Source organism: Cupressus sempervirens, chromosome 6 (assembly GCF_028749045.1).
Source record: "Cupressus sempervirens isolate cs-2001-9-10 chromosome 6, ASM2874904v1, whole genome shotgun sequence".
NCBI lineage: Eukaryota > Viridiplantae > Streptophyta > Pinopsida > Cupressales > Cupressaceae > Cupressus > Cupressus sempervirens.
This window is the reverse complement of record NC_143123.1, coordinates 82,095,036-82,239,214: the sequence shown is the minus strand read 5'-3', so window position 1 is coordinate 82,239,214 and position 144,179 is coordinate 82,095,036. Positions and strand designations below refer to the sequence as shown.

At 34.7% G+C, this 144,179-nt stretch overlaps 2 protein-coding genes across 2 annotated transcripts; one reads left to right on the top strand and one right to left on the bottom strand.

The window, feature by feature from the left end:
- The first annotated feature begins 2,610 nt into the window (after positions 1–2,610).
- On the top strand, positions 2,611–6,140 carry LOC149551265 (zinc finger CCCH domain-containing protein 56-like). Its single transcript, XM_089786825.1, has 2 exons — positions 2,611–4,387; positions 5,469–6,140. Exons 1-2 carry the CDS (start codon positions 3,457–3,459, stop codon positions 5,834–5,836), a joined length of 1,299 nt encoding a protein of 432 aa, XP_089642951.1. The 5' UTR covers positions 2,611–3,456; the 3' UTR covers positions 5,837–6,140.
- Positions 6,141–82,948: 76,808 nt separating this feature from the next.
- LOC149551264 (uncharacterized) lies at positions 82,949–135,130 on the bottom strand. The gene is made up of 5 exons (XM_089786824.1): positions 134,937–135,130; positions 134,753–134,852; positions 122,919–123,007; positions 122,598–122,695; positions 82,949–83,527 (listed from the first exon to the last, which is right to left on the bottom strand). The coding sequence occupies exons 2-5, from the start codon at positions 134,760–134,762 to the stop codon at positions 83,395–83,397; spliced, it is 330 nt and encodes a 109-aa protein (XP_089642950.1). The 5' UTR covers positions 134,763–134,852; positions 134,937–135,130; the 3' UTR covers positions 82,949–83,394.
- Between the last annotated feature and the right edge of the window lie 9,049 nt (positions 135,131–144,179).

Here is a 144,179-nt window from a genome sequence, read left to right as displayed (position 1 = left end):
GTGTGTATTCTATGTTTAATTATCATTGTGGATCCAATCCATCCACCCCCATCAATGTGCACTCAATTTCACATTTGTAGGGTTAGTCCAATAATCCATAATCATAATTCAAAACATTTTAATAATATTTTATCATGATTATCATGAATTATAAGTATGGACATTTGACTATCATCCATGTACCTACATTCACTAACATTAAACATAATGTCAAATCTACAAAGTAAAAATTGAGATGTGAAATCATCAACAAATGAGAGAATGATCCCATCTATTGGTAGTCATAACACCTTCTTGACATAAAAAATCATGAAAAAGGAAAAATCCATCATACCCATCCTAAGTGGAAACCACGTTAAACACCTCTATATGGTAAGGCCCCAAAGATTGGCCTCTGAATCAAGAAGAAAGTTACTTAACAAGAATCCAATAATAGGGGCCACCAATGCAATCTTCCCAACACAACTTGTAAAGAGGTGAAATAACCATAAAAAAATTCCAATTGTATCTAATAGGTCATATACAAAACATACCACCACCGTGCCTTGCAACAAATCTAGTCACCATGAACCCAACATAAAGCCATGCCAAAAGGAATAGTGATGGGCTCAATTAATGACTTTATTATGTTTATGTCTTTTATGTTTTTATTAGACATGTCAATGTTTTGTAGATCATATTATAAGGTTGAAAGATCTTGTTTATGATGTTTTTATGCTAACTTTCTAAACTTATTAACTAGTTATGAAACCATCCTTATACTTCCTTTTAGATTCTTCCAACCTTGGAAGGCCACAAATGTCCTAAGCTCTACGTGAAGAGACACCAAAATCCCTACTTGAATATCCTCCATCTAGGACGACCTCAATAAGAATGACACTAGAAACCTAAAGACTGGGAGGAAGAACCAACAATAATGTCGCAAAAAAATAAATGTAGTGGAAAAACTAGGCCAAGGGCCCAAAGCAAGTGTAGGGGCCAAACACGCAGTCCAAACCTCATAAAACCAAATGATATCCACATAAGAAGGGATTCCAAGAACAATCAATAGCCTCCATACCATTTTATTCTCAATTGGATTATCATCTTTGCCTTCATCAACCCCCTCTCCATCACTCAAATTTGAAATTCCAAACCCCTATCCCGATTCTTCATGTTGGAAATTGAAAACCATTCATGTAATATATATTTATGTTAGTTTGTGAGATTGGTAGCTATATTTTATAAAATTTAAATCCTAAAATTTAAATTTATCTACTAGAACTTAAGAGAACATCTAGGCAAATAGAGTTAAAAGGATATTATATTTTATGTTGTTTAGTTGTGACATCATCAAGTTCCATTGAATGCTTACTTCTTGTCTTCAATCCTTCACTAGGAAGAATGTTATCATCATGATGGACAACACCTCTCTATGAATACAACATTTTCCTACACACATATTTAGGTCACAAGTAGAAAATATTTATTTTTCTACATAGATATTTAGATAACAAGCAGACAATATTTATTTTTCTACACAGGTATTTAGATAGCAAGTAGAACTCAAAATGAGAAATATTTGTAGTCAACACTCAAAAAATGAATATCTGTAGTAATAAATAGATTGCATGCTAGTTTAGAATGACATTCACGTAGATAACCTTGTAGAAAAAATACTTAGATTGTTGAACATAATTTTATGTACATAAATGTATATTAAATTTATTACAACTGAATGAAGTGAGTTTGTAAATATAAATCTATTAACTTAAAGTGTCAATGTATTACCATTTAATATAAATATAATATTTATAATGTCTTGTTGACTAAAAACAATTAGTAAATAGAACACTTGAAATAAAAGTGAAATTATTTAATTCTTAAGCTTTATTATAATTTTAATATCTATATACATATTCTTTAGTATTATAGATATAACTAATAGTTTACATAACTATTAGAAGTATTAATAGTTCTTCTATCTATCCTCATCTATCTTCATCCATTTTAATTATTCAAACTTTTCTCATCTACCTATATATATATATATATATCTCTGAAATTTATACTTTTCTTTTTCATAAATAATTAATCAATCATGCTAAACCAAAGATCAGTGAACTCCATTTGTCTAATAATCTTTGTTTTAATTTTAAGTTTTTTTTTAATCACCAAAAGAGGACATATTATCTCATATTAATAGGTGGGGGAAAAATGAAGATGTAGTTTAGTTTGACTAGCTAGAAATAGATTACTCTAAAAATAGCAGCCCATGTCTGGATAAAACCAATTCTTGGACATCCCAAGAGCCATCATAAATTTTTATTGGCCGTATGGTGAATTTTGAGACCGACAGCATGATATTATTGCTCTATACAATTCCTTTGATCTTTCCAAACTTATTCTATTACAGGCGGGCCCTTTTATTCCACCGGGGATCCCACCCCCTTAAACTCTCTAAAACCAGCTGTGAAAATATCTCGTGAGAAACACTTAAGGTTTTATTTTCAGCCAACGAGGTAATGTCGTTTTTTGTTTTCCCCTTTTATTCAATTACATGATCCCCACAAGAAAATGGATGTACCACATTAGATATCTATATAAGGGAAATATTAATTTCTTCCCAGTGATCTGAAGGCAGAATATTCTTCAGTTTTTGATCTGGATTCTGACACCAGAAGAACCATTTAACATGTTGCAAGCATAGATTTGACGATCTTTTTGGGGTTCATTATCTGGGGTGTTCGGGCCTGCAGTTTGATGATCGGGAAATCATAATTGGCTTTTTGTTGTTTCAGTGATTTGAATAAGGGATTTTGCAGATTCTTATTCTTTATTAACCTTTTGAGGGGTTTGAGCCTTTTTAACAACTTCGGTGATCTTATGGGCGTCAGAATTTTGACAGGTTTGTTTGCTTCTGAAGAATTTGTTTCTGAGGAACGGGTAATTTGAGTTAATGGGTGTGTTGTTGTTGTGGATAATTGTGGGTAAGACGTTTGGGTTCTTGATTGAGTAATTTTTGTTTGAGGCATTTTACAAGCAATTTGATTGCCTTGTCGGGTAGGGTAATGTTATAACCCTGGTTGTTGGATACAGAAGGTCTAGGCTATTTGGAATTACGTTTTGCAGGGCCGGGGTGGTTGCTCCTTTAAGTAGGTGTAACACCTAAGTCACACCGCTCTCTGGCCTTGCTGGTGAATTTCTTTGCAACCGATCTCTGAATGCAGCATCTTAATAGGCATGGGATTCGTGCCCTGAGCTTTACAATTGCAAGTGCTTAGAATTCAGGTACTTTTTAAGGTGTGCGCTTATTTTGATTCCCGAGCTCTACATGATCAAAATCCAATTAAGGAATTGCGAGCACCCTGATCTCGGGAATCTAAATAAGTTTGAGTTTACATTTGAGTCCCGACTCTGACCAGATCAAAATCAAACAAGAGATTTACCGGAGGAGATTAAGAGTACCAGATTGCAATGGAATATGAGGTGGAAACAAGTGTTGTAGCAGCAGAGATTGGGATGGGAATGAGTGCAGTTGGAATTGAAGTAGATGGTTATTGGGTTGGTGGTGTGAATGAGCAGGAAATTTGGGCAACTGAGGAAGAATATGATCAAGCATCCCAGGATTATAGGCTTTCAGATGGAGGTGGATGGAATGGTGGTATGGATTACAAGGTAGGGGGGTTTGAGGGCAGGCAGAGCCGGTCTGGCAGTGAACCCTCACATAAGAAATCCAAAAACATGCATGGAGATTATCAAGGGAATGGATCCAGAGGCCGTAGTGGCTATCAGGGGGAATTTGTTCAAGGCACAAGCTCTGGGACTCCACCTCCCTCAAATGGGACTGCAGAAGAAAGATCATCATCTGGGGGAGGTAAGGGAAAGGGAACCGGCAAGATGTTCTTCAAGACTAAGCTTTGCTGCAAATTCAGGGCAGGCACCTGTCCTTACAGCTCCAATTGCAATTTTGCTCATGGGATGGAAGAGCTCAGAAAACCTCCTCCAAATTGGCAAGAGATTGTTGCTGCACAGGAAGATCACACTCCACGTTCTGAGATCCGGGGTGAGAATCAGATTCCTTGTGTCAGTTCTTCAGCCGCTGCGGGTGACTCACAACGGTTTCACAAGACCAGGCATTGTAAGAAGTTCTATACAGAAGCTGGTTGTCCTTATGGAGACAGCTGCAATTTTGTGCATGACGATCAATCAAGGTCAAGGGAGAGTGTAGCTATAAGCTTAGGGCCAACTACTAGCACGGGAAGTGGAAATGGGGCTGGAAACGGGAACAATGGAAATGGACCATTCCAGAGACCTTTGAATTGGAAAACTCGAATCTGCAACAAATGGGAAACAACAGGACACTGCCCATTTGGAGAAAAATGCCATTTTGCCCATGGTCTGGCAGGTAAGTGGATCATTGGTTTTGTTTTAATTTTCTTAGAATTTTCAATGTGTTTGCTTTCCAATTTCAAGTCATCCCGATCTCATTTCTTGTGACTTACTTAGAGTCGTAATATTTTGCTTTCAAGTCATCCTGATCTCATTATCTGTAACATACTTAAAAGTTTTTTACCGAGGAATTCATCTTCAACAAGTAGGATTGAAGGTCTCAATATCTCACAAATCAGTATACCTATGAACTCTTTAGATTATTTCCAGAGTAAAACTGATTTTTTCCTGTATTTGCACAACTATTTTCCGGGGAGTCTTTGAGAGTTGCTTTGCAATAATTGATAGGCCATAATGGATATGACAATGCTCTTTCCTGGTTCACAAGTCTTTGACTCCACTCTTTGGAGAATGAGCAGGGCTAAGCCCTAATTGTCCCAAACTTTTGCCTAGTTAATACTCTTTTCTGGTTCACAAGTTTTTGACTCCACTCTTTGGAGAATGAGCAGAGCTAAGCTCATGCCTAATTGTCCCAAACTTTTGCCTAGTGCCAAATCTATTTTAATTAGCAATCTTTAGAGTTTCTTCAATTCCAAATTGAATGCCCATAATTCATGCACTTAAACATCAGTCACAAGAACATGTATTGCACAGGAACACCTTTATTTAAATGGCGTGAATTCTCCTATCAGGTTATTTGCCTTTTTAATATGCGTATTTATCTTTTCTTTGATCTTTGCTGAGGGAATTGGTAATGGAATGGGAAATGTACCTTTCTTTGATGAATATTGAGTGGAATTGTAATGGAATGAGAAAATTCCCTTTATTTTATGTTATCAATCATTTAGTGGAAACTGTAATTGCCCCTTAGCATTTGCCATAAATTATTTTAGGAAAGAATGTCCCAATATCTCGCCAATTTCAGTGCCTTGCCTAAAGTGCCTGGATTACTGTTTTGAAGCAAGAGATGTATAGAATAGTTTGAGTATATAAGCAATTAAATCACATCTTTATTTTGAAATATCTTCGATTTTAAATTGGAAAAGTTTGACTTTCTTGGCATCCATTTGTGATACTTATTCTTCTGCTTTGGACAGAACTTCAGAAGTTTGGTGGAGGCATTGCAGACGCAGATAATGGGGATGCATCATTTGGCCCTCGGAATGACCTGAAGCAAACTGGGACACTGACAAAAGCTCAGATGGAAGCTGGTTCAGGACAAGCAACTTCTGTCTATAACACAGACAACTTTGTTATGGGAACCTCTAATCAACGTGCTGTAGGAAGCCTTCTGGCTCAGAAACAGGGTCAAAAGATTTTGCCGAAGTGGAAGGGCCCTGATAAAATCAGTAAAATTTATGGTGATTGGATTGAGGATAATGAATGGGAATATATAACTCGCCCAATGGCATCACAGATTGAGAAAGTGAACCAGACCGAGGAAGAAATAACTAACGAGGTATAAATAAAGTATGGTTAACAGGGTTTCATTGGATGATAGTGATTTCATTCATAAGGTTAGCATTGTAAAAATAGAATCCATCATATGGTACAGAACACAGAAATGTTAGCCTGGAACTGAAATAGGATACAATGGAGATGCAATCCTATGTGCTGGCCCTGAATGATGGCAGCGAATAGGATATACGAGTTCTGGGTTTTAACTTCTGGGACTTGATTTTCCCTCTCATCATTGTATTGGGCCTTCTCAAGGAAAAATTGCTGTTAACTAGGCTAATTTCCATGTTGAAGCATCAAAATGTTGTGAATGTCTGTGTCATTTGTTTAATTTCTGTGAATGCATTGTAAATAGGATTTGCTAATACTTCTCTGATGTTTTACTCTATAATGATTTCCCCCTTTTTTCCTATTATTAAATTATGAGAGGCTAGGTGGGTGAGATTTTGGATGGGCATTTAAGACTGTAGACTGCACTGAGTATATCATGTTCTATGCTTTAGACAACTTACTGAACTTTCCCTCAGCACATCCCATGCTGATTCAGTATTACATCACACTCTCGGTCAGGATAAGACTGCATACTTCTGGTAGTTTTCTGTAGCGTGCTATATCTAGAATCCTGTTAATTAACATTTGTCAAGAAGTCTCAAATTCTGTTTACCAAAGCAATCAAGCCGTTTGATCATTTCATATTAAGGTGAAAGACGATGATGAATGGCAAATTGCAGATGTGTGGATTAAATTTACACTTTTGATGCCAGGTGGGTAGCTTCACTCAGAATTGATTCTATCACAAAGCGAAGAATATTTTTACAGCCACCCATTACTTAAATTAGAAAATCCATCAATTAGAGGCCTCTCATCCCATTTTATCATCTCTTCATATTCTAAACTCACATTATTTATTTTCCTAATCATCTTCACAGGTTATATTCATGCTGCTAGTCTAATAGCAACCGCATTCCACCAAATCAACATATCAAAAATAGCACATCAAGTGGAGCTATTGGATTCATCCCATTTCTGCTCAATCGGAGGAGGAAAGGATAAACAAGACAAAAGGTTCTATTTTCCTTAGAATCTCTATGTTATTATACTTGTTTATTTTTTAAATCTTCATCTTAGAATGCTCTTTTTTATAAATAAGTAGCATGCTCATCTTTTAACCCCATCTTCTTCTGTTTTTTTTTTTTTTCAATTTTGACATCAACATTTTGGTTTAATGTTTGAGCTGTGTGTCTACATCCATAGTTTGGGATCAACACCTATGTGAGCATCTTGATGCCTATGTCCCTTTGGTCGTAGGAATAGAAATATAGGAATTGGAATTGTTATTCTGGAATAGAAAATGAGGACACATATTCCTATTTTTGTTTGGTTCAGTCAAAATTTGATGGGAAATTCATGGACTCAAAAATTTATATTTTCTAAAATAAATAAAACTGGAATAGGAATATGTATTCCAAATCTACCTATTTAGGTGGAATCACAAATGATCATTTTTGGGCCAAAATTGGAATAGGTATTCCTATTCGCAATTTCGATCTAGTGCACCCAAACGGAAATTCAAAATTTTAAGAATTTACATATGCCTATTCCACTCATATTTCAACTGCCAAATGGACCTTTAATATTTTTCATACATTTTTCTTAATTTTGTCTATTTTAATTAAACTTTGTTGTGTCTATCATTTAATTATCTATTTTGCAAGAATGACATAACTTTCTTGTAGTCGACACTTCTAGTTCAATTCGGTGCTTATGCACTATAAGCCGATGTTTCAACACCGATGTTTCAACACTAAAATCTCATGCAACATTTTGTGTATTCACGATCAAGGCTTCTATTTGTTACTCTTTTACTAGTAAGGCCTTTCCTAATCCATCATTTTGACATTATATTTTGCACTTTTTGTCTATTAACAGAAAAATCATCAAATTCCGTTTTTTGGTTTAGTACAAGTTTATAAATCAATGCTCTTGACATGTAAATTAGTGCTTGTGCACTGAAGGGATATTCATTTATTTTCAATCTTTTTGGTTTTTAGTGCTTTTGTCTTTCTTTAAGCACTCCCAAAGTTTGTTTAGACGTTATTTTGGCACCTCACCTTGTGTTTCAAGGATTGCATTATCTGGCAGCCTTGTGTGTTAATACCCTCACATTTTCTCAACTCATGAGTTCCTTGTGTTGGTGAAATTTGTTTATTATTCTTGAGGTTTTAATCATTTTATCTAACCACTTATGTAGCCTAGTTCATTTGTACATTATAACATATCTATGTTGCAAGTACATTTGTCCAAGGCTTAACATTTTGAAGTAGTTTTTAGCTGTATTGAAGTTAGAGTAGTGGGAAAAGAACATTTTTATTTGTTAAGTGAGTGGTGTATTGCTCTCCTCTTGCACATTTGTGTATACTTAGTGCATAAAAAAATCACTTACACAATTTTATTTTTTCAATTTTTTTTTCCAAAGAACATAATGTATATGGTTCCCCTTTATATTTCATGGAATCTTGAGTGACCAAAAGTACTTGGACCATTTCTTCAAAGAGGATAACCCCAATTCTCATTTTTTTGATAATGAACAGGGAGTGAATCGAAAACATCCTCTTTTGAAAGTGAAATTTTGTTAGCCTTGATTAAGTTTGTAAGAAATTTATACTCTGGAGAAGTGGAGGTGAAAAGTGGGTAATCCCCTCCTCCCATTACTACCATTCTCCTTTTTCATCTTCACATTTAGCCTTAACCTTGATGTATTTAGAGGACTCTATAGCAATCTTATTTATCCTTGCTTAAGTGTGGTGGATGGGAAGTATATCAACCCTAGGAGTCATTGATATTGTACTTTTGAGTCTTGAGATGGAACCGGCCTTGGAAAAAGCCTTTTACCACCTTTGATAAGGAATGCTAAGTAGTGTGAAATTCTCCAATAATCATTCACATTAGTAGATGGTACTAGTAGTTAGTTGTATTGTGATCCCAAACTAGATGCCACTCCTACTTAAATAAGACGACATTGAATAAATGGAGTCTTATGGGCCAAGATGAGCTTCTTCCACCCTTATAAAATATTTCTCATCCTTTATCCACCATTCCTATGTCCCAAAAATCCATTATCTACAATCCCAACTCTAAGACCTAATTAATATCCTCACCTATCGTTTCAACAATGACAACATGACATGGTTAAACACCTTCCAAGTATTGGTCATAAACTCTTGTCCTTCCCGTCTCCATCAAATCCTAATTCATCTTTCATACACTTCCTTTGATAAGGGAAAGTAATCATCCATCCAAAGTTCCTCACAAACCTCATTTCCATCCCAAATCTTCATTTCTAACTCCTTTTCAAGGTTGTCATCATTATCTTCAATCCAAAAATCTATTGAATGTTCGTGTTAACCACAAACAACAATATGCAAACCAAACAACCTTTACAATGCAAACAAAAAAAACCTAAATATGTTGTTTCACTAATGAATGAATAATGAAATTGAGATTGTACAAAATGTGCACATGCCTTGCTTATATATGCAAGGCCATGAAGTAGGATGATGAGTAGCCTTGATACAAACATTAAATGCATGGTGCAAATATTAAATGCCCGAATATCTAAAAGTAAATATTGAGACATGACCTTGTTACAAGAAAACTTCTAGAATGCCACCTAGAATGTAAGGATAACATAGGATGATGCAACCTAATGAAATATTCATGCTAAGACCTAAGTAAACACATGAATAGATTTCCACTAATAACTAGTTAGGTAATAACTTCATTTTCAGCACCACCAACGCATAAATGCATCTTATAGAGAATATCTTTACACAAAAATGCAAAATATAGGGGTCTTGGAAATAAGACTTGAGGAGGTACTTGTTAACAATGCAATGCAATGTGATCTCTCACAAATGGAGAAAAAGAGAACAACCTTGTGGGATAACCAGTTTCGAAAAAAGACAAAATGGAAGACTAAGAAGCGTCCATAATAATTCACAAAATAGGATGTGTAATCAGTTAGCAATAACTAATTATAAAAAGAGATGTTGGGTTAGATTTGTAGGATTCCAAAGTATAGTTGTTTGTTACATCTTTTCTGCCCAGAGACGTGATCATCTTGCCTTTTTGTCAAGTTTCGGTATTTCTATTTTAGTTGTATGAAAGACATACACCTCTCTTATTGAAAAGTAAAAGTAATTGAACTTTTTTGCAAGATACCACTAAAATGATTTATTCATTGTGTTTTTGATTAAGGAAAAATGGTTTTGAAGGGTGCCTAAAACCCTATTACAAATCAAAAAAAAAATCAATGAAGCCCAACACAAATTGAACTACAGAGCAAAGGTGAAATAGGTCACCAACCAGAACAAGGTAACTGTTGTGAAAACATAGATAACACTAACTCAGCCACAAAAAACAAATTTTGACCGGGCACCTAAAACCCCATGGTTAGCAAAGGATATAAATTAAGTTCCTAACCATAAAAAATTACAATGGACAACAGGCCAATAAAGCCAGGAGATCCAAAACGAGACAGGGACTCATGATTTCCCTTTTGGTCCCAACTTTTGAGAACATCACGCCATATCAAAAGTTGGAGTGGAGGGCTTGACCTTTTTCCTTTTTACAGTTGTCCATCCATCCTCCACCAAACTAGTAGCCTTCTGCCATGCAAAGTCTGCAACACCACAATCAGCCCCCAAGACTTCCACGACCCATGAGGGACTTTGGATAGTAGCATAAACAACAACATCATTCAGAGACAGAGCCACAAGAGGGGTCCCATCACTAGTGACAGAATCCACAGGAGGGAGAACAAGAGAGGTCACCACCGCAGAATTCAGAGGAGGAAGAACAGGAGAGGTAACCACCATTGGGGCAACATCAACACCAGTCGAGTCTACCACCAAGGAGTCTTGAGGCGAGCCATAATCCCCAGAAGGGGGGGCTTTCTAAACCGTGTAGTGATCGTCTGAAACCCCTTTCCACCAAGTGGGAGACTTCTTTGGTCCAGATTTTTCAGAAGAGCAGCGGGCAGCTAGGTGGCCTGTCTTGCAACATTTCTTGCAACGAAAGGGGATGCCCTCATAATCAAGCATTTGAATCCAAGAGCTAAGAAGAGATTCCAACTTGATCTTTTTAGGGAGTCCCTTGGAGACGTCAATCTCCACAAGAATGTGAGCATACGTCATCCGAAACACATTGGACGACGTCGTATCAACTGTTAAGAAATCCCCAAGGGCCTTCCCCACTGCCTCCAGGACTGAATCTAGCCAAAGGTGAAGGGGGAGATTCCACAACCTAACCCACAATGAGATTTTATTGAAGGATTAGATCATCGGGTCAAAATCTTTATACCAAGGTTTGGCCATCAAGGGGAACTTCTCCCCCCATGAGAAACCACAACGCAAGATTGCATTTCTCTCTTTAGTAGAGGTAAATTTCACAATGGAAAAACCCCTAGCCATAGGGTAAATCTGGGCAACTTTCGAAATGAAGGGCTCTCATACTTGGGATATCTAGGTGTGCAGATCTGACAGAGAGGGCCAAAAGCCCTTAAAATGAAATATAGTAGCAGTGGAAGAGAAGTCATCCACATACGTGGAGATCTCATCAACAACTTTAGGATCTAAATTAATCATAATCGGGTTACTTACAATGACAGGCATAGCATCTCGGATCCCCGAACACAGGCCACTAGAGCCACCACCAATGCCGACCTCATAAGCTGCAACATCAGCATAAGAGATAGTTGACCTACCCACAACACCATGAGGTGGAGACGCCTTTCCAGTAGGAGCAATCACAGAGGGGCTGCAAAAACCAGAGCCAAAGGTAGAGGACAAGTTTTGAAACCCATCTAGGGCATCATAGAGGGAAGAGACTGGGGCAGTGGAAGCATAAACTAGAGACGACCTAGCAATCCCCACTCCCAAGGTAGAGGACCTACCAAACGCCGACGCAACGACAGGCACAAGCACAACACACACAGAAGGGGTCACAAACACGGGTGCCATTTTTCATATATAATTATCAAAATATAGATTCATTGTGTTAAGTTTGAATATAGATTGATTTTTTAACTTTCTTAGATTGATTTAAGTTAGTTACTAGAATATTTATTTAAGTTGATGTATTCTGAAATTCTAATTCATAACATTTTAGATAAGGTGATTGTAAGTTCTAATATAAGGTTTAGTTTGAGCATTTTTGCATGAATTTAAGTATTGACTCTTCATTGTTTTTCACTATCTTATGAGTTTGATGTATTTTAAGAAATACAAAAATATAAGATACTAAAGATGCATAAGTTTTGTCAAGTTGTGATCAATCTAGCAAATGTGAATTTCATCGTATTAGCCTTGAAGCAAACTTTCATTAGAATTATAACTAGAATCAAAAGTTAGTTAATTTTTTGAACCCTATCTTTCTAAGTTTATTATGGAAATTAGTTTTAAAGAATTGAAACACATTAATATCCATTTATAAATTTGATGGGTTGAAGATCTTAGATCTTGAGATTTTCTGAAGCATTTCTTGCAGAAATGCAGTCCAATTTTACATAAACCCCTTTATGATCACATTTATTCACTAAAGTTTCTCAAATCATTGTCATACTTGACTAATGGAATCTTGCGAGTTATCATATTTGAGCCATAAAATAGGTTTTTCTTTCAAGAGAGAATATGATACTATGGGTATATTATGTTATTTTTAAGAGCACAAAAAAATTCCTATCAACATAACCTTACAATGAGTTGTGTGACTGATAATCATGATCCAAGCATGTAAGTTGATGTTAACAAAAAGGAAGTCATGACTCTAAATGCTTGACCACTAATGAGTGCACCAACAAAATGTGCAAAATGGTCAATATGGAGGATCCAACCAAGGGAGAACACATGAGGTACATTTTATTGTCCACATTGCCTCCTTTGAAGCAAACAACAACCTCTTGATGTGAATGAAAATGTTGAAGGCAAACACTAACATCCAAAAAGATTTGACCAATTAGAAAATTCACCTTTGTGAAAATGCATATGCTGACCTAACTAAATCCCGAGGCACAAATGGAAATAAATAAATAAAATTGGGACAATGTTGTTAAAGTAATTATGTAATATTTCTATAATGGTTGTAATATTTGGCTATGAAGATAGCCACCCATGATCTAGAGACAAACAAAAAAGAACAATAATAAGAGTGAATCAATATGACAAACATAAATTGCATTCTCAAACTATTTTGAATTCATATTACACATGAGACCCCTCAATTATCTAGCCAAGGTGAGTACAAAGGAGTGGACAAGACAACGAGTGTCATTGTCTCATTACATGATAATCAAGAGATAACTTATCACCCACCCAAGGTGGAATCATATGCCTACAAGAGGTGGATCATCCTCCAGTGTTCAATAAAGTATGCAAAACAAATGTGGAGAGTGATAGAGTGATAAGTGCACTAAGGACCCGTTTGGTTGCTTGAATACAACCAGAATAGGAATAGGAAATTAGAATATAATTTGTATTCTTTGTTTGGTGCATGGAAGAGGAATGGAGAATAGGATTACGTATTCCTATTTTAGCCCCAAAATGAGCTTTTGTCCATTCCAAGAAATACTTGTAATTGGAATGGGCCATTTCCATTCCCAGTTCTATTAATCCAAAATTTATAATCTATCGAGTCTTTGTATGGAAAAAACTCTTGCTCAAAAAAAAATTGTCACATTTTAGCCCCGACGAAAAACTCCCGCTCGGGTTTGTGTAGCATTGATGTGAGATTCAAAAGCATTGCAGCTCTTCTGATTGTCTGCAAAAGATCCTCCTTCTAGTTTGGAATTGTTTGATGCATAATCTATATTTTCAGCACACATCAACATTTCCATTCTATGTCTTTGCTTTTGCCTCGAATGAGCTTTATGATTTTGGAACCAGTAGAAGACATTCTTCCCTTCAATTTTCCATAGCATCGGAGCTGAGCAGTAATGTATTGTATTTGCTCTGCGCTTGGTGTCTTGAGGCCTCTCTTATATAGATCTTCAAGTATTCTAAGTTGATTTGGCATTGAATTCCATCTTGAAGTCACTGGTTGCTGAGATGAACCAACGCTAATAGCACTGCTAGAATTTAAGCCTGCTACATATTCATGTTTGAAACAAATCAGTGACTGTTTTAAGTAACTGTTACATTGGCACCGCTAGTTACAAACCCATTTAGATAAAAAAAACTTAACCTCATTCCAATTCAGATTTTGTACAACCAAACAAGGGATTCACATATTCTCAAACAAATTCCAAGTGAACCAAACAGGACTGGAATACATATTTTCCATTCTCATTCCTCATTCCTATACCCATTCTCATTTTCAATTCTAATACTCAACCAAATGGGCCCTAAAGGTGGGGTCAATAGATAAAATGGAATGTGATAATAGATAACATCCCTAAAGTGGAAATGATACTAAAAGCTCCTATGAGGCTCCTAAGTAAGTTTAAGAAAAGTGTAATAAGAACCTAGATTCAAATTAACCAAGGTAAAATGTCTTAATAACACCAACACCCCCCTTAAATGCAACATAGAGAGAATGTACAAAACTAACAATGTAAGGTGGGTGCTAGCTACTAGGCCATGTTAAGTACCCATTTACAATGAAAATGCATTCTCTCACAAGGAAAAAATGGAAAAAAACCATGTGGTAGAATGTGATGATCCATTTCTAGTCATTTAAGATAAAGAACAATTTTTTTAAATTTTTTATTTTTTATTTTTTATTTTTATTTTTAGGCAAAATTGGCAAGCCACTATAATATTTTATTAAGTCTGATTCAATGAGGTCAACTGGGAAATAATCAGTGAAGAAAACCCAACATCATCCCTAATATATACATAGATTTATATAGTTTAAGCAAATAATTACAAGGGGTGTATCAACTACCACCCAACGGTGAACCAGAGAGTACCTTGACAATGATTTCTTTGGACTTTTCGAAGCACTATCTTCATGACAAACTTATCCTAGCAATTAGCACTTATCACTTGTCTTACAAATCTTCCCAATCAGACACAAAACCACCTTCAATTGACCCAAGCCCACCAGGAATAGGGCCCCAGCCAGAAAAAAACTCTGAGATGCCATGAATCCAATCCAAATCTGAGTTAACCTCATCAATTAAATCCCAAATTTTTTGTTCAATCGGCTACACAGAAGCAACATTCATATCCCTGGAGTTTGAAACATTAGATTCTTTCTGCAAATCAATCATAGCCTGACCCACCATCTTTATTCGTTCCACCAAATGAACACCCATTAATCTTGGTTCAGGTGGCAAAGCATGTTTTAAATAAATGAAACTGCCAACATTTATAGCATGCTTAAGCGCCTCAAAAACAACATAAAATTCATGATTATGCAAGAGTTAAAAATGTGAGAACAAACCACCAACTAATGCCACTCCATTCCATAAGTCATACTTTTGCAAAGCCAAAATCAATTTGTTATCAACCATGAAGTGAGGTTGGATTACCTTATGGGCCAAAGCTTGAAGCATTTCAGGAGATTGCAGGAGATCCATAGCATTGGAAAGGAAAATTGAAATGAGCTGAGACGGGTAGAAAAACACAAGTGCCGAAGGATATAAAAATTCGTCACCAATGATATGCCGAATAGCTCTTCGGACTGTAAGTGAAGAAATTAAAAACATTTGATCCAACACCTGATCCAAAATAATTATCAATAACACAGTTTCCTCCAATGCCGGTGGCAAGAACATATGAAAATTCTTTGGCATGATGGCAAAATGCTGTTTGTGACACATTTCACAAGCCAGAGCTATATCCCATCCAGAACTCATCTTGTAACACAAACATGAGCACAAATCACAGAATTGAGCTCTTGCATATATGGCAATTGAAGATGTCATTCCTCAAGCAATAAATTACACATTGCAACATGATATAAGCCATCTATGCTCACATAGAAAACTTCCTTGAAAGAGCTGGAAAAAGTACTAATGACGATGCATTTTAATGACTTGGATTTAGCCACATGAGGAAATCAAATCACAGAAATAGAAATTAAATGTCGTCAGAGAATAATCAGATTTGAAACACTCAAAATATACTGTGCATGTCATGTCATCATAAATGCTTTTGATAAAATCATATGACATTAATGAGCTTTGAATCGTACTCTGTTTCCAAGCAACTTGACACCTAATACATATGACCTTGACTCGACATCTAAAAAATCTACTTTGCTCGGCACATGAAACAATCCCTCTAAACTCGGCACCTAAATCAACAATACTCCGCTTCAATTACCTTCTTGTTGAATTCGGCAACCAAGAACTCTGCTTGGTACCTGAAACAATCCTGCTAAATTCGACACCTTAACTCGGCACCTCTTGGCACATGTTATTTTCACTCAGCATATATCACATTCAAACTAGAACAGGATCAACTATGCTTTCTAGACAATTCGGCACCTAATACAATTATGCTTCACTCGGCACCTGAACGTAGGCATCTGAAGCTTATCAGAATTACTCCACTTTAATTACCTTCTTGTTGAACTCAACAACCAACTATGTGTACTGACCAACTCGGCACCTAATACAATTCTACTTTACTCGGCGCCAGAACATAGCTTACTTAGCACTAGAATATAACTTGCTCAGCTCGGCACCTAAAGACTCTCTTGGCACCTAAACTCGGCACCTGAAGGATATCAAATATTCTTCGCACCTATTATTTTTCACTCGACATATATCATATTCAAACTAGAACAGGATCAGCACCTAAACTTAGCACTTTAACTTGGCACCTGAAGGATATCAAATATTCTCGGCACCTTCTTGATGAACTCAACAACCAACTGTGTGAACTGACCAACTCGGCACCTGATATAATTTTTCTTTCCTCGGTGCCAGAACATAGCTTACTCAGCACCAGAGTATAACTTGCTCAACTCGGCACCTAAAGACTTTCTTGGCATCTGATATTAATCTGCATTACTTAGCATCAATTATCTTCTTATTGGACTCGGCATCTACTCGACACTTGGAGCATGAACTTTAGATGCTGAGTGCATAGAGGCTTCCAAGTCATCTTGAATGAGATTTTGTAGAACCTTGTATTTCTCAATAAAAGGTAAAGGATGAAAAGTAGAGGCAGTAACCCCATCACAACCCAAATTTGATAAAAAATCTGCAACTTTATTCCCTTCTCGATAAATATGCAAAATGCAAATATCTAAACATTCATCGAGAAGTCTCCAAATTTGGTTAAGAACATATTTTAGCTTCCAAGAAATGATGCACCTATAGATACAAGCGTCAATAATAACTGAAGAATCCCCTTCTATATGTAACCTATGGAAACAACCTTGTTTAGCTAAAATAAGCCCGACCAATAGGGCATGAGCCTCCGCTATGTTATTAGTATCAATGGGCAAAGGAGAAACTATGATAGCCACAACCTGACCAGAGGGATTTCTAATACATGCTCCAAAACCCGATGGACCTGGATTTCCTCTTGAAGCTCCATCAAAATTCAACTTCCAAAAACCATATGAAGGGGGTCTCCAAAAATTCTCTCTAGGTAAGAGATATGTGGGTGAGTGGCTAATTTTCCACTCATTTGGTATGAATAATTGTTGCCATTGTTGGACAATTTGGGAATCCCAATGGGTCACAATCAGGTTGAATTTAATCACTTTAAGACAAGAATTAGTCACTTCCGAGATTGATTTTTCAATACCAATCAAAACAATGTCTAATGTTAGGGATTCCTTTATGAAAATGCGCTTATTACGTTCCCACCAGATAGCCCAAACTACCAAGGCTGGTATGCATTTCCAGAGATTTGCAAACAATGCTTTTTTATAAAGAAGTGGCCAGGCTTGAAAGAGATCCCAAAGATTGTTTGGCAAAGGAGTAAGGTAATTAAGTTTACTCAAAATGAAGCACCAACATTGATAAGCAAATGAACATGTAACAAAAATGTGATCCATAGTTTCTTCTTGTTCCTCACAAAGAACACATTTAAAAGGAGCAATATGTAGTCTATTCAATCTATCACTGGTTAAAATCCTGTGCTTAAGTACTAGCCATGAGAAACAACCTGCTTTAGGAAGAACAACCAGATTCCAAAAAAATGAAAAAGCTCTGGAAGTAGGTTTATTCAAACCATTCTATTTTAAAATTTTGTACCCCTCTTTCACTGAATAATTTCCATCTTTAGCTGGAGCCCAAAAGATCCGATCATGGGCTTCAGAAAAAAAGACTTGCCTTGAATTCAAAATATTTTGAAATTGAATGATTTCCTGAGGTGATAGAGGTAATTTAGTAGGATCCTTCCAAACTATTTTCTTTGAAAATTCATAGACATATTCCACATAATGATTAAATTGGAATCCCTAGTGAAGCTCAACAACTTGGATAACATTCAATGAGATTCCACTCTTAGAAAGTAGAATTTGACCATTCCAAGAATCGTTCCAAAAATTAATACTTAAGCCATTATTGACTTCCCAAGAGATGTAGTCTACTATGATTTTGCGTGAAGCTATCATGAAATCCCAAATGATCGAGCCTTTAGGAGGATTTGAAATAGTAAGGATTCTAGAAGGATCATTGTTATCTAGATATTTTTGCTGCATAATTTTGCACCACGTAGACTGAAACTTACAATACATGTGCCAAATCAATTTCCCACCAAATGCTTCATTTCTAATAGATAGATCAAGAATTCCTACCCCTCCAACACTTGAAATCTGTGACATATCTTGTAATGAAATAAGTGGAATCTTACAAGATTCATTCATATTACCTGACCAAAGGAAACCCTTAATCAATTTTTGAATTGTAAGTAACACTTTAGGTGGGATCTTGAGGACATCAATGAAATAATTAGGAATTGCAACTAGAACTGATTTGATCAACGAAATTCTTCTCACCAGTGACAACCATCTAACTTTCCAAGAAGAAATTCTACTCTGAATACGTTGAATTACCGAAGACCAATACGAAGATTTATTTGAACCCATGAAGAAAGGAATACCCAAATATACTGAGGGAAGAAAGTCTTCTGAAAAACCCAATATCAGTTTAACTTTGTCAGGAACCATTTTCTTAGTATTGAAGAAATAAATCTTGGAATTTTGAGCATTAATAGCTTGACCAAACACAACTGAGTAGAGATCATGGGTATAAAGAATATGGTGAGCTTCCTGGACATCTAACAATCCAAACAAAAGAGTGTCATCCACAAAAAGAGAATGTGTAATAGATATGTTTGTACCTGAAATAAGAGCTCCTTTCCATTTCTGCAACATGTGTTGGTGTGAAATGGCCCTACTAAACGCTTCAGCCATAATAATAAATAAGGCTGGGGATAAAGGATCCCCTTGTCTAATCCCTTGTTTAGAAGGAAAAAAACCCACAGGCTTACCATTAATGATCAGTGAAAACCAAGCTCCTGAAATACATGCCTTAATCCATTTGCACCAATTTTTTGAAAAACCCATTTTAGCAAGAACTTGAAGCAAAAATTTCCAACAAACCCTATCATAAGCTTTCATCATATCCAGTTTAATAACAAAGTTTGAAGAATTGCTTGAATTAATAGAGTGGAGAACTTCATGAGCCACGAGTGCCCCTTCCATGGTTTCCCTTCCTAGGACAAATCCACCTTGTTCTGGAGAAATAATACGTGGAATAAGATGCTGAACCCTAAGATATATGGGTTTAGTGATAATCTTATAAGATAAATTGCATAAAGAAATTGGTCAAAAATCCACAAAAGTTTGGGGATCCTTAATTTTTGGAATAATGGAAATATTGGTAGTGTTAAAATATTTCAACATAAGTTTAGATCTTCTAGATTCTTCAACAACCGCCAATAAATCCCATCCAATAATATTCCAGCAACTTTGGTAGAACAATGCAGTAAAACCATCTGGACCTGGGGCTTTGTCAGGCGGAAATGAAAATACAACCTTTCGCATTTCTTGAATGGTGAAGGAAACCATCAGAATATCACTGTCTTGATCTGTAATCAGTTTTAGAATAGAGTCAAGAAGTTCATCCACTTGTGACACAAAAGGATTAGGCAAAACGTCAAGCACAAGAAGGTTTTTAAAAATTTTGACACCTTCATTTCTGATAAGATTTTCATTGGATAGGAGATCCCCAGAGGTAGCGTCTTTGATATGGAATATTGTACTATTAATTCTTTTTTGCTTAGCTGAAGAATGGAAAAACTTTGTATTTCTGTCTCCATCCTGGAGCCATAATTCTCGAGACTTTTGTCTCTAGTACATCTCTTCTTTAGCACACAGGTCCTCCCATTGTGATTGTAGATTTTTTTGAGAAGAATATGTTTCTTCATTCATTTCCTGCTGGATGATCTGATTATATACTTCTTCTTACTGTTCCTTGACTTTTTCTTTTTGGTGGAACACATTTTTGAAAACCTTTTGATTCCAAAGCCTAATTTGGAATTTGACATATTCAAGCTTCATAGCAAACTGATGCATTTTAAGACCTTCCATAGGAACTTCATTCCACCACTGGTGGATACTATGTAAAAAATTTGGATGCCTGAGCCACATAATTTCAAATTTAAATGAAGAGTGAACGTGTTGTTCCGAACATTTGTTGTTGTAAATGAGGCTTAAAGATATAGGAAAATGATTAGATCCTGGCAGTGTAAGGATTTCTGAGGAAATATCTGAGCAATTCAATTTCCAATCATTTGATAAGAGAAATCTATCTAGACAAGCAACAATATTAGCAAATCCAGATCTCTTATTAGTCTAGGTAAATGAGCCATTATTTGGGTGAACATCCATCAGATTGTTATTATCCACAAAAGCATTAAAATCTTGTATGGTTTTAGGAGGGGGGATAATACCTCCAGATTTCTCGGATTGAGATAATAAAGCATTAAAATCACCTCCAATAACCACTTGTAGATGCTCTTGCATTTGAAGAGACCATGTGATAGAATCCCATGAACATGCTTTATCCTTAGATAAAGCAGGGCCATAAACATTAATGAGGATAAAAGATATGTCAAATGCAGTTATATGAAGCATCTGCCAATTGTTTTCTTGTTGGAGGAGCTGTGAATTAGTTGCAAGAGGATTCCAAAGGACTGCTAAACCTCCAGAAGCACCCAATCCTTGCATATGATAATAATTCCATTTTTTCCAGCTAGCAACTGTTTTATCAAAGTTATGTTGGGACAATTTAGTTTCCTGTAATAAAATAATATCTGCCTACAAAGAATCAATAACTTGTTTGATTCTTTGCCTCTTGTCAGAGGCATTTAAACCTTTGACATTCCAAGAAATGATTTTCATTGGAGACAAGGAGAACTCCTAGTTCTCCTTGTCGATCTTTTAATAACAGTGAAGCTATTGTCCAAAATTGTTTGAATACTTGCAACAATTTATGTTCTTATCTTGGAACCCTTCGGTCTACCTCACGCCTTGGGTGCTTTAGCAGTAGGAGGTAATGTAGACGGAGATTGCAAAATTGATAGAGGCTAAATTTTAAAATTATCTAGATCGTGAAGATCGTGAGATTGAGGTTCTTCAGGAAATGATATCGTAGACTTTTGCACTAGCTGATAGAGATTAATTATTCAGAAATGAATAAAATTATTTTATGATTTCTTGGTAACATTATTTTCCATTAATATGTGTGTGCGTGAATGTTTGCGACCATTTGTTTAGTCACTTTTGGTAATTTATTTGATCTAATATATATATTTATAGTTTACTTAAAATGTTATATAAAATACTTATAATAAATACAAGTATTGAAATACTTATATTATAATATTATACTTATTATTGATTACACTAATTATATAATAATAATAATAATAGATTTATTGTTAACATGTTTATTTGAATTATAATTACTTATTAGTGTGTTATTATTATTAATTTATATTATTAACAATTAATAATAATAAATTAGCATCATCATGATTACTTATTAATTTAAACTTATATGTAACTATTGAAAATATTATGGGGCCATGACAGTCCACCTCTCTCGAATTTGCTTGTCCTCAAGCAATTGATGTGATTCCAATTAATTCATAGGCCATATTCATTCTCTTCCCTGCATATGCATTGAAATACTTGTAAAAGTACACATGTTCATTTATCATGGCCTATGCAAGAGTATATGAATGAAAACAAAAAGTAGACACATTAATGGATGAAGATGCAATGCAAACACGAGGTAGGCACACAGGTGCATGAAGACACAAAGAAAACACATTGATACATGAAGACACGATGTAGAGAAATAATATACATGATAAAAACTTGTTAGATTACTTTCCACAATTTGAAATAAGAAAAGGTTCAAGAGATATTTTACCAACTTTGATCGTGAATGTAATGCTCCTTTGTTCTTGTCTAGAAATCAAAATTTCTTGAAAATTTGTGTTTTAATAACTTTGCTTTAGCTAGAATGGTAATAGGGTGGCTAATTTTGTAGTGGGTGGTAGATTTACTACTACTCGAGTTTGGACATACTCAGCTTGGGGTTCCCTTAGATTTTAATCCATATTGGGATTCTCTTGCCTCTAACGTGACCAAATTACTCCCCCTTGTGCACACTCTCTACCCACTCGGTATGTGCTTAATTTTGTAGTGGATGGTAGATTTACTGTTGCTTGAGTTTGGACATGCTCAGCTTGTGGCTCCCTCAAATCTTTATCCATATTGGGATTTCTTGCCCCAATGTGATCGATTTACTCCTCCCCCTATGCACACTCACTGTCCATCATGAATTTAAGCATTGATTTTGAATAATGTCCCCCTTGTGAGACATTTCTTTATAATTCCAAATTTGTTTGTCATAAACTTCTCAGAATACACTGTAAGATAGATGCTAGCTACTACGCCATGTTAAGTACCCATTTACATTGAAAATGCACTCTCTCACAAGTAAAAATGGAAAAATCCATGTGGGAGAATACTCCCTTCCAAAAGAAAGATGAAAACACACAACACTCTTAATAAGAAAAAAACATCACGAGGAAAAATTATTCCTAATAAGAGAGAAGAGGAAATACCATGAAGCTCCCCTCAATGTTAAATATCTTGCAAAGATGGTCCAAGATGATGACCAATACTCCTTGCTTAGGAATAATATAGATCCAATGCAATACCAATAATGTCAAAGTGTGACAAAACTAGGCATTAATATCGATAAAGAACCGATACTGGACCACTTGTTGCAATAAGATAGTGATTAGACATGTAGTCACCTACTTGAGCATCAATTAGATACTCAAAAATGATGAATTGGTACATTCTAAGCAAGGTATGTTTTAGTGGCTAATATTCGTCAATTGGCTAATTTTTGAAAAATTTGGCTAATAATTTAAGATTTAACGCAACCTAAATCACCATATTTTTATAAATTTTAGCTCTAAAATATTTAATATTGCTCAATAATTTATTTTATAAAAAAATTTATGTTCAAATATTTGCCATAATATTTGATATATGATTAGATTTGATTCACCTAAATATTATATATTATTGGAGAAATTAAAATTAACTTACCAATAATTATCATAATTATTAGTTACTTTGGGATATATCACCAATGTTTAGTTTTCACTATTGATTTTAAATATAATGTAATGATCCTCATAATATTCCATGAGTTAAAAATATTCAATTTTTATTTGTAATATTCTATGGTGATTAATGAAATTTCTATTATTGTTGAGATTCGCCAATAAAAAATAAATTTCTATACAAAAATTATGATTAAAAAAAATCACCAATATATTTAATTTTTTTTTAAAGATTCGTGAATAGAATTTTTTTTTTCAAAATAATGAAAGATTCGCCAATATTTTATATCTTTTTCTAGAGGGGAATTTTTAAAGATTACCTTGATTTTAAGTCTCAACTAGAGACATACGCCAAGTCTCACAAGATAATTCACAATCTACTAGGTACAATTGAATTACATCAATTATGTCATCAATGATACATATAAAGAAGGATGAAATTTTATGTAAGTGCATGTAACACAACTCATGTAAGAGGATATAACATCACAAAGACATAAATTTCATATTGATGACAATGAGAATGTGCTGCAAATGATCACCAAAGATACCCTTCAATTGGAGTCATATGCCAAGAAATTGTAGGACAACTGTCCCCATTGGTTGTTGGTTGGAGGATGCATTATTGCAACAAGTATGATAAGTGGATCCAAAAAATTCTCTTTGCCAAATTTACATATTTATTTGGAATTTTCTCTTTATAAACACCATATGATATTTGGTTATGAAAAGAACAATTAAAAGAGAATCTCAATATGATAAGAATAAATTGTATTCTTATCAATAATACAATACAATGGATGGATTGGCTCAACTAGAATAAAGTTGAATCTACATTACATAGGAGACCCCTTGGTTATATAGCCAAGGTGAGTACAAAAGAGTGAATGAGACAATGAAATTTGTCTTGTGCCATTACATGATAATTAAGAAACAATGTATCACCCACCCAAGGTGGAATCCCTTGTCCACCATAGATGGATCATCTTCCAATGTATAATGAAGTATGTGTAACAAAGGCAAAGAATGATAAAGTGATAAGTGCAATAAAGGTGGAGTCAACGCATAAAGTGGAATGTGATAACAGGATAGAATCACTTAAAATGGAAACACTCTTAAAAGATCCTATGTAGTCCATAAGTACGTGTAAGTATTGTTTAATTAGTGCATATGTGTGAATTAATTGAGATAAAATTCCTTAATTACACCAACAATGGTCACTCAATTATGATCATTATTTATCGTACTTAGTTCTTATATTTAAAATAATTATTTTCATTCTTTTGTTTATAATTTAGAAACTTTTCTCGTAATCTCTATCCTTTGTAATTATTGAATATCAATTTATTTTCATTTCATTGTATCAATGCATATATGTTAGTTTTTGGAGAATTCTTAAAACTCGTAGCTTTGATATTTGGAATTTTATTTCTAATATTTATTTAACAATTTTTTAATAAAAAATTTTGAGGTTTACCTAGAAATTTCCTTGAAATTTTTATAAGAAATTCACCAATATTTTAATAAAATCAAAGATTCCAAAAAAGGTCAATGTTTTTTTGAGTTTGCATTATTTAGATTGAGCTGCAAATTATAAGTAAAGGGTTTTTTTTGAGTATCAAAGATTTTGGTTTGTAATTTTTTTGGGTTTTATATAACTTTCTGGAAAATTGCAATTATTTTTGTCTCTTTTTGCATGTTCTTTCAAAAGAAATTGAAAACTTCTTTCCCCCAAAAATCATGACTTGTCATGTTTTGACAAATTTTTAAGAACAAAAATCATAGCTCTTATAACTTTCCTTTTAGATTTACATAGTCTTTTTTAATATTATTTTCATAAAAAATTACAGGGTCTTTCTTTGTGGAAGGTTTTCTAATTATTTTTACAAAAATACATTGAAGGATTTTTTTCTCCAAAAATGGTGGGTTTTCTATAGATTTTTGAGTTCATGAGGTTTTACTGATTTTTCACAAAATGACAATTTTTGTCAATTTTTTTACAAAATCACGTGTAATTTCAACATCGCATCAATAGTTGAGAATTTTCCTTAACATCATGATCACATGATATGATAGTGTTTTTTAAATTTTAAATTGGGATAAGATTGTAGTTTCTTTTAGCTTGATTTAGGTTTTAGTTAGGTTTCTAGGGCGAATAATGTCCTTTTGGAAAAGTTTTTGATTTTTTTCACAAAAATGTGGGCACGACCTCTTTTGATTTTTTTTTTTTTGGCAAATTCATAATTTTTGAAAGTCGATCTTAGTGTATCAGGATAAAGGGAGGGATAATTTTTTTTAATATCTAAGATCATGTTCCAAGGATTATGGTAAACTTGGTCATATTCAAAACTTTTGCACCACTAGGATGTTAGAGTAATTAGATATTTCCTAATTAACTCTAGTCACTTAAGCTAAACTTTAGGCATCTAATAATTAATTCTTTTATTAATTATTTTGATGCAACCTTGGTTAGACCTTTTTAGGGTTTCGATCTGCTTTATAAGGATGATCTCTCATTGTAAACATTACTTGAGATCATTCACTTTTGATTTATAACAATCTCTTTTTTGCTCATCAAGAATGTCTAGTCTATAGATTTGGCAGTTCCTGCCTCCATAGCTTTTTGCCTCTCTCTTCTGTAATAGGTGTTTGCATGCAATTGATTCTTGGAAGCTGTGGGGTTTATTGTTCATCAACTTCAACATGGTATTAGAGCTCTAGGTCTTCATGCTCCTGTTCTATTCGTGAGAGATTTGGCATCAGATCTGACATTGATTTTTAGATATGAGATTTTAGCATTTTTTATTGGATTTGGGGGGTCACTGAGTTTTGAGGCACTTTGAGCAAAAACAGATATCATCGTTGAGCTCAGAGCACTCAAAAACCCCTATTTCCATATAAAATACATCTAGTTTAAACACTATTGAAATTTGAGGTAATTTTTTTTTACATTACTTGAGATAATTCACTTTTGATTATAGCAATCTCTTTTTTGCTCATCAAGAATGTCTCATCTATGGATTTGTCAATTCCTGCCTCCATAGCTTTTTGCCTCTCTCTTCTGTAATAGGTGTTTGCGTGCAAGTGATTCTTGGGAGTTGTGGGGTTGATCGTTCATCAACTTCAACATAGGAAGGGTATCACTATAACCCCATGTTATTGAACCTTTGAGGGAAGGGTGCAACCTTCTATATTTTCATGGCCAATTTACCTACAGATTATGTCAAGTCTTGTATAGGGTAGTTATTAGAATAACCATTAAGGGAGAGTGTCATAGTAAATATATAATGTTTGTATAATGACCATTCAATAAAGATCTTTTTGTTTTGTAGTTCTTATTTAGAATGTCTCTTTTTAGGTTTTTTTTTGTTTAAAAAAAATTTCTTGTAATTTTATATAAGGAGCTTTTATCTCCTTTAATTAAGAATATCAATTGATTATCATTTCAAAATGAGTGATAATAGATTTGTAAAAGAATTAAGAGCAATAAAAAATGAACCCCATATGCAAGGAAAACATTGATCTAAAAAGAAATACATTGAGTTAATCAATTAGCCTCCAAAAAAAGGAACCATGCTTGGTCAAAGCTTTAAATTGCACCAAGAAAATGTAACTTGGCACACAATGGTCTTGGAAGGGGTTGTATGGTGCATAGAACATAAACCATACAAAAAAAAAACTCCATGTATAGGAAAATAATAAACTTGTGTTATCAAAATCCCAATAATGAATGCACACAATTATGTTACTAGGGAGACAAAAAATCAAAAGGAACCTACAAACAAGCCAAGGAAAAACAAAAAGGACATCTCTTAGTTGCCAAAAAACCATTAAGGATTAAATAGGTATTAGTCCATAACAATCCAAAAAAAGAGCACAAGGATCTTCACCAAACCATGTCAGGAGAAAAATAGGCCCAAGGAATTGCACTAGGAAAACACAAAAAAATCTCACATATAGAGAAAAAATATGTTCAAAGTTTCCTACACAAATTGTGAATGAATCTTGAGGCAAACAACTTTGCAAGTAAACTAAATAACAATCAATAGATCCCACCAATCATTGGACAAGGAGCCACGCGAAGTGAACAAAAAATGTCAACCAGGTAGAAGATAGAAAACATGATTGAAAAATTGATTGTGTGCATAGAGAGATCAAAAGGCATAATGAAGTAGATTGTAAGGAATTTAAGTAGCACAACAACTTCCTACACTAGTCTTGAGAGGAGGGTTATGTAATTTTAATATAGATCTTCAACTGTTCCAAAAACTTATTGTAAATAAATATAAATAACATGTAGACCATGAAACAATGATTTATGCGGGGAAAATTGTTTTGGGAGAAAAACTCCACATTCCAAAATCCACCCAGTATATTATTTAGGGTTTAAAAAGAAAATATAATATAGTTGCAAAGAAAGCTTCTCACAAGACTATCACTAATGAAGATTTGGAGGTATCTCAATAAGTACCAAACTCTCCAAATATATCACGGTTCATCTCACAAGTCTATTATATAGGAGATATAATATATAAAATAATCAAAAGGTATTCCAAGACTATTTGATAAAACCACCTGAAAATGGTGCACAATGTATTCACTATTGGAATTATGGCCTAACGATAAATGATAATATTCATAATTATAAATTATTTTGAAAATTCCTTTTGATGGTGTTGCCTTTGTACCCCCAATAGGGCACACTGCCAATAGAACCCCAAGTTGGTCATAAGAGTGTGATCGAAAAGGGGGAAGTGCCATGCAACCTTTAAGTAGGGGAAACACCCTCAAATCCATATCTCCCATGCATAAAAAATAACCTTTTTGTATTCCAAGGTTAAGACATCATATTTCTAATATCAATTACATAATTAAGTATAAATGCAAAACATGTGATGAGTTAGGGTGCTCAATTGTAATGAGTTGAATAAGTTGATTCAACTACACAAGGTAAGAACCTCACTTTATAAGTCATTTTTTCCAAAGCTTCTTGAGATAGAGACTGTAATCTAGAAGTTAATCACTCATAGATATGAATGAATGTGAGATGAAAACCTCCAAGGGTTGATGTGTTTTCAAAAAACTAGAAAAAAATGCCACAACCAAAATATGGCATAATTCCTAGTCAAAAATAGAGACATCTCTATCAAAGTACAATATAGTGAACATGAATTTTAAATTTTCCAACCAAGGAATTTGCAAGCCCAAAGTGCCAAATAGACCCATCAATTGCACTATGGACTCCACAAAGGTCTGGAAAACAAAAACAATCATAGAGGAGAGATTAAAGGATGTGCCAAACGTAATGGGTCCTTCATCTTCAATAAAAAAGATTAACTAACTTAGATTGCAAAACAAAATGTTGAAAACTCTTAGCAAGGAAGGGGGAAATAGATTGGCTTCTCCAAAACCATGTTAGTGGGTAATTTCACAAAGATGAGGGACCACGAATATGTTGCTTATTTTTTTGGTCCCAAAAAAGAAATAGGGTGCTATCCCTTTAGGGTGCACACTCTTTGGCTTGGCATGCCCAAGGCTTAGGCCTAGGAATATCAATGCATAGGAAATATGTCAAATAAGGCCTTCACCCTATTTAGTGTATGCCAAATTCAATAAGAGAAAAGGTGTACACCCTATTTGGCACCAAAAAATGCAAACAAAAACATTCTTACTATGAGAATAGAAACCCAATAGACCTTGATAGGCCAATTTCAGCACCAAGACCATACATAAATTGTACTATCAAAGTATAAATTATATACTCTTCATTTATTATACTCAAGTTACATTTTATGCGTATAGTATTAGGGTGTTTGAGTTTGGTTTCAACTTCATAGGAGTTAAGGTAAAGATTCTAGATTTTGGGGACTTTTGGTAAATTTCAAACTTAGCCAAATTTCAAGAATCAACACATTGTTTTCAACATGATTCTTAGTGGACTATTGCTTCTAGATAACCTTAATCCTTGACTTATACATAAATTTTTAGGACTGTCTCTCATTGTATTTATTATAAATTCATCTTTTTTCCCCTTCTCTCTACCTCATCTCTCCTCTCCCGCTTCTCTCTTTCTCCCACCTCTCTCTCCCTATCATATCATTTATTCCCCCCAATTATCATCTATCTCTACCTTATGTCTCTCATACTACCCCTTCTCTTATGCTCTCTCTCACATATATCTTTCCCTGAAATACCGTCTTTCAGTCTCTCCCCTTCCTCTTCTCGCCATATCATCCCATAATTTAACCTCTATCTCTACCTCATGTCTCTCACCCTCTCCCACTTATCTCACTCTTGTTCTCACATTTATCTCCCCTTAACTATGTTATTTTACTATCTCCACTACCTCTTCTCACCATATTTAACCTCTAATCATCCTCAAGGAACCCTATGTCCCAAAAAGGGAAATCTGCAAAAAATAAAAATAAAAATCCAGGTTTAAGTACGTGCATGTCCTTAAGGGGTCATAAAAAGTGCAAGATCCAAGATCAGATTTCTCAAATTATTTGGTAATGCAAGGAAGGATAAAAAATGCAAGGATTAAACCTCCTAGATTGTTTGGTAATCGAAAGAGGGACCCAAAAAGATGTAAAAGAGAGATCATCCTAGTGCATGCATGCACAACTAAGAAGATTGTATTTCCCCCATGCTAAATAAATTGCAAAGGCTTGAACGAGAGTAATGGATTTAATGAAACTGCACATACATCCACTAGAGATGTTTCCACTATGAAATGCCCCCAGGAGAGAGCACTTAAAGGGAAATAAACACATGACAAAAGGGAGAGCACAAAATGGATCTACTAACTCTATGGTTAGCATGATCATATGATAATATATATAATATCATGTCAAACATGAAATATTATCATTCCCCAAAGGAAGTAGAACTAGAATACAATGGAGAAAAGGTACAAAGAAGAGTCTTTTTGGGCCAACATCACAAAGATAAAAAAAAAATTGGTACTATCTTATTGCAAGCATCCAAACAATCTACACAAAGATACATGTATGAACAATAGCATATGTAACGAAATATAGAAGTAGAGAGATACAAATAGAGGAATATAAATAACATGTTCAATTACTTTATCACCTTTTTCCAACATAGTAACAATGATCATTGAAAGAAATCTAAAAAAAACATATAATAGGCATCACATCATGGGGAAACAAAACACAATAGGAAACCACACAAAGACTACCATTCTAGATAAGTCACTCAAGCATGCCACATACTCCTCCCCATCTTGGTTTGTATTGTTAGGGAAAGGTGGGAAACTCGCAAGATGAACAACATCCAACACAACATGAACAAAAACCAGATCCAAATAAGGACTCTGCTAAGAGTCATAGTGTTTGATACTAGGAGTAATTATCAACTATTTTGAAAGTGTGTTAGGATAATCATGATCAACATAAATAGTCTCATATTCATCATCACTAACATATGTATTATTATTAGCATCAATAATTTTATCACAAAGAGTGTCTTTTTTATCAACATTAATTATAATAGAGTCTAATATATGAATAGAACCATCATATTTATCTATTTGCATTCTATTATTATGTTTTACTTCCTTCAAATGCTCAATCATGGGTCGATCAAAGGAAGTAGTGGTTGAAAAGAAGACACCTTTTGAGAAAAATGATCACATGCTTTAGCTCTATCTTAACAACTCTTGTAGGACTTACGAGCATGTTGATTACAAATGGTTTTATGAGAAAGAGTAGAAGGAGCAGGATCAAGATACATATGTTCTCAGGAAGGAACAATGACATGTTGAGAGATTTTAGAGGTTTGAGAAATATGATATTGTAAAGGAATAGGTGGAGTAGACAAAAGTGTTGAAGTTTATAGCCATGATAGAGATCTTTATCTCTAATTATATGAGATTGAAATATGTTCTTTATGATTGTTATGGTCATCTTCATCTGAAATATATATTTGTGATTATATTTAAGTTGATATTATGTAAAAAGACATGTGTCATACGCCATGCGAAGAGGCATATGTATGGAGATATGAAGTGTTGAATATGTAGAAATATGAAGGGTCAATTTTTTAGGATTCAAAGAGACATTCATGTGGAAGATGAAGAGTCTTATGCAATCTAATTATGTGATTGCTTGGTATAGGTAAATCAATCAAGTGAAAGTTTTGTATTGAACATTTTTATTATCAATAAAAGATATATTTTTTCTCGTGTATTTGGGTTTTTTCCTTCAAGTGGAAGGGGTTTTCAAGGATAAATGTGTTGCATCTTTTGTGTTTTGTTTATTCCCTTCTTTGTTGATCTTTACCTCTATTTATGGGCTAACATGGTATCAAATCCTAGTTTGATTTCAGCAATGTAGGAATCCTATACGTGTTGATTAATATAGATGTAATTGAGATCTCTCAATTTATTGCTCTCAGGTTTATGTCTTTTGGCTTCCTTTGTTTGAATCTTTTAGTGATATTTCCCTGCATAATATTTTGGTCTAGACAGATGAAGAATCTCACATTCATTTTATTTTTTCCTTTCTAGAACCTGTGTTGTTTTTAGCTCTTGCTTCCCAAGATTGTGAAGATTTCATTGGAGGCATACAAATATTTGTGTTATGAGGTGACTCTGATGATTGCAACGACATTATTTTTTAGAGCCATCTATCATGATCTTTAGTTGGACTTCTTTTCTTAATTAGTTAATTTGTAATTTGAGTGCAAGTATTGTCAAGATTATTTTGTTAGTTTTTAACATGTCATGGAGGAAACCTTGATATTATAAGTGTAGAGCATTATGTTAGAAATAGGGAATACTAAGAGGGGGGGGGGGAGTGAACCATTATTCTATAAGCTTTTGCCCAAAATTGAATATTGTCAATTACTTTATAACATTTATATGAAAATAAATTAACAATGTCGAACAATAATAATAACTATACACAAAGAGAAACCATAACACCATATTTTGTTAACTAGGGAAACCCTGGCCAAGGGAAAACCTCGGTGGGGATGATACCCACAAAATGATCCACTAAAAAAAAGAATCGTATGAAGGATGTTGACCTTTTTAGGAGTCTATACAGTACATATAGTGTCTCGGTCCTTATTAGAGGACTAGGCCCTGTTAAAAGCCTCAACCCTATTAGGAATTGTTATATACAATTACAAAATATATGCAAGATGAGCCCATTGCACAAACATGGAATTATACAATACAATTCCTTTATACAAAAGAGAGATACAAAAACCTCTTTACTGTTGATATCTTCAATATTTGATCTTTCCTTTGCTGCTCTTCGCATACCTCTAATCCTACATCAAAATTTGCATAAATATAGTTTGCATATGAGTTCACATGTTACATGTCACTTCCACTTTACTTCACATAATACAATCTTTCATTTATACCTTTACATTTACAAAATCTATCCAATCAGCCTTCAAGCTTTCACACACTTGGGAAAATACAAAATCAATTCTTGCTCTCTTAGGGTTAACATCTAGAATGTTGTCCCTAGTTAGTTACTTGTAATTATTTCATAACCAAAATAATTCCTTAACCTATAATTCTCCATTTAATATTATGCTTTGTTCTGCTCTTTTAACTATTTTTACTGGTGTTTATTCCATAACTCCTTTTGTATTGTTCATACAGACTTGCACACTTACATATGTCTTCCTAACATACTGCACCATCTGTCCTTATCTATGCATGTGTCAATAATTACTTTTTCATTTGTATATATCAAAATTGTCTCTGTTCACGTGTCTAATTGTGGGATCTTCATCAAGATATAGTGTCTTCTTTATACAAGGTATATGTCTCCATAAATGACAACACTAATGCTATTCCAACTTGCCCTACTTACACATATTTCCAACATAGTAGAGGCAAAAATTATTCACAAAGGATTTAGACTTGGAGAGCTTGTAGCTTGTACTTTAGGTAGAAATAGCCAAGGGATTCAAAATAGCTAGAAAATGGTGAAGATATGCTGCATTGGGACAATGGCCATGCTAGCACTGAAATGCCTATTGTGAATCAAGTTGGACAAGGTTGTTGTTGAGAAATCTACCATGTTAGTTAAGATAGTAGAAGAATTTTAATGCACAACAACAAGGGGATTCACCTTCACATCCTATTGAATCCAAACTGGGTGTGGGATTGGTATAGCTATTGAAGTTTGTACACTCAACATTCTATACATGGCCTCCTATTCATTGTGCCTCTCTAAGATTTTGATAGAAGCATTTTGGATTTTGTTGACGTCTATTTGATGAGTTATGACTTATAATTGGCAACTTGTGCATGCTCTACCTCCTTCATCTTCTAAGAGTGAAAAAAAATAACACAAATAGGGTGTTGACATGATATAAATCCATAATTTCTGGGCTACCTATCGCTACGAGATCTATGAAGGGTATAATAAAAGGTCTTTGACACCAGTTAATGGCATGCGTATGTGTTAATCAGGTTTGGTGATAATGCTTGAAGTCCCTCTGGAAAAATGGTTTTTTTCATGACTCAGATATTGTTTGGGAATGTAAAAAATGATTATATTCATCTTCTTGCTTTCTAAAATGAAAATATGGGTCCTTATTAATGCAACCAATTTCAGTTCAATTATTTGTGTGATCAAAAATATATCTTTGCTTGCCATGCATCATAGATCTGGGTTCATTTTCTCACTGATGGTTGTGATTGTAATGATGCATCTAGTGTTGGTTTTATTGAGACATTAGAAAAGGATCTTACTAAATTACGTAAAGAGGGTGTTGATGCAAAATTTTCCTCTAGTTGTGGTCACATGTCTATCACAATGGAACCTAAAGCTAGTGATCAATACTAACCTCTCTTTTTCATAGACAATGAAAATAATAAATTGGTTGAGCCCATTCTTGATTGATTTACAATAGTAACTATCAATTTTTTAGTAGATCGTATGACTATGGTTGCCAAAAAATTTGAATTTTGACAAGTTTGATTGATTTTGATACCCCCAAAGTTCATTAAGTAGGAATGCTTCAATATGATGGAGAGTTAAATATCCCAAGTCATTGTCTTGTTAACCCACTAGATATTGAGAGAACATCTAGAGAATATTTAGAACACAATGATGTATGGACATTTTCATGTAGGTCTTTGAATATTTTTGATGGCTACAATCATGCTGACAAGAGTGGGAAACATGGAAGTTTTTATTTTATTTTACTTTTAGTTCTAATAATTACTTCTAGTCTTCAAATTTTGATCAAATGTTATATTGAGTAGTGGTTTATGAGTATATCGTGTAAAGATCCTCGATCTGAGTTTTGTGATCTCTAATTTAGTGATCTCTGCAAATCTTAGGTTCATTTCAAAGGTGTTACATGGAAATACAAGTTTGGTCTTCAGAAATCAAAGGTGTGAGTTTGTAACGAGGTGCCAACATATCCAAAGGTGGTTGTTGAACATCATACTGTATATGAGAAATATGTTAGCAAGTAATACTAATCTATTCAAAAACAAAAGCATTAACTAGCATATAAACCATAACATAAATGAGAGACTAAAGAGGAAACCCCAATTGGAAATGTGAGCCAAATGAATGGACTCTCCCAATGGGATTTAGCTCCTTGCTTGGTAGATGGGTCTAAAGATTGGGATGTATGCTCAAGGTTCCCAAAAACTAGCTTCAATGGAGATGAAAAATGGAAAATTGGTAGCTTTGTGAGCTCTCAATTTGGCATCATAAGGGTATGGTTGATGGCTTTTGGCTCTCAAAAGGGCATTATAACTTTAGCTCCAAGATTGTGATGAAATGGCTTGGGAGGGGATTCAATTTATAGGCTAAGGGCTTGAGGGATGGAGGGCTAAGATGGAAGGAAAGATGAAAGCTTAAGGAGGGCTAGGATGCACTCAAAAGGGAGCACATGGATTGTGCTTGTTTAGCACCAATCGGGGAGTGACACATGTCACAAGGTGAGTGGATGGAGGAAAGGGGAAGGATGAGTCAACAAAGGAGGCTCAAAGGATAATATCTTCATAAAGACCCTTCATTATGGCTTGTAAGAGCTTGTAAGAGTCTTTATGGCTTTTGTAAGAGCATTCATTGTTGGGTGGTTGGGATATTTTGAGGGGAATTGAGATTGTTGACTTTCTTTGGCTTAAGAAAGTCTTAAGCTTGTTTAGGGAATGTGACAACATTAAGGGGTGGATTAGGCTTGGGTTTAGGATTAGATTAGGGATGTTAGAGATTTGCAAGTGGATGGCATTCATGAGGGTGGGTGAGTTAGTGACTAAGCTTTAGTTAGTATGGGTGGATGGGGTGGATTAGGCTAAAAAGAGGGTTTAGGAATAAGTTAAGGGTTATTAGATTTGAGGGTTTCATTTATCAAATAGGTTTATTTAATAAATGGGGATTTTGGAATTAGATAGAAGAATAGGATTTAATTGATAAATAATAGGTTATTTGATTTATCAATTAGGACTATAGATGATTAATTAAATTAATCAGCTAGGGGATGGCAAAGGATTAATTAAATAGGAATTTAATTAATGATGCCTTTAGAGATAACTAAATAGGATTACCAAAGCAATGTAATCAAATTTAGGTGTCTACACATACTATTACAGAGGGACATTATTGTGCATACCCATCACATATTGGAGCTCGATCAATTCTAAGGAAAGGATAGAAACAATGGGCATAAATATCATTGATTTTATCACCAAATTGTTCTTGGTCTAGATGTAAATTTATTTCAAGATGGATATTTGAGAAATCTATTAGAGTTTGGCTTGCAAAAATGGAGGGAGTAGGAAAGGTTTATGATGAAGTGACTTCTATAGGAAAAATTCAATGTCATTAACATAGATATTCTCATTATTTTGAAGAGTTCGTGAATTATTTTATATATACTTATAGCATTCATATTTATGATAAGTTGATTTTCTCTCTGTTGGTTGGAGGATGCAACAAGATAAAGATTGCATATTCAAAGGGAGATGGTGAGAGAGTGATATTTAACTTCAAAGGAAGGTTTCATTAATTATTTTCTTATGATAATCATGTGCAATGAGATAGTGAGATATTTTGCAACGTTTTTGCATTCTTGGTGGTACATTATCTTTATTAAAAGAGGAAGATCATATTTAGAGAGAGACTATTCAACTTCAGAGGGAGGTTAGATGAAAAAGGGAGATGCCCAACCCTTTTCAAAACTTGTGTGATAGTAAAACACTTGTAATAAACTTCCTTTTTATATTGTTTAAAGTTGTCCTTGCTAAGAGGGAGTCTCTTTTAAGTGAAAATATCAGTGATAATGCATTCTTCTTTGGAAGAAGTTTGAGGTGAAAGCCCTCGTTCCACCCTCTGCAAGTAGGCATGGTGGAAATTTATTCTTCTCTGGTAGATGTTTGAGGTGAAAGCCTTCATTCCACCCCCTATGAGTAGGTATGATGGAATACCCTCTGCAAGTAGGCATGATGAAAATGCATTCTTCTCTAAGAGAAGTTTGAGGTGAAAGCCCTCATTCCACCCTCTATGAGTAGGCATGATGGAAATGTATCCTTCTCGGGGAGAAGTTTTGAGATAAAAATCTCTATTCTACCCTCTACAAGAAGGCATGGTGGAAGGCATGTGTGTGACTTCATTCTATGTGCTTATGAAGCAACTATGGTGAATTATGCTATGCTGATATAACATATGTTATGTGAAGTTATCATCTTTGGTTCCAACTATGTGTGTATGTTTGACTAAAGATCTCTCTCTCTTACTAAGAGGGAGTGTTGAAGTTTGTAGCTGCAATAGAGATCTTTATCATTGATTTTATGAAATTAAAATATGTTTGTTATGACCATTATGTCCATCTCCAGCTGAAAGAGATATTTGTGATTATATTTAAGTTAATATTATGTAAAAAGACGTGTGTCATATGTCATGCAAAGAGGCATATGTATGGAGATATGGAGTTTTGAATATATAGAATTATGAAACAAATGCAGAAATTTTCAAATCCAGATTTTGAAAAAGCCAATTCCTGTCATCTTCCGGAACCAAATAGACCCAAGTTATTACAAATGTCAGATATAACAATAGTAGTAAACCTTTGTTGTCAATCTGATCATAAACTTAAAGCCCCTAAAAATCTTAACTAATTCTATTATACTTCAAAACTTTAAACATCTATGAATTGTAAAACTAAATCATCTTCACCAATTAAACTCAATTCTTTCCTTTCAATTTTTCTTCATTCAACTCAACCCCTTTTCTTCTTCAACATTTAACTCATCCTATTTCTTTTCTTTTCTAGAGGTTAGAAAAGTGCTCTAGACCAAACAAAACCACACAAATCCAAGCTTAAGAAAAGAGACTAAATTTATAGGTTTGATCTACAAGACTTCATTTTGAAGAGGCAAGATCAATTGTTAGAGTCAGCAACGCTGACATTGTAGCAAATCTTCCCCAAATTGATTGAGCTGCAATTGAGTGCCTTAAGCTTCATCTTTATGGAGGCGAATATCTTCCTTTTGATATTTCCTCTCTTTGGAGGGAAATTCCTCTAATTTTTCTTCTTTTTCTACATACGCGCCTCCATTTTTTCCACAAACTCCATAGGGGAAAATGCACAACTAAGAATAGAAAAGTGAATTTTTCCCTTCACCGTCATTTTGTTTTATAGCATATCCTCACAAATGTTGTAAATGGAATGCATATAAAACACAACTTATGTAGATTCTTCTTTGGGAGAAGTTTGAGGTGAAAGCTCTCATTCCACCCTCTGCAAGTAGGCATGGTGGAAATGTATTCTTCTCTGGTAGATGTTTGAGGTGAAAGCCTTCGTTCCACCCCCTATGAGTAGGTATGGTGGAACACCCTCTACAAGTAGGCATGGTGAAAATGCATTCTTCTCTAAGAGAAGTTTGAGGTGAAGCCCTCATTCCACCCTCTATGAGTAGGCATGATGGAAATGTATCCTTCTCTGGGAGAAGTTTTCAGATAAAAATCTCTATTCTACCCTCTACAAGAAGGCACGGTGAAAGGCATGTGTGTGATTTCATTCTATGTTCTTATGAAGCAACTATGGTGAATTATGCTATGCTGATATAACATATGTTATGTGAAGTTATCATCTTTGGTTCCAACTATGTGTGTATGTTTGACTAAAGATCTCTCTCTTACTAAGAGGGAGTGTTGAAGTTTGTAGCTGCGATAGAGATCTTTATCATTAATTTTATGAAATTGAAACATGTTTGTTATGACCATTATGTCCATCTTCAGCTAAAAGAGATATTTTTTATTACATTTAAGTTAATATTATATAAAAGGACATGTGTCATATGTCATGCGAAGAGTCATATGTATGGAGATATGGAGTTTTGAATAGAAATATGAAGGGTCTTATTTTTGGGACTCAAAGAGATCTTTGTTTGAAAGATGAAGAGTCTTATGCAATCTATTTATGTGATTTCTTGGTATGGGTAAATCAAGCAAGTGGAAGCTTTGTACTAAACATTTTTATTATCAATAAAAGAGATGTTTTTGCTACTGTAGCTAGGTTTTTCCATTCAAGTGGAAGGGTTTTTCTAGGATAAATGTATTGCATATTTTGTGTTTTATTTATTCCCTTCTTTGTTGTTGTTTATCTCTATTTCTAGGCTAAAACATTAACAAAAATACCTCTAGAAGTTGACTAAGTTCAAGACCCTTTTTGAATTTTGAGTTTCTAATAGGATTGATAAAGATAGTAAGGATGGCTTGGCAGTTTTTGAGATAAAGAAGGCCAAAAGAAGTCCACGTTAACACAATCTCAAGGGTAAGAAGGATAATAAAGATAATGATTTATAATGATAATTTCCCCATTGTGAGGGAATTTAAGGAATTTTTGAATGAGAGAAGAGACAATTTATATGGAGGAAAACAAAGCAATACCAAGCTTAACTTGAAATTGATCACACAATATAGTTATAATACAATGCCCTCATAAATCAATGTTGTCTTCTAGGACTAGAAAATCACTCTCAAAATATCCATCATTATATTTATGAACAAATAATAGATGATTAGGATTTACAATGACAAATTATACATAAAGTGTGACTCTCGAGAGGGATTACCCTAAAACTTCCATTATGAAACATGGGTCTCAAACCCTTTTTTGGGACACCATCCCACATTCCTTGAGCAAGGGTTACTTCTGTAGACACTAAAAAATGGCTCATGCCTATGCTCCCCCCACCCCCATTTAAAAAATGTCATCTATACTGCGATATTTTGTCATTCATCTATGTCATCAACCACTGATTTTTGTGCCTAATTTTTATTATTTTCTAATCAATTTAACATTTTTTTAAATCATTGTTCAATCATGTCATTTTTCATCATTGATAATCAATCAATCATCCTTATAAGGGTAAAACAACCATTAATTTATCCCCTATTCCAAAGTTCTAAGTTTTGATAAATAAATAAATTTAACATTAATGAACTAGATAATTATTGATTTATGGAATTTTTATAATTTCTAAACCTTAATTTTCCATTTTTGTGGAAATAAAAGAATGTAAAAATTCAAAATTCCCTCCTTTTTCCAAATGGGAATTTTCCCCATAATATATGCTTCACTTCCTCTTTTCTTGCCAACACTTCTTCTTTATTAGCCTCCACCTTCCCTTTTTCTTTTGTCATAAATTGTCATAGTTTATGACAATTTCCTTTTTCTAATTCATCATAGTTTATGCCAAATTCATTTTCTGTTTTGTCATAATTTTCATAGTTCATGGTAAGTTTTCTCTTTTTCTCTTTATCATATTTGTCATATTTTATGACACTATTTTTTTTTTTTGGACTCTTTAATTTCTAGTTGTGCATCCTTTTATCATATTTTATGATGAATTTGTTAGCCCCAACTAATAATGTAATTGGTTATGCTATGAATGTGAGTAAAAGATTCATATTAGTTGTTATATTGTCATTAATGTCAAAGTCTTAGTTGGCTATACATTATGCTAACTCAGTAGAGTACCATATCATTTGATTGATGAAGAAGATTTGAAGAAAGTATGATGAGGAAAATATTGATATGTAAGGTATTGAATGGTTACTTGAAGGAGTTAGACAATGATAATGTATTATTGGTTTGTTTTTTTACAACCACACATTGCAACAATGTATTGAAGGGCACAAACTTAACTAAATGATAAGGTTAATGAAGGGAGATTGTATTCATCGAGTGACTACAATATTGCCCAACCAATTGACTGTTAGGATTAAACCATAGACAGAAATAACAATTACATGCAAATATAACCAATAGCAGAAAATAATAGATCACATAGAAAAGAACACAAGGCGCCAAGATTTAACGCGGTTCACCCAATCCTTGGGCTACATCCACCAAACAACAAGTCCAATATTTTTATGATCCAGTGATTACAACCTGATTACAATCTGTAATCCCTTACAGCTCAATACCACCACAAGAACCAATTTCGCATCACACCTTATGAAACAATCCCTAACCCTAAGCCCTTTTATACAAGTATTTTAACCACTTTAGGGTTATAATTAATAATTACATGTCGGTCCAAAATCTTGATAAAATAGAGCCCAATTTTTTTTTTTGGGGCGATGCCCTGAACCCCAAAGAATTTATGAAGTATGTATAGTACTTTCCTGACCAGTCGCCACAATCTAACAATCTCCCACTTGGGGACTGATTAGGCTCCACACTAAACAACAATCTCCCACTTGGAGACCGATCCTGTAGCAATGCCACTACCACATGGGGCTCCCACTGGATCAAACCACCTTGGACTCTATTGTTCTTTTATGCATATTTAGTCTAGAAGACCAACCGAAGCTAAAGAGGAGTTCAGCTTCTCCCTTGTTACTACCTTTGTCAACATATTTGCTGGATTTTCATTGGTATGTATCTTCTCCAGATTCAACTGTCCATCCTCCAAAACTGAATGAATGAAATGGTACTGCAGTTGTATGTGTTTGGTCTTCGAATGCAGAGCTGAATTCTTTGCAAGATGAATGGCACTCTGACTATCTATGAACAAATAATTATCCTTTTAAGGATGTCCCAATTTTTGCAAGAAGAACTAAAGCCATATCATCTCCTTGGCTGCCTCTATAGCAGCTACATACTCTGCCTCTGTAGTGGATAAACCATTAACCTTTTGTAACCTAGAAACCCAACTCATGGCTGCCCCACCAACAGTAAAGATGTAACCTATAGTACTCTTCTTGGTATCACTATCCCTTGCCAAATCTAAGTCAACATAATCCTATAAATCAGTAATAGAGCCCCCAAAGTGTAAACACTTATTGGATGTTCCTCTCAAATATCTGAGAATCCATTTGACTGCATTCCAATGCTCAATTCCTAGATGACTCATATACCTGCTAACGACTCCCACTGCATGTGCAATATTTGGCCTAGTACATACCATAACATACATCAAGCTTCCTATAGCTAAAGCATAGGGTACCTTGGACATCTTATCCTCCTCTTCTTGTGTCTTGGGACACATCTCCTTAGTCAACTTCAAATGACCAGGTAAAGGTGTGCTGACAGCTTTAACATTCTCCATAGATAAATGTTGAAACACCTTCTCAACATAATTAGCCTGAAATAGCATCAATGTTCTATTTTTCCTATCTCTACAAATCTTCATACCAAGGATTTGTTTTGTTGCCCCCAAATCCTTCATAGAAAATGCATGTGCTAATTGGCATTTCAACCCCTTAATGTGATCCATGTTAGACCTAGCTAAAAGCATATCATCAACATATAAACATAGAATAATGTAGCTATCATCATCCAACCTATTAAAATAAACACAATGATCTGAATGACACCTACTGTAACCATGCTCATGCATAAAACTGTCAAATTTCAGATACCATTGCCAAGGTGCTTGCTTCAAGCCATATAAAATTTTCTTCAATTAGCACACTAAGTTCTCCTTACCTTTGACTGCAAATCCCTATGGCTGAGCCATATATATCTCTTCATCCAAATCATTATGAAGGAAGGCTATTTTAACATCCAGCTGCTCTAAATGCAAATCTTCAGTAGCCACTAGACTTAAAATAGTATAGATAGAAGTCATTTTAACAACAGGAAAATATCTCATCAAAATCAATTCCCTTTTTTTGTGCAAATCCTTTTACAACTAACCTAGATTTAAATCTTTTCTTACCTCCATCCTCTTCTTTTAACCTATAAACCCACTTATTTTGTAAAGCCTTTTTACTTGCACAAATCCCATGTCTTATTCTTCAACAAAGAGTCCATTTCATCTTTCATTTCAGACTCCCACTGAATCTTAGTATCCACTTGCATAGCTTCATCATAACTTTCAGGTTCACCAACACCAATAAGTAAAATAGAATACAAAGAGGGAGAAAATCTTTGTGGAGGTCTAATTTGCCTTGTTGACCATGTAACATTCATTGGTGTGTGTGGTATTTGTTTTTGCGATTGTTGCACATCATGAAGAATGGCTGGAACATCAAATTTTGGAGTATCATCTAGCACTACATAATCATCTTCTTTCTTCTCATGTTGTTGCAACAGATCTTTGTACAACACTTTCTCATTGTATATGACATCCCCGCTTCTTACAATTTTATGATTTTCAAATCCCAAAGCCTATAACCAAACTCATTAATGCCATATCCAACAAATAGACATTTCTTTGACTTAGCTTTTAGCTTGGTTCTATTTTCATAATCTATCTGAGCAAATGCTTCACAGCTGAAGGTTTTGAGAAAAGAATAACTCACTTTCTTACCAGTCCATGCCTCCTCTAGAATACCACAACCCAAAGGAGTAGAGGGACCTCTATTAACCAAATATACAACAGTATTGATAGCCTCCACCCACATGTGTAAAGGCAACCCAACATGCAACCTCATGCTCCTTGCATGTTCCATTATAGTCTTGTTCATGTGTTCAGCCACTCCATTTTCCTGTGGAGTCCTTGGAACAGTTTTTTGTCTACGAATACCATTAGTAGAGCAATAATCTTCAAATTCATAACTGCAATACTCACCACCATTATCAAATCTAAGACATTTTAATTTTTTACTAGTCTCATTTTCAACCAAGCATTTCCATTTCTTAAAAGTTTGAAATACATCAGATTTATGTCTAAGGAAATGAACCCATACTTTTCTAGTTGCGTCATCAATAAATGTAACATAGTAATGAGAGCCACCAAGGGAAGATACCTGAGCCGGTCCCCATACATTAGTATGCACAAGCTTTAATTTCTCCCTTTTATTTTCCTTCCCAGTCTTTGCAAAACTCACTCTTTTTTTTTTCCATACATACAACTTTCACAGAAATCCATATTAACACATTTCAGACCTGGTAAAACTTTCTTTGAATGAAGTACTTTCATACCTTTCTCACTCATGTGCCCAAGTCTGTTGTGCCACAATGTTGTATCAGTATCTACAACAGCTATTTGTTCTCCCTGCTCAACTGCAACAATTGTTCCTAAAGATTCATTTTTTTCTAAAACAATTAAAGTAGAAGGAACAATATGACCTGTACAAAGATATAAGGTGCCCACTTTCATACCTTTTTCTACTACAAGGGAACCTTTTGAAACCTTCTAATTTTTATCATTAAAAGTAACTACACAACCCTCATCACTGAGTTGCTCTGCTAAAATTAAATTCCTACCCACCCTTGGAACATGTCTTACCTCATGTAGTAACCAATGATTCCCATTCTGCAACTTAATCTTAATTTTTCCCTTTCCAACAATCTGACAAGGTTCATTATCCCCCAAATAAACAAGCCCAAAATCCCCTTGGACATAATCAATCAAATAACCTCTATGAGGTGTAGCATGAAATGAAGCACCTGAATCTAAAACCCATGAATCATCAACACTTTCTAAAGACAGAAGCAAAGCATCCTCTTCGGATTTGTTACTTACCACATTTGCCTCCTTGTCTCTATCTAATTTATCTCCTTTATTTTTCTTTCGATTCCAACAATCTTTCTTTTTGTGCCCTGGTTTCCCACAGTACCAGCAGTCATTTGGTCCTCTCGATTGAGACCTCCTCCCCTTTGACTTTCCTCTTGATTTCCCACGATTTCCAAAATTACTTCCTCTCTCAGTCGTTTTGCTCCTACTTTGTGCATTCAAAGCACTTCCTGATGTAGATCCACCTAAGGTTTTCTTACAAGTTTCCTCACTCAAAATAACACCGATCACATCATCATATTTTAGGGTACTAGATCCAAGAACATAATTACTCATAGCCATTACCAAGCCATTCCAGCTTTCAAGCAAAGAACACAAAATCAAGAGCGCCCTAATTTCTTCTTCAAAAAGATAACTGACTAGTAATAATATTAAACTCATTTTAATGATCAGTAATAGATCCACCTTCTACCATTTTCATATTAAATAAACACTTCATGAAAAATACCTTGTTTGAAGTGGAGGGCTTTTCATTCAATGTCGCTAGGGTTTTCATCAATTCTTTTGTCGTCTTTACTTTTGTAATATTAAATGCCACCAATGGTGCCAGGCATAATCGAATGCTTCCAAGTTCCTTTCTGTCCAAAAGATCCCATTCATCATTTGACATAGATCCCTGATTCTTGCCTTTGCCTTCCAACAGCTTTCGTAAATTCTTTTGATACATATAGTCTTCCATTTGCATCTTCCATAACTGAAAGTTCTTCCCATTAAACCTATCAACCCTCAGCTTACCCTCATCTGCCATTGCTCCCACTCAACCGTGAAACTTTTGTGTAGAGGATAATTGAAGAACAACTAGGCTCTAATACCACTTGTTAGGATTAAACCACAGATAGAAATAATAATTACATGCAAATATAACCAATAATAGAAAATAATAGATCAAATAGAAAAGAACACAAGGCACCAAGATTTAACGTGGTTCACTCAATCCCTAGGCTATGTCCACCAAACAGCAAGTCCAATATTTTTATGATCCAGTGATTACAACCTGATTACAATTTTTAATCCCTTACAACTCAATATTTCCGCAAGAACTAATTTCACATCACACCTTATGAAACAATCCCTAATCCTAAGCCCTTTTATACAAGTATTTTAACCCCTTTAGGGTTATAATTAATAATTACATGTCGGCCCAAAATCTCGATAAAATAGGGCCCCAAACCCCAAAGAATTTATGAAGTATGTACAATACTTTCTTGATCAATCACCACAATCTAACAATCTCCCACTTGGGGACTGATCATGCTCCATACTAAACAACACTGACAAAGAAACATAGAGATTCAATATTGGCTGAGTGAGCCTAGTAATAAATGAGTACTATATTACTCAAGTAAATGTTAAATTTATCGAGTAACAACTAGAAGAACAATATTGGAGAATTAGAATCTAAGGTTGACTTTTGGTAAAAATTTGGAAAGTCGAGATGGTATAATGCACGAGTCAAATTTTGTTACAAGATTAATGACTGGGAAAATTCAATAAGGACATAAGGATGGAGATTAAAGAAGGATAAGGATCAACACAAAGTTCTATGAAAGTTATGTTTTTTTACTATCTAGATTCATTCTATGAAGTTTTTAATCTATAAATTTGGTATGAATCTAAGATCAGTGATTGTGATTAAGAGGCAATAGATGGAAGGATCTAGAAGTTTTGAGATGACTATTTAAGGAGGAGATCAAGACAATTTTAGGTTGGCTGGTTGGAAGCTGATCAAGTAATGCTAAGTTGGTGTGAATGCGATGTTGAAGAAGGTGAAAGAAGATAATTGAGCCAAGTGAATCAAAAAGAGGAACGAGAAACAAAAGGAGTAAAGTAGCCAGACAAAAGTACATAGTGAAAGGAGATCAAAGTGAGAGATCAAACAGAGACAAGAGCAAGGAACATAGATCTAAGCAAGAAAAGGTAGTTTCTATTCTTAACAGATCATTTCTACTATAACTTTTTAACATTGTAGTAGAAAATATTGGAAGAACCGAGTGGACCTAACAAGTCTATGAAATCCTATATGGTAACATCGATTAGTGATGTTTATAAGTCCTTTAAATCATACCACTCTTTAGTCATATACAAAGAGTGATGAGGTCTAGAAGATTTTTTGTTGAAATCCTCTAACAAGGTCACATTAACAATGTGTATATAATCTTTAACATGGTTGGCTCCTAGCAGAGCTCACTTTAGAAAAGTGAATTTTTTTAGGTTGCTAGTCCCATGTGTTTTTTCCCCTTCACGGGGTTTCAACATTAAAAATCACAATGTTAATTGTGTGAATGTTATTTGTGTTGCAATTTGCTTTACATGGTTTTACATTATACCACAACTCAGTAACACCTAAGTAATCAGTAGGTAATAACTAAGTTATTTTACTGATACTCAATAATGCAAAGAACTGTAAGTTAATAGTTTGAAAGAAAGTGATAGAAATAGTTAAATGATAAGTTGAATGGTTACACCAAGTGATTATTGTTGAAATTTATAAAGTTTATTGATACTAGACTTGTTTGAAGGAATTGTATGATAATTGAACATAATTGATTTGCCTCTCAGTTATCTAACATTTGGTATCATATCTCATTGCTTGGAGAAAGAAGTTTTAAGGAACTTGAGATAAAGATCAAAGATGTATAAGAGAGATGCACCAAGATTGAGCAAGGATAAATTTTCATCATGGAAGGACATAATGAAGCTGCATCTAGCTGGCATTGGAGATAATATCACACATTGGTTGGAACATGAATATGCTACCCTTGTTGGTCCTCTGACTGTGGAGAAAATGCATGAGAAAAAAAATCACAATAACATGGTAATTGAGATTTTATCTTCTATCAATGACATTGAGTTTGATGATATCAAGGGTTGCACTACTGCTAACTAGATGTGGGACAAATTGACACTTGTATATGGAGGAGATGATAATGTAAGAAGAGCCAAAGTTTAAAGTCTTAGAGGTAAGTATGATGATATGAGAATGAAAGAAGGTGAAAATGTTGCCTAGTATGTAAATCGAATCAAAGAAGTTGTAAGCACAATCAAAGTTGCTAGAGGTGCTATTAGTGACTCATAAATTGTAAGTAAAGTTCTCATAACTCTTCTTTCTATTTAGGCTATCAAAGTTTCTACAATTCAAGAAGTGAGAACTATGTCTAGTAATGTATTGACACTTGACAGTCTAGTTGGTCAGTTGAATGCATTTGAGTTGAGCAATTATGACAACAATATGGTTACAATAGGAAATGCATTTACTTTTTCACTAACCCTTTGAAGTTCAAAGAATGAGAAGAAAAGTAAAGAAGAAAGTGACTCAGAAACTGACAATGATCTAAATGAACTTGAAGCATTACTTTCAAGAAGGTTATCAAGAGGTAAAGGATAAAGACAAAGGAAAACTCCCCTTGATTTGTTTCAAATGTAATGAGGTTGGTCACTTTCCTGCCAAATATCCTAACAAAAGTAAAAATGATAGAAATGAAAAGAGATATTTCAAGTACAATAAGAATAGGGACTACAAAGACAAATGAAAGAAGACATGCTAATTGTTGAGGAAGAGCATACCAAGTCCAATTTTGATATGACAAGGAAGTAGTTAAAATGGTTTATGTTACAATCAAGGAAGATCGAAATGGTGAAAGGTATCAGAATAAAACCACTTAATCTCACATGTTAGTAATAATTACTAATGGATTATTGATAGTGGATTTTCACATCACATGATTGGTGATCTAAGTAACTTTGATAAATTTGAAGAAATTGATGATGGTGGAACTATTATGCTAGGAAATAATGTTCCATGCTTGGTGAAAGGTAAAGGATCACTAATGTTGAATGATAAGATTAGATGTGATGATGCATATTGGGTTCAAGGACTTAAAAATAATCTTTTGAGTGTTGCACAATTCAATAACTTAGGTCACAAGCTAGAATTTGAGAATACGAAAGTCAAGATCTTTGATGATGAAGTTAATCTAATTGGAACAAGAATGCAAACAAATGGTAACTTATTCTATCTTGGTCCTACTATTGAGATATGCTTATTTAATAGAGTTGAGGATGTGTGGTTATGGCATAAAAGGTTGTGTCATGTGAACTTTGAGAAAATGGTGAAAATTAGTAGAAAGTAAAGAGTAAGAGGCTTACTAAATCTGCAAAAAAATCAAAGAATTCTATGTGTAAAGAATGACAGCTCGGTAAGATGACAAAGTATAGTTTTTCTAGGAAGATAAACACTTCAAATCATATCCTGGAATCGGTACATATAGGTTCATACGGTCTAACTGGAGTTGACAGTTACTATGGTGATGGATATTTCATATTGTTTGTGGATGATTATTCAAGGATGATGATGTTATGTTCATGAAGGTGAAATCACATGATTTTGATATGTTCAAATGGTTTAAAGCTAGAGTTGAGAAAGAAATTGGTAAATCTTTGAAATGCCTAAGATATGATAGAAGTGGTGAGTTTACATCTATTGAATTCACTAACTGTTGTGCTGAAAATGGTATAAAAAGATAGTTATCTGCACCAAGGACACCACAACAAAATGGGATTTTCGAAAGGAGAAATAGATCAATTATAGATTGTGCAAGGAAATTGATGATTGAGAAGGAGGTTTCTTAGATATTATGGAGAGAAGCAATTAGCACTGTTGTTTATGCTCTCAATTGAGTTCAATTGAAGAAAGGAACAAATAAGACTCCCTATGAACTTTAGTATGGTCACACACCGAATATAAGTTACTTTAAAATCTTTGGAAGTAGTTGTTACATTCACAAGGATGCAAAGAATAGTAAACTTGATGTTAAAGAAGATGAAGGTATATTCCTTCGTTATTCATCTAAGAGTAAAGCTTATAAATTTTTGAAGAAAACTACTAATGGGGTGATTCAAAGTACAAATGTAAGATTTGATAAATTTGCGGAGAAAAATGATTTGGAAAGCAAGAAGGAACCCAAAGACTACAATTTTTTTTATATGTCTATGAAGAGACAACTGATACTCTATCTGAGTTAAAACAAATATCCACCAAGAATTAATCAGTGAAACCCAAGTTACAAAATATTGTACTTGAGCACTAGACAGTACAACCTGGGTTGGAAGCTGAACATCTACCGAGTGAAGGAAATATTGAAAATAAAAGAATTGGACATGTATTGGCCAAATATGTAAGGAAGAATCATTCACCTAAACAAATAATTCAAGATAGAAGTGTTGGGGTACAAACAAAAATTAAGTTAAGAGAAGGTAATTGTTTAATTGCTGATTTTGAACCAAGAAAAGTAAAGGCTGCATTGGATAATGAATATTGGGTTAGTGCTAAGAATGAGGGGCTTGATCAGATTGAGAAGAATAATACCTAAACACTACTGCTAAGACTTGCTAACAAGAATATAATTGGAACTAAATAGATTTTTAGAAACAAACTAAATGAAAATGGAGAAGTGGTAAGGAACAAAGCAAGAATGGTTTGCAATGGTTATTCACAAGAATAAGGAATTGATTATGGTAAAAATTTTGCACTTGTGAGAAGATTGGAAGGAGTAAGAACTTTTTTGGCTTATGTTACCTACAAGAAGTTCAATGTATTCAAATGGATGTCAAATATACATTTATGAATCGAGTACTTGAGGAGAAAGTATATATTGAAGAATGTGAATGATTCATTGAACCCAAAAAGAAGAACATGGTTCACGAGTTGAACAAAATATTGTATGGACTGAAACAATCCCCAAGAGCATGGTATGAAAGAATTCACTCTTATTTTATTAAGATCCTATTTTCCAGAACAAGTGAAAACAATAATTTATATTTGAAAAATGATTATGAAGATATGGTGTTGATTGCTGAAATATTTGTTGATGACATAATATTTGGAGGAAATGACATGTTGAGTAAGACATTTTCTGAACAAATGAGTACTGAATTTGAAATGTCAATATTTGGTAAGAAATTAAAATCATTGGGTTACAAGTCTATCAAACAAAGAAAGGTATATACGTGACTTAGTCTAAGTATGTGAAAGAAATCTTGAAGACATTTGGGATGGATGAGTCTAAACCAATTGGTACACCCATAGTGAGTCAAATAAAAGTATCAAAAGTAGACACTACTGGTGACGTAAATGAGACACTATATAGATCTATAATTGGAAAGTTATAGTATGTTGTACATAATAGACTAGATATGGCACTTGTTGTTATAATTGTTGCAAGGTTTTCATCTAATCCAAAGGATACTCCTATGACTGCTGTGAAAAGGATATTCATATATCTCAAAGGAATTGAAGATTATGGCCTATGATGTTAAGGTTTGAGGATTGTAGAAAATGTAATAACATTGTCATTTAATTTTGTTATATGTTTTCCAAATGGCAACAAACTCTTATTTAAATTGAGGACAAGCCATGAAGAGACATGTCCCATGAATGCAACATGTCTATTCATTAGTTAGATAATTAATATAATAAAAATTTAATCATTGTCATATACATATACATATACATATACATATATACATATATATATACATATATATATATATATATATACATATATATATATATATATATACATATATATATACATATATATATATACATACACACACACACACACACACACACACACACACACACACACACACACACACACACACACACACACACATATATATATATATATATTACATTATATTAATTTCGCTCATATAACAATGATCTTATATATATAAATTATATCTCATGATAAATTATATATAGGTTTATCTGATAGAAGCTACCAAACATCAACACTCCCTCTTAGCTAGGGAGTATAAACACACATATTACCTTAAAATAAGATCATGTTAGCATGATTAAGGATATATTTGATTAGAAGTTACATTTTATATCATGAGTATTGGCCTTCAAATATATGATATTCAACGAATATTCCAAGTTATGGTCTCCATAGTATCAACACTCGATACTTACCATGTACTCAATAAGGTAATGGTCTACATAATATCAACATACAATATCCACAATTTTGAAATCACATTTGAGTATTGATCTATAGGATATCAACACATGGTATTCACCAAATATTATTTGAGTAATGGTCTCCAAGTCTAGATGCAAGATATTCACCAAGTATTACAAGTAATGGTCTCAAGAACATCAAGTTACATGATATTCACCAAGTACTCTGTGTAATGGCCTTCTTGAACATCAAGTTGCATAACATTCACCACATACTCAAAAAATGTTTATAAAATATGTGCACACACATTCTCATAATGCTTACCTTATAAAGATCCACCATGGAAGCATAATTTATCATGATCTGCATAGACATCGTAAGATATCCATTGTAATAGAAAATTAAGTTATTGTAAGATCATCACCTTTCAATAACTTTTGTAAATAGAAGTGACATCATTTGGAAGTACTTCCTCATGATGTACATAGGGGTAGGCCCATTATAGAATCACATAAGTCATGTGTTGTATTCATGTAGCACAATCCTCTTGACTGCTACAATTGATCATTGGAGAATCCATCTCAACATGGTTTACTCCCTCAGAATCAATACGACCAATATCACCATAGGTTAACCAAGTCACATCCTCTGTATACTCCCTTCTCTTTCAAGGTTGCTTCTAATAAAATGTTGGGCTTCCTCCGAGTCTCAATCCCTCTCTTCCAAATAAAACATTCTTAGAGAAAAGATCAAGGCAAATAGCTCTTGATGAGATGTATAGAAATACAAATAAGAATGTGAATTAGGATTTTAGAAATTTAACTCTTGCCTATCACTAAAAATTAAATAAATGATTGTAATATTTATTTTATGTTTTCAATAATAGAAGTATGAACGCATAATACTTAATCTTTCATACTCCCATATTAGATCTCATAATTATTAAATCAATTTATTAAATGTCATCAAATGTAAATAAATAAATAAATAAATATAAATATATATATATATATATATATATATATATATATATATATATAGACACACACTTGTCATATATATTATCTATATTCAATAGAAAATATATCATACATTCATTTACTTAATAATATAGAGGAAACTCACATTTATTATCAAGAACAAAATATCAATAACTTACCTTGGTGGGATCGGGGATCCACATCTCTACCGATCTCCCTCCTATATAGCTTTGGCACGTATAGTGGAAACTCTATTCCCTCCACACAAATTTTAATACATGCCCTGTAGTTTAAGACAACACTTCACTAGAGAAAGATTTGAGATTATAAATTTGTGAGCGACATCAATATCGTTATATGCCTCTACCAACTATGACTGCCAATAGTGCACCATATTGAAATCTTCTTATCAAGCACCAAATGTCCATGTTGTTTGGTCCATCATGAGAGCCACCAAGATTAAAATGGATTAGCATTGTAAGCGGGGAATTTTAGACATCAATAGACACTATCAATAGGAGGAAGACACATCCACATGACACTGGAAAGCCCATTGATTGACATTCAAGCTAGCCTAGGTACAAAAATTGTTAATGTTCAATGCACATTTTTTGATGAAACATTGTCTTTGAGGTGCATTCACATTTGACATGATGTGGTGATGATGTGAAGTCTTTTCATAGTGCATCAAAGTTGTAAGGCCTTTGTAATACTCCTTTGCTATCATTGTAGAATTAATTGTTAAAGTTTTATATGACTATTCTATAGATGTGTTAGCCCTTATTTGATATTTGAAATGCAATACTTTGATATGTTGAGTAATTGATTATGTTAGGTTGTAACAATTTTCTACTTGCAATGATGATGCTTTAATTCCTCATAGTTAGTTAATGAAATTACTTTTATGATGATCCCATATGGTGTGTCTTAAAAAGATGTTTATTATGTCATTATGATGATGAGATATTCATGTTAGAATATGATGTTATTTATATTTAGGATTTACTATTATACTTACCTCATACTTGCATGTGTATGGTGTGTGTGTGTGTCTATTTTACACTTATCTTTGATGTGCTTGATATGGTTGAGGGAGGGAGTTGTAGTCACCTGCTAGTTGTGATCTACACAATGTACCACTCCCCACCATTGTTTGTTTAGCTTAGATATTTATGCACATGTACATGCTCATCTTTTATACAAATTTGTAGGTACCAGGTATCAACTTCCCTGAATTGCCAGGATGAGTGTGCCCTATTGCAATAACCCAATGGCAAGAATGTGGAGATAATGTTCATGTCCAATCCTAGCCACAACCTAAATACTTGTCTTGCAAGGAGGACTCATAACTGACTTTCCACCCTTTTGAAACCCATGAGTTTATCTTTGCCTGTGTTGTTTGATTTTGAGATTTGGTCAATTTTGGTAATGTTGCTTTTATGTGGATTTGACTATGTGATTTATTTTGTAAATGATTTAATTATAATATTTGAGTTAATCATATAATATTAAAAATTATTAAATTTTATTTGATTAAAAAGAAAATATTAAAATATGAGAATATTTAATTAATTAAAAACTAATTAAATATGTGCTTTAATTTAAAAGACTTAATTTGGAAGTCTAAACTGGAAAATTGGTTAAAGAGAAATCAAAATATGATGATATTTAATTAATTGGAAAATAATTAAATAGATGCTTCATATTAAAAGATTTAATATAAAAGTCTAATTTAAGAAGTTGCATTAAAAAAAGAATTAAAATAATAAAAGATTAAAAATTTGATATTTTTCTTTATTATGACTATTTAATTAATAATAATTAAATTAAAGTTGCATTTAATAATGAACTTTAATTATTATTATTAATTTAAATAATAAACTATGCATTAATAGTGCTTGCACTAATTAATAAAGTGGAGGAAAACAAAATAAAATAAAATTTTAATTGAAAGGTTCTTTAAGTGTGCATGAAAGGATTAAATAATTAAAGTAATTATTATTTAATAAAGTTAGTGGCTTTTAAAATATTGGAGAATAGAAACCCTAGTTAGGGTTATGGTTCTTTATAAGGGGGTTGTTTGTTCATTTTAGAGACACAGGTTTTCGGGAGCAAAATTTGGAGTTGGATCAAAAGAATTGTTGAAAATTTCAGAGGGTTTGAATTTGAGTGCATTCATAGATTGTCTTAGATTTTAGCCGTGGTTTTGAGGTAGGGTTTGAAAACCCATTGTAAAATTTTATTGAAAGATCTGTCTACTTTTTGTCTTCCTGGGTGCTTGCATAATGCTTATTAGTTTATTGTATTAATTTTTGGATAAATAATTATGTCATAGATTTTGAAAATAAAAACTTATTGATGGAATTAAATCATATGGCTGAAAACTATGTATTTTCTTATATTCTATTTATAGTCTTGTGATGTTTATTTTCGAGAATGGCTTTCTTTGTGGGTTGTTTAGCTAGCCAAGTTTGCACCAGATGTGTTTTTGAGATTTATTTTATGATTGTTTGACTTGATGTCATGATGCACTTTATGATTTGAATTGAGATTTATGTTTTATGAGCTTTATGCTATTGAACATTTTTGAGAACTTGGGTTTTGAGAACCAATGTTATTTTCAAATTGCCTATTATGGAACCGAATTCAATCACTATGATTTTTGTGGTATGATACACAATTGTGGTTTGTGAGCTTTGGGGAGGTTGTGGTGCATTTACATGGGAGTGGCTTGCATTGGGGGCCAAAGCCAAAAGTGGTACCAGGGTAACTCATTGTAAGTTGTGTAGTAAGTGATAACATAGTAATTAAAATATTTAGAAAACATTAAAAAGATAAGTCAGATATTTTGCCTTGTCCATGCCTTGAGTTCTTGTATAGACTAAGGATGGGAATGGGATGATACCTAGTCAGAGGTATGACTAGTTTTCCTCATCTTCACGAGAGGGTATTCTAGTTCCACATGTGTCACGTTGAGGGTCTAAGGTCTAGAGTGACAAGTCTAGGGTAACTCAATGCTTGAAGGTCTGAGGTCTAGTGAGAGACCAGTCCAGGGTAAATCAAGTAGTTTGACCATGAGATGGCACTCCCTAGTATGTAGCCCAATTTTTCTTAATGGTTTGCCTCTAGTGGTGTACTTACTGGATATTACTTTTGATGGTGTATCTATTGTGAGTTGTTACTTATTTATTGGATATCATTTATTATTGACAATTGACTTTTATTGATGAATGTCAGTTATTCATTGATGGTGTTTTTATTGTTGGAGCTGATGACTGGTGGTTTACTTTTATTGATGACAATAGTTATCTATTGGTTATTGTGCTTGTGACACTTGAAATTGATTTGGAGGTGGATGTATCTTTTTGGTTTTGATAATTAATTTATACTTTCTATTTGTATGTTGACTTGGTATGTGGTGATGGTACTAGATTGAGTGTCTTTTCATTTTGGATTATCTTTCCTTTTTTGATAGTTTATTACCCTTGAGGTAGATTTGGCTATCATGAATCCTTGCCTAGCATTATTTTTATGGTTTGATTATTTGTATATAGACCGTACATTATCTATCTTGGATGGTGGGAGTGGGAGCCTGACTAGGTGACAACGTGGTCGGGAGGTAGTGTATTCCTACCATTTGGGTCCCCCTAGTTTGACAGATCTTGGATGTACATGGATGTAGTTGTACCGTTATCATTCTTATTCCTATCTGGGAGATTTCTATTCACTTGATGTATATGTTATCATGTATCTTTTATTCTGATTTACTTGTATCTATTCTCACATACCTTGCGACATGTGCAGTGGATGTTATTCATTTGATGTATTTTCATTGTATTAGTTGTATTCATGCATTTTCTTATGAGATGATGTATTTGTTATTTCTTTATGATTCATGAACACATACTGAAGACTTAAACTAATTAATATAAACTTTCTTAAATATGACTCAACGTGAAGGAATCCTTGGAGAATGAAATTTATATTGTAATTGCATATGTGTGATTGTTGTGTATTTTTATATTGCTTTCACATTGTTACTTTGATGTTGTTTAAACTTTAAAAAAAAATAGTTCAGAAAACATTGTAACATATTAGATTTATTTCTTTTGAGTTCCTGAGCAGGGCGTTACAACCTCTTCCCCATATGCCCAAACTCATGGGCCCTCCCTTCCACATAGGTTCTAGATTTGACGATGCTACATTTATTTGGTGCCATCATGAATCATTAACAATGCTCGACACCCATTTTTTCTAAATCTGCCCATATTCAATGTCACTGCTAGAAACACACGGGAAACATGCTAGACATTGAGTCTTAAATCCAACCTTAAGCACTCTATCTAGCCTCATTGAGCCCAAGATTGTCTCCCCTCCAACCTAGCAATCTTAGGGATATCTATCAATTTGATCCTCGTGTGGGCCTGATCCGACTTGAGCCCGATCTAACATTCACAATCCTCACAACGAACGACGCTTGATCCCTCAATATGGAATATCATGAGGTGATGCAATATTGATTAGCAAGGCTTTGGTCGTCTCTCCTAAGCCTGGCACAAATCACAATCTCCTGCTTCAAATCACAAAAGATGCTTTAAGTTCCTATAGAGAAAAGAGGCGCCAGAGTTTCCTTTCTAACTATCCTTCTTGGTTAGAGTCTTGGTCAAAGTTTGGTTTCACCTGTCCCTACATATACAATGTGATTTATTGTTCCTCATCTTGTTTAATTTTGTGGACAACAATTATTTTGTACAATATGTATTGCCACATGAATGTCACGCCATTATAATAACAGTCTTATGTATTCATCATTGCTTAAGACTTTCATGGTACTCGTTATTTCTTTTGAAATCAAATTTATATTTCTTATTTCTTATTATTTTACATTTGCACGATCTAACATTCACAATCCTCACAGCGAATTAATGCTTGTTCCCTCAACATGGAATATCATGAGGTGATGCAATATTGATCAATAAGGCTTTGGTCATCTCTCCTAAGCCTGGCACAAATCACAATCTCTTGCTTGAAATCACAAAAGATGCTTTAAGTTCTTGTAGAGAAAAGAGGTGCTAGAGTTTCCTTTCTCACTATACTTTCCTTCTTGGTCAGAGTCTTGGTCAAAGTTTGGTTTCACCTATCCCTACATATACAATGTGATTTATTGTTCCTCGTCTTGTTTAATTTTGTGCACAACAATTATTTTGTACAATATGTATTGCCACATGAATGTCATACCATTATAATAATAGTCTTATGTATTCTTCATTGCTTAAGACTTTCATGGTACTCGTTATTTCTTTTGAAATAAAATTTATATTTCTTATTTCTTATTATTTTACATTTGCACCTTGCTCTGATACCATGTTAAGGTTTGAGGATTGCTACAAATGTAATAGCATTTCCATTTAATTTTGGTTATGTTTTCCAAATGACAATGACCTCTTATTTAAATTGAGAACAAGCCATGAATGGGAGATGTCTATTCGTTAGTTAGATTACTGATATAATAAAAATTTAATCATTTATATATATATAATATTATTTTTTCTCATATAACAATGAACTTATATATATAAATTATATCTCATATATAATTATATATAGGTTTATTTGATAGAAGCTACTAATAACCAACATATGGTATAAACAAGAGGATGACTTTACTCTTAAATTCTATACAGATGTAGATTGGGCTGGTAATGTTGATGATAGAGAAAGCACAAGTGGCAGAGCTTTCTTTTTTGGAGAAAGATTGATCACATGGATAAGAAATAGAGTTGTATTTCACAATCTACTATTGAAGTTGAATATGTTGTTGTTGCAATCAATTGTTCATATATTGAAGGGATTAATCAACTGTTGGAAGGTATGCAAGAAGAGGTAACTAAGCTTGTTACTATTTATTGTGAAATACTAGTGCCATAAATATTTCAAAGAATCGGGTGATTCATGTAAAAAAAAACATATATCAATCAAATGTCATTATATGAGGGAACAAGTACAAGAGAAACAAGTGAGGCTTGAATATGTGAAGTCAAAGGAGCAAATAACATATATTTTTACTAAGTCATTGCTTAAGGATACTTTTGAGTATCTAAGAGGTAAACTAGGGGTCCCACTCCTATCCAAACTTCACTAGGTAAAGATGCATATTGCATCAATTCATGGATGTATTGCAATATCTTTAAGGAGTTGATGAATAGAGTTCATACTTTAGGATCTTTTCTAGAGTTCTGATGTTGATTGTGATGAAATTGATGTATATTGTACATGCAAGATATAATGATAACTACAAGGTTTTATAAGTTCCATGACAAAATTTATAATGACCTTTGGCATTTTTGTCAAAGGGGGAGATGGTTACAAAAAAGGAGGAAACGTATATTATAAGATGAGGAAAAGATAATCAAAGGGGGAGAAAATTAGTGAAGGAAGAGAAGATTACCCAAAGGAGGAGATACTAAAGATTGAGACGTTACAAAAATGAAGACGAGATTGAAGACTGAAACTAAAATTAGAGATCATCTCCTAGGGGGGAGAAATATTGAAGATGCACACTGAGTTATAGAGTTTCTGCAATTGAAGACAAAGAATTGAAAAAAATTGTATCATTGACAAATGCATATGTTTGATTATCTCATATAATGTTTTGTAATGTAAAATCATATGTTATGTGTTGTCATCAATGCCAAAGAGGGAAATCATTATCCCCAACTGATAATATAATTGGTTATGCTATGAATGTCTATAAAAGAGTGATGTCTATAATATCAATTGTTATATTGTCAATGACATTATAGTCTTAGTTGGCTAGACATTATGCTAACTCAGTAGAGTGCCATATCATTTGATTAATGAAGAGGATTTGAAGAAAGTATGATGAAAATAGTATTGATATGTAAGGTATTCAATTGGTACTTGAATGAGTTAGACAATGATAATGTATTATTGGTTTGATTGTCTCACAATCATATATTATTGCAATGTATTGAAAAACACAAGCTTAACCAAGTGATAAGGTTAGTGAAGGGAGATTGTATTCATCGATCGACTACAATATTGCCCGAGTGTGTCTAGTAATAACCAATTACTATATCATCCGAGTAAATGTTATGTTTATCAAGCAACAACTAGAAGAAAAAGTTTGGAGAATTGGAATCTAAGGCTGACTTTTGGTGAAAATTTGGAAAGTTCAAGATTGTCTAAGGCACACAAGAGTAATAACTAGGAAAATTCTATAAGGATTGATTATAGAGATTAAAGAAGGATAATGATGAATACAAAGTTCTATGAAAGTTATATTTTTGATTGTCTAGATTCATTGTGTGAAGTTTTTAATCTAGAAATTTGGTATGAATCTAAGATCGATGATTGTGATTAAGAGACAATTAATGGAAGGATCTAGAAGTTTTGAGATGAATATTTAAGGAGGAGATCAAGAAAATTTTTGGTTGGTTGGTTTGAAGTTGATCAATGTTGATGTGAATGCGAAGTTGAAGAAGGTGAAAGTAGATAGTTGATCTAAGTGAATTGAGCAAAGGAAGGAGAAAGAGGAGTAAACCAACCAATCAAAAGTATAGAGGGATAGGAGATCAGAATGAGAGATCAAATAGAGACAAGAGCAAGGAACAAAGATCTAAACAAGAAAAGGTAATTGATATTCTTAACAGATCATTTCTACTGTTACTTTTTAACCATTATAGTAGAAAATCTTGAAAAAATTGAGTGGAACTAACAAGTCTACGAAATCCTATATGGTGACATCAACTAGTGGTGTCTGTAAGTCCTTTAAATCATACCATTCTTTTGTCAAGCACAAGGAGTGATAAGGTCTAGATGATCTTGTGGTGAAATCCTCTAACAAGGTCACATTAACAATGTGTATGTAACCTTTAACAAGGTTGGCTCCTAGAAGAGCTCACTTTAGAAGAGAGACATTTTTTGGGTTGCTTACTCCAAGTGTTTTTTCCTTCACAAGGTTTCCATGTTAAAAATCATGGTGTTAATTGTGTGAATGTTATTTGTGTTGTAAGTTCTTTTACATGTTTCCACATTATGCCAAACTTGGTAACAACTAAGTAATCACTAGGTAATAACTAAGTTATTCTACTGATACTTGGTAATGCACTGAACAACAAGTTAACAATCTGAAAAAAAGTGATAGAAAGAGTTAAATGATAGGTTGAATGGTTACATCGAGTGATTGTTGTTAAAATTTATAAAGTTATTGGTACTAAAATTATTTGAAAGGATTGTATGATAATTGAATATAACTGATTAACCACCCTAGTTTTCTCTTTCAAGTTTTTAAATTTCCATAGTCCATGACAATTGCCTTTTTGCACATTCAATTAGTAATTTGTAAATCCTCTTGCAAATTCTATAAATTGTAATCATTTATGTCATTTTTGGCTAACCATATTTTTCCTAATATTATCTCTATCATTTTTTCAGCTTGCTTTCAAATATTAAATGGATTTTGTCAATGCATGAGCTACATCAAATGTTTGAGAAGAAAGGTTGACATTAGAGATACACTTAAAAGAGAGTTTTGTTATTTTGAATTCTTTTGTATTTCAAGTGGATTTTATGGTATATTAGATTGGTTTGCATTTATTACATGAGATTTGTGGTTCTCTCATTTATGCATTTTATCCCTTTTTCTAGTCCTACAAGTTCCTCCCTCCTTGCTCATTTATCAATAATAACATTTTATTATTTCAAGGTTGAGACACCATTTTCCTAACACTCATCCCTCCTTATTAGTGCATAAACCACAACATTATCCTTCCTTTTCTTGTAGATAACCTCAAACTTGTAGCACAACATCTTCACAACGTTAATTATTGTTAAGAAGTATTTTAGACTATAAAATTATAGTGTCACAAATTTGCACCCCAATGTATCATTGCATTGTACTCCTACCTTATCCAAGGACATAAATTCTATGTCACCCATCCACACCTCACATCCTATTTTCTCATCATCTCCTTTGAATTACGTCCATGATACCTATATGGAACATGTCATATGCATGTCACAAAGACATCCACATGACATAAACTCATCCATAGATATACAATTTTTCATTGGAGTATTACAAATATCCACCTTGGAAAATGTAACATTCAAATACATTGCCCATAGATGTAGGCTTTGACCCTACATCATCTCATTTCTAAGCCTCAGTTGGGGTTTCTTTAATTTATTTTGAGATTTTGCAAGCTACTTTATACACATACAAGTTATATATCACATTCTTGATCTTTTCATCACTTTGGAATAGTTTTCAATACTTTTTCTATGATTTCCATCATTTGACTTCTATTTCATTGAGGGGAGTCTCTCACTTCATTACATCTCTCTCTCTCTCTCTCTCTCTCTCTCTCTCTCTCTCTCTCTCTCTCTCTCTCTCTCTCTCTCTCTCTCTCTCTCTCTCTCTCTCATGCCCGCACACACATATGCATGTGTGTGCATGTATCTATGTGTGTGTGTCGATATGTATACATATAATCCTTTCAATATGATTATCTATCACCATTTTGTCATGTCTATATTAATTGATTTAGAGGAGGAAAAACTAAAACAAGGATCTAACTACAACAAGTCTCCAATCAACTCAAAAAATTATCCTTATTTATGTGTATTTAGGATTTTGAAGAAGGTTTAAGTTATCAACTTCACCAAGACATCAAATCTACTATTACCTTCTCCCTCTCTTTCATTTATTGTTACTTTTATAGAATAATTTGCTAGCCAAGTTCTTTTTACTCACATTATGTTATAATGATCATTATTAGCGAGCTTAATTTTTTCTTATTGTGTTGTTTTATCATGTTCATCATTTTTTTGCTATCTTTTGTACCTTTTTTATATGATACATATGCACGCCATGCTAGCATCTTGTATCCCCATTGTCATTCTAACATCATGCATGTGTCCAAGGAAGTGAGTTTACAAATCTCATTGGTAATTACATGTTCTAGCTCTTTTATTTACCATATTACAAATATTATAATAATTGAATATCTCTAAGTTGTTTGTGTTTTATGAATATAGTGTTCTGTTTGTTTTAAACTACTTGTATTTAAACACTTTAACCAATTTAAACTTTCTCCTACATCTAGTGTCTTGATCTCATAGGTCATTATAACACTAGTAGAAGTTAGATAGTGCAAAGAAGAGTTCATCCTTGAGATTTTATCTCAAGGTTGATGCTTTTTTCCTTCATCAAATGACCCATTTTGGGACTTAACACATCTCCAAAGGTGGGGTCCGAAAACTCTACAATATAAAGTTTTCCATTTGATTTCCTCCTATAGTACCATGAATCATCTCTTACCATTGAGTTTGATAAGATTAAATCCCTTGAGGGGAACCTAACAGATTTGAGAAAATTCCATTAGAAAAAAATATGTTTGTATTGAAGCTAGAAATATTGTTAGTAACCTAAGAGAATTGTTGACCTCATCTATTGAAATACTTTAAGAATTAAGAAAAATCATGGATGATGATTTATCCCTTCCTCCTCTTGATTCTCAAGTAGAACAATCAAGTCTTATTAGAGAATATATTGGTTTCACAATACATATGGTGGGATCTACATCTAACACTTATACTTCAAATAATGGCGTTGACCCTAGTATCATCATGAAAAAGATAGTATACATCCAAGTTTGGGGTGTTGGTAGAGGATAGGTCAACAATGGATCATCTACTCCCCATGGGGGTGGAGGGAATTCACCTCAACAACATATTATAGAATCTGGGGCAATTGGAACAATAGTTGACTACCTTAACCCTTGCATTGCATTAACCATGCAAGTGTTGAACACACCATTGCCCCAATGGGTTGTCTATGAAGTTTGAAAGCTATAACCATGATGGAGATCTGCATCTCCACGTCGATTCTTTCCTAAATCAATGCAATGACTACTATTATCTAGACTATGTGTTTATTTAATTTTTATCTTGTTTTCTTAAAGGAGCCACCACAAAATGGTATAACTCTCCTCCAAATTATTCTATTAGCACTTTTGATCACCTGATGGACATCTTCGTCACTTGATTCTAGAATAACATAGGAAGCAAGGTCACCATATCTGTTGTTCATTGTTAGAAAATTTCAAATGAGAAGATTACTAATTTTATGTTGAAATATTAGTCCATCTCTACAAGATTTCCTTATACCTCCAAAGACAATTCATCAAAAAACTCTATTTGCTACTAAGGGAAACATTGTCATTGAATAAGTACTAAAACTTTACATGTCTTTGCAGTGAACTGACAAATTATTACCATACCATGGCTCAATTTTGGGACTCTTCTTCAAATGCCCATGGAGAAGCCTCCCCATCTAAAGGATCTCGAAAGAAAAAGGACATGGTTAATGTTATGGCATTACCATAGCCCACTAAGAAGAATTATTTTTTAATAAATATGCAAGAGGTAAGATAATTACTAAGACATATGATTCTTATGTGAGTGGTCAACAAAGATTGTCGAATAAAAATCTGGCAACCCTTCCATAAATTTCACCCCTTCCTAATAATTCTCGCTATCCTTAATATTACAATGGATCAAATTTCTATTAGTATCATTTTGCACATGGTAATTGCATGGAAAATTTTATAGGTCTTTGACATCTAGTCCAAGACCACATAGGCCAACATATCATCATGATGAACGAAAGAAATTTGAAAGTTAGCAAATATGTGGACAAAGTGAATAGTAAATTAAGAATCTACACGTCTGTTTCAACTACATGTTAGAATGATTTAGAATAAATGAGAGGATGGGGGGTGAATCAATTATCCTCAGGTCCATATATACCAATTTAAACTTTTCAACTCTTTAAATAACTTAGATCTAATCTCTAATCCACTTGGTATATATAGGAACTAATTAGTAACATAAACTTGCAGTCCACTCTCCCAATAAAAATAGACTTACAAAATGTAAAACATTAAACAATAAACATATCAAATAGCATCTACACAAGTAAGATAATAGGATTTAACGTAGAGACCTAATTTGGGAAAAGCCACCAGCAACATGTCACCAATTTTTCACTCTTATGAAGTGAGCTCTATTAGGAGCCAACCCTATTGGAGGTTATAATACACATTGTTAGGTGTGACCCTGCTAAAGGATTTAATCACTCTGTTAGGAGTGTCTTTGTTAGAGGACTTAAAAACACTCCATTACAATGTCGCCTTGATTGAAGGATTCACAAATGACTACTAGGTCAACCTTGATTAAAGGATTTTAACCAATACAATGGTTATAAAGTAACAACAAATTGATCTAAATAAATACAAATCACTTTGCAAATATAGATTACAATTTGATTCGACAAATGGATCATTGGCTGACCTCCATTATCATCTTCATCATTGATTCGCTTGGCAACCCTTCAAGAAATCACTCTTCACCTTAACACATCATTGTTCAGCCTTCTACTCAAGTTCGTCAATCAACAAAATCAACAATTTCTCTAGCCTTACATGGTTAGCCCTTATGCCTCCTTAAATACGCAGCTTGATATTTTTTCTCTTAAACACCATCATTGATCTTAGGTTTAGGTTAGATTCATCGAATCCATCCATCTTTTCATTTCCTCCTTTTATAAACTTCTCAAAACTTCTCTTTGAATCCATGCCTATAAATGCTCAAACATGGTTTCTCTTGCATTAAATGTTCCAACTCATTAATCTTTATCTTCATCATGCTTTACATATTTCAAGAATTCAACTATGTTAGCCAAAAATCTCAATTCCTTCACAAACTGTAAAATTATGTCACTTGACCAACACTGTGATCTTTAGCCTCGATCATCACTAGATAGCTTAGTCATTACTAAATTATCTTTCTTGGATTACATTGTCTCCATTTGGCCCTTGTACTAATGCTCGGTCCAACTTTTCTGATACTGTGACTTTAGTGGTGCTCGGTCAACACTAAATTTTCTCAGCTTCTACTGTTCACTCGATCGACACTAGAACAACTCAAATTCATCTATAGGTTCCTTAATCTTTTGCTTTGAATCTCAGTTAAGCCCATGTATGTGTTTCTTTAGTGATCATCTTTTCTAGGCTTCAACACAACTATCTTCTCCATTTAGTGTTATGAATAAACAACACATTATCTTGCCAAAGTCCAATTGATCAAGTGCCCATTGTAATTTCACATAACTCAACCTTACCACTAGGTCTTCTTGTTATCTCTTCCTTACAAATAATCTTCATCAATCATCTTGATATGACACTCTACTCAAGTAGAAATTGTCTCACCAATAAGGTTTGACATCAATGACAGCATAGTAACTATTCCAATTGTAGTTGCCAACAATCTCCCTCTTTGGCATTAATGGCAACACCTCTAGTTACCATGCAACCAAAACACTTGACTTTGCTTCAAGCAACTCCCTTTGTGTTCAGTAAAAGATTTTCATTAATATCCTTAGTTTTATTCTCATTCTCATTCATGAAACTCTGATATGAAACACCTCTTGTTATAACACCAACAGTTCCCTCTGTCATATTAGAACATAGATCTTCACAACATTTGGATAGCAACACCTCTCTACCTACTTCTCCCTCTTGATTTCTTCTCCTCAAGGTAACTTATATACAATTCTCTCCCTCTTTACTTCTTTATAAGGTAATTGCATAATCTTCTTTTCACTATTTAGACAATCTCTCTCTCTCTCTCTCTCTCTCTCTCTCTCTCTCTCTCTCTCTCTCTCTACTCATGTTTCCATGGTAACTGTATATTCTCTCCCTCTTTGACAACAATGCCAAAGACACCTCCATAGATACTTTAACATGTTCAGTTAACTCTATCTCAAACATCTTCAATATGTAGATATCTCTTAGTCAATTCTTTGAACTAGGTTCTTCTTCTATCATCTTGCTTATGACTATTTCAAAGTCTTGTTCTCTCCTCACAACTTTAAGCAGGTCCTAAAGTGTGACCTTCTGCATCAATTTGTAAGATATTTAGATCAAAACATTTGATGCAAAGCTCCATCTTAGCTAAAGTAGCCTCAATTAGGGGAATCACCCCCAATTTGCTTCTTATATATTCATGTGCATCCTTAGGTAAGGCTTTTGTGAATATATTAACTATATGTTCCTTTGTATTCACATATTCCAAGCTCACTTCTTTGTCTTGTACTGACTCTCTTAAGTAACAATACTTGATAGCAATATGCTTGGTATTAGTATGTATAACAATATTTTTAGATATTTTTATATCACTTGTGTTGTCACATAATATAAGAACAGGTTCAATGATCTCTTCTTTTATTACTTTCAACAACTACTTGATTCACACTATGTTAGAGAAATTAACTACTGCATCTACATATCCTGCTTCTATTGTAGATTGGGAGATGGAATTTTTCTTCTTGCTTATCCATGAAAATAGTTTCTTTCCTAGTAAGAAAGCTCCACCGCTTGTACTCTTTCTACCATCTACATTTCCAACCCAATCTACATTAGTATACACTTTCAGTTCAAACTTTTCATTCTTCTTGTAATACAATCCATAATCCTTTGTTCCTTTCAGATATCTCAATATTCATTTCACAACCATCACGTGATTCTCCTTAAGGTTTACAGAAAATCTTGCAACTATTCCAAATGCTAGTGTAATATCTGGTTTGCTATGAACATCATATTGCTATACAAGGTTTGATTCACAACAGTAGAATCATTGTTCTTTGAAAGCTTATGTCTAGTAGCCATAGGTGTTCCAACTAGTCTTGAGTCTTCCATACCAAAATTTTTTAGTATCTCCTTGGTATATTTTGATTGAATAATGTAGATGCATTTCTTCATTTGATACACTTTCAAGCCAACAAAGAATTTGATATCTCCAAACATAGACATCTCAAATTCTTGCCTCATTTGATCCAGAAATGACTTAATGAATCATTTCCTCTAAATATGATATCATCAACAAATATCTCAGCCAAAAGTATCATTTTTTTAGATTCAGTCTTCAAGTATAGATTACCATTATCATTTGTCCTTGCAAAACCAATCTTCACCAAATATGTATGTAACCTTTCATACGATTCTCTAGGGGCTTCTTTCAATCCATACAAAGCTTTGTGCAACTTACATACCATATCACTTTTGTTTGGATCAACAAATCCTTCAAGTTGTTCAATGTAGACTTCTTCTTCTAAAACTCCATTAAGAAATGCAAACTTGATATCCACTTGGTATACTTTGAATCCTTTGTAAGAAGAGTATGCAAGTAGAGTTCTTGCTCCTTCCAATCTTACAATGGGGGCAAATATCTCCCCATAGTCAATACCTTCTTCTTGAGCCCCCTTACAAACTAGCCTTTCTTTGTTTCTTGTTACTTCACCTTTCTCATTCAACTTGTTTCCAAATACCCACTTTGTTCCAATAATGTTCTTGTCCTTTAGTCTAGGTATCAATGACCTGGTTTTGTTCTTTTCTATCTTCTTGATCTCTTCATTCATTGCTTGGATCCAGTGTTCACTATCTAAATCATCCTTCACTATTTTGGGCTCAAATTCACATAGTAAGCATATGTCACTCCTTAGTCTTTTTCTTATCATAACTCCAGAATCTTTGTCTCTAATGATTTGATTAGGTGCATGATGTCTTCTCACATATTTTTCTAATGTAGACTATTTTCTTCTTTCTTCTTCTTTAGGTTCATCTTGTAGATTTTCTCCAAGTAGCACTTCATGTATTTCAACTTGTTCTTCTAGTTGTTCAACATTCACTTGTTCATGCTTGACAAACTCTATCTGACGCTCGACGGCTTGACACTAGTCATCTGATGCTCGTCATGTTGTTGTTGTAACTTGACATGTACTAGATATTGATGCTCGATAGCCTTCTTCTCTAGTTTAGGTAAGGTCCTCAGCTCACCTTCATCAAAGTAAGAAAAAATTTTGTAGTCTTCAAGTTCCTTCTTACATTCAACTTCATTTTTTCTGCATATTCATCAACTTTCACATTTTCACTTTCCACAACTTTGTTAGTGTTCAAACACCTATATGCTTTTCTCTTAGTGGAATATCCTAAGAATGTGCCTTCATCACTATTTGCATCAGGTTTTCCATTTCTATTGTCTTTTAATATATTATTTTCTTCCAAAGACATTGTAATATTTCACATTAGGTGTATAACCATACCATAACTCAAAAGGTGTAATACTTATACCTCTCTTGACTTGTACTCTATTCAAGGTATAAATAGTTGTACTTACATGTTCTCTCCAGTATTTTGGTGCAACATTCTTCTCCATCATCAATGTACTAGTGCATTCCATGATTGATCTATTCCTCCTTTCAGCTATACCATTCTGTGGAAGGGGTCTAGGTGTAGACATTTGTCTCTTGATTGCTCTATCATTGTAGAATGTGTTGAATTCCCTAGATATGAATTCACCTCCTCTATCAGATCTCAGACACTTCAAGCTTATCATGTTTCCCTTTCAACTGTAGCCAAATACCACTTAAGCATTTGAAATGCATCATATTTTTTGTTAAGAAACATCACAACCATCATTCTAGAGTAGTCATCAATAAATAGAATAACATATTTTTCACCATGGTAGCTTTGCACTCCAATAGGTCTACAAAGGTTAATATGAGCCAACTCTAAAATAACATCAGATTTGTAGGCCTTGCTCTTGAAACTAGACTTTTTCATTTTACCCAACTGACATTGTTTACACATCACATTATCAGGTTTCCTCAATATTAGTAACCCTCTTACTTTCTTCATCTTACTAATGCTTACCAAATTATCAAATTTCACATGACATAGCCTCTTATGCCATAACCATATATCATCACATTGTAAAAACAAACATCTATGGTCATATAGGTCTAGATAGAACAAGTTACCTTTGGTTCGGTCTCCACTTCCAATTAGTTCACCATAACCATTGTAGATATTAGCCTTCTTGTGCTAAAATTCAACTTTGTAGCCTAAACTGTTCAATGTTCCACACTCAACAAATTGTAGTCAAGTCCTTCAATCCAATAAGCATGATCCCACCTGATCTTATCAGTAAATCTTGATGATCCTTTACCTTTCACAAGACATGGCACATCATTACCAAACTTAACACTACCTCCTTTATAATGTTCTAATTTTTCAAACTTATTTTTATCACCAGTAATGTGATGTGTGAAACCACCATCAATTATCCATACATCACCTTTACTCACATATGAAAAAGTGTAATTTTCTCATCTTCATTAGAATTACTTTGATAGCAACATAAGCAACTTCTTCATCATTACTATCCGAGTCACTGTCAATCCCCTCTTCAGCAAAGTAACACCAATTCTTACCTTTGCCTTTGTAGTTTTTCTATCCTTTGTTGTCTTTTCTATCTCTTCTTCCATTGAACTTGTTGTCTTTCCTTTCATACTTGTCATCTCTGTTAGGACATCTTGCAACAATATGACCAACTTTATTGCATGAAAAATAGATTACAAGGAGTTTACCTTTTTATTTTCCTTTGCCTCTTGGTAGTCTCCTAGCCATTAATGCTTCAAGATCCTCAAGATCATCATCTAAAGATTCACTCTCACTAACCTCATACTTTCCTTTCTTATTCTTAGAATTATATAAAACCAATTGTGACTTGAAAGTAGATTCACTACCAAGGGCATTAAAATTATCAAAATTTGACAATTCAAAAGGAGTGAGTCTACCAACTAGACTATCCAAGGTTAGATCATTACCAAGAGTACATCTTAGTTCTTGTATTGTAGACACTCTAATAGAAAAAATATGAAGAAAAGTTCTCAATACCTTTCTCCTCTGATAGCATTCACAACTTCTTTGATTCTTCCAACATATTCAGTGATGTTCTCACCTTTTATCATCTTCATGTCATCAAAATTTCCTCTCAAGATTTCTGATTTGGCTCTTAGTACATTCTTATCTCCTCCACTAATATTTGTCAACTTTTATCACATCTTCTTTGTAGTATCATAGTCCTTTATGTCATCAAACTCTTAATAGTTTAGGGTAGATGCAATATCCAACATTGCATGATTGTATTTGTGTTTCCCCTTTATATCTTGTGTTGTCAAAGGTGTAGGTATAATTACATATTCATTCTCAAAGTAAAATATTATTGATCTCCAATTCCAACTATGTACAGTTTCATCAGACTTTTCCATGCATGGACGCTCCCCTTGTAAAACTTGGGTATCTCCTTTCTATACATCTTGAACTTTAGCTTGATCTTTAGCTTTATGTCCCTTCAAACTATTCTCTACAAGTACCAAAGCTCTAATACCAATTGTTAGAATGATTTAGAATAGTTGGGGGACAGGGTGAATTAGTTATAGGTCTAGATATACCAATTTAAACTTTTTAACTCTTCAAACAACTTAGATCTAATCTCTAATCCACTCAGTCTCTATAGCAACTTATCAATAACAAAAACCTGAAGTCCACTGTCCCAATAATAACAAACTTGTAGAATGTAAAAAATTAAACAATAAACATCTCAAATAACATCCACACAAGTAAGACATCGAAATTTAGCGTGGAAACCCAATTTGAGAAAAATCACCAGCAACATGTCACCAATTTTTTACTCTTCTAAAGTGAGCTCTGTTAGGAGCCAACCTTGCCTGTTAAAGGTTACAATACACAATGTTAGGTGTAACCCTATTAAAGGATTTAATCACTCTGTTAGAAGTGGCCTTGTTAGAGGACTTAAGAACATTCCATTAGAATGTCACCTTGACTAAAGAATTTACAAATGATAGGTCAACCTTGATTAAACAATTTTAACAGATACAATGGTTAGAAAGTAACAATGGGTTGATTTGAATAAATACAACTCACTTTGCAATTATTGGTCACAATTTGGTTCAACACCTAACTCAATGATTGGCCTCCATTATCATGTTCAATACTAATTCACTTGGAAACCCTTCAAACAATCACTCTTCACCTCAACACATCATTGTTCAACCTTCTGCTTAAGTTCACCAATCATCAAAATCAACTGCTCCAACCTTACTAGGTTAGCACTTATGCCTACTTAAATAGGTAGCTTGATGTTTTGTCACTTAAACACCACCATTGATCTTAGGTTTAGGTTAGATTCATCGAATCCTTCCATCTTTTCATTTCCTCCTCCTAGAAACTTCTCAAAACTTATCTCTGAATCCATGCCTAAAAATGCTCAAACATGATTTCTCTTGCATTAAATGTTCTAGCTCATCAATCTTTATCTTCAACACACTTTACATATTTCAAGAATTCAACTATGTTGACCATAAATATCAATTCCTTCACAAAATGTGAAATGGTGTCATTTGGCCAACATTGTGTTCTTCGGCCTTGGTCATCGCTAGATATCTCTATCATCACCAAAATGTCTTGCCCAACTTACACTATCTTTGCTTGGTCCTTTACTGGCATTCAATCCAACTTTTTGGATACTCTAACTTTACTGGTGCTCGGTCAACACTAAATTTTCTCATCTTCTACTATTCTCTTAGTCGACATTAGCACAACTCCGCTTCAACTATAGGTTCCTTAATCTTTTGCTTTGAAGATCAGTTAACCCTATGTATTTGTTCCTTCAATGATCATCATTTTGAGGCTTCAACACAACTATCTTCTTTACTTTGTGTTATGAGTAAACAACACATTATCTTGCCAAAGTCCAACTGATCAAGTGTCCATTGTAATTCCACATAACTCAACCTTTCCACTGGGTCTTCTTGTTATCTCTTCTTATCAAATCCTCTTCATCAATCATCTTGATATGGTACTCTACTCTCACCAATAAGTTTTGACATCAATGACAACATAATAATTGTTTCAATTGCAAATTTCAACACTACATTCAATAAATTTTATCATGACATCTTCATTGTTACCTCTTTCAATAGGTGATAATCCCTATGTTAGCATGGTGACCATCACTCTAATTTTCCCACCTACCTAAAGGGTGCTTGAAATAAATTCCATATTCAACCCTTTGGATGAGGCATACATCTAAGAGTGTCCTCCCTATTTTTTCCTGACATTGATTCATGGCATCTTTGTTAGAGGCATCTTGGTTGACCCTAATCTCAGGATTGATATAATCACTATAAAGGTCCTCTGTGTCAATGGTTTGAACTGGGGAAAATAAGATGAGTTTCCATGGGATACTTCTTTCCCCTTTGGATTCTACCACTTTGATGGTTGAAGTGGGACTGAAGGTGGTTTCCTTAATATTCATTGTGATTCTTGTGTCATACCTCTTTAGAGTAAAACTAAATATCCCCCAATTTGAATTTTTCTCATGAGGGCATCATTCACACTGTCAAGGATGTTGGATATCATCCTTTGGTGTTTCATGTGCATTATCCCTTGATCATTTTTGGTCTACTTTGATGGGCCCTTGTATCCCCAACAACTTGTAATGTTCATTGTTTTGCAAAAGTACATGTTTAGGGAAATTAATCTAAATTTTGTAGCACCTTTCGATGGTCAGTTCTCTCATGAGGCTCAATATGCTTCATGTGATCTCCCTTCTTCATCAAAGGTTCAAAACAAGCATGTTCTTATGGGAAGTATCTTCACTTATCTTGGACCACACCCTCTAGTGGTTTCTTATGTTCCTGTATTTGTACTTGGTATGGATAAGGGAAGGGATATCGTGTTGTAAAAGCTCAAGGTATATCCACCTTTTTTCATTCATGCAATAGAAGATATACCTCACCCCATTGTTAAAGGAAAGGGTAAGAGGTCTCCTAAGACCGTGTCATCTCCCTTGAAATTTTCACCTCATTCTCTGAGAGAATCCTTTTTTCTTGCCACCACCCATAGGGTAAATTGAGGAAGAGTACCTATCATTGAGTCACTAGTACCTGTGTCACCCCTTTTGATCCATTAATATAGTCATATTCTCTGTAAGTGACAACATCGATGAATTCCTCTATGGAACATGATGACACTTTACCCTCACTAGCTTCTCTTCTTGACCCACATTTGCATTGAAACCAACTTGTGTGTGAGCATAAGCACTGTCGATAGGAGAGGGGTTTGGCATGTGAGGCTACTATAAGGGAGAAGAGTGGCTTCCAAGCCTATTTTTGTTGTTTCTTTTGCCTTCACATCCAACTCGACTCCCAATTTTGATGTAGCCACACCAGTATTGTGCCTTGCAACCTCTTCTATCATAATTCCTCCTATACCAAGACTAATCATTGGGCCTCATTCTAAGCCAGTCTAGGTGATCATCTCTCCTTCCCAAGATCCTCCATTAATCACCACCTTGAAAAATGTCTTGCCATTTCCTTCATCAATGAATATGCTACACACTAAAGTGGTGTCTAGTGTAGTAATGTCCACCCATCCTAGGCCAATCCCATATAAGAACTACCATTCCAGCTTCCTTGATGTCCTAAAGGTTTCTACAATGGATCAAAAGTCTTTTCCTCTATCCTTCAAGAAAAATTATGACCATGGAATTGTACCAAATTTTATGCATCATAAATATGTTATGGAAAACCTTTTGTTTTGGCTCTCTTACTAGAGAAAGATCTAGTTTCTTCTAAGTTAATCTCCACCTATTTTGTAGAGGTCAATAGGGAATTTGCTTCATTTTCACCTCTATATGGGTCTCATGTGAGATATGAGGCTAGCATTTTTTAATAGTTAGAGGATATTCCAAAATTAGCATCAATCTTCATACAATCCTTGTTACATGCGACAACTAACCTATTGGGGGATAATGTTGAGACAACTTCATCCTTGGATCTAGCTACTAGTAATACACCTTGGGCTCCCATCATGGCCATATTGTTGCAATCTCGACCTCCCTCTTCACATGATCAAGAATGGGATGTCATCTATCTTCTATTGGACAACCTATGAAGGTAATACTTGCTTCAACATCTTTAGATTAGAGTATGTTTGTACATCTTCCCTAGTGTTTATCTCTTAATGTTGTTCCCTCCTAGAGGAGCCATGTACTCTATTAATACATAGAAAAGAGACATTTTTTTATTGGGTTCCTTCCTCAATTTATTATCTAGTTATTTTATTTATTTTGTCTTTGAGTTTTTATATTTTAGGGATGGTGCAAAGCATTGTGCGAATTTATATAATCTTTCAAAGCTAACCCAAGTTTATATATTTCTTTGTCTTTATGTATTGTTCTTCATATCTAAGCCATTGTTAGTATCAATGAAATTCCCATTGAGAGCATGTATATATTACTCTTCTAGATTATAATGCCAATGCATTATCTCTATGCAAATGTTGTGGAAATTACATATCACCCATCAAGAAGTGGCATTCCATTTAAACATATAGTATATTGACATGTCACAATGTCTCTTCTCTCCGTTGAATGTATCATGTTCCTCCTAAGTAGAATAACCTATTTGAGGGGGGGTGAAGGAGGCAGGGCAGGGTGGGGCAGGGGGGAGGGATGGGGCGAGTTATATCTATGTGTCTTCTTGTCTTTTTATCCAATGATCATGTTGTTTCTATATCACAAGCTTTTCTCACAATGTTTTTTAAAATTTTGATCTTAGCATTTGTATTTGTGGGGGCCAATTGATTATCTTGCTCTATCATACGCCTATCTAGCTTACACTATACATACCGGTGTGATTTAAGTTTCCCTATTACATGCCTATTTTGTTGGAATCATCATTGCCATTACACCAAAAGCTTGAGTTATCAATGAATGTCACAACAACCAGAGACAAGGATCCACAAGAGGCAGATAAGCACATGTCACAAATCCATTAATCTATGTTGAACGACACCTTCATGACCTAGAGGGGATGGAGACATGAACCTCCCAACAATCCCCCCTCAGCATGACCTGAGGGATTTGAACTCATAACCTAACACACTAATACCACCGTTGGAATCATCATTGTCGTTACATCAAAAGCTCGAGTTGTCAATCAACACCACAACAACCAGAGACAAGGATCCATGGGAGGTGGTTGAGCACATGTCACAAATCCATTAGTCTATGTTGAATGGTACTTTCACCAAGACGGGACAGAGGCACCAACCTCCCAACATATTTATCATTCACTATGCTTGTCAACACACCATTTAAAGCCTCCCTGTCACATTCCTATCTAGAATTCTCTATGCATATCAAAGCATTATCAAAGTTACCCTATCATTAGACTATTTGGTATAGCACAACTTGCCACACGTATCATTGTACCATTGATGGTCTTGAGTCTATAGGTTGTATGTATCATAAAACACACTTTCCTAGAGCTTGTGTGCTAAATGCAACTCAACAATAACTCAAGGGCTCCTAGTAGGGGCAATCCTATGTGACAAAACCCTTGCAGATAGGTCAAGTAAGTTTTATTACATTAGTTCATCCCCCCCCCCCCATCTCTCTCTCTCTCTCTCTGGGAAAAATGTAGTGTCACAAATTTGCACCTTGGTGTAACATAACATTGCTTAACACTCCTATCTTAGCCTAGGGCATCAATTTTATGTCAACCATCTACAAGTTCCATCCTAATTTGTCATCAATTGCTTCAAATGTTGACCATGTAGCCTAGACAACATCACATGCGTGTTTGTTGTAAAGAAATATGTGTGATACACATTCATTTGTGAATCTATAGACATGTAAGTTGTTGATGAAGCATTACAAACTGCCACCCCATAGAATGTAACACTTGAATTCACTTCCCACTAATGTGAGATTCAACCTATATGCATAGATCTCATTTCCAAGCCTCATTTAAGTTGGCTTCTACTTCTGATATTTCACAAGCTACTTCATACACATGTAGGTTATTCATCACATTCTTGAGTGTTTCATCACACTGGAATAATTAGCATTTTGTGTTCTTGATAATGTATCACACTCAATTTTTCTCATATACATACATACATACATCCATACATATGTGTGTGTGTGTGTGTGTGTGTGTGTGTGTGTGTGTGTGTGTGTGTGTGTGTGTGTGTGTGTGTGTGTGTATATATATATATATATATATATAATTTATCTATCCTTTCAATATCATCATTTTATCATGCATATACTCTACTATGGAGGTGGAAAGACTGAAATGGGGATTTGACTTTGGTATGTCTCCAAACAACCACATTTTTAATCTTGTTTTATGTGTTTAGATTCATGGAGAAGCAAGTTCAAGCCATCAACTTCATCAAAACATCAAATCCAATGTTTCCTTCTCCCTCTCTTTCATTTATCACTACTTTCATAATATAATCTACCAGCCTACTTATTTTACTTGCATTTTGTCTTAATGGTCATTATTAGCTAGCTTAATTCTTTGTTATTGTGTTCTCTCATTTTCATAATTTTTTGTTTATTCTTCCATACTTTGTTTTTGTGAGACGTATTTATGCCACACTAGCCTCCTATACTTGCATTGGCATGCTAAATTTGTGCATGTGTCTGAAGCAGTGAGTTTTCAGAGCTCAGTGGTTGTTTCCTATTGTTAACTCTTTCATTTTCCATAATCAAAATATTATAATCATTGTACAACTTTAAGCTTTTCGCATTTTTTATACATTTATGTTCTACTCATTTTGAACTTCTTGTGCTTAAACACTTTAACCAATTGAAACATTCTCCTACATCTAGTGTCTTGATCCCCTAGCTCGCAAATGCAATAGTAGAAGTGAGGTGGGGCAAGAAATCATTAATCCCTTGCAATTTCAACTGGTCTTGAGGTTGGCACACTTTTTCCTTCTCCATACATAACATGTCTTATGTAGTGTTGTAAACTATATCCCTTTACAATTTCACTCATTTTGGGCTCACTCTAGTGTTTGCACCTCTTGATCCCAATTCATGTGTGATTGAGCTTAGTTTCAAGCCTTTTTTAGAAGCTGAATGTAATCCCCTACTCAAAGACCATTATTTTGACCTAAAATGTCAAGACTAGGGTGACTAATATGTGAATGTTGAGCTTTCACTTCTAGTTTTAGAGGCCTACAAAGCATGAAAATGTTATATCATCAGGAACACAAGGGTAGGAATAAATTAACTCTTATTATAGGTTATAAGAGGTATAAGACGTCATTTGGGTACATTGAGAGTTGAAGGTAGGTAGCTTAATGTCAATATATTATTATTGTATTTGTGTGACAGAGATATATAAGTATACATAACAACTATTCAACTTTGGAAGGTGTCATGTTGTTAAAATTAACGAGCTTAAAGTAGACATAAGCTTAACAAAAAACTAGTATTTTTTGGAAGTTTACTAAAAAGATAGTAATGTGTTATAATCTAAGTATTAAATGTAGTTACTTCTATGATTGTGTCAAAATTTAGGACATTGAAAATCTTCACCTACATTTTAAAAACTTTATGTTCTTTATAATACATATCAAATGTGGTTTAAGGGAATGCACAAGAAATACAACATATATAGATGTCACAATCTACAATTCCCTAAAGGTATATCAAAAGAAAATAAAAAACCAACAAAATAAGGGTGTTGTCCCTTATGATAGACATAAGGTGTAAAAATAGACCAAAGCAACTAGTTACAACAATGTCTAGAACAAACCATCAATAACACACTCGCAACATAGATGGTTACCCACTTCAAGAGTGGGAAAATAATTCACTTGAATCCAGTGGAGGAGACTGGGGGGACAATAAAGTGAGTTTTCCTTCTCTTATCCATAAATGTCTTAGCGATACTTTTAGAGGGGTCACTGCCATCAGGGGAGGTGGTAGAACCCTCTTTGCAAGACAATCAAGAGGAGGAACAAAGTCTTGACAATGTTGTGTATCATTGACTGAATGTTGGAGTAGTTGATAAAGGAGTGTCCACATAATTAGAGGGAACCACACTAGTAGCAGGAAGCCAAATTAGCAGGAGTATCATCATGGAGGGAGTCATCATTAGCTTGCGAAGGGTCATTGGAGGAAGAATAGAAAGCCAAAATAGTCAAATGATCATTGTTTGCATCCTTTCACCAATTACCAACAAATTTACAATGTGAAAGAGAACAAATTGTAGCCAAATGACCAATATAGAAACATCATTGAAATAAAAAACGAAGATTTTTAGAATCTAGTGATTGAATTCAAGGCCTATCCCCAACCATTACAACCACATCTCTCAAAAGGGGTGTGGATATGTCAATATCCACCAAAATGTGAGTGAAGTTAGAGAGGCCCATAGTTGGCATAGTCTTGTCCATCTTTAAAAACACTCAATAGAGTTTTGAACATCCTCATAGAAAGACTTCTCCAAAAAATGAAGGGAAAGATTGGGGAGACGAACCCACACCAAACACACATTAAGTGGTTCAATAAGAGGGTTAAAGAATATTATTCATGGTTTGGTCAAGAGGGAGTGGTTCCCTCAACCCAACACATTCAAAATCAAATCACAATTTCCAAAAGTAAAAAGAACAAAAAAGAACTTTGCACATGGAAAAAGGTCAATCTCACCAAAGACAAGGTATTTCTAAGAATCTGACACCCAACAATCCAAGTCCAAAAGAAAAGGCTAGAAACCAACGAATCTATAGACTAGCCCACAAGGGTGGAAGAAATCTATATTCTCCACAACAACCTGACCATTGACCACCTCAAGGGATGTACAACATAGGCAAGAGGTAGAGATTTCTTTGTCGAATAAATAGCCATAATAGATTATGAAACACGAGAAAAACTCCATCCAACAATAGGAGGCTTTGTGTGCAAGGAGAACCTTTTCGACAAGCGACCCCCACACAACCAACATCTAGATGTGGATCAATCATAGGAAAATACTAGGAAGAGTCTAGGGAGGTAATATTAGGAAGAGTCTAGGCAGGTCCACCAACAACCCAATAGAAGCAACCATAAAAACACCATCAACAAATGCACTAGAAAGGAACCAAACCACATGTATGGCATGTCAAATTAGTTGTTTTGCAAGGACATAGAGGGGTCAAACTCAAATCTATATTTTTATTTATATATTGTCATATTCTTTATTTGTGAATCTATGAGTTGAGGATAAATATTAAAATTCACTTTATTATATCTGGTTGTCTTTATAACATGTTATATGATTATAAAAATTCTTAAGATTAGTACAAATATTTTTCTAGTTGTATATTCTTCCATATCTAGCCATTTCACATTTTAAAATCCAATTTATCAACAATTCTCATGCTTTGCTTGATATTTCTTCAATTTCTCTCTATCATCTTCATCCTCCATTTCTTCTATCATACTAACTCACAATCATATATCATCCATGTTTCCATCTTTCTTGTATCCTACCATTGCGACCTATCACTAGCATCTTTTTCTTTGAAACCCTATTAAAGACATAATTTGAAAGAGACAAAACATAGACATCTAAAAACGATCAATACAATTTTATCTTATTATTTGATAATGATCTCATCATTACTTTTATCCATAATAAACAATTTAGTTTTAATTATTTTAAATAATAGCTTCTCTCTTTATCTGTAATCATTGAAAATGTTAAGTATATAATTATCTCATATGTTAATTTAAAATAAATAAATAAATAAATATTAAAAAACATAATTAATACTTATTCCACATTTAAACAAATTTCAAACAATTTATCTAATTTCTTTTTTTTTTTTAGAAATTTACAATTTTTTTTTTTTTTAGATATGTATAGTTGATCTAATTTCTTATTTACCTCCAATTCATTATTTAATTAATATAAATTTTGCTGAACTTTAATTAAATAATTTTCAATATTATTAAATTAGCACATTTGTTCCAAAATTAAATAAATTTCGAACAATTTACATAATTTTCTTTGTGTCTAAAATAATTCATAAATATTTAATTTATCTCTTCAGCCATAACCTATGCATTTAATCCCACATAATTCTCTCACCTCATCACTCCACGCCCTAACTAAAGGTACTACCTTATCTCTGACTCTCGTTCAATTTTCTATCTACATTATTCACTAATTCATTTTTATTAGAACATATTACGATTAAGTTATCACGCATCTTGTGATTCATAAAGCACTATTTAATATCCATTCTCAAATACTAAGCATCATTTATCAAGTATTAAAAACTTCATCATTGCGCTAATATGGTTATGTTGGACTTCTAAGAGCAATTCACATATGAAGCATTCAAATAAATATTATGTTATGATACTATCATTTAATTATAAGCATAAATCTTATGTTTGTGATTGAGAATTTAAATCTTGCATTGCATTATCTCATTTTATTTTGACTCACATTTTCATCTTTGACAAAAAGCAATGGCAAAAATCCAAAGGCAATAGCAATATGGCAATTGCAGCTTTAGAAACGTCTCTCTAAGAAGTGCCAAGAGAGACAATAAATAGATGAGAAAAAATGATTCTAATCACTTACAACAACAATTAGGAAAGCAAATGAGAGCTCCATGTCAACTACACCAATTTTAAAATTCTGATGTATTAACATCAAAGTATAACTATTTTAAACTTTTGCTGTATTAACATTATAACAAACAATCTTCATTGTTGGACCCATATAAAGCAACCCCAAAATATTTGAATCTTGATTGTTAAAACTATAGGTTAGAAACCCCACCATTTCACTGAAAAATCTCTCGCGAATAGAGTTTTAATATTATCTAAATAAAGGCATTTTGAAAGGCACTAACTCAAGACCACATACATTATTATATTTTTGTATTTGAAATAGATATTTATATTTAAAATCCAAAGGCAATAGCAATATGGCAATTGCAGCTTTAGAAAAGTCTCTGTAAGAAGTGCCAAGAGAGACAATAAACAGATGAGAAAAAAATATTCTAATCACTTACAACAACAATTAGGAAAGCAAATGCAAGCTTCATGTCAACTACACCAATTTTAAAATTCTGATGTATTAACATCGAAGTATAACTATTTTAAACTTTTGCTGTATTAACATTATAACAAACACTCTTCATTGTTGGACCCATATAAAGCAACCCTAAAAGATTTGAATCTTTATTGTTAAAACTATAGGTAAGAAACCCCACCATTCCACTGAAAAATCTCTCGTGAATAGAGTTTTAATATTATCAAAATAAAGGCATTTTGAAAGGCACTAACTCAAGACCACGTACATTATTATATTAACTTTTGCTGTATTAACATTATAACAAACAATCTTCATTGTTGGACCCATATAAAGCAACCCCAAAATATTTGAATCTTGATTGTTAAAACTATAGGTTAGAAACCCCACCATTTCACTGAAAAATCTCTCGCGAATAGAGTTTTAATATTATCTAAATAAAGGCATTTTGAAAGGCACTAACTCAAGACCACATACATTATTATATTTTTGTATTTGAAATAGATATTTATATTTAAAATCCAAAGGCAATAGCAATATGGCAATTGCAGCTTTAGAAAAGTCTCTGTAAGAAGTGCCAAGAGAGACAATAAACAGATGAGAAAAAAATATTCTAATCACTTACAACAACAATTAGGAAAGCAAATGCAAGCTTCATGTCAACTACACCAATTTTAAAATTCTGATGTATTAACATCGAAGTATAACTATTTTAAACTTTTGCTGTATTAACATTATAACAAACACTCTTCATTGTTGGACCCATATAAAGCAACCCTAAAAGATTTGAATCTTTATTGTTAAAACTATAGGTAAGAAACCCCACCATTCCACTGAAAAATCTCTCGTGAATAGAGTTTTAATATTATCAAAATAAAGGCATTTTGAAAGGCACTAACTCAAGACCACGTACATTATTATATTTTTGTATTTGAAATAGATACTTATATTAGGTAACACCTTACAGGAATCACTAATAACAAGATTTTGTCTGGTTCAATGACACAACTATGGACATTCTATCAAGTTATCTTCGAATCAGGGCTTATTCAGTTCTCTTGAAATCTTTAATATTACTACTAACTATAACCGTCTCCTACATATATGCTTAAATATGTCTAAACGTTTATTGACACCCACAAAAATAGAATTTAACACAACGAATAGACCAAGCAAAGAGTAAGAGAACGACTCATTCTCGGCAAAAACTGAAGAAAGTGACAGAAAACTGATTCACATTCATAGAAAGAGATATTTATTATACACAGCAAATCCTTTCAATAGGCATCAAATTGAATGTAAATCAAGTGAAAAGGCAGCATCGTAATAGCATACTCTTCATCATCACCATAATCTCTCTTAACGTTTTATCACTTTAAAAATAGCAAGTACCCTAAAAACCTGCTACGTAAACAAGTACAACTCAGAGGTACTATGAAAAGAAGCGGCAAATAAAACATGAAAAGAAATATTCAAATTCAGAGAAAAGACACGGTGAACATGCTATCAGTATTACAATTCAAAATAATAATATGTACGACACAGGAAAACATCAATGCAAGAGAATGCACATAATTATATTCTACATCTAGGTTCTACATAAATATCTCTCGCTCACATGCATCCTACTTGATTATTTTACTTTGGCATATATGGAGCATGGTTCAAACTTCAAACAACTTCGCAAACTGGTGATTACATGCAGAAAAACTCAGTAATAGAAAAAGAAGTGGTTCTGGCATTTTCCTTTAGAGCAGAATCAAACTCAGAAATAGTTGGTTACTTATTTGTACTGTGGCTGCAGTCTCGATCAGCTGAGGAATGAGAAGAGATCAAGTATTTCAAAGATGGTACCCAATACAAAGAGATAAGATCTCATAACATCATTAGATGTATTCCAATAGTGCCTTTGGAGACATGCACAATAGGATTTTACTTTCCATGAGGCAGGGCATTCAACATCATCATATTCGACTTTAGCACTAGCAGCCCAACAATTTCCCACCCACACTTGTCAGTGCAACAAAATATATTTCTAAACCAAATACAAAATATGAAGGTTGGCAGCAACCTGAAAGGAATCTGCACTATAAACCTTGGAACCATTGAAAAACAAATCTAGATTCTGCATCAACAAGACTATGTAACATGTTTACCAATCCACTTAATTTTTGATAGATTCACTGTGCTGTCCATTTTTGTATCCTTCATTGCTGGAATCTGTAACGCCTTCCTTTATACTATCATTTGCTTCCGAAAATCCAAGCTCTGATATATCTTGCTTCGCCATCAGATTTCTGAAAAGAGAGAAAACAAAGAAGCTAAATGATATACTTGGAAATAATGGAACTCCAAAAACAAGAGTATGCTTTTCAGGAACCTCTCACATTCTCATTATTATATCCAATCAACTTCACCATGTCACAGGACCAAAATGAATACTGTACTGAAACAGTAAGCACAATACAAAATAAAAAATGCACATTGCTGCTGATTTGACTGGATGCAAAGCAGTTCAGGTGTAGTGACATAACCGAGAGAATACATACTTATTCCCTTCACCGTGTCATCTATACTGTCATTTGGGACAATACAGGCAGGGATTGATAAAAATCAAAACCCAAGATCCCCTATATCCCCTTAAGATTGCCTCCACGAACCATACCCCTCGCTCCCCTACCTCATTCCCTTCTTTTCTATAGATCCAATTCCCTCCTCTACTACAATAATATAACAAATATTTTCTAGTCAATCAAGAGGCATACCAAAAGATACACACATAATCATTTGTTTGACGTTGAGAAAATTTGTTCCACTTCTTGAATGAGAGAGATCAAAAACTTCCAAGTATGCTCACAAGTGAATTGTGTTGCCCGCTCAAAATTGCACATCACCATCACCATCCATCTAATGTTTTTGGCTTGCAAATACTAACACCAACACACTAAAAAAATTATTCTTATCAAGATCCTATCATGTATTATTTAGTCAACTATCAATATCCAGTGTACAAATGTATAATTTAGATTGCATTTTTTAAGACTTTGTGCTACAAAAAAGGCAAGTTGATATAGTCTATAGTTGCTTCAGATAAGGCCGAAAAAAAAAATTGGGCTTCAATTTCAAATACTTTTTATAAAACTTAGGGAATGTTTTGTAAGAGATGTTGAGCTTTACCATTTACTAAAGTTTTTATATCATCATTTGGGGTAAGTGTAGACAACTTCGGGTCTCTGCAACTGTTCCACACATTAGAAGTAGATTGGTATATTCTATATTGTTCTTATGTCAACTCATAAGCTATCAATATTATTGTAACAAGTACTTAGAGTTTTAGTGTTGTTCAGAAGTTATTTGAGAAATCATTCCTGAAAAAAGACAAACAGATTGTGAGAACTGCCCTATTTTGTAATTACCAATTAAGTCCTTGTTGGAGCTACCTACGGTAACTAGGGAGCCTCCCCTATAGCTAAGAGGAGAGGGAAATCTCACTTAACATTGCCTAAAGTTACAGCTTTAAGTTGTGGTCGCAGCAACTTACAAAACTTTTAGCCAACATATCTCACTTGCACTTCAACCATCCAGTTTTTAGCCATTTTTTGTCCTTGATTTTGAACTTTCAACTTCACTATCTTCTACCATCCTTTAAACTTGCAGGAGTTAGAAAATTTAGAGACAGAACTTTAGGCCAGCGATATTCACTGTCCAAGATATCTGATTTTCAAGATCAGGGATATCTTTATCTATCATGTGCTGATGGTTATTTCTCATAATCGTCTTTCTTAGTACACTTGATTTGTCCCTTCCTTCAACTGCTCATGAATAATGAATGGTTTAAGTCTGCAACTGACTTCAGCTCATATACGTGTCTGGTCTGCCTCTTGTAAATCAATCTAAACTTCACAAACTCGGTTTGAATGATACTTAAAGAACATGTCTTGAATGGGTTTGAGTTTGTACTTCTGACTTCTAACTCTTGGGTGTATTTGACCTTCTCCTTGTATGGATTGATGTAGACTTCGATTTGTACTGTAGCTCATTTGCTCATTCACTCATGCTTGAACTGATTGAGTTTACCATTTGAAACAAAGCAGGCTGTTTATATGACTATAGAGCCCAAAAGGTATACCCTCTCACCTACGCCGACTTGCTTATTACAATAATAGATAAGACGTCTATTATTAGTTAATGGTTATCTTGTAAATATCTTTAGCTTTAGTTTGCTTTCGTTTTTTGCTTTCTCTGGAATAGAATGTTTCTATTCTTTACGATCGTTTCCTAAGGAAACATCGTCTCTTCCTTTTGTATAAATTGACCTTTCGGTCTCTGTTATTAATAAGCAAGTATTTACCAATTACCTTGTAATATGGTATCAGAGCTAAATACTTAAATTTTTTTGGAAAAATTTATAATTTCTTCTTGAAATTATTTGTTTAAATTTTTCCAAAATTATTTCAGCTAATTTCTCCAAAACCCACCTAGGGTTTTTCTGCTTGGAGAAATTCCCGAATTACGGGTCTGCAAAGCGCGTGAAAATCGTGGCCATTTTTTGAAGACTCGCGTTTTTGGGGTGAAAATCTGCATGTTTTTGTATCAAATCTTCATGCTCTTAGCCGTCTCAGTCTGTCATCGTGCTCTGGGAAGCAGATTCGACCATTTTTCATCAAGAAATCTGAAGTTTTTTCAAGCTTTTTTCAGCTAGGGCCGTTTTTTTTCGAAACCCTAATTTTTGGGGTCGAAATTTTTTTTTGTTTGCAGATTCTTGGTGGGTTTTTCGAGAGCTCAACTGGGTTGTTGTCCGTTTTTTCTGGGTGCCTCGATTTTTGAGCCAGCAGATTCAGAAAACGACAGCAGATTCCTTTTGGGTTTTTCGAGCTCTCTTTTGGGTCATTCTCTGATTTTTCTGGGTCTTCCGTATTTTTGCCTCAAAGAACGTGCCTTCACAGATTTTCACAGTTTTTCATTGAAAAACGTGCCATGGCATCTCTGACAAATATTCTGCTCGAGCATAATTCCAAATTCAATGGTCACAATTATGGAACCTGGAAGCAACGCATCATTGCAATCTTCGAATATCGAAACACTGATCAACTTGTTCTGGGTGTTACGCAGCGTCCGACTTCTCCGGGTCCTGATCAAGATACATGGGATCTGAATAATCGAGAGGCAGTAATGCTTCTCAAACTATCCGTAGCTGATGACCAGCTTTCTCAAATTCCATCCGGCAAGACAGCGGCCGAAATCTGGACACATCTAAAAGGTCTTCATGAGACTTCCGACAAGAGCAGAGCCTTCTTTCTGAAAAACACTCTGTTTTCTATTGTCATGGATGAGCGCACCTCGCTCCAGGCACACCTGAATCGGATTCAGGAAATCCGTGATCAGTTACTTGCCATCGGTCGCAAGATGGAGGAAGAGGATATTGTGGTAATCACTCTTCGGAGTTTACCAAATTCCTATGAGCATTTTATCGAGACTCTCAACATCACATCTACTGGTGTTGATCTAAAGTTCACTGATCTCTGCACCCTGCTACTTCAGCAAGATCGGTGGAAACAACAGTTCGGTAGCAGCTCCAGTTCCACCTCCACTGAGCAAGCCTTTGCTGCGAAATCCTTTCAAAAGGATAAGGGCAAGTTTCAGCAACCATCTCAGCAAAAGTCTTCTGCTCCAGCGTCCGATGGTACCAAAAAGAAGAACATTCAATGCAACTATTGCCACAAGTATGGTCACATGAAGGTTGCATGTCGGAAACGCTTAGCTGCCCAGTCTAAGCAATCAGGTTCGCAACCCAAAGCGAACAGTGCAGAGCACACTGAGCAGGTGGAATCTGCCTTTTATGCCTTCATGGCTAAAAGACCTGCAGATCATGTACAGTCATCTGCCTGGTACATTGATTCAGGTGCCTCTCGACATTTCACTCACCGCAGAGACTGGTTTACTGACTACCAGCCTTATTCAGATTCTGTTATCTTTGGTGGTGGAGAAGAGTACACGGTTGTTGGTAAAGGCAACATTCAAATTCAGTCTGTTGGGAGGAAACTCATATTCCTTGATGTGTACTACGTTCCAGGGATGGAACTAAATCTACTCTCGGTCAGTCAGTTGCTGTGACATTCTCCACACTTGGCAGTCACCTTCAGTTCACATCAGTGCACCATCACTGATCGGGCGACTAAGTCTACTATTGCAGTTGGTCTTGAGGATCATGGTCTTTTCAGACTTACTGATTCTGGTGATTCTCAGGACTTAGCTATGGCTGCTCGGCGATCTTCCATCAGCTCACTTTGGCATCAGCGATATGGGCACTTAAATGTGCATTATCTCTCACAACTTGCTCGGGATGAGCTTGTTCTTGGTTTGCCAGAGATTCAAACCCAACACCTTGGAGTTTGTGACGCATGTCAGGCTGGGAAGCAACATCGCACACCTTTCCCCAGTGGCGATTCTTGGCGAGCTTCTCAAGTACTTCAGCTTGTTCATGCTGATATTTGCGGCCCTATGGCCACTCCTTCTGTTCTTGGGTACAAGTATTTTCTGTTGTTTGTAGATGATTTCAGTAGAAAAATGTGGGTGTATTTCCTTAAAAAGAAATCTGATGCATTTATTGCATTTCAGAAGTTTAAACCCTTAGTTGAAAAAGAGTCTGGGAAATCTATTATTACTCTTAGATCAGACAATGGGGGGGAATTTTGTTCTAACGTTTTCTCCAGCTTCTTGGATACACATGGCATCCAACGCCAGTTCACCACACCCCACACGCCACAACAGAACAGTGTAGTTGAACGTCGGAACAGGACAATCACCGAGATGGCTCGTTCCATGCTCGAACACAGACATGTTCCGAAGCGTTTTTGGGCAGAAGCAGTTAACACTGCAGTTTATCTGTTGAACCGGTCACCCACAGTGGCGGTCAAAGGTAAAACTCCGGAAGAGGCCTGGTCAGGTCGCAAGCCCAGAATCAGTCACCTGAAGGTTTTTGGCTCTCTTGCTTTTGTTTGGATCCCTGATGCTTCACGCACCAAGTTGGATGCCAAGAGTCAGAAACTGATGCTTGCTGGATATAGTAGTCTTCACAAAGCCTACCGCCTTATTGATGTTGAGACATCTCGTCTCATATACAGCCGCGATGTAGTCTTTGATGAGCAGCGAGGACCATTCATGCCTGTTTCTCCTGTTCTTGATCCAGCAGACCAGCCTATGCAGGTTCATGATTTGGGAGTTCGGCTTCCATTAGGTCCACCTGATGGGAGGGCTCCAGTAGCTCCTACAGCTCCAGTCCTGCCAGTGATACCTGTACAGCCACCTCCGGCTTCTCCTGCAGGATCACCTCGTTTTGAAGATGCTTCACCTGAGTTTGATCCAGATTCTTCTGATCAAGATCCTGCTGATCAAGCATCTCCTAGTACTATTGTTGGTCATTCTCCTCTCCGGCCTAAGTGGTGGGCTAAGACACTTGCTGATCTTCATGATGATGAGCTCATTGATGGGAGAACTACTCGGAAAAAGAGCAAAACTATAGATTCTGTTAACTTTGCTCTTATGGCCAACATTCACAGTGTGTTTGAACCTCAAACATATTCCGAGGCTAAAGGAATTCCAGAGTGGGAACAGGCCATGCAATCTGAACACCAGAGCCTGCTGAAGAACAACACTTGGGTCCTTTCTGATCTTCCCCCAGGGAAGAAACCCATTAGCTGCAAATGGGTCTACAAAATCAAATACAAATCAGATGGTACTTTGGATAAGTACAAAGCTCGTTTAGTGGCAAAGGGCTTTTCTCAGCGTCAGGGCATTGATTATGAGGAGACCTTTGCTCCTACTGCAAAGATGAGCACCATCAAATTAGTCCTAGCCATGGCAGCACAGTTTGGCTGGAAGGTCCATCAGATGGACGTAAAGAGTGCTTTCCTGAATGGTGATCTCCATGAAGAGGTCTACATGACGCAGCCTCCTGGTTTCAAGGTTGCTGGTAAAGACCATCAGGTTCTCAGATTGGTAAAAGCTCTCTATGGTTTGAAGCAGGCCCCTCGGGCATGGTACATCAAGATTGATACGTACCTCAGTGATCAAAGCTTCAAGAGGAGTTCTTCAGACTCAAATCTGTACATCAAGACTACTGACAGTGACATCATCCTTCTGGTTATCTATGTGGATGATCTGATCATCACTGGCAGTTCGGCATCTTTGATTCAGGGAATCAAACAACACTTATGCCAGTCTTTTGATATGACTGACCTTGGGCTCATGCATTATTGCTTAGGTGTTGAAGTTTGGCAACAGTCTTCTGGTATATTCATCTCTCAGTCCAAATATGCCAGAGCCTTGTTAGACAAATTCCGAATGCAGGATTGCAAACCTGCATCTACACCTATGGAGAAAGGTCTCAAGTTATCAGCCAAGTCTGATTCTCCTTCCGTTGATGATACTACGTATAGGCAACTAGTAGGCAGCCTCATCTACCTATCTGCTACTAGGTCTGATATCAGCTTCGCAGTCAGCTATATTTCACGCTTTATGACAGCTCCTAAGGCTGATCATTGGATGGCAGCAAAGCGTGTGCTTCGTTATGTGAAGGGCACTTCTGATTATGGACTTCTGTATTCTCGGAGTTCTAATCCTAAACTCAGTGGGTTCACAGATTCAGATTGGGCAGGCTCTGTTGATGATAAAAAGTCAACATCTAGATATGTGTTCAGTTTGGGATCCGGTGCAGTCACATGGACCAGCAAGAAGCAGCAGGCAATTTCTCTCTCTTCTACAGAGGCTGAATATAGAGGGACTGTTAAGGCAGGATGTGAAGCTGTCTGGCTTCGTCGGATGCTTGGGGATATGCAGATGTCACCAGCAGGACCGACTACTCTGTTTGTTGATAACGAAGGCGTTATCAAGTTAGCACGAAATCCAGTCTTCCATGAACGAACCAAGCATGTGGATGTTCATTGTCATTACATACGACAGCAGGTTGAAAACGGGACTATAGATCTGCAGTATGTTCCTACCTCAGATCAGACTGCAGACATTCTCACCAAGCCTCTTGGTCTTGATAAGTTTGTCAAATTTAGAGGACAACTTGGTGTGTTAGATAGATTAACCATTAAGGGAGGGTATTACAATAATAGATAAGACGTCTATTATTAGTTAATGGTTATCTTGTAAATATCTTTAGCTTTAGTTTGCTTTCGTTTTTTGCTTTCTCTGGAATAGAATGTTTCTATTCTTTACGATCGTTTCCTAAGGAAACATCGTCTCTTCCTTTTGTATAAATTGACCTTTCGGTCTCTGTTATTAATAAGCAAGTATTTACCAATTACCTTGTAATATTGCTTTGGGAAAAAATAAATAAATTGATACAATTTAGATTAATTAAAGCATCTCCCTTAATTAATAAAATTGAGACCTTTCCTTAAATCTAGGCTGCAGCCCCTCATAGTTTACTTAAATCGCTCAGCCTTAATAAAATTGCAGCCCATTATTTAATAAAATTGCATTTCTGTTACAAGCCAAATTTTACTACATTGAAAATAATTTTCTAGCCGTTGGAAATTCATGTGAAGTTAGTTGTTCGGTAAATTTATTGAAATAATTGTTTATGTGAAATTGAACTATCACTAAAGTTGTTGAGATATTTTGATTCTTGTGAAATGGAATTTCGGTTATTAGTTATTGCTTCATGTGACATGTTAGTTAGCCATTATAATGAGAATTGAAAAATGAATATCTTAGAAATTGGAAATGTTTATCTGATATTTTATTATTATTTCAAATTACGGAAATATGTTATTCCCCGGAACCATTTCCATTTTGCACGAGCACGATGAAGTGGGGAAGTGTTGCCAAAACGGGAGTAAGGAAGGGAACACCCAAATCCACTGTTAAGCATCAAGTATGTAATCTAACCACCTCGACCAAGGATGAAACAGCTAGAGAAGCAAGAAAGTACAAAGGATGACCATGAGCTAACCAATTAAATTAAAACATTATAAAAACTCAAATAAGAAATATTACCTTCATTATATGGATGAGTCTCAATGTACCTTGTTATGCTATTACGCCTTAGTATTATAATATTGTGTCTATACTCATATTGTGTGGGTATAAAATGTGTCTATACACACACACACACACACACACACACACACATATTAAGGCTACTCAAATAGGCATGAATATAAAGGGGCGACATTAATATACTAAGGCATGAGCAAATATGTTGCTGCCACCCTTATTCTTTATTTTGAACCATTGCTATGACTTCTTATTTATGGTATTGCCTTGAGCGGCCACCCTTATTTCTTGTCTTTATATCATTGGGCTATAGTCTCTTATTAAAAATATGTATTTGAAAGGTTGTGCGAACGTTTCCTTGCCACCTCGGTCTTGGCATATCTAAGCATGCACGCGGGTGATCCTTGCCTATCTTGCCCGCTCTCTTTGTTGCATTATATACTCTTTGCTTTCACCCGCTCAAGGGTTCATATTTTTTCTTCATTTCACACCACAAAATCCTTCCTTGTTCAAGCTAATTTGTCTCTACTCAATCCCAAATAAGAAGGTGATTGTAATCGGCAGTTCTGTTCGGTCTATGCCGAAGCTTGTAAATTAATTCAGTATTCCTTTTATGAATGCCATAGGAAGCTTGGTAGCACATGCAGGTGCTCCATTCATATTTCTCAAATGGTGCCAACTGAAACAGGTCATGCTCTACGTTTACATACAGTTCATCTTGCTTATGTTTTGAAATCCGAACTTGCTGTTTGCTTCTTAGAGTCGGCCCTTATATTTGTTTGAAAGTCCAGAACCGGATGTGTTATTTTGAAGCATTCTTTTGATTGTCGAAATGCTTTGCCTATGATAAGCTTTTTGATTTCGAAAATACATATGTTTTTATCATGAGTGCTGACTCATACAGAGATATGATTAGTATATCTTTGAGATGGGATACTGATCTATATGATAAAATAACAATCAGAATGAAGGCTTAATTCACTTATGATTCCATAAGCTAGAATTGGCATGAAGGATGGCAAATGTATAAGTATTCTTGAATCAGATATCATATAATGAATCTCCCTAGTAAAGAGGACCAGCATGGTCGAGATGAAAGGAGAGAAAGAGCAAGAATAATCCTGCAATGAAAGAAAATTATAAAATCAGCAATAACATTTAAATACAGTAACTAAGTTAGCTCATGGAAATCCTTTGTATAAATTCTTGTGGTCAAGTCGAGCGGTCGATGATCAAGCATTTAAGTTACCCCTCTGAAATCCTTGGCCAAGGTAGTTAATGGCATGATTGCCACCATGATCACCAAAGGTCAGATGCTCGCAGTTGTGAGATAGGCTGATTGGAAAGTGCCCACAGCCTTGTCAGCTGACTAGTCGACACTCTAACACTAGGATGCTCTGTGGCTAAATAAGGGCGCCCTAAGCCAACTCCTAGGGTAGGGAGGGCCTTTCTCAATGGAGATTGTGTGGGGATACTAAGGGTCTGCGGTTAGGAGGTTGAGCCCATGGCAATGCTTCTCCTCTTTTCCAGATGCCAAGGCTTGCACAACTCAGGCTCATCAATCGCTTATTCTCTGGTAACCTTTTCATGTTCTTTGCATTTCATTTGATAAATATGTTGCTTTCATGTATTTGAATATTTTCCTTAGGTCAAGAAATTAGTTTAGTTAATGCAAGTGAAATGGTAGTTAATAACTGAATGTCATGTGAATCTAGTAGTTAAATGGTTGTTAGTTTCAAATTATTTGGAAATGTAAAGTACAATTATCTCGTATTTTTCCTTCATGTGAAAAATCAGAATAACTGATTTAACTGTATCTCTTTTCATTTGGTTAAGATGGATACCTTTTCCTTTAAGTTAATCGGTTATGTAGACTTCAGATTTTTAGTATGTTAAAATTTTATTAACATCTGATTTATGCTTAAAATATTTGGCCCCTAATGAAGATCGATCCCTATATTTAATCCTTGGCCAAATCATTGAGTTCAATGCCCCTCATAATTCATGGCTCGCCATGTTTCTTTGAACTTTGCAATTCATTTTTTTCCCTTTCCTTCATGGAATTTGTTCCCCTTTGGATCAAGTCATTTCTTATTGAACTCCAGTCCCATTTACAAAATTGAACCCCTTATTAACCAATAAGATCCATCTAATTTGGATTTTTTTATAAAATTCAAAGAGGACTTCTCTTGAATTACAAGTTTCATTTGGGGCCAGATCTGATTTCCTTCATTGATGCAAAGCATTGGCTTGATTTATGGTTATAATCGATGCTTATTACAAGGCTTGTCTAAGACATGTGATAAGGCCTAGGCCAATAAAAGATGGTGGAATTATAGCCCACATTAGGCATCATTCTATGCATCAACTTGATCATGGAGTGGAAACATCCATAAAACAAGGCATTGAATCAAGTTTAAAGTGGAAAATCTCCCTTGAATTAGGCAAGCACTCGACTATGGAGTGGAAACTGTCATTGAATTAAGGCCAACCATTAAGGAATTAAGTGGAAATCCATAGCAAATAAGGCAAGCATCCAATCAAGAGGTGGAAAAATCACACTTCAATACGGCAAAAACATCATTCACAAGGTGGAAACCATTGTAAAAATAAGGCAAACTGCCTAAAATTAGAGGAATTCAGACTTATATAAGGCAAACTCAAGATCAAGTGCAGCAGAGATGCAAGGAAATAAGGTAAATCTCATTGATCCAAGGTGGAAGCTCACACCAAATAAGGCAAACTTGTAAGAGCAAGGTGGAGATTCACACCAAATAAGGTGGACTTCTAAGAGCAAGTTAGAGATTTACATCAAATAAGGCAAACGACAAAAATAAAGTGAAAATCAGGCTCAAATGAGGCAGCCAACAAGTGGAAACTTGTGGTGAATAAGGCAAATTCAAAAGGCCTAAAGTAGAAATCAGCACCAAATATGGCAAAGTGTTAACTGCATGAAGTGGAGATCGGAACCAAATAAAGTGAACTACACAACATGAAGGGGGGATTAAGGCCAAATAAGGCGAAATTCTACTTTGACCCAAACCTGATGGTATTGATTTAAAATCTAAGTTCATCACTTTGAATCCATTGGAGTCGAACATTCTCTCAAGAAAATTTCTTCTTTCTCCATTTTTTGATTATTACAACTTTGATACTAGCCAATCGTAATCAGAATTATACTACATCTGATTTTTGGGAATTATCTCATCATCAAGTCTTGAAAAATTGCCTAGAATTGATAATAATCAATGCCCATGTTGCTCTCTATGAAGGCTTGAATTCTGAAAATGTTGCCTACCTACTACACTAACAGCTACAATTTATGGTTGAGGAAATTCTTACAAGAAAAGAAGGTTGGCACTTTACACATGCTACCAAATATTGTGTAGACAAGAATTCATTAGTCATTTGATGATCATGATTTGAGTTTATGAGTATCCTTCTACATTAAGAGGGAGTATGACACTTCTTCGAAGGCAATGCAGGAGCTTAAAAGATTAATACTCAGAGGGAGTCTAGAAATACATGTGTGACTGCATGATTTTGATGGGCCTACTCTTGAGTGCATCTTGAGGAAGTATTCACTTATCATTAGAAAATCAAAAGATTGAGATTGATAGGCATCATTGGGTGAAGAGAGTTTCTGACGAAGTAAGATCTGACTTCCCAGGATCATTTTTCAGAAGGAGAAATTTTGAGATGCAATCCTTTGTGGATGATATCTTCTCTATGAGGAGAAGTTCTAAGGAAATTCCTTGTAATGTTCTCTCCTCTATGAGAGAGAAGTCTAAGGTGAAAATACTTATTCCACCCTCTAGTAGCAGATATGGTGGTTCATGGTGGATATCATATAAGTTACTACATGATGTTGTTATGATATGTAATGAAAGGTGATGATCTTTCATTGACATACATAAATAGGAGGTAACCATTATAAGATGACGATCTTATAAATGGTAGACCTATTATCATAACAAACTTCATTAAATTGTTGTCCCAAAGTGCTGGAAATCATGATAACGAACAAATAGAAGGTAACCATTGTAAGGTGGTGATTTTATAAATGGTAGACTTGTTATCATGGTTCTTTGGGTTGGATTTTCCTGAACACCATAATAACCAACTTGTTATGGTTCTTTGGGTCGAATCTTGCTGTACACCATGACAATAGTTACTACTATAGACCACACTTAAGGTGGTGTTTTAAAGTTATGGAAATTGTTTCAATTGTGTTATGAAAATTGAGAAATTTAACCTTGTAGTGAATTAAATATCATACTGAGATGATATTTGTTCATATTCTTGAGAGCATAATGTGTTCTATAAATCCTCCCTAGCTATGAGGGAGTGTTAAGGTTGTAGCTTATGTCGGATTGATTTTAACATGAGATTAATTGTTGATGGTAAATCATCTTTAAGATAAATATCTTGTATACATAATATATATTATATATTATTATATAATAATATAATAATATATTACATATATGGTTAACATATTAATATTACATAAATGCTTAAGATGAGTTATATATATGGTTATTTATACTATTATATCAATATATTAACTAGTGATGTTTAACCGTAGAGACAAGTCTCCTCCTCTCATATTTATAAGTCTTCATTTGCATTTGGAACACAATCAATACAATGGAAATTGTTAGTACATTTGCAGCGATCCTAGAAATCAACACTTGGAAGCCTTGGAACCTTCCTTAATAAAAATAAATCTAATTATGCTTTTCTTTAACTGATGTCAACATTCATAATGACAGTGCCTAGTCTGTTGCTTTGTTTTTTTCTCTCTACTCCTAATACACATACAACATTTAAATTTCCTTATCGAATTTCTGTGTTAACAATATTTGTTCAGTTTGGTGAGGTTACCTCTATAACTGATGTCAACATTCATAATGACAGTGCCTAGTCTGTTGCTTTGTTTTTTTCTCTCTACTCCTAATACACATACAACATTTAAATTTCCTTATCGAATATCTGTGTTAACAATATTTGTTCAGTTTGGTGAGGTTCCCTCTACTTGTATATTTAGATTGATACAATTGTTAATGATCATTTAAGCCAGATTGCCATTCATATGCAAGTCTTCACCACATTTGAATAATGGTAATGTCAAGAGAGAAGTGTTCTTGGCCCTTACATATCTTGTTGATTATCCAGAATACCAATAATGGTTTTCTTGTATTTGGCAATATGTTGGTTTACTGATTTGATCTGAAGGGTAACTAGCCTTGTCTATCTTATTTTCTGTTATCTTAATTGATAGATTTGCAACTGTTGATGATGTTAATTTTGTCGTAGTCCTTAGTAGCATGGTCATATTCAGGACCATATATATCATAGTTCCCAAACTTGGAATCGGTGCAAACTCGGCAATGGCAACTCAACTAGTGACTTGGATATCGATTGGCAAAATGAAAAAACCCTTGAATTTTAGAGATTTAAATGATTTAAAACTTATTTCATGCACCCTTTATTGAATATGACTTAAACACACTATAACATCATCAAATAGAAGCTAACACATACATAAACAATGAACATAAATGATAAATCTATCACATCCATTGTTGATGTTTGGTAGCTTCAGTTGGATAAACTATGAGACTAAAGTGCAGAAATCTGTGTGTGTGTGTGTGTGTGTGAGAGAGAGAGAGAGAGATTAGATAATTAAATAATCATTTGTTATTATATTAAATTAGATAATAATGGATAGACATGTCTCATGAGGAGATATGTCTATCCGTGTCTCTTCCTTAATATAAATAAGAGTGATATCGCTGCCCTTGAAAAGATATACAATAAGAGGCAATGCAATTACACTTGCAGCGATCACTGAAAACCAACATGGTATCAGAGCAAGGCTGCAAATGTAAGAAAATCAGAGATGTGATGCATATCAACTGTAGAAAATAATCACTACATCATCGATGCATTGATGAGGAAGGAATAGTATCAACTAGATGACAACCGCATGGCCTCTGAGTCAGAGGGAAATGAGGGCAATCTTCTTGCTGATGCCTGCAACTTGTGAGGGCTAGAAGTTGCTAAGAATGGGCAATGGCACTGCTGCTGTGCTCTGTGTTCTAGGAAAGCCACAATGGGGCTCTGTGATTGCTCGTTGTCTTCCACCATGGATGTCCGATTTAGGCTGAGACCAAACTGGGATGGGGCAGCCTTCAAACTACGAGGACTCATATTGCTCCACTTTTGCAGGTCAATGATGTGGAGCAGGAGTTTATAATAAGCAGCAACAAGCAAAATAACAGATGTAGCGAGCAGAACCATTCAAAGGGAGAATATAAAATTGAATGTAATGAAACGAAGTGCCAACATTGCCGCGTGTATGGAGGAAATAGGGAGGAGGACATAATTAACGCAGATATAAAAGACCACTTATGACTAGCACACAAACCGCAACCAATCTCAATAATATATAATGCGGTGGCCATTTATTAGTAAAAAGCTATGCAAGGATCCTCGAATAGGAGATGTGGAAGGGATGTCATTCAAAGCAATAAAATTTATGGAGCAGTCAACAAAGGAAACTGCTAGAGATTTATCTGCCACATAAGGGTCCACATGCCACGTCACCACAAGCATGGGAATGGTAAAAATCATGGATGATAAGATAAGGGCTGACGATGAACATGAAGCTAGCTACACAATTGAAAAGGAAATAAATACGACTACCTATGATGAAAAGTGCTGAGATTAATACAATCATAGTGCTAAAGACATTGGGGGGCCCATTACGGACATTGGGTACCCAACCACATCAAGGCTCGATAGAAACGGAGGTGAATTATTATTGACAAATAAGGACATAAATATGCGAAGTTAAGATTAAGACCACCATTTCTTATATGGATCATTGATATGTATTAAATGTGGACAAGGCATATGGATATAAGAGGTAGAGGCCTCAGGCACCAAGTATAGAGGTATGTTTTTATCGGTAAGAATCACATTGTAAATATTCATTTATTTTTAATATCATATGGATATTATAAGTAGGAGTATCTTTGATAACAAATTTTGTGTGTGTGTGTATTTATACAATTGAGAATTATAATGTGAATCATAATAGTAATGAGAAGTAAATTTATGTTGTTGGTAACAAGTATGAGTTAAACTACTAACATTCTTATTTGTATTATAAGTACTATTTGCCGTGATCTTTTCCTCTGAGAATGTTATTATAGGAAAAGGGAGATTGATATCAAATTTAGAGGGAGTCTAACACTTCTTCAAAGGTAAAGGAGCTCAAAAGATTGAGGTTCAGAGAGAGTTTTACACCTCTGTTTGGAAGAGCAAATAGAGGATTTGTTTCAATTGATCTTTGAAGATCTTGATCATATCAGAACCAGCGAAAGTTTTAACTTCATGTAAACTTTTTGTATCACGTGTGTTTGGATGATTTAATGGGTGTGTACATCATGAGGAAGTGACGACTTCCAAATGATTTATCACTTGTATTTGCAAAGTTATTGAAAGGTGACGATCTTACGATAATTTTCTATTATGATGGATATCTTACGATGTCTATGGGTAAATTCTTACACTTAATCAAATACTATATGATCACTCTCAATTGCAGTTTCTTAATGTGCATCTAAAGGATTGCTTTAGGCTCCAATTATTCTTCCCTCTTGCTCAAGTTTGTGTGACTTTGTCTATTGGGAAATTTGCAGTCCAATGACATTCTTGGAGCTAGAAACATGGAAGATCAAATGTATTTTCTTAGATGGTGGTAACTATAATTTGTGAGCCATACTCCAACCTTTTGCAAGATTTGATGAGGGCCATAACACTCAAGATAAAGCATGTTATACTCATTTTTTTATTTCAAATGCACAAAAACCTGATCTCTATTGTCAAAAGTTCTTCCACTTTAATTGATTTTTGCTCTATTTTGCTAAGTTCTATAAGATACAACAGAGGACTTTTTGTTACATTGAGCCTCTAACCTTAACATGTACCTTAAAGGTGGGGATGATGCATGGTGGATGGTACTCATATAATGCCAATAACGAAGACAATGGATGAGTTATGGAAAGAAATGTAATGCCACCATTGAGTAGCAACCTAGAGAGCTCATAATATAAGATTAAGTTTAGGATAATTGTCCAAGAATTTTTTGACCATCCTAGTTTTCCCCATTAGATGGTGATGACAAGAACTATTTGATAATTGAGTAGCCAAGCATGAGATCAACCCAAGCCAAAATTTACAAGCAAATATCAAGTCATAATCACATACTATGTTTTTTGAGAGCTCACATAGCTTTGGACTAGTCACAATAAAAGCTACAACCATACTACAATAGGATGTGTTAAAGAATAACAATGGTTATATTTCTTAAGTTGATCAACAACAACCATGATGATATCTTTCCCAATAGAATTAGGCAGTAATGAAGTCCATGGAAGCCTCCTTTAATAGTTGCCTAGGAATAGATGGCGACTTTAAAGACCTTGGATCTTGGATGTCTCATACTTGTCTTGTTGGCATACCATGCACTGTGCCAAAAAAATTTCTATATTTTGCTCAAATGTCTTATCCTCTAAATGAAAAAGAACAAAAAACTGCTAGAAGTTCATTTCAATTGTACCAAAGGTAACAAGTCATTGATCTCCCAAAACAATATCTAGCCTTACCCATGGGAATAACAACTGCATAGCAATCTAGTTGGTGGTCTCCCATGATGAGTTTAATATTATGAGGATTTTTCATACATGTAAATGCTCTCTCAACCAAGGCTAAAATATAACATCATAAATTGCATCACATGAGCATCCCCTTTAGCTTAATTAGGGCAATGTCAAACCTTAACCTTAAGCTTTGGCCTACAAACAACCCTTGCCATTTGTCATGCTTAGTTTCTCAACTGTTAGGTCTAGATGGCTCTCAGATGTGTGCACACCACAAAGACATCCACAAGGCCATGCTAACGTCTTGTGGAAATCTGTGACTAAAGCTAGTTGTTGGAAAGTCATACTTTCTGATTTTGGCAATGTAAGTCTCCTTTGAGCTCACACTGACATTGGAACGACTACCAATCCCTTAAAACATACCTCTCTATCCTCATTACAAATCTCTATCTCTAAGATCAATCTCTCTAGCATTTTTCTTACATTTTCCTTACTTCTTAAGCACAGTAGTCCCCCATTATTGTGCTTCTCTCGTTCACAGTTCACCACCTTATGTCATTGTTATACTAAAAAGCTCTATAAACTTGGAGATAGTTGCCTTTCCTCATTCCTACAGGTCACTTCACTTTTGGTTTTTATAGGAGGATGATTCTTTGGGTTACTTTGAATTTGATTTATTTTTTATTTGTGTATTTTTTCTAGAAATTTTGTCTATACTGCCAGTAGAGGTGGAAACACCAAGCTGCGGGTTAATGAGGCAAACCTCCAAACATAACTGCCCCCAACATTTTGTATTGATCTTTTGAGTGCAAGTTTAGTGGCAAAGATTGGGGCTCTTGTTGGAGCTTTATTTTGTGGTCTTTGGTGAACATTTTGTTGCTTCCTCCTAGTCTCTTTCTTACTTTAATATCTATTTAGAATATGTTTATATCTTGCATTGTGCTATATTCAATTCCCAAAACAAGATATATCAATAGCTTGGTGATGTCAGTTCATCATGCAACCCTTGTGAGCTAACACTGTGTTTTGAGGGTCTCAGTTGAGTGACTTGCTATTTGTTGGTGAATAGTTTGTCCCTCTTGCTAACTTGGCTTTACCTCGACTCTAAATAACCAAAATATGAGGAAACAATCTGCCTAGAACAAATTGGATTAGTGCACCTACTATGTCACTAATCCCTAAATTTTATGGGTACAACTCCCCTCTACAAAGATATGCAATGAATTGTGTTTTTAGTAGATAAAAGGGGGGATGCTCTTAACCTGAGAGCAATATAGACAAACCAGGATGCTCATAACTACAAACACCCCAAGCAGAAATAGATTTGGGCAACTTATAACACACAGTGGAATGGATATCACAAGCTACCTTGAAGCCCTTCTAATACTAATCCTACTCTAATCTAAATGCAGATTAGTCCTACTAAAATGTAATCTAGGGAGAGAGCAGAGATGTACATGAAGATGAAATGGAATCCACCTTAACTGATAACCCTTTACCAAAATAGAATCTGGCAAGGAATTAACAGCTCCAAATGCATCTGTCCTACAATCCCATAGAAACTATTCTAAGATGCAAGGTTAGCTCAGTTGAAGGAGACGATGAAAGGTACCTTGGCATGCTAGTCCCAAATGGAATCAAAACATCACATTACCTAACTGTAAACATCATACAAATCCTTCATTCCATCTAACTCTTCAATTCTCACTCAACATCTGGAAATGCAGAGGCAAAAGTTGGACAGAATTGTCGATCTTTGTATTAACCATGAAAGTTACATTTATAGGCCTTTAGATACCTAGCCATTACAATTCATTATTACATTTCAGAGCACTTGAACTGTTCATAATAGGACAGACAAACAATCGCCCGTTACATAATCATACATCAAAGAGAGAAGAAGAAACTATAAAGATAAGGCTAATAATGAAGCGTCACACGATATTTCTGGCATGATCTTGGCGGTTGACCTTCCTTGTCAAGACTCGACACCACCCATGGCCTTTGCGATCCTTGGATTGCCATCAAAAATGTTCAATCTTCCTTTCGTGCCATCAACTACATTTTCATAGTCTAACAAACACCCAAGTTTAAATTACCATCGTCGATATATCTTTCCTTGTTGCTTGATGGATGGTCGCGATTAAGTCTTCACGTGTTGACAAAGAAAATGCCTTTACCTTCTCCTGACACGTGGCGCTTTATAATTTGTTTTCAAGCTTAAACCCTTTAGCGCGATGTCTTTCCTTTACTTTGTCCCGAGAGACCATTGATTATGGGCCCACTAAGACAAATGTCCAATGCTCGCATTCTCGCTTTGGTTATTCTTCATGCATCTTTGAAAAGCGAAAAAGCGACAGGCATTGATCTACTTTTGATCAACGACTTCCATAAAATGAAGATCTTTTATAATAGTCAAAAACTCTAACCAACCTGAGTGTGCCATCTTGACAACTTATTCTAAAACATTCCTTTTTGCGACCCGCAGTTGAGTTCGGTCCCACCATCTCCACGTGTCAAATGCTTGCATTCTCGCTTTGGTTATTTCTCGTGCAACTTTATAAAGCGAGAAAGCAACATGCATTGATCTAATCTTTGTTGTATGGTCAGGATGCGTTGATGATCTAAGTTACTGTTCCCAGCTTCGCAACTTAGAATCCTTTAATTGCATTACTATCTACGATGTTGCAATCACTAACTGTTATTTAATTTCTCAGCTTCGCAACCTTAAGTTTTAACTTATGGCTAAGCTTTGCAATGGTGCGATACCTTATTTCTTTAACTGTCAAATCCTCTTCACAGTTTCGCAACTCAAAATCTTTGCTCATGGCTTAGCCGTGCGACGGTGTGATCTATTAACTTTTGTTGTTTTGGCTCTTAATCACCGCTTCGCAACTTGAAATGTCTTGAATGCCCTTTAACATTGTGAGGATGCGATCATGGCTATCTCCTTTTCACAACTTCGTAACCTTCTTTATGAGTTAACATTGACACCTTGAGATGCTACGATGACTGCGTAGAAGACTGTTATCCTGTTTCGAGGCTTTGCAACCAAAGAGTTTAATTGCTACCGAAACCATGTGACGATGCAATAACCTTGTGAAATTGATAGCTACCATTCATCGCAACCTCGCAACTTGGAGCCTTAACTCATCTATTAACCCTGCAAAGTCGCGAATACATGCTTTCGCTCCTTCGCACCCCTAACCTCAGGTTACTCTTAACTATTAGCGACGATGCGATGAAGAACTTTCGCTACTTCATTGCCTTAACTCCAGGTTAACTTTAACTCCTTGCGAAGATGCGATAGCCTTAGATCTTAACTATCAAGTTAACCCTTTGCACCATCGCAACTTAAATTTCTTTAAGTTAGAACTAAGTCACGATCATGCGATCTGATCCTCAACTGACGGTTAAGAAACCATCTCTAAGGGAAATTGACCTTTCAACCCGTGACATGGAGATTCAGATGCATTTTGTGCCATTGATTTGATTTCCATCTTCACTCTTGCCACCTTTGACTAGGGCGTTCGCAATTGTTGGATATTTGAGTTCTTTCTTAGCATTGGATTCGAATGCTCTTCCTTCTAACTTATTTCCATGATCTGCATCATATCTTCTGGCCTTGATATCGATGTTATCTGCTGCCTTTTGCTCTGAATATAAGTGTGATCTTCTTTACGAATACATCATGTCTTCACCATGAACACTTGATCAAAGCATTAGGGTTTCAGAACAACTTCCCTCTCATATAGGAAATGCATAGACTTACCCTCCCTTTCCTAATCACCTAATATGAATGAATGCATTAGATTGCTTTTGAATGCCCACCTAGGTGCACACAAAGGGATAGATGAGAGAAGTTCCTTAAGGGCAATCTAGACACAAGCATGACATCACATTGACTCAACCCTAATCCTAGAAGTTTGAAAAATATAGTGGGACTGAAATCATGGTAACACTATTTATAGCAAGCTCTAGTTCAGTTTCTATTTTTAGCAGTGCGGTTGAGGCACTTAGTGACTTAGCTTTTTCAGCGATTGATTGGGCTTCATTATTAAATAACATATTGTAAGTTAATTTACTAAGTTATACTTAATGAATAACTTATGAGGTTTATTTATAATTTGTTGGTGTGTGGTTGAAGGCTCTTAAGTGAAAAATGTAACCAAGTTGTTGGGCATTGGGTGTGAACTAGAAGCCAAGTTTCATTTTATATTATAAAAAGGACATTATGAGGAAATCGAACCATCTCTTGTTATTTTGCTTTTATTAAATTTGGTAACGTTTTGAGGATTTTAGCATTGGAAATTGGTAGAGGACTGATTCCTCCGTCTTGGTTGCACTTTGAGCTGTTGAAACATACCATGAATTGTGTTTAAATTCCATAGACTCTCCTAATTCAAAGAGCCTTGTGGCTAGGACTCTGCCACGACCAACTGAGCCATAGAGTAAAAATTACATATTTATATGGTTGTATTGCAATATTAAGTTCCAAAATTTTGTAATGGTGATTCCCAATAAGGCAATCAATATGTAGTAAAAATGTCTTGCATATAAAACATAATAATTTGTCTATAAAGCAGATTACAAATAATTTCACTAAAAATTTAGCCAAAAAAGCGATGTCATATCACAGACTGTAAGTGTGATCACAAAACCTTGGAACCACGTATTAAAATTTTTAGAACAGCACTAACAAATTTGAATGCATTGCAACAAATAAAATGCTTTACTTTTAAAGAATTAAACATCTTTAGAACAAAAAATATAACAGTTTTAAGGTTTGTGAAAGATTGAAAAACAAATACATGTCATATAGGTAATTTGACAAAGTTAAAAGATGATGAGATTTAAGAAAATTATATACTTGATATCATTCCAAAAATCGTAATGAATATTCTAATCTACTAAGTGTTGAAGTTGATGAAAGCTCAATCCCACAACTCCCAAGAATCACTTGCATGCAAACACCTATCACAAAAAGAGAGAAGCAAAAGCTATGGAAGCTCGAATTCCCAGATCCACAGATGAAACATTATTGATGAGCAAAAAAAGAAATTGCCATTATCAAAAGAATTAATAAATTACAAAGAGATCAATCCTTATAAAAGGAGATCAAAACCCTAATAGTGATCTAACTTAGGTTGCATGACAATAATTAATGTTCCTTTATGCGTTGAGTGATTGTTTGTTGATGCTTGGGTCCTACTTTGACTGAGTTGTTTGTGTTTGGTTCTTACTTTGAGCCAACTCATGTATTTAATTTGGATCGTGAATTTAATGATAGGGTCTTGTCTAGGGATGAGTGTTGACCGTTTTGAGGTTGGTCTTTCTATTATGTAATGTTTTAGAATCTTTTGTAAGTCGTTTTGGCAAGTAGAGGTATTTGGTTTAGTTTAGAGGTAGAACTTAGAGGGGCTTAGAGAGTCAAAGCAGATGTATCTAGGATTGCGAATTTGAAGTAGGATTGTAGATCTAGAAGTTGTAATTTGTATCTGGTTGTAACCCAAAAGGCCTTACAGCTGGGCATGTATGTTGAAAACTTGATGAATCAATAAATGTTTCTCGTTCTCTCTCCTTGGTGTTGTTCTCAGTGTGTTCGCTTTCATTGTGTTTACTCAACAAGGTGGTTGGATAGTTAGATGTGCCTTTGGCCCTAGCTTTTCATGACCCTCCTTGCACCATGTGGTATCAGAGCTTGAGGTTCGTCCTTGTGGAGATTGGATCGTGTAGAACCCTAAGTTGAATTTGCTGGTAGGGTAGCAAATATGAGGATTTGACCTATAGCTTGCAGAGGGTTACGATCTTGTAGAAACCTAATTGTAAAGATGGTTCGAGGCAAAGGAAATGTTGACAATGTCATATTGGATACATTGAGACAAATTGCAGGCAGATTAGATGTTGTGGAGACAACACAGAGGAGAGGAGCACATCTTGATGATGAAATAGTAGCACCAAACCCTAATCCAGAACCTGAAGAAGATCAAGATGAGGAAGGATTGTTGAGAGTATTGTCTAGGGCACATTCAAAGCCTCTTGTAGAAGTTGTTCCTTCTGATGGAAAATTGGACCCCAATGTTGTGTTGAATTGGATCTCTAATATGGAGAAGTTCTTTGAATTTGAAAACACTCATGATAATAGGAAGGTGAAAATTGCAGTCACTAGGTTGAAGGCTCATGCCTCACTGTGGTGGGAGCATTTGCAAACTGATAGACAAAGGAGAAGAAAGGAGAAGATCGAGACTTGGCTGAAAATGGTGAACAAAGTGAAGAAGTTTCTTCCTGCTGATTACCAAGTTAGCTTGTTGAGAAAGATGCAAAATTCAAGACAAAAGAAGATGACTGTAAAGGAATATTCTGAGGAATTCTATAGATTGGATATCAGATCTAGACATGTGAATGATGATGTTGGGAAAGTTGCAAGATATCTGAATGGATTGAGCTCTGGAATTCAAGATGAATAAACTTTGTGAAATTGGAAAGTGTGGAAGAAGCATACCAATATGCCTTGAAAGCTGAGGAGATCTTGACAAAGAAGCATTAACAAAGACAAAGCAGTAGAGGTAGTAGATTACAGAGAAGCAGAGGTAGATCTTATGAAGAAGGTGGCAGATCTAACAATTTTGTGCAAGATAAGGGCAAATCTGAATGGAAGAATGATGACAAAGGCAAGACCGAATGGAAAGGTGGTAATTCTTACCTAGGAGGTACTAGCTCTTACCGAGGAAGAGGTAATTCTTATTCTAGAGGTGGTTTTCGTGGTAATTATTTCAAATGCAGTAAAGGACATAGATCTTTTGATTGTAGATCCTCTGGTGAGAATGAACAAGGTAACAGAAATGCTATGATTAAAGGAGATCTTGAGGGTTCACCTAGTGGACTTGAGGCTGGAGAAAATCTGATGGTGAGAACTTTGTGTAATAAGGGAATTGATGAGGAACCTCTTCTAAGGAGAAATCTTTTCAAGACCAGATGTAAGATGGCTGGAAAATGCTACAAGGTGATCATTGGCAATGGAAGTTCAACAAATTTGCCATTAAAGGAGTCAGTTACAAAGTTGCAGTTGCAAAGGTAGAGGCATCCTAAACCCTATCATGTTTCATGGATCAAGGATGAGCATAAGATATTGATAAGTGAACAATGTGTTGTGAAGTTCAAGATTGGACATTACTTTGATGAAGTTTTGAGTGATATTATGCCTATGGATTATTGTCATATTCTGTTGGGTAGACCTTGACAATATGATAGATATGTTGTACATGATGGAAGATTGAATCAATATACTCTTTGGATGAATGGGTGAAAGCAAGTATTGTTGCCTGACTGAAGGTCCAAATGAGGTTAATTGTACCACTGTGAGAATTTGCATGATTAATGGAAAGCAATTTGAAAAGGAAATAAAGAAGAATCAAATATGTTTTGCCATAACTCCTAGCAGACCGAGTTGTGCCAGTAATAACCATGTGACAAAAAATAATGGTGAAGGGGTGATAGATAGCAATAACAGAGGTCAATAGTAACCGAGTGACAACAGAAGATGGTAGTATTGAGCGAGTGCCAGTAGAAATTGCAAGTTTGTTGAATGAGTATAAAGATATTGTTGCAGAGGAGATACCTGATGGTTTACCACCAGTAAGAAGTATAAGTCTTTGTATGGATCTAATTCCTAGAGCTAGTTTTCCTAATAAAGCACCATACAGATTAACACCTACATAGAATGAAGAACTTAACAAATAAGTACATGAGTTGTTGCAAAAAAGTTTGATCAGAGAAAATTTGAGTCCATGTGTTGCACCTGCTGTATTAGCACCTAAGAAGAATGAAGAATGGAGGATGTGTATTGATTCCAGAGCTATTAACAAGATCACAATGAAATATATGTTTCCTATCCCAAGGATGGATGATGTAGAAGTATTTGACCAAGATTGATTTAAAGAGTGGTTATCATCAAATTAGAAACAAAGAAGGTGATGAATGGAAGACTACTTTTAAAACAAAATATGGTTTGTATGAATGGTTAGTAATGCATTTTGGTTTGACTAATGCACCTAGTACTTTCATGAGGTTGATGAATGAAGTTCTGAAGAGATTTTTGGGTAAGTTTGTGATTCTTTATTTGGATGATATTCTAATATTCAATAAGACTAAGAAAGAACATCTTGAGCATGTTAGACAAGTACTATGGAGATTGAAAGAGGAGAAGTTGATGATTAACTTGAAAAAGTGTTCCTTTATGCAAGAGGAGATTGGGTATTTGGGATTTGTGATTTCAGCTAATGGTTTGAAAAAGGATCCTAAGAAGGTTAAGGCAATTTTGGAATGGCCTACACCTGAGAACGTGGGTGAGGTAAGATCATTTCACGGTTTAGCTAGTTCCTATAAGAACTTTATAAAGAACTCTAATTCTGTTTGTAATACTATGACTGAGACAATAAGAGGGGATAAAAAAGATTTAAAGTGGACACATGGAGCTGATAAAAGTTTTGAGACTTTGAAACAAACGATTGCTGAGTTACATGTATTAGCTTTGTCTGATATTAATAAGGTGTTTCAAGTTGAATTTGATGCAAGTGGCAGTGCAATAGGAGTTGTGTTGAGTCAAGAAGGTAAACCTACTACTTTCTTCAGTGAGAAGTTGAATGATGCTAAAGGAAGTATTTTGCGTATGACCAATTGTTTTACGCTATTGTTCAAGCCTTGGAGAAGTGGAGACATTATTCGATTACTAAGGAGTTTGTGTTGTATATTGATCATAAAGCTTTACAGTATTTGGGAAGTCCACATAAGTTGAATCAAAGACATGTGAAGTGAGTTGAATACTTGTAAAGTTTCATATTTGTGATCAAGCATAAAAGTGGAGTCACTAACCGAGTTGTTGATGCATAAGTAGAAGACATTCTTTGCTGACCGAGATGAAGGTTGAAGTTCTTGGTTTTGATGAAATAAAGGAGTTGTATGATACTGATCCTAATTTTTCTGAGGCATGGAGAGAGTGCAGAGCACCAAATCTATCAGATCACCTGAGGAAGTATGATGAGTATTTCATTCAAGAAGGTATGTTGTTCAAGGGAATTCAATTGTGTATACCAAGAAGTTCCCTGAAAGTTAATTTGATTAAGGAAAAGCATTGTGGTGGATTGGTTGGACATTTTGGAATTATTAAGACATTGAGTTTGTTGAAGGGAAAGTATTCTTAGCCACAAATGTATAAGGATGTTCAGAAGTTTGTACGGTGTTGTGGAGTTTGTCAAGTTGCAAAAGGAGTAAGTCAGAATACTGGTTTGCATACACATAATTATGTTCCTGAGAAACCTTGGAGTGACATCAATATGGATTTTGTTCTTAGATTGCCCAAGACAACAAAAGGGTATGATTCTATATTTGTTGTAGTGGATAGATTCTCTAAGATGACGCATTTTATACCATGTAAGAAGACATCGAATGTTGTGCATGTTGCTGAGATTTTCTTCAAAGAGATTGTTAGATTGCATGGATTACCAAAAAGTATTATTTCTGACAAAGACAATAAGTTTATTGGTTATTTTTTGAGGACTTTGTAGAAAAAGATGGATACTAAGTTGAGATTTAGTTCTACATTCCATCTATAGATAGATGGACAGACAAAGGTTGTGAATAGAAGCTTGGGCACTTTGTTGAGATGTTTAGTTGGAGATAAACCAAGTAATTAGGAGCTGGTATTAGCACAAGCTGAGTTTGCATGTAATAATTCTATGAATAGGAGTACAGAGAAAACACCTTTTGAGATTGTTACTGGAATGCAACCTAGAGGAATATTGGATTTGAGGGATGTTGCTGATGAAGGGAAGGGAAGTGTTGAACAAGAAGCATTCGGTGGTTTTATGAAGTCTTTGCATGAGGAAGTGAAGTTGAAGTTTGAAACAAAGTAATCAGATGTATAAGGAGATCGATGATAAGTCTAGAAGATACCATATTTTTGAAGTTGATGATGAGGTGATGGTTCATTTGAAGAAAGGTAGATTTCCTACCGAAACAAATAGTAAGCTGAAGATGAAGAAGTTTGGACCTTGTAAGATCTTGACGAAGTTTGACAGTGGTAATGCTTATGAAATTGATTTACCTAATGACATGGATATATCTCCTATATTCAATATTGCTGATTTGTATAAGTATCATGAGTCAGATGATGAAGTTGTTATATCAGATGATTATCCTAAGAAGCAGATTGAAGAGGTTGAACAGATATTGGATTAGAGAGCTGGTAAGATTACAAGAGGAAAATATTACTATGAGAATTTGGTGAAGTGGAATAATAGACCAATTGAAGATGCTACATGGATTTCTCAATCTGAATTGGATTCAGCTTAGGTTGTGACACCTGCATGATTCGGGAGAATCATTTCATTCAACCTTGGTTCTTTGATGCAAAAGCATCTTGGGTTGCCTTGTGATCTGCACTTTTGTTCATTCTGGTAGTTTAACCGAGTTTCAACTATATTAACCAAGCTCTCCAAGTGTTAACCGAGTTCTTATGTTATTATTGGGTCGCAGTTCTGACTAAGTTCTTTCAGAGCTTGCTGAGTTACAGTCTTGGCCGAGTGTAGTGTTAACGGAGTGTTTCAATGCTAACCGAGCTGATCAATGTTGACCGAGTTCCTTCAGGGTTAACCGAGTTGTTCAATGCTAACCATGTGTTCTTTCATGCGCTGAGTGATTGTTTGCTGATGCTCAGATCCTTCTTTGTCTGAGTTGTTTGTGTTTGGCTCTTACTTTGAACCGACTCATGTATTAATTTGGATCGTGAATTTAATGATAAGATTTTGTCTAGGAGTGTTAACCATTGAAGTTGGGCTTTCTATTATGTAATGTTCTAGAATCTTCTGTAAGCCGTTTTGGCAAGTATAAGTAGAGGCATTTGGTTAAGAGTCAAAGCAGATGTATCTAGGATTGGGAATTTGAAGCAAGATTGTAGATCTAGAAGTTGTATTTTGTATCTAGTTGTAACCCAGAAGGCCTTACAGCTGAGCATGTATGTCGAAATGAATCGATAAATGTTTCTTGTTTTTTCTCTCCTTGGTGTTGTTCTCAATGCATTTGCTTCCATTATGTTTACTCAGCAAGGTAGTCGAATAATTGGATGAGCCTTTGGCCCTAGCTTTTCATGACCCTCCTTGCACTAGTTTTGTAGTAAAAACTGCCTCGATTTGTGTGCCAAAAAGTTTGATTTGCGTTCTAAAAAATCCTGATTTTTGTGCCAAAAAATAATGATTTGCATACCAAAAAATCTTGATTTTCATGCCAAAAAACTTTAATTTTCATATCAAAAAATCATCAAATCGCCACCTCGAGAAACATGCCCAAGCTGGGGCAATAATTTTTTGCTTCAGATTCCAACTATGTCCAAATTGGACATATTTTATATGAAAATAGGGGTTTTTGGGCACTCTAAGCTCAACGGTGAGGTCCGTTTGGGCTCAAAGTGCATCGGAAAAAGGTGAACCCCCAGATTCAATACAAAAAAAAACTCTGAAAACTGAAACCCTCTAAAGAAAAAAAGGCACAGATTTGAAAGCCAAGCTAAAATTCTCATAAACAAAATAAGCACATGAAGATCTGGATCTCTGATACCATGTTGAAGTTGATGAAAACTCAACCCCACAGTGTCCAAGAATCACCTGCATGCAAACACCTGTCACAGAAAGAAGCAAACGCTATGGAGGTTGGAATTCCTAGATCCACAGATGAGGCATTATTGATGAGCAAAAAGACAAATTGCTATTATCAAAAGTGAATTAATAAATAACAAAGAGATCAATCCTTATAAAAGGAGATCAAAACCCTAACAGGAATGTAACCTAGGTTGCATTCTAATAATTAATAAAAGAATCAATTATTATATGCCCAAAGTTTAGTTGAAGTAAACTAGAGACAATAAGTGACTTAATAATTAAATAATATGATTTAATTAATAAGAAAGTACTTAATTACTCTAACACTAAGAACAAAAAAATAAGCGATGCAGTATGAATAACTTGCATGATAAATTATGTAAACACTTGATAATAAAAGGCCACTTCAAGTGAGAAACCTCCTAGTCCACTTCAAGGGCGATGCTATTATGATATTAAATAGATTTTATTTACTCTCTCTTCCGTCTTTTTCTAATGGTCACTCTTTTTGTAATGTTCCGATGAACTCCTTCTGTTCATTATGGAAACTTTCTTTTTCACTCTACAAGAATGTTTCTATTTCCTCTCTCTTGTTCGTTATAGAAACATTCTCTTGTATATTGTATATATAGATCATCCATGGTCTTTGTTTAATAACACATTCATTATTATCAGAGCAAGTTCTTGGCCTCTTTAAAAAAATTAATTTCTTTTTTGAAATTATTAATTCAAAAAAAATTGAAATATTTGCCCGAGCGTGTTCAAAATTTGAATCTTTCTTTTCCTCCAAACCCGACTAGAGATTCAGCGTTCTTTTGCAATTTTATTTGTGCAAAATTTGCTTTTTTTTCAAATCCGCCCTCTACTTAAGAATTTTGCAAAGTTTTTCTAGTTTTTTAATCCGACCAAGGCTTTTTTAAAAACCCTCGATTCTCATGTCAGATTAACAAAATTATTGCATATTCTTGGTGGGTTTTTGTAGATCTTAACTGGATTAGTCTAGCTTTTTCTAGGTGCATCATTTTCAATGCCTCAATTTTTTAGCCAACGGAATCAAAATCTAATAAGATATTCTATTTGGGTTTTATCGGCTCTTATCTGGGTCTCTTCAAATTTTGTGGGTCTTTCGTCAATCTGCCTTGAAGTTTGTCCCATCTCATATTTTTCACACTTTTTCATTGAAAAGCATGCAATGGCATCTCTCACCAGTCTCATGCCGGAAGACAGTCAGCATTTCAATAGAAAGAACTAAAACACTTGGAAGCAGAGAATGAAGATGATCTTCGAGTACCGTCACCTTGAGGCGCTTGTTCTGGGTGCCAAGACTTGTCCTACCACAATCAATGCTACCACAAACCAACATTGTAGAACAGCAGACCTCTTTGATCAACCCAAGGCTGCGTTTTACGCTTTTTGAGGGCATACAAATTTTTGTTTTCTTTAAGATAGATTGACCATTAAGGGAGCGTATTATGATATTAGATAGTTTATATCTACTCTCTCTTCCATCTTTTTCTAATGGTCACTCTTTTTGTAATGTTTTCATAAACTCCTTTTGTTCATTATGGAAACGTTCTTTTTCGCTCTACAAGAATGTTTCTATTTCCTCTCTTGTTCATTATAGAAACATTCTCTTGTATATTGTATATATAGATCATTCATGCTCTTTGTTTAATAACAAATTCATTATTTTACCATAATAGATACCAACAACAATCTTCAACATGAACACAATACTCAACAAGATGATAATAAATAACCTGTACCTTCTATACTTTCAGTTTAACTTATTTCTTTCAAAAATTCACATTAATACTTATGTGATCAATGTATACTTGTGCATGTGTGCAAAGTAGCTTCTATTTATCACAATTATTGTTTTTGACGTTAATTGACTAAATGATACATAGAAAAAAGGTTTTGAATCCTTATAAATATTTGAATTTCTTGAGTTTTTTCAATTTGCCGAGTTAGACTCCAAGCCTGAAACCAGCTTGCTGAGTCCCAGGCAAGTCCAAGTCTTGTAACTATGATGCAAACAAAGGATCTAAAGATTACAAATCTTCAAGGGTAATTTTAGAGATCCTCACATTGAAAAAGATTTGATAAAAGTACTATTCCTTAAGGACAAGCAATCTCAAGAAGGCGGACTGTCATGCCCCACCATAAGGTATCTAAATACATTACAAAAGCACCTTAAGGAAAATATCAATGCATGAGAAAACTGTCTTATTCCTAGGACTTTGGATTTTTTGCAGTAACATGCCAAAGAGATTATAAGACCAAGACAGAAACCATGCATCAATTAACCAAGAACAATAATTAACTAAAGGACAGCAATTCTAATTGTAGAAGCGATGATAAAGAAACAACATTTAAATCATGATATCCATGATTAAGCACTAAAACAGCAATCCTATTATCTTACAATGGTAGCTATTAAGTTTTGAAAGGCACATCCCTTTTCCAAAGGGCAGTAATTTCCAAGAGACATCTCTCTCCATGAGAAATTAAGTTATAAAAGGGAAGATCTTAGATTACAATGGGGCATCAAGCAGATCGAGCAATCCATTCAAAGAAACATTAAGCCCCATAAGTGAGAAAAAGGTATCCAGCAAATAGATTGAGCCATCAAGGAAAAGCAATACAGTGAGCAACATAAGGAAATAGAGCAGTCCTCTGAAATCAAGGATATAGATCAAGCGGGGATTTTCTATATATAGCAGACATTAACAGTATCCATTTGTTGTATGCATAAGATGTAATGTCCTCCATTTTTAAGTGATAATTAAGTACATTGATTTTTATTAAGTCGTCAAAAAAGTTAAAAAGTCTTAATTAATTAAATGATCTAAAAGTAATTAAATATTATTATAATGTTACGATAATTTATTTCTCCAGCAAGTCAACCTTTCTTCTAGATCCTTACTAGAGATCTATATAAGGGAACTTCTAGTGGTATATTTTCGTCATGCTTTTGAGATTTGGCAAATGCTCTATAATTTCTGGAGACCAAAATCTTTTAGAGTTCTACAGAAGGGTTGGACAAAAAACCTAGCTCTTCCTAAGGGGTTGATTCATGATAGACTGCATTGGTGCAAATTTGTTGAGTCTCCATCAGAGACAAATTTGTGAGTTTTAAGTCTGGAAATAAAGATTCTAACATTTATTTCTTATTTAAAGATAAGATTTGCATATTCTAAAAGTTATATTTCTGTGAATGTCTGAGGCTATGAATATTAGTGAGTGATAATTCTAATTTCTAAACATTAATGAATTAACATTAACATTAAATCCAGCATGAATAACCCAGCATTAACATTAACATTAATGAATCTTGTTGAGGGCCGATCTTATTTGTGAATTATCGTAAAGTTGATAGGAAATATTTATAATGCTGGGTTATTCACAGCAAGAGGATTCTAATCAGGCAAATACAATATTTATTTCTCCAATGTTTGTGGACCAACTTTCTTAACATTGGTGAAACATATGGGGAGTTACAAAGTTAGACCCTCTTGTATTATAATAAAGTTTGAGAAGTTTTGTGTAAGTTGGTTGTGGGACCCGGTTTTTTTAGTTCTGGAAAATAATTGCCAAAGAACTACAATTGTCATGCCTGAAATTTCTTCAAGATCACGGGCTTAATTAAATATACATTATCAATGCCGCAAGTATTGCTCAAGTCTATCACTTCTGATACTAATTTGGGCCTTCGAAAATCATAGTGGCTTCATTTCAAGCACGGAATTCAGAAACGGTGAGATTTAAGTGTTCCTCTTGCCAAGCTGATGTCATCAATGGTTATTTTGTTACAAGTTGGGAAATGGCAGGAAATATTTCATTCATTTGTTACATGTTTTTCCATGAATCAGTTTTGGAACATGTGACAGGGTAACAACACTATATGTACCTCTCTTTATCGGATTCTACAAAGTTTAGCACATTTATAGAAGTTTTTATAGCAGAGCTCAGGAGATGTTTTTGAGCCTAATGGAATATGAGTTTCTGAGCCTAACAGAATATGCAAGAGCAGTAAATGATTACAGCATTTTCATGGGTGATATTATGATCAATCTTAATGCCCTAGGAAATGTCTCGAGCTATTATGATCAGTCTTAATGCAAAACTTGTTGCCCACTAGATACTGCCTAAACTTAGCCAAAGCATGCATGATGGCCAACATTTCCTTATCATAAACACTGAAAGATCTCTCAGGACCTCGCAATTTCCAGCTCTCAAAATCTATGCAATGACAATCTCGGGACAAAACTGCACCAATACTCTCTCCGGAAGCATCACAGTGCAAATCAAAGGGCCTAGAAAAATCCGGTAAAGTCAACACCGGACATGAAGTCATCAATCTTAAACTTCTCAAAACACTCCTGTGCCTGGGCCGACCATTGAAAAGCAACCTTACAAGTCAAATCTGTGAGGGGACCAGCATGTCATGAAAAACCTGCCACAAACCTATCATAAAAGGCACAAAAACCAATAAACCCTCTTAATTGTGTCAGGGTCTCAAGTGTAGGCCACTCCACAATAGCACGGATCTTATCTGGATCCATGCAAACTCCATCAGCACCAATAATATGCCCCAGATAAAGTAACTCCATCATGCCCGGAGCACACTTGGACTCCTTGGCATACAAACAAGCCCAATCCAATATACCCAAAACTGTATCCAAATGAGCAACATGATCATCCCATGTCTTGCTATAAATCAGAATGTTGTCAAAAAAAACCAGCACAAATTTGCGGAGCTGACTATGGAACACCTTGTTTATAGTAGACTAAAAAGTGGCAGAAGCGTTGGTAAGTCCAAAGGGCATGACCAAAAACTCAAAATGCTGCCCACAGTGACACATGAAAGCTGTCTTCTCTATATCCTGCTCTCTGACCTGGATTTGATGATATTTGAACCTCAAGTCAATCTTTGAAAAATACTTTGCCCCATGCAACTCATCAATCCATAAAATAGGATACCGGTTCTTAATAGTCTTCTTATTCAACATTCGGTAATCAATGCACATCCAAAGGGTGCCATCCTTCTTCACCAGAACAACTGAAGAAGCAAATGGGGACGGACTTGGCCTAATATGCCCCATGTCAAGAAGCTCCTGTATGGTCTTCTCAATCTCATCTTTGAGACTTTTCGGATGGCGATAGGGTGTGATCATAATGGGTTCAGTGCCCTCCTCCAACTCTACGACATGCTCAATCCCACGATCCAGAGGCCTACCAAGGGGTAAATCATTAAACACTTTAGAGTGTTTAACTCTCAACTGCTGGATATCTGGATGATAATCTGTCTCCTCAACACTCTTCTGAGAAGGCATAACCCTGCACTCCACTACCCAATCAACAACATCCTCATGACATACCAAATGTTGCATGCGCCGAAGGGAAATCTGCTTAAGCTCATCATTACAGATTGCTTTAAGAACCTGGGGTTGTCCGTCCTTGATGAATCTTATCTCCATCCTCTTTGTGCTCAAGTAGATATCCTTAAGTGTGTGTAACCAAGCCATACCAAGAACTATATCTGTTCACCCCATATCTACCACATAAAAATCTGCGGTGAAAGCATATGTATTAAGTCTCACAGGAAGCTCTGAAATCATAACCAAACGTGCATCAATAAAATCATGAGTAGTTCCAGTATCAAATAAAACAGCAATACTCTGTCCAGCTATGAGCCCACGCATCCTAAAAGCTCCCTCCATGCTGGATAAGTAAGCTACCTTGAGGTTGGAGTCATCTACCTCATCCTCAACATCATCAATCCTATAATGATCTTGATCATAACTCCCAGACTGCTCCTGAAAATCAGCACTGTCATCATCATCATTAAACCACTCCATCATCCTATTTTTGCCCTTAGGCTTCATAGGACAATCATGGTCAATATCATACAGACCCCTGCAATAGAAACACAACTTCCTTCTCCTCAAATCATTAATCGTCTCTCGATCCAAAGGAGTTGCAACAGGGCGCTTACCCACAAGTTTCTCCTCTCTCCGAAGAGTTGTCCTATCATAGGAAGACGTAGCAGGCTTCGAGGCAAACTTGCCTCTAGGTGTAGAAGCCTCTAAGTTACGGGCCTTCTTCATAGCTTCCTGCAGTAAGGGGGGGTCTAATGACTTAACCCAACCTCTGAGTAGCTCAGCAAGACCCTCAATGAAAAGCATAACCCTCCTCTCAGCTATGTCACATACCATCACTGACAACCTCTAGAACTCACTAATAAATGCCTCTGAACCAGCCATCTGTCACAACTGAGCCAACTCCCTAAAATAAACCTCGGGGTCCTCCTTGTCAAAACTCTCTATCAACTTGTCAACAAACCCCTGATATAATATGATCTGATCGTGATGAGGAGATACTAAACCATGGTACCACCCATCGTGCGCAACTCCGTCGAGATGTAAGATGGCAAATTTGACGGTGTCCTCAGTCATAGGACGCAAAGCGAGGTAGGTGTCAAGCTTGTGGACCCAAGCTCTAGCAATCACTCTACCGCTCCCATCAAAATGAGCTAGTGTCATCTTACCAACCACCTACTAAAGCTTGGTGTACCTAGGCCGTTGTCTGTCAGTAGCAGGCCTACCCCTAGAATGCTCACATTTCTAGGTTAGATATCTATCAAAACTCAAATTATCCTTCAATGCCTGAGGAAGAGCATCCCACTCATGAAAATGAGTGAGAACATCATCAACAAAAGGAGCGGCATCGAAAGTGGTGCTAACTGCATCTAACTCTGGTCTCAAGAAAGTGGGTCTCTGTGGCCTATCCTGAGCACTAATATAACCAATCATATCCACCCTATCATCCATCCTGACATGATCCTCGATCTTGTGCTTGCCATCGGCCCTAGGCCCCGCATCCACACATGACCTATGGGAACCAACTAAAATATCTCGAGCTCCCTCTCTACCCCAGTATCAAGGCAAAGCTAACTGTTGCTGAGTGTCAGAGGCAAAGCTAACTATTGTAGAACACCCGTCATCTACTATCGCCCAACTACGATATTCCTAAATGCCTGCAGGGCACCTCTATCAACCTCAGCATTTGTGGCCCGTAGTCCAATGCCACCAAAACCACCCGAACTACCCACCGAACCAAACTGAATCTCTGACTCTCCTGGGAGGCAAATTATGTTCCCGTCGGGTATAATGCATGCTTGACACAAATCTTCGATTGCCATCCATGTCTCAAGATGCGAAATGAACAAAATCTACTTCTAAATTAAACTGAGCCCTATTCTTGCAGGCTGGCGAGAAACCGCTTTGATACCATTGTAAAGAACCAAACTAACTTCCAATTTGAATATTGATGCACAAACAATTGTTTTTGCAATTTTTAAAGTTTTTTTATAATTTTTTGGTATTTTTTGAATCAACAACTCCAAATGTTTTAAATGAGAATATAAAAATCAGGCTATAACTAAATAGAAATACTTTGCACTTAATTTGAACAATCATAAGTCAAAAGTATTTATTATAAAATGGCAATGGATTGCAAATATATTTGACAGTTGTGCCACCAAATTACTCTCTTATGTTCACGTTGACTTCCCAATATCAACACCCAACCGTAGAAAATGGTTGTCTTTTAGCTATTCACTAAAAATGCAGAATGCTGGAAGAATGACGTGTGAGGGTTGGTGCTAAAGTGTGCCTCCCAATTACCACCGCACAGCTGATATGTTGGATCGCAGGCCCAGCAATTGCTAACACTAGCTTCACCACAGCCGTCCCACTCCTAACACAAGGCTAGGACTCATAATATATTGTCATCCACTACCATCATGTAGTCTGCCTACGTTTCAACCAAGGCTACCAATATTCAGAAGTTTGTAGACCTCCAAGTACAATTCGTCCACCCAAAAATCAATCTAGATCCTCAGCAAAGAAAATAGCAAACCTCCGCAATTTAGAGAATAAACACTATCAAAATCTCCAAGCCACAGTAGACACAGTAGGAGACGATCACAATTTGTTATAACTCAGCAACAAATTGCTTCCACCACCAAATTCGAACAATCTTTAGAAAAACTTCACAAACCCTCAACCACATAATAAGTTGAGAAAATTTAATATTTAAGATGATCTCCCATTCTCCAAAAAGCCATATTTATAATACAAATTTGAGCCATTTAGCTTCACGCACACACCTTTCACTTAAAAGCAACTTTTATAATATAAAGTCATAACACTTTATATTATAAAACACAATGATAATTAAGTGTGTAATAAATAATCATTAAAACCAGCATTCCTCCAAATAAATATGACTTCAATAATACTTCATTAAGAGACCAAATATCGAAGCCAAACGATCACCCCGCCTGAACTGCTCACCCAAAATAGTAACTGACCAAGAGTGACTTACTAAAATTAGTAAGTCCAAAAATAGCAATATCCCGACAAAGACCCCCAAGTTGAAACGTTAGCTCACGAGGGTCGTGATGATGAAATGACAAAACCATACTTTAGAAACCTGCTAAATCGGGGACATTACATATGGTACTAAAATCCTCTTGCATCCAATTATATACTTTGTATGATGATTCTACAAGAAAGGTTATGTATAAATGATTTTTTGCTAGAGGACAAGCAAAATCTAAGAGGGTAGGACTGTGATATCCCTGTCAAAATAAGAATCATATAATTAAAATATGGATAATAATAAATCAATAAAATAATAGAAAATAATATTAATAATAATGATATGCTTTATTATTATCATATCATAATATTGCATAAAAAATTACTGTTAAAATATGAGAATTAAATATTACTATATTAAACGATAAATATAATATTTAGATTAATAATATATAAAGTAAATATATTATGCAATAATATTATTAATATTAATAATAAGAAATATAATTGATATAATCTATATAATATAATTATGATTTATGAAAGAAAATGACTCTAAGAATAAAAAACTTTATATATAGATTATTAACATTGAGACATGGTCATCGGAAGATATGGAGAAATAAGGAAAGAAAAGGGAGATATATAAATTTTTGGTATGTAAAAGCCTAAATGGAAAAATATATAATAAATTATTTAATGTCCTGGCAAAGGACATTACAAAATCTGGAGTCTTAATTTCTTCACTGTCTGAACATTGCTCTGGTCAATTGAAACTAATTCTGCTATAAACAAATCTTGTTTTTAATCGCAATGCTATTAAAATACTTATTCATTCCTGTCTGCAAGAAAAATTGAAACTCCACTATTCATTTTTTGTTAACTGTTGTGGGAATTATTGAGAAAATTTAAAAATTTCTGACAGAAATCAATAAGGTTCATTCCATGAGATATATACTTAGTGTATGCATTATAAAGATATTATCTATCATGTAATGCCTTATGTGTTTAACATGGCTAAAGATAACGTAAAAATGCATATTCTAGAAAATTAACCCAGCCGGTAATCATTTAGAGGAGAAAGAAATGCAAGAAGGGGAGCAGATACAAGATCAACAAGGTAGACCATCCCATGATGGATGTCCAATGTGTCTGCCACTTGGGGCCAAGAAGGTGAGTGACCACTCTTGGGCTTAGATAGGAGGGTCTTTGGGTGCCCTATTGTGTTTTCCTTTCCAACCTATATGTGGTTGATTATTGGAAGATGACAAAGGACACCTGAATAAGGAGTGTATCTACAAGCACTCCACTAAGTAGACCACCCCATGCTGAAGGACCAATGTGTTTTTCACTTGGTCCAAGTGGGTGTGTATCCACTCTTGGGCTTAGTGTAAGGATCGCTTTGGACAAACCTATCATGCTCTCAGTCATGAGAGAACGAATAAAGAAACACGGATAGGGAGTGCAGATATGAGTATCCCACTAGGTAGACCGCCCCTTGCTAGATGTCCAATGTGCTACAACTTGGGGCCAAGAGAGTGAGTGTACACTCTTGGGCTTAGCGTGAAGATTGCTTCGGGCTAATCTTATCATTTTCCTTCATTCAAACTGTATTGTGTATACAGATGTGATATGAACTGTCTAATGAAGAATGATAATTATATGTGTTTGTATTTATATGTGTGATTACTATATATATATATATATATATATAAAATTTAATATGGTTGTAGGACTTCATCAGGGTTTATCTTGTTAAGAGGCATTTTAAATACTTAAGTTATACCTCTAACTTTCTTATATGAATGGAATTTGTGATTTTTGGGCAAGACTTAGGGCAATTCCCAAAAGGACGCATTACAAAACCATGATAATATTGTAATGCGTCCTTTTGGGAATTGCCCTAAATCTTGCCCAAACATCACAAATTCCATTCATCTAAGAAAGTTAGAGGTATAACTTTAGTATTTAAAATGCCTCTTAACAAGATAAACCCTGATGAAGTCCTACAACCATATTAAATTTTTTATATATATTGTAATGTGTCCTTTTGGAAATTGCCCTAAATCTTGCCCAAAAATCACAAATTCCATTCATATAAGAAAGTTAGAGGTATATAAAATCTCAAATCTCAAATTTTCCTATTTCTCGTCATGTTCTGGTTTTATCAGTTGCTTTGTGACGTCCATAGACTAATTCATTTTATATATATGATTACTATATTTTGTTCGAAGTCTCTTTGAAAGCACGTTACCTTTATATAGGGTTCATCTAAGCTTGTTTAGGTCTTTTCAGCTATAACAATTGTATCAGTATTTTTTTCTCAGTTGTAACTTGTATCCAATTAACTCGGTCTTTTACATCAAGTCAAATTTAAGAAAAATATTTAAAAAGTGCTAGAGTGGGGACCTATATGCTTTGTTGTACATATTTGCACATGATGAAGTTCAAAAGTTGCACATACATGCATCAAACATCTATTTTTGCCACAAATCCTAAATAAATGGCTACAGCATTTACAAATATAAAATATACTTCACCTATTCAATTTCTCTCTGGGAGAACACCAAATGCATTTCTAACCAACAAGTCACTATTTTTGTACCAAAGCTTATATGCTTGCATATAGAAAAATCAGTTGCATACCTTTCCATTCGGCATTCCAAGTACTTCTTTGAAAAGTCTCGACATTTCTCAGATTTATAGCTATTAGATTTTAAGCATAGCATGTAAGTCTTCTTCTCCTGGTGATAAAGGAAAGAAATGCCACACAGTGGTCAGCTACAAATACTTGGTGCAAGTCTCGGGTTGGCTTCTTTCAAAATAGAGAGATAAGTAGTTAACATGCAAGATTGCCTCAAGGAAATCACATATTATCACCAAAAAAAAAAATTGCTTAAATGATAAATCTAAAAAAGTAAACAAAATATAAGATGAAAGGGAAGTTTGCTTACACAAAGGACTTACTAAGTCACACTCATGAAGATGGTCCAAAGGAAAAACACCTTTTTCTGGTGGTACAGGTTTCAAACCCCTATTCCCACCAAAAGCACCCCCTATCACAAAGCTCAAATACATGAATGATGATAACATGTTTGTATACAGATCCAAAAGTCCAATGTTTTCAAGATAATAAACGATATGAAATCAGGGGCCACACCATATGCTCAAACACTAGAATGACAATTGCATGTTTGCTTATAAAGATCAAAGATTTAATGCTTTTCAGACATTAGAAGCGAGGAATCTAAGGGCCATTCACTTTAAGAATCTTTCAGTGAAAAAGGCCCATTTCCTTTAAAAAATTTACTTGTGCTCGTAAAACAAACAATCCCTACAGTAAAGAAAATAAATAACAAAACATTCAACTAAAATTAGATAAATTCAAGATAGCATACTAACAATTAAAGATTGATAAAAAACGATTACCATGTTATAAACCTATATCACTGTACATGCAGAGGTGCTGGTCTTTATCAGAAAGCTTTCCACCTCACCATCAAAATACATGAGCTCTTGTAGGCTGAAAATCATGAAGACCCAGTAGATATATGGATACCTGGTGATGTGGTTACAGTTTGTAGGATTGTAAAAATAATCGACAGAGATATTAATTGGAGTGTGGTGTATAGATGAATTGGAGAAAATGCCTCAAGCAAGATGTCAGTGAGGCTTGCTCAAAATCTTCCTGTTCAATGTGCTTGTGTGGAACTACTGTTTTATAACTGACAAAATGGAGCCTATTAACTCCAGGGATTGAGGTTATTCTTTGATTAACCTTTTCTCTCTAGTAGGCTTTAGTTGAGACCAAAACGGGTAATGATGACTACAGAAGCGATCAGAAAACTAATAAGAAATATTTAATACATAATGTGGTTGAATAAAAATATAAAGGAAATAATTTGGGATGACTTCCTTATAGTCAATATCTACTTAATGATATGTGTCAAGTCCAGGCCATAATGCATTGGTTCTATAAAATTATTATGCGTTTGAGATATTTAAGCCTAGACTTATAAAAGTTTGTATATGACCTTATAGCTCATTCAGTTGTGATCTACTTGTTCTGAATTAGGTTTCCTCTCTTCCAGTTATAATACTAAGCCAACTACAGGCGCTGACTTTTACGGCTACCAATGGAGTTAGGACCCTACAAGGGCATAGGTAGAGGTTGGTATTCCTCTAATACATAGGGTCCACTCTATTCGAGGTGATCGCCAAGTGTAAATCCTATGACCTGCATAAGATAAGCTTATCCGCTTGAGATTGATAGTAGTCAAGGAGTGTACTATGTCAGTAGACCGTCAACCGTATCCCCTAGCTACCAATTAATTATCGTTAATTGCATGCAGGAGTGGGATACTTGCATAGGGAATTTGATTGATAATGCCAGGAGCATGTCAGTCTGAGGGTCGATTTCATGTCAGCGATGGATGTCCTCATTGCTTAGTTGTCGAATGCATTGTAGGGAAGAGAGAATTCTAATGAGGAATACATAGGTGATAATTGGACCGACCTCATGGTATGACTTTGGGCTTAGTTGATGTGAAATGGTACAATTCAACATGTTAGGTCAAGGCCAGACCCTCGGTGTAGCATGGGATGCACCAAATCCTCTTTCCAAGTATCTGATAGTGCAAAAGACAAAGGAAAGGAATGGGACACATGGTGTTGTGTGCAATACACTAATATATCTTTTCTCTAGGATGCACTAGGGACAAGGGATGGTTAGCCAACGATTATGAGCTAGTTATCATATTCTTTGTGATACCTACAAGAGCCAGTCACTATGCTATTCATGAAGCTTATATGAACCCATAACTATTGTTTTGTGATACATCTATGAATCAGTCACTATTGTTATTGTGGTGCACGTCATAGCTACTTTCTATGTATGTGATATATGGCCAGCTAGTCTTTTGTGTACTTATGATGTGAATGTGCTAGTCCATTGTAAATGAGATGTATACTCAAGATAATCACTGCGTGTAATTTTCGATATGACCCTCATGGGTATGTATTGAGTTGGTAAACTATATATTGATAATGATGGGTATGGAACTATCACCTGATGGTAATCAGTATCTTTAATTGGATAGGATCAAGCTCATGGTACCCTTAATTAATAGTTAAGAACAAAAGATTAGAGATCTCATCAATAGGAGAGAGTAAACTTACCCTAATTGTGAACTACGAAGCCTCTGATTTATTTCCAGAGGATACATAGGCAGGGTCATCTAGAGTGATCCCTCAAGGCCTAGGTCTGGATCTAGGATGACTCTAGATATGGAAGTTAAATGTCATCAAGAGAAGGCATAAAATGTGAAATTGGGTTGTTGCCCACCATAGTGAACAAAGGATATTAAAATTCACCACTTATAAATTAAAAGGAAAATAATTGGTTCGATCAGTTGATGATTAAGAAAAAAATAGTAGCAACTGAGGTGGTTGTTACAGAATACCTTCAACAATTAATATATTCATGGACTCCAGAATCCAGAATAGTTTCACTGAAACTATGATGATTATCATGTCTTGAACATTTGTGAAATCTAGAGAAGTCGAATATCTTCATCCATTTTTTGTGGAAACAGGCCGAGGGAGGAGCCTGAATGAGAGGAAGGGTATGGACAGAAATACTGAGGGTATTTCCATTATTTCCAATACTATAATAGGTATCCCAATGCACTATGAAAATAATGGCTCTGTGATATATCTCCTAGCACCCCCACATCCACCACTATTCAGATGTGTTGTGGTAAAGTGGTTGTTGCATTCAAAAAGTAAAACCTTGAAAGAGACATCTGAAAAACTAGGTGATAGTGTGGGTAACCTTTCAAAGTAGATGATAAGAATGCCCATTCTTTGCAAAATGCCAAAGTGACTAAAATGGAAACAAATGGAAAACGTAGTGTTGGAGTCCCATGTTGCTATGATAGCTTTAAGCTTGCTTCTCCAAAGCTTGATGAGACTGGTGTATCTATAAGTGGATCGGATAATTCCTCCCAATGTGCAGAAACATATTTTCAAATACATGAACCTTTTTCTGCAAAACTAAATCAAATTGGAAATATTAATTCATTAGATCAAGAGAGCATCACAAGGTTTGCTAAATCATTTGCAGTGTGCAGATAGGATATCTTAATCTGCTGAGTCACTTGAAGCTAATCATATTTCATAGAAGCTCCAATTTGAAGCTAGAAACATTCATGCCAGCAGTCCAAGTGAAAGGTGGACAGGTAAAAAATCACAAAAGGAAACAATTCATGAAAAGAGTCCCAAAAATTGGAGAAACATTTCTCAGATTTCAGCTCCTTCTCCAGCAGGAGCCAAGCAGACTCCTATTAGTCAAACTACTTTTCATGATCCTGCAAGTGTTGGTGCAGTCCAACAGTTAACTCTAATAAGCATTGAGATCCATGCATAATCATAAGAAGACCTGTGACCTGACCTTGGTATGATGCGGTTTCCATAATTGTTACAGTAATTCAATTAGGTAAAGGGAGTTTTAGTTCTCATAAGGGATGAAAATGCTAATGTATACATCAAAAATATTGATGGACAATTGGTTTGTGAGTTATTTGCTGCCAAAGATAGGAAGACACAGTTTTATTTGTTCATATTGCATGTTCACTTGTATAATCCAAATAAACCAAGTTCACAAGGGGGTTTCAATTGGATTATTTTCGTTGCGAGGGCAATATATAAGGAACAGAATTAGTTAGGGATTTTACCCATAATAATTTAATTCATTAAAGCATTGAGTTCAATGGGAAGAGGAGATAAGATTGATTTATTACTGTCCAACAAGAGATCATGGAGGTCTTAGGGACTGAAAAGAGTACAAGGCAACAGCAAGCAGCGGGAGCACCAAAATGATGTCCGCTGAAAGAACAAACAAGAAAGAAAAAGAACAACGAAAATAAAGCTAAATACTCCTCACAAATGAGAAGTAGTCCAGAAGCAAGGATACAGTCTGGGGCAAGGGTGTATTTTGGGGCCACCTCATGAAGCTGCTTGAAGTAGAGTGAGACTGTTGAGCATGCCCTCTACAAGGTCTCACACATCTGGTGTGCCTCGAGGGAAGGAAAAGAAACCACTTTGCCCCCCAGTCAGGAGACGTTGGAGTGAAGGAGGTGATGAACTGGTCAGAAATCTGTCTCGATGGAGACTGAAGCAGCAGAATGTGATCCCAAAGTTGCATGGCTTCCTGGAGATATAGAGAAAGACACCACTGATCGGTGTATCTAAAAAATGAAGAAAGGGATCCACAATCTTTGAACAAGCAATAAAACCTCCCCTTGATCTCATAGTATATGGGGCAATAGAAAACAAAATGGGTCTCAAATTCCATTCCCCAAGGGAGCAGACACAGCAAACCTTCTCCTCTTTGTCAATCTAGTGATCCATCTATATGTGTAACCAATGGAAGCCCACTCTAAAAGACCCCAAAGAGATGTGGAGGGCATGAGTCCAGCGGTGAGTGAGGTACCAAGGGCAGACAATGACCTCGTCCCGGACATCAATGAAGTACTTGACGTAGAAACCCATCCTCGGGCAGAGCCCCCAGAAAGGTTTACTCCGCCTCGTAATAATATATTGTTTGTAGATGTTGAGCTTGATGTGCTTGTTCAGCTCTTGCTGAGAAGGAAGGAGATGAGTGGGGGCATCCAAAGAGAATTGAAACAGAGGGAGGTCATCCATCACAATCTCAATTGAACAAAGAAAAGAAAATCCCTGAGTAAACTGGCAACAAGCTTTGCCAGTGGGATAGGAACACACCACCACCTCAAAGGAGCGATAAGAAAGGTAAGAATATTTGTGGCACCTCTTTGTAGAACCTGCAAAGAGCTCCATAACCAATGGACAAACCAAACCAAGTCAAAGATGGTCCCAAGCCTGCAAGGATGAGCCCAAAACTCAGCCAAAATGATATTGTGGGGGGTGGACTGATGACATCTAATAATGCATCAAAGGAGGGTTTGAACTCTCTTGATCGAAGCCCAATCAAAATCCAGGAGAGAGTGCCACCCTACAATGGAATCGTAAAGAACAGTCGGCCTAACCAAAGAGTCCAGGAGGGACATCTTGGTCGTGGTATTCTAAAAATGATGTCTAAAGCACTATCTCTCGAGCATAGTCAAGGAACCAAGCCCTTTACTAGCCCGAGGTTGCATGGTCAGTCTCGTACTGAAATGGACCCAAAGAACTTGACCCCAGGTAAGTATAGGAAGATGTGATCTCAACCTCAAGTCTCTAAAAGTAGAAATGGAGATGTAAGGTCTTCAAGAACTTGAAGACCATCACTCGGGTCTTGCCCAGGTTCACAACTAATTGTCACGAGTCATAAAAGGAGGCCAACCCATCAAGAAGTTGTTGAAGCCCCTCTAGGGAGGAAGCCAAAAGAAACACATCATCGACAAACAATAGGATAGATATCAAAACCTGGTGTAGTTAGCAACCGTCCCTAGGAAGTGTGAAGTCCTAGAAGAAAGCCTCAAGCTCGTCGATGTAGATACCAAAAAGACTGGGGAAAAGAGGGAAGCCCAACTTCACCTTGATGGTGCTTTGAATAAAGTCTAAAACACCCTGTGGTGTCTTGAAATAGCCAACAACACTCTCATATAATCTCATAATAGTTCTCAGGAGAGCCTCTGAAATACCAATGTCTCTAAGTCTCTAGAAGAGAGTCGCCCGAGGAATAGAGTCAAAAGCCTTGCGAATGTCTACAAAACAACATTAGACTAGAGTCGAGTTGTGTTGAACCGCCTCAATGATAGTCCACAAAGTCATAATATGGTCCATGGTCTAGAAATTTGTACAAAAATTGGCATTCCCCATAGCTCAACAATGTCTTCGACCAAGCTCCTTAGATAGAATAGTTGTTCAGCATGGTGGCGTAGAGTTTGGAAAACATATGCCCAACCATGATGGTCCAGTAGTTGCAAAGGTTTGAGATCAGCTTGGTCTTATGGATATGCCACGACCAAGAGTTTCGAAAACTAGTACAAACCACCCTATTAAAAAGCACTGTGAGGAAGGAGCCCAAAACTGTAAAAGCAAGCTTGAAGAGCTCCCCTTGGAACCCTTCCTCATTTCTTGTCCTGCTACTATTTGTGCATCTAATGGCCTCACTAATGTTGGAGAACACAAAGAGATGGCAACAAGGTGGGCGGTTGAGGTGGAAGGGGGGATGGCTAGGAATATGAATGATAGAAAGCAAGAAATATTAAGTGAAACGGTTTTGGGAGAAACTCTTTAAATATGTAATGAGATTAATCACAAGAGGATCCAAATTTGAAAGACAATGCTCCGAAAGATGTATTTTGATTTTGGCATTGTTAAAGGGAAGATATTATTGTAGTTCTTGAGAGAAAACATGATCTTTTCGACATAGATGAAGGGTCTTTGAACTCTCTAATTTTATCCAAGAAATAAAAGAGACTTTCTAAAGCTTTGTGTTCTCTTGTTTTTCATTTTTATTGTTATTTTGATTTTTCCTATGTTCTTTATTTTTCCTATGTCAATTGCAATCATTCTTAAAAGATATTGTCCATTACATCAGATCATGGACATTTTTATTTTATAAACTTTGAATCTTGAGTATTCTCACAATTTAAAGGTAATTGTTGTTATTTTCGTAACCCTCTAATTATGGTTGTTGAGGGGGTGAACTTTGTGGCTTTCATCTCTATTTTTCTTTAATCTAATTCATATGCATTTGTGTCATAGCTATTGTGCAGATGTTAGTTAATATTTTCTGCCTTCTCGTTTAAAACTTAAAAGGACACCCTGAAAAAACCAAATTACATGCTACAGGGAGCTGAAACTCTAAAATTCAGAGAAAGATCATCCAAGTCATGGTGATCTCTCTGACTACTTGAAAGCAATTTGATTTCGTGTCTAAGCAAAGAGAGTCATTGTTTGTAATCCTCAAAAGACAAATCTGTTAACCAACAGATAGTAAAACAAAGTGAAGAAACAAAAAAATTACCTTCACTTAGATCCATGCCAGAAGAAATGTTGGATATTGGGAAGGATTGGGGCATTTCAATCAGCCCAATAGAGTTTGATTTTAATAGCTCAAGGCCTTGAGATTAAAGAAGGATGAAATGGACTGCATATTATAGGCAGTTTGGCAGTAAGGAGACCCCTTGGTAGCTTGGCCAAAGAGAAGTTCAAGCACAAGTAGTAGTTTAACTAAAATGACCATTGTTACACCCACCCTGAGGGACGGGGGGATGGCGGGACGGGGGGACAAGTTTCTAGGATAGGGGAACAGAGGACCCTTAATTTGGAGATGGTGGGGGGATAGGGGGTTGTATATATTATACATATGGTACTTAAAATGCTAGTTATAAAAAGATGTACAGCAATATAAGATATAAAGATATAAAAGAGTAAATACTTGAACATTGCATTGAATTGGAAGATCTAACATTGAACATAAATAGTCGAATCGGCAAATAGTCAACATTGGGACGTTGTCCCCATCCTCGGCAAAGGTGGCAAAATCTAGTGGTGCCACTGGGGATGAGGGGACGAAATTCTTAGGTCCCCAGTGCGTCCCCACCTCCGAGACGTGGGGCAAAAAGGTGGTGGACTTGTCTCCATATCACTATGCTAAAATTTGAATCCACAAAAATTCATGAAAAGTTGGATGATATACAAGCACTAGGAGTAAAGTCAACCATCTCAAAATGATCACAGCAATGTTGTTTTATCAAGATCGCTGCAAATGTATTCACATTGCGTCTTCGGTTTATGTTTTCCAAGAGTAGCGATCTCTTTCTTATATTGTGGAAAAGATATGGATATTCATTAATATTTAATTATTACAATAGTTTATTATTTAACTGAACACACACAAATATATATATCACATAGATTTATCACATATATATAACGTCAATTTAGTCTCGTGAGTTTATCCAATCGAAACTACCAAACATTAACACTCCCTCTTAGCTAGGGAGGATAAACATAAGACAGATATTACACAATTAGTAATATTAAGAATGACAAATTTTAAGGATATCTTTGATCAGAAGATATCCACCATTTTGATATCACATTTGATATCATGAGTATTGGCCTCTAGAATATTAACACATAATATTCACCAAATACTCTGAGTAATGGCCTATAGAATATCAACGCATGATATTCACCATGTACTCAATAAGGTTTGATATCTCATATGATATCATGAGTATTGATCTCCAGAATAACAACATATGATATTCACCAAATACTCTTTGAATAATGGCCTCTGAAATGTCAAGATATAATATATTCACCAAGTACTGTGAGTAATGGCCTCCTGAACATCAAGCCACATGATACTATTTAAGTACTCTGTGCAATGGCCTCCAAAAAATCAATTTGCATAACATTCACCATGTACTCAAAAAATATTTATAAGGTATGTGCACACACATTCTCATTATGCTTACCATATAAACATCCACGATACGAAGCATAATCTATCATGATCTACATAGACATCGTAAGATATCCATCATAATAGAAAATTAAGTTATTGTAAGATCGTTACCTTTTCAATAACTTTTGCAAATACAAGTGACATCATTTGGAAGTCGTCACTTCCTCTTATGTGCACAAGGGGTAGGCCCATTAAATCATGCAGTCACAAACATGATAGCAAAAGTTCACATGAAGTCAAAACTCCCTTTGATTTTGATATGATCAAGATCTTCAAAGATCAGTTAAATCATATCCTCTATCCACTCCTTCAAATGAATGTGTCAAACTCCCTTTGAACATCAATTCTCTGAGCTCCTCACCCAATGTTGCCTCTAATGAAGTGTCAGATTCCCTCTTTTTTCCTGCAAGAACATTCTCGGAGGAAAAGATCAAGGGAAATAATTCTTATAATATAAATAAGAATACTGACATTAGTTATGATGTAAGTAAAATAACTCATGCCTATTACTAACAACAACATAAATGAGTGCAACACTTAATTTATATTTTCAATAATAAAAGTAAGAGAACATAATACTTAATATTTTTTACCCTTTATACTCCCATAGTAAATCTCACAATCATTATATCAAATTATTAAACGTCATTTTGAACAAAGATATATAATTAAAATACAATTATACATATATATAATTTATTGCCACATATATTCTCAATTATATTTTATAATAATAATATGAAGAGGAAACATTAAATCATATACCATAATACTTACCTTAGTGGGACTAGTGGTCGAAACCCAATAGTCCTTCAGTATGTCTCAATACCACAGGTCCCAATAGACCTTCAATAGATCTAGGCACTAAAATATAATTGACTATTATATGCATTTGCTTCACGTACCTTATTCCTTCCCTACCCATCCCACATGTAATTACTTCTCCTTGGATGCAAGGATCTATTTACCCTTTCACATAGACGTGCCATCAAAATTTGAGTTATGGAATTTACTTTAATCTATGATTGCCACATCAAATTTATTGTTTTAATTTATCGGTTAACGGAATACAAATACCCAATTGTATTGCTCGTGGGTGTTACATCTTAATGTGGGTGGGACCGTACTCCACATAGTCTGTAGAATTTCCATGGTGGCAAAGTATCAGGATTAACACTTTGTCATGCTTTCTATGAAGTGTCAAGCCAATGAGAAGGCCACCCTCTTTCTTTCATAAGTTCCTCTTTCTCTCTGACAGACATATACAACAATCATTGATGGATAATCCCTCTAACACTGAACTAGACCATACAATACTAAAGGCTCATACCTCATTTTAGGATCATCAAAGTAGCTCGATCCAAGAACAAAACGCTTATTTGTATTCGTAGCTTGTCCAAACAAATTGAAGATAAAACCAAAGGTTGCAGATATAAAACCCCATTTGAAGTAATTCAGTGTTGTTTCTAAATCCTTCTGTGTCTTTAATACCTCTGCAATAGACACTAGATGAATACAACAACCGACATTTTCAAAAGCGTTGTTCGCATAATTTTCCCAAGACATTACTAGAGTTTGGTAATAGGTTGTCTGATCTATCCATCGTATCTTTCATGATTTCTTCTATACTGAAATGGAAGTGTAGCCATCCTTGAATGTCTTGAATGAACATCACTAGCTCAAAAATGCGATAGAATTGGTATTTACAGCTCCCAACTTGTTGAGACCAAACAAAAAATGATTCCATCATTTGTCATTGATACCATCGTAGATATGATAGAAAATAAAGTAAATATGTAGGGATATTCCATCTCATTATCATCTACCGCAAAAGATTGATTCCAGGACCATAGTGCACTTCTATTGATATAATCGTTTTGGCTAATCATCTTAATCTCCCAAATTCCTATGTGATGAATGCCCATTCTCTAAGCCTAGCTATGGCAGAGAAAGGAAGCCTGCTAAAAAAATTGTATATGAATCATCCAATTACTAATGCTTCCGTATAAATCTGTATATGTCTTTTCTGTTCCTTTGACTTTGGCCTCCCATCTCATTCCTTTATACTGGATCATATGTAACTCATAATGTGTTCCTATTTGTTTCTTCAATCGATGGATGGAAAGTTGAATTTCCTTTTAAAATTCCCTGACTTGGCAGAATGTGTGCTTGAGCATGTTTTGGGGGTCTTCATGGAAATTCCCTTCCTCAAAATTCCTTGACTAGGCCAGCGCATTTTGTGTTCCTTGACAGACTATTTTGTTGCATTCTTTCATTCACAATTCCTTTACCATTGTTGAATTGTCTAATGCTGCATAGTCCAGACATATCTGACGCTGCCAATGGTTTAAGAGTTTGGTTGTATCTATGCTGAACCATTTTCTTGACACAAGTTCATTAAGATATTTGTCTGGTAATTGTTCTCTTACATTTGTAGCCCTGCTCTGATACCATGTTGTTATATCAGGATCGCTGCAAATGTATTAACATTGCCTCTTCGGTATATGTTTTCCAAGACTGGTAATCTCTCTCTTATATTGTGGAAAAGATATGGATAGACATGTCCCTTCATGGAACATGCCGATTCATTAATTTTTTATCAATATAATAGTTTATTATTTAACTAAACACGCACAAATATATATATATATATATATATATATATATATCTTCGGTTTAGTCTAGTTTATCCAACTGAAGCTACCAAACATTAACAAGCAAGGTTGCAAATTTCTATAAAAGATTCAACTCAAAGTATTTATTTGCAGAGCGGAAATTCAGGATGGCTAACAGTTTGAATCCAAGCCACTTCAAGAGACTATCAAGGAAAAGTGAAAGGCGCTGCATGAAACGGGTTAATAATTAACACCTTGGATGGTGAAAGAAAAAATCCCATTGAGCTCATCTCTGGTAAGTCAGACAATTAAGGAAACGATAACTATGGAATACCATATACTTCTTCGCAATATTAGTTATTAACTATGGTTTCTCCTCACAAGTTCTTGAAAATAGAAAATCAAAAATATTTAGAGTCCCCTGTAGAGATTATTGATATCTATTTTTTGTTTCTAATGAAAACAATTTGAACTCTATGGAAAAAGCACGAAACACCGGGTCTGACCTCGATAGTTACGACACAATAAAAATGCTTTAGTTCAAATTAAATGGTTTCCTGATTTCATGATATTTTAATCACTTGATTAAAAGAAAATTCGGTAAAACCCTATATCTCCAGGTGCTAGAAGCCATGCATCAACCTTCCAGTCTTCTAATGTTTATGACATTACTATGAAACAGAGTAAAGTGGTTTATGGCATTCATGGAAACAGTTTTAAGATTTGTAAGAGATATGCACCTGCATTCATTGTAGCTTGGTTTTCAACATTGAGAACGGCAAAGCTCCGATGTCATAACTGCCTTTCACAATTAAAACTAGATTTCCACAAAACATAACCCTAAAAAAATCCGTCCTTGAATTGATCAATAAATGCCTTGAAGTTTTATAAATAAAAACATGGTCTTTACGACATTATAAATACCTTATACGACCTCGACTTGCTTCAGCTTACACCTGACTGAAATACACCTCTATAAATGTAACAGGATCAGATTCGACCAAAAATTCAAAGCCAGAATCTAATGTATTATAATAACGTTGAAGTTCAACGGTGGCATATAGAGTCAGATAAAAACAAATCATAGCGCTTGACTTCTTGTTGAGAATGGGGACTATAACACCTATAGTTTATTAGTCCAGACTATAGTTTTCATTCAGCTTGTGCTTTTTTTTTTTTTTCGAAAGTTTTGAAAACATTGATTAACTTTATATGTTTCTCAATATTATTATTAAAATAGATTTTTTTATTTATTGTAATACTATTATTTCATTGGCTATCATAGTTTTTGCTAATGGTTTTAATATTTATATAAGAAAAAATAGCTAGATTCATTGATAATAAGTAGTTTACATTTCTGCTACATATGTTTTTTTATGAATGTCAAATGTCTTAAATGGAGGGAAAATAAATGAGTTACTTATCGGTTGCATTGTGTTTCCACAAATTTTGCTATCTCATCTTAAATATGTTGCATTCGGTTGACAAAAACAAATATATACAGGCATAGAATTCTATTTTACAGGTGTGCTAACATGCGAGTTTAAGATTTTCTGAACATTTTTTCGTTTTAGCTTGTTGTTGGTTTGGGATAATCAACATCATTGTAAGTGTCTCTTTATTTTAGCAATTGTATGGCTCTATAACTTTTATAATTTTTGCATTGTGACTTTCTGTTGTTGTTTCTTTCATTTAGAAGCTATATATAATTTTTTTGAAGGGTTTGCATTTGTTGCAGATTTTTTTAGGCTACAACAACAAGGAAAGAGGGTTTATATTCTTTGCAAAATTGTTGGAGGTCAAAATTAGTACATGTAATGCTTTACCTGAGAAGGTTTTATATTATGTGCAAAATTATCTTATTTTTTATTAAATGCTATTTTTGTGCACGACTAGTATTTCGTTTGGATAAACCTTTTACTATTGACATTGACTGGATTAATGAAGTATGGATTGTACAGGCTTATTGTTTTATCTCTCTGGTTAAGGGTTTCGTTTGGTTGTTGAGTGTGTCTTTGGGCTCTCCTATTTTTTAGAGATCATTGGTATGATATCGCTGGTTTTGAGAACTTTTCTTTCCAACTTTGCATTTGAGATATTGATGTGCCAAACTTGGAAGCTATTGCATACTTCCTATGCTCTAGTTTTGTCATGTATAATTATCATTTTTTGCACAAGCTTACCTTGCATTAGAAAGAGCTGTGATTGAACATGGAGCATTTTGTTGGAGCTTTTTAAAGTTTTTTCATTGCAGTCTATCATGACTTTTTTGCAGAGATTTTGTTTGTGAAGTGAAAACATACTTATGTCTCCATCTGAATCTAGAATCCTAGCACTACCTTTTCCATTATATTCTAACACAAGATTTGATGGGTATTGAACAAGGTCTTCCTCATGTAGAAAGACTCACTAAGAACTTCCTTTCCATTCCTCATCTCCATTAAGTTGCCCAAATTTTCACTGGTAATCGCTAAACCTCACGGTTGCACCCTATAGAAATTTATACCTATTCCATGTCCACAATTTTTTTTGCATTGTGAATTTTGTTTTTGTTTACATCCTCATAAAGTCCTAGAGTTTGAATGTGTCCAGCACCCAAATTCTCTGCATATTTGTCTAGAGAGAATAGATTTCCAGCCCTTATAGTGACCTCTTGAAACATAACCAATGTATCACTTGTTCCACCTGAATCAAATAGTGTCCTTTGGACGTTTCATACAAGTTGTTGTTTGCTCTCAGCATTAACTAGAGTATTTGTTTGAAAACTATTTAAAAAGACATGTCAACTTTTTTCTATCTGCTATGAGTATTTCAAATTGAAGGTACTTTTAGAATTGTAATGAACAACAAAATCACTAAACCATTTTAGCAGAAGTAGACTTCGTAAGATAAAAATACCTTGAAAAAGTTTATAGTCAAGTATGAAGGTTTTCAATCTATTTTGTGATGCTTAGTATATTCAAGCCAATGCAATTGTATTGCAGACTAATTTCTTCATACTACACCTACTATCTATATGATATACACAACATTGTGCCAAGCTATATTGACATAATGTATATGATTATTCTTTTTACAAATAGTTCCATTTCAAATGTCCTCTTACATATTTGAATAGTACTTTGCACCAATTCCAAAATTATCTTGTTTATACACACTATGTGAATATTAAGCATTCATTTCTTAAAATTTAAAACTATATTCCAACATTCTTCAAAACAATGCTAACAACTTGGTCACTTTCTTTCAGTAATTTAGTAGATGACAATGCCATAACAACTTAATATATACATGGACAAAGTTGGTTTTATGCTTCAAATTGAAACTATATTAATGGTGAGATTGTATTTTTGTTACTCTTTGATTTATGTGCTACACTTTCTAAATGATTAATACTTTTTAGTGTATACAAGATAGTAAAAAAGATAATCCATGTCTTTGCCACCTGCACAACCCCAACCCCATGACATTCAATTTAAACAATTTCTACTATGTTTATTATGGGAGAACAACATGTTGAACGCCTAGATTTTACCATCGTTAACCAATTTTTTTTAAAGATACCAAACCTTGCAATGCTTACCTTACTAACTTTTTGTGGGGATTTATATTAACACGTATATTTTTCTTTTATCTACATGCTTCTGCTTTGCCTTCACTGTACCAACAACAGGCCAAGTGGCCAAAATGCTATTTACTGTTCTTTTTAATTATTAGTCTGAAAGCCATTTTAAACTTTTAATATTTGGGGAAATCAATAAATATTCATTTTCTTTTGATTTTGATTTTGAGTGGTGACATAATAAAATAAATCTGTGCTATTATTTTATTATTCTCAAAGCCAATTAATTAGTTACTAATAAAGCTTTTCAGAAGCATATATGATAAATAAAATTTTTGACAAAGCATTTATTAAAATAATCATTTATATTTTTACCAAAAACCAGGGACTCTAGCTCTTGCAGAACACTTGCTAAATTTTAATTTTTCATATTTAAAGAAAAACACATTTTCATATTTAAAGAAAAACACATATATACAGGCAAAAGTCTATACGCAACAGTAACTTGCGAGGCTCTTATGTGGGAGGTCTTGGGTTTGAATCTACCTTCACTTATTATATTATAATAATTAATTCCAACAAATAATAATTAATCTAGGCTTTAATCATTTACCGATAATAATAAAAACACAGATATATAAAATGATATATATAAATAAATATTGGTTTTTTGTACAATCCCAAGACTCGAATCTTTAATAAAGAAATATCTAAAAACTTTTAATACTAGCAGTCGCATGCTTTTGTACATGTAACGAGTGCGCCGATAGGAGATGAGATTTAAGAGAAAAATGTAGAATGAACATTAAATAATGTAAATATAAGTTTTATTTAAAATGAAAATACAAAAATAAAAAAGTTGAAGATTAAAACATAGATATAAAATTTACAATATTAAGCAAATTTGAATATTGCTTAAGAAACGTGTTCAATATTTTGTAATTAAATTCAATTTATTAAATATGAAAAAAAAAAATCATTTAAAAAAAAAACCATCAAAAAATTTATTACGAAAAATTAATAAGAGAAATATAAAAAAAATAATAAGAAAAATAGCGACATCTCTAACAAATATTCTATTGACTAAATAGGTTATAGAAACTGAAAAAATAATATTTAAAGAAAAAACTAAACTAATATTTTAAAAAAATTAAAAACTAAAACCTAAATCAATTTAAAAAATCAAAAGTTTAATAAATAGAGATCACAACATAATCTAATGTGAAGATCACAAGTAATTATTTTTTAAATAAATAAGAAAAGAAAAACAATAGTTAAAAGTGGATATTTAAATTATAATCTTATGTGAATAAATTAGATTATTAATAATTTTTAATTTAAATAACATAATATTTACTAAATTCTTTTAAATAGATTAACAAATATTATTTATTTAAATTAAATTTATCAAATATGAAAAAAAAAGTCCATCAAAAACTCTAGTATGAAAAATTAATAAGAGAAATAGAAAAAAAATATGTTGACTAAATAAATTATAGAAAATAGGCAAGAGCCTACAACGCATTGGTAAATTACAAGCCTCTCATCGGAGAAGTCTTGGGTTTGAATCTACTCGTGATTAACACATCATAATGATTAATCTTAATAATAATAATAAATAAATAACCTAGGCTTCGGTCGTTCACCTATCAAAAATAAAAAATAAAAAATAAATTATAGAAAATTAAAAAAAATATTTAAAGAAAAAATTAAACTAATATAAAAAAAATTTTAAAATTTTAAAATAAAATCTAAATCAATTTTAAAAATCAAAAGTTGATTGTATAGATCACAACGTGAGCTAATGTGGAGATCACAACTAATAAATAGAAAAAGAAAAGCAATAGTTAAAAGTGGAGATAAAACCTAATAAATATCAAAACAAGAGTTAAAAGTGGAGGGAGATAAAAACTAGCCGATAAATAATTAACGGGAAGGATTTTCAATTTTTCGGCCAAACTCTTGCAAATTTGTTGTGAAAAAAATAATTTCTGGGAACAAAGTTCCCACAATAGCCCATCGGCTAAAAAATAGATCCCCTATCATATAAATTGATAAAAATATTACTTCTCAACAAGTGTCATGTAGTGACTTGTATTTGATGTAAGTTATAAAAGTTAAGTTTAAAATTATAAGAAAATAAATTGAAATAATTTTAATGATAATATTTAACTCAATTTAATTAATATTTGAATATTACTAGCAATTGCACCATAAATGGTGCAAGGAATAGCCGATAGACAATTTTGTACATGTTTTAACTTAACTACTTATACGCCCAACTCTATAAAATTGAACAAATTATCCAAATAATTTATTTTGTGTGCATCATTCACCCCAATCAAAGAGCTTTCTAGCCTCCTGTAGTCATGGCATTAAAAATAGAGTTGTCCAATAGATAGGTTACTCTGCCACAAATTCTTGTCATGACAGATGGACCCAATAACTCATGAAATAAGAAAAGGAAAGGTATCTCAACCTACTCGACCTATGAAAATTTCAGGGAAAACCACCATGCACTATCTTTTTTCTCAAAATTGGGAGCATCAAGTTCATTCGCCTTCATTGTGACATTGAAAGATACCTCTTAAGACAAACCTTATTGTCTCCCTTGCCATTTGTCATGGTTGTATTGAGGCAAGAGTGATTTTCCTTTTAAAACTTCAACAGTCTTTACTTTGTTCATAGGAAACCTGATGATTGGGAGTGACAAACTATCTGGTTAAAAAAAATTGATTTAGAGCATAACCCCAAAGCATCATTTCCTAGTTTGTAGTTGCCCGCTTAATGATTTAATATTTTGAGAACTATCGAGTGAATACTTCCCACATGTTGCTATCCGATCTTGGACATAGAACCCCCCTTCATCTCAAAGGAGGTATGAAAAATATTTTGATGACCAATTGTCAAAATCTCTCCACATAATTGCAAACCTACGCAATAAGAAGAGAAAATCAAAGTAACACTACATAAAGGATCTCATTTGTAAGAAAATAAATCTTATCGGAGTTAGCCCAATTAAAACAAGTGTCTATCACAATCTACTTTTGATATCAATCATAGAGATGCTAATGAAACATTGTGCATACAGAGTCATTAAATCATGATCAAAAGGTTCAAAAAGAAAGGAAATTAAAGGTTTGTACACACCAAAAAAAAAAACAACCATCTATGTATAATTACTTACTAAAACATATTTCAGAACAATTGCAATATTCTTCAGTGGAATAATTTGAACCTAAAATCATACCACACAGTAAACCAAAGAATTATTACAATCTAAAACACATGTAGATATTACCAGGTGAAACATTGTCTGTAACGAAATATCTTGAGTCTATTCAAAGGGTCTTCTTAAAACAAAAAATCACAAATCTTGAATATTAGTGCTTGCGACATATTAGTTTTAGCAGTAATTGGTATATTGAATGGACAATTGATACTTAACACTATACAAAATAGAAAACTACCAAAATAGTGACAATTACCTTTTAGTATGTGAGTCTTCTCAAATTTGTGGTTTTTTGAAATACTCTTACCCTATATTTATAGACAGAAGTTCAATGCATGAGAAGATTTATGCATAGTTTTTAGGAAATTTAAAATAATGAAAAACTAGATGATTGTTTGTTTTATTTATTATTTTAGAGATTTACGAATCTTATATTATTTACTCTAAACTATATATTTAATAAAATAGACGATTTATATTGATTATTTTAATTATTAAAAATAATTTTTTTTGACTAAATTAAAATTAATAATATATTTTTCAATTAATACAAGTCTTTTTTATTTCATGCAATCTATTTTATTTTATTTATCTGTAAATAGTCAAGGCCATGATAATATATTATTTTTAAAAAATAATTATAATAGTGTTCCACCATTCAAATGAGCACTGGTAGGAAAGAATGGGGAAAGAAAACCTCTAGTCTAGCCCGGGACCATAGTTCTATATTATTACAACATAAAAGGGGCATACCCCAGTCAGAAATTCTAAATTATACATTACAACGTAAATATCTGTTTACATCAAGATTAAAGTACAATGCTTTTTGGACCACCACATTATTCCATATTAATTATGCGTAGAGATCAAATGCGATCATCCCTATCTAGGTATCTTGTAATCAAACTAGTTAATAATGAATATAGAGTCTAAGATAATATCCTATCTAAAACTGATACAAGAATGTTAAGATCCTTAAAGAATAATGAAGATAACATCATTCATTATCTCCTAAATATATCAACAAATTAGGAATAATTATGTCTATTTAAAATAGGACAGTTAAGGATAATGTTAACCTATCTATAGACTAAAATAGATAGCATAATTACTGCTAGAACTAAATAGATCTAAAATTCGACTACTAAATTCATCAAGTAAAATATACATCGCCTAGTTCCTTCTTTCCAAAATCGGACCAGCATCACAAATTGCAGATCAAACATTAATATACCAATCTAGAGAGAAGCCTAACTTAATATATACAAAGACTCTAATGAAGAAACAAGAATGTAGAATAATTAGCAAAGATATGGGAGCTTCAATCAAAGACCTTAATAATTGGAGTATACCGACTACCAACCATATAAAGTGCATTACACTACAAATATCATTTAACTAAAACCATTTGCCATACATAGGAAATGACTAATGGGGAAGTAGAACTATGAAAATCCAACCCTGATTATCATTTGAAACTCTAACTAACAAGAAATAAAACAGAGTACCTCCCCTTAATCAAAAGCAAGCAACAACCTCCATTTTACCAGAGATATTGGATGAAAAAATGAAAATCTAATATATCATACTAAATATTGTCTATCTCGACAAATGGCTATCTACTATATGATATACATGGAATTGGTTTACTATAGTCTTAAGTAGAACTTACATACATCATCTCATTGGAATTGCTAGAAAAATCAGCTAATAATCTACCTTACTTTCATCCATGCTCTGGAATCCAAAAATTGATTATCAAAATCGCTAGTCACATAACATAAATTGACAAAATAGAGCCACCCAACAATACTAATACCTGGTTTTATTGATATGATAATATATCTATTTACATATCCATGATATAAGAGTTTTTAGCAACTATCTACTTCCAAAATCCAGAAACTAATTCAAAGTGCTTTAATACAACTAAATACACTGATATTGTATCGTTATAGTCTATTACAAAAATCCTTAGCAAGGATACTTAGGAATCAACCAAATCACGGGACTTAGAAAACTACCGACATCCAGAAGCCCTACTTCGAAAAAACCATAATGACCTCAAAGATGTCATTAGGGTTTTCCATATGAAAGTTGGGAGGGAATTCAAAGGCAGATTTTACCCTACTAGTCTTCTCCGTGTTATGAGTGCAGAAAATTAGGGCATCCAGATTGTCAAATGTTACGCCAGGATGAATATAAGCATTAAAAACATTGAGGTATTTGGTAACCCAAGCCCTATTCTCCTCCTCTACAATGCCCCTCCAATGCAGTAGAAACTGGATACTTACCGCCATCTTGGGCCATTTATTTGTAAAATGCTAGGTTCTCCTGAATGATCAGAGATGGACGATGATACACAACCTCCAAATCTGGGGCCTCCGGTGGAAAAGCCATATACTTCTCTAGAAGCAAAATTTGAAACTTGTCATCAATGCTCCTAACTGCTTGTTTGAGCCCCTTCCTCCAGGTTGGATGAAAAATGTCACAACAGAGATGGATTATGTCCTCATGCTCCATCCTAGCTCTTGCCAGGCAACCAATGAAGGATCCAATTATATCATTATTTTTCCTCCAGGTGAATTTGTAGTCAAAGACTCCTTCCCCAATTACCCTACTCACAACCATCCTTATCATATCATCCACCAGATTCAGTATTCTATTCCAACGCTATGGTTTCACATTGCCACAGAAGGCCATCGTGTGAGATTCCTTAGTATGGAAAATATGAATGTTGGACTCCGTTGCAGGTAAGAACAAATCTAACAATGAGCAAGGAAAATGACAGCAATGGAACACAACACCCCACAAGCAAAGAAAATGACACTACAGAAAACATACGAATTGAACAGTCTAGAAACTTTTTCTGACATGACCTAGTGTCATGATGACACAAGCATATCACTACATGGGAAAGACATGAAAAATAATGAGAGAGCCCAAACCAAATCATGATTGCAAGACAATCAATGAAACTATCACATTCGAAGCATAAAATCACCACATTAGCAAATCCCAACATGAAAAGACAAATCAAAAGAAATAAACAATGAGGGTAGAGGAACCATAAAAAACAAATAAAAATAAATTAAAAATTAAAAATAGATTAAAAATGAAATAAGAAAAAAGAATACCTAGGGTTAAGATATAGACTAAAAATGAATGCTATATTACATTAATGACCTGGAAATTAACACCATCAGCTCCTTTATTGGCTAAATGGTTTGCCTTTTGATTTCCTTCCTAGAATATATGTTCTATACGACTATCAGCAAACCGGTCAAGAAGATTGAGGGCCTCGCCTAGCTTCGAATTGAGTATCCAATTAGGGGTAGCACACTTTCTTAACGCATTTAGAATGATCTGTGAA

Excerpts from the sequence above, each read along its gene's own strand:
- LOC149551265 (XM_089786825.1), top strand. The coding sequence starts at position 3,457 with ATGGAATATGAGGTGGAAACAAGTGTTGTAGCAGCAGAGATTGGGATG. Across the intron at positions 4,388-5,468 it reads TTTTGCCCATGGTCTGGCAG|AACTTCAGAAGTTTGGTGGA; the intron begins GTAAGTGGATCA and ends TGCTTTGGACAG.
- LOC149551264 (XM_089786824.1), bottom strand. Across the intron at positions 122,696-122,918 it reads ATCTTCATGAGTGTGACTTA|GAGAAGAAGACTTACATGCT; the intron begins GTAAGTCCTTTG and ends CTTTATCACCAG. Across the intron at positions 83,528-122,597 it reads TTGGAATGCCGAATGGAAAG|AAATCTGATGGCGAAGCAAG; the intron begins GTATGCAACTGA and ends CTCTCTTTTCAG.